At 37.6% G+C, this 144,179-nt stretch overlaps 2 protein-coding genes across 11 annotated transcripts; one reads left to right on the top strand and one right to left on the bottom strand.

Moving 5' to 3' along the window:
- Window positions 1-23,009: 23,009 nt before the first annotated feature.
- On the bottom strand, window positions 23,010-32,508 carry TIGD4 (tigger transposable element derived 4). 5 transcript variants are annotated; one of them, XM_032855503.1, is made up of 3 exons: window positions 32,162-32,508; window positions 25,737-25,821; window positions 23,010-25,417 (listed from the first exon to the last, which is right to left on the bottom strand). In XM_032855503.1, exon 3 carries the CDS (start codon window positions 24,956-24,958, stop codon window positions 23,423-23,425), a length of 1,536 nt encoding a protein of 511 aa, XP_032711394.1. In that variant the 5' UTR covers window positions 24,959-25,417; window positions 25,737-25,821; window positions 32,162-32,508; the 3' UTR covers window positions 23,010-23,422. The 5 variants fall into 5 exon arrangements, with proteins under 5 accessions (XP_032711394.1, XP_032711395.1, XP_032711393.1 ...); XM_032855504.1 differs by lacking the exon at window positions 32,162-32,508 and adding an exon at window positions 30,142-30,184; XM_032855502.1 differs by lacking the exon at window positions 25,737-25,821.
- A 74-nt stretch (window positions 32,509-32,582) lies between these two features.
- On the top strand, window positions 32,583-136,609 carry ARFIP1 (ADP ribosylation factor interacting protein 1). 6 transcript variants are annotated; one of them, XM_032855508.1, is made up of 9 exons: window positions 32,583-32,681; window positions 63,567-63,668; window positions 81,792-81,900; window positions 86,974-87,069; window positions 88,650-88,762; window positions 93,356-93,577; window positions 102,267-102,424; window positions 108,829-109,003; window positions 134,713-136,609. In XM_032855508.1, the coding sequence occupies exons 2-9, from the start codon at window positions 63,576-63,578 to the stop codon at window positions 134,866-134,868; spliced, it is 1,122 nt and encodes a 373-aa protein (XP_032711399.1). In that variant the 5' UTR covers window positions 32,583-32,681; window positions 63,567-63,575; the 3' UTR covers window positions 134,869-136,609. The 6 variants fall into 6 exon arrangements, with proteins under 6 accessions (XP_032711399.1, XP_032711398.1, XP_032711403.1 ...); XM_032855507.1 differs by having other exon boundaries at window positions 32,591-32,816; XM_032855509.1 differs by lacking the exon at window positions 32,583-32,681 and adding an exon at window positions 34,948-35,029.
- The last annotated feature ends 7,570 nt before the right edge of the window (window positions 136,610-144,179 follow it).

The raw sequence follows: 144,179 nt of genomic DNA, 5'->3' as shown, positions 1-144,179 counted from the left end.
GCCTTCAAGGCAGGTGTAATGGAGTTTGAGAAAGTTCAGAGAATGGTAAATAGAGTAAAGAAGGGGGGAGATGTACTTTCTTGCGAGAATACATTTTTTTTTTAAGATGAAAAGGAACAGACCACAAACTAGAAAGTTGACGTGTCTAAAACACTGAGCTAATAGAATGAACAAATCTCCAAGTGCACGATCTAAGAGGCACCTCTTTGAAACTACGAAGAGGTCACTTTAGCACAATATTGGCTACTACTTTGGGAAATGTACTTTGTACCAGGGAGGCTGACAGCCACCCCTAAGGTAAGAGCCATTGTTATCTCCATTTCACAGATAAGGAAACCAATGGAGAGCAATCAGAGCAATCAATTAATTAACCAAGGCAACACAGCTGGAAGGGGGCAAAATCAAGATGGAAGCCTAGGCTTTTCTACCCCAAGTCTGTGCTCCCAACCTATAAATGCAACAACCCCTTAATAAGTAAGAATGCTGATTTAGATATAGGATGCATATGAATCAGTAAATTGGCAAAGGCTAACAATGTAAATTTGTTCAAGAGAAGTGTGGATGTAGACATGGCAGTTTGGGAACATAAGGGGTCTTTTTAGGCACGGGGGAAGAGGACATTCCCTTCCCTTTCCCACCCAGAGTTCCTCAGTCCCAGCAAACCCCTGATTGGCCCCCATGTGCTGGTTCTCATGTCCTTCCTTACTAAGTACCACATCTATGGACCTTTGGGAAAGAAACTCTGTGCAGACTGAGCCATGCATTCAATGTTTAAGAATCCTCACTAGCAGAAAAAGCCTTGGTGTCTACTCTAAATCCCTTGTGTTGATGTCCATTTTCTTTTATTCTGTCATCAGTGAAGATGGAAAGAGTTGACCATAATCCTGTCTAACCCTTTCTATAGGTAAGCACTGTTATTAAGTCACTCTCCAGCCTTCTCATCTATCTGCCTTCAATAACCATAGTCCCCATCCTTTTGACTATCTCCACAAGTTTTGTCTATATCTTGAGGCTCTCATGCCTCATATGGGAGCATTTCCAATCTTAAAGACATGCTTGTGTGTATGTATTTAATAAACCATAAAATGTCTTCCTCCGTAATATTTATACAATGTTTCTCATTTTCAGAGGACTTCCGATATACCTTCTCTCGCTTGATTCTCACTTGTCTGTCCCTGTTTAACAGAAAAGAAGTTGAGCCTCCAGAAAGTGAGATGATTTGCCCAAGGTCCCCTAAGGGGATAATGGAAAAAATAACAAGGTTGTCAAGAAAAGATGGTGCCTGTTATCTGATGACTCAGAAAATTTTTAGAAAGCATGTAAGGGTTGAAAAAGAATCCTCTTTGCCTTTTCTGTTTATTTTGGTAGCTATCAGCATGTAGTAATATAAAAATCCACCAAACCAGATGGAACCTAAGCATGTCCCTATCTGGTCGTCCTCAGGGCTTTCATCTCCAAACTGGAGCCCAGAGCCTCCTCTTCAATTTCTAGGACTTTGGTAGCCGCCAACCAAGTGTCCCCTAATGATTATCATGGTGCCAGTCACTGGTTCGATCACCCTACCTGTACCAACTCATGTAATCCCCACAGGACCCTGTGAGGTGGGGGGCCATTTTGCCTCTCGTTTCACAGATGAGAAGACAAACACAGAAACATTAAATAATTTGTTCAAGGTCATTCGGGTGGCCCTGGTACATATAAAGGTAAAGTTAAGTAAAAGTCATCTATATTCTGCTATTAAGTCATAAATCATCATTACAAACTATGACCCCTAATAACGCTGTAGGGAGGCAGGACAAATACGCTTCCTTTGACCACGAGGAATCTGAATCTCAGCGAAGTTCAATTATTCAGTGTCTGTTGCACAGTGGGGCAGGGCCCATATCCATTGGCAGCCATGATCAATTTTTCTCTACGTTAGCAATGGCTGTTGCCCCAGCTCACCAAGAATCCCCACCACCCCTGCTGCCAGGGAGCCGCCCCTGTGGGCCTTCCATATATCCCATAACCGGGCAACTCGGTGGGGTGGGGGTGGGGGTTCCCTGCGGGCTTTGCTCAGCCCCAGCAGCCCAGCCCTTGGGAACTGGTGTGGGATGGGAGTGGCCTGCGGAGGACGGGCTAGGGACCAGAGAGGACAACTCGGGTCAGGAGGCTTTAAGGTGTGTCTGCTGCATAACCGGTTTTGCTTTCCTTCTGAATTAGCATCCAAGAGACAAAAATAGGGTTCAGGAACAGCAGAGAACATATTTTCTCCTCTGTTTATACATTAGCTGGAGAAACTCCAGGTGTCTGAGCAAGGGAACAGCCCTGTCCATGAGGTGTGATAGTTCCCCAAGGTATTTAGAGGGCTAATATGTGGGGAGAGCCAGAGGGCTAGAAAGGAAGACAAAGGGATTGCCCTCCTTTCTGTTGGTGGATACGTGATGATTCATGTTCATGAACCCCTCCAGTGCGGTGCCAGTGCTGGGGCCTTACCCTGTGCTCAGGTAGTATCTGTGTTCTTTCTTGACTGATTAAGGTAAAATGTGGGCTGTTTTAAAAAGAGTGGGTGAGAGTCTGCCTTCAGCCTTGAATTTAGTGGGGGCTTACTATAGCTCCAGATCAAACATGCAGGGGCCAGGGTGGGTCACCAAATAAGGAGACACTTTTTTGGTTAAAAATTTTAAAAAGAGGGATGCCTGGGTGGCTCAGTCATTTAAGAGTCTGCCTTTGGCTCAGGTCATGATCCCAAAGTCCTGGGATCAAGTCCCACACTGGGCTCCCTGTTTGTGGGGAGCCTGCTTCACCCTCTCCCTCTGCCTGCTGCTCTGCCTGCTTTCACTATCTCACTGTCAAATAAATAAATAAAATATTTAAAAAGTAAAAAAATAAATTTAAAAAAAGGAGAGAGAGAATCTCTGAAATGGGCCAATAATTATAAATACCAGGGGCAAATGCCTGTAGACTGATGTAAGAAGATGAATGGTAAGAACATGACTGTCTTAGAAAAAGACCTGAACGTAACTGATTCTTCCAAACGGAAATCCACTGAGTTGGCTCGGAGCCTCCTCGCGGGCATTACACGTGGAAAAGAGCAGCAGACGAGGCACCCATCTTCCTCAACAAACACACTCCTGCTAGTTCCCTGGGGACAAGGAAGCGAGCAGAAGCAAAAAGCAGGACGAACGGCCCAGGGTAAGGGGTCAAGATGATGAAGCATGAAAAACAGACAAGAGCCCGAGAACCAGCAAGGGGTTTGCGAAGATGTGTCCCATGGTCGACAAAGACATACCACCCAGAATCTCTTGCTTAATGTGATGACCTTGTTCCCCGCAAATGCTATCAAAGAAAGGGGATTGAGTCGTAAAAAGGTAAAAGATATTTGTATTACTTTCCCAGGTGGCCTGTCACTGGGTGACTTAAAGCAACAAAAATGTATGTCTCCACGTTCTGGAGGCTGGAAGTTCAAAATCAAAGTGCCGACAGGGCCGTGCTCCCTCTGAAGGCCGTGAGAGAGGGTGCTTCTTGGTTTCTTCCGGCCTCTGGTGGCTCCTGCCATCCTGTGGCTTGTGGCAGCATGGCTCCAATCTCTCCCTCTGTCTTCTCGTGGCCCGCTTCCCTCCATGTCTCTTTGTGTCCTTGCTTCTTTTTATAAGAACACTGGCCAATAGATTTAGGGCCGCCCTAAATCCAGATGATTTCATCTTAAGATCTTTAACTAATTACATCTAATTACATCTGCAAAGACCCTATTTCTAAATAAATCCGCATTCTGCAGTTTTGGGTGAACGTGAATTTTGGGGGGGAAATGATTCAACCCTCTACAATGTATGACCCATAGCAGAATATGGGCAAAGGGGGAGCTTATCCATTTATAAGACAGAACATTTATTTATTTTTTATTAACTTGTTATTCTTACTACAGCTAACTCTGTAATGATGGTTGACAATCAAAAGCAAACTTGACCTTTATCTGTATCCTGTAGGATGGTGGTTCTTGGGTGAAGTACCACAGAACAGCATTGCTCAAAGGAGTTTTTACAGGCCAAGGCATCTTTCCCTATAAAGTCTGCAGGCTCTGAGTTGAGACACCCCGTGACCCTAGGGCCTCCAGCTGCCCAGCCTCTGCTAAGAGGAGTCACTGAGTAGAAACTTCTTTTAGTATAGGATTCCACCCCCCAGAATCTTTAGGGCCCAGAAATAAAGGCAGCCTCAGAACCGTCAGTGAGCAGGCTTTAGTTTACAGGAAATATTCCAACTTGAGGGAAATGTCATTAAGAGGGTTATTCCAGTTTTGTTAACAAATTTATGAGAAACGGAGTTTACTAGAAAATGAAAAGGTGAAATATGAAATGAACATTCATGCTCCATTTTATGGTATCCCATTGAGTATGTAACCACAAGCATCCAACTAACAATTATATGAAATGTCATATTGTAAAATAAAACTTCAGGTTGCGATTCTTCTGAATGCAAAAATGTTGTATATATCTGTAAGAATGTATTTCTTCTGTGTTTGTTGTCAGACTACCAACTGTCCTTGATGTTATGCCCTTTTTACTGTATGGAGGTCAAATTCCTAAAGTGCATTTATAATATGATTTCATTTTACACTTAAATCCAAAATTTCAAGAGTGCAGACACTTTGCAAATCAAATTGTAGCCCCTCTTTTTTTCCAGAGGCAGCTGTCAGTAGGCAAGATATTCCAAAGGCACTTTAAGATCAGGCAGATAGAATGAGTGCAGAGGTGGGAGCCATACACAGACTAGGCAAAGTCATTCTGCCCAGGACACTGGGCTTTCTTTTTCCTAGGCCTTTCCTCTGATTGACGGCCCTGTGACAAAAACTGATAGCAAAGGCAGGGTCAATAGATTGTTATTACAAGGGCTTTCAAATGTCAAAAGACCTGTCTTCCTCCAGATGGAAACCCTCACCCCTGTCACTTCAAGGAAGTCTTGAGTACCATCTCTTTCCAAGGTGCTCCAAGGGGAGTGGCATACGGTCTAATCATGTTTTATTTTCATTATGTCCTTGACGTTTCTCTTATGCAATTTGCTTCTGCGCTTCCTTCCCTGCACACTTAGGGAAAAAAGACAAGTCTCATGTGCCTTACCGGTTTTGTAGGCTGCTTATCATTAGAAAGGGATTATGTCAAGTTGTCTTCTAATCATTGTTAGTATTTTGAGCTTTTAGAAACCAAGGTCTTATTCATTGCACTTAAAATGTTTTCCAATTACAACCAGAGGCCTTGTTTACCAATAACCCAGTACGAAGTCATATTCTAAGTAATATGTATGTGGCTGACTTGCTTTCCAGTCAACTCTCATGGAAAGTTAACGGCACACTTCCATATGTGGGCACAGGCACATGCGTATCTCTAGCTGATTCCCAATGACACTTTTTATCTGCCTCCACAGGGACACATAGTTTAACATCGTGCATCATACTGCCTGAGCCTTGTAGTCCAGAGAAGGAGTTGGCACAGACACAAGGATGGCAAGAGTCTAAAAAAAAAGAGAACACTTACCAGTTTCTTCTTGGTCTTTCTTGTGCTTTTGCATTTCACACACAAAATATATTACGTCCTTGGAAATGTCCTTTTTCCCTCTCCCCTCCTACCATCGTGTCAGAGTGTAATATATCATACCGTAAGCCAGATATATAAGCATCCTTGTGGATTGAGCTAGCCAGTAAACTAACTTATGCTAAACGGCTGTCTGCCCATGACTGTCAGCCCTATCATCCTTGTCTGTCTTCTTTTCCCTTTCCCAGACATTGCATTTCACTGTGGATGACATTTCATTTCATTCTCAATACTGTTTCATCTCCTTGCAATGTATGAAATTCTTCAGTAAACGGAACACTCGCTGACCCTTCTGAAAGGGACAAGGATACATGCACACTCCAAATAAGTTTGTAATACAACACTGTTCGGCTTCCTTTCCAGGTTCTCCCAAGCTAGTCTACACTTCAGAGTTCTTAAAAAGCATCACCTGCCCCGCCTGTGCTTGACTTTTAAAACTGGACTTAAGCCCTCATTACAGAAGCCCACCTGCAAGGATCAGCGGTCACGTGAGAGTCCTTAACGGGCTAGTGAGCAGAGGTCATCTAGGAATGAGAAATCAACAGAGATTTCCTAAGCATGCACAGTATGACCTTAGATGCTGGGCTTGTCTCAGAGCTCCCTTAGGAACACGTGATTACTATGTGCTTTATGATAAGAAGAGATCCATATTCTCAGCATAACAACTTTCTGGAGGTCTTCTATAAATATACGAGGGTTCTAAGTTCTCCCTAGCTCCTCAGTTCCAGATAGAGAATCACTTTTTCACACAACTATTTATTGAGGCCCTACTAAATGCCCGGGTATCTGTTAAATATTGAGAACACAATTGCTGAAAATGTAGGTGTGGCTGGCGATCTGGTTAATGTTTCTTTGGTGCAATTGCTTTGGCACTTCTCAGAGCTTGTAGTCTGGTGGAGGAGCTGGAGAGAGAAAACTATTAAGGAAGGGGGATGGGAAGTACAGAACATTGTGGGAGCGCACAGAAGAAGGGAATTAGGAGAGCTTCTCGGAGGAAGCACTATCAGAGCTGAGACCTGAAGGGTGAGTAGGATTTAGATTAGGGGATCATGAGGGGACCACATGAAACTTGCCGGGGGATTAAACATTGGCTAGGGTTACTGCAGTAATCACTCACTTACACACACGTACCCACATACTTCTCTAAGTATAACTGACATCTTACTATTCCATGATCTCCTAAAACCTGAGATGTAGTTGCTGGTCCTATCACCCAGCCTCCACAGCTCAGGCTCATCCACATCCTCTCCTGGCATCATAGACCAGGAGCTCCTCAGAGGAGAAACATCTAACTCTTTTGTAGAGCTGAAGTTAGCAAAACGCCAAGAGCGAACACCTATAATAGTTTCTAAGCTGGTGTAGGACTCATTTCATTGCATCCTTGCGATTTATTACCCTCACTTAACAGGTAAAGAAACTAAGGCTCAGAGAAGTTAACTGAGATGACCATAATCACACAGCTTGTAAGTGGAAAACTGGGACTCAAATCAGGACCTAAGAGGGGTTAGTATTTGTAAAATGCTCTGGATTTTAATGTAAAACATCTGGATCATAGTAGGTGATACACAGGCAGGGGTTAAGGAAATCATGAAAAATGTTAATAAAATAGGCTTTCCAACTCCAAAAATAGAGCTTTTTCTCTTGATCACAATGGCTTCTCTTGTGTCCTGTGGAGTAGTAGAGTTCTTTGGGGGCTTATTAGGGGTCACTTTAGGGACTCCAGGAGAAGGCAGAGAAACTGGGGCTTGAGAACCATCCTACCCTATCCCATGCCCCCAACCGGAATAGTTCCCCGAATAGTTCATTGCTTGAAGACTTTCCTGTGGGGAGGAAGGGAACAACCTCACGAGGAATACAGTCTGCCTGTATTCTATAAGTACTCTCTGAGGCTGACGGGGATGTGATTGGGAATTTGTAATCCAAATATGAGCAAGAGAAACAACAGCTTCTAACTTCCAAATGCATTAAGTCCCATGGGAGAGAATAGATGCCCGCGGGTGGATCGCAGACAGAAGTAACCTCATTTCCTGGGAGAGAAAGACCTGGAAGTTTTAAATTCGAGAGAATTCTGTTTTGGCCTTAAACCTTTCACTGGCTAACTAGGTGAACCCCAGTTTTGTCATCGGTAATAATAGAGCTAATAAATCATCTTTACAGGATTGTTATGATGGGGCCCTTGTTTTCAGCTCGTATCCCTGATGCCCACAGCAGTACCTGGCATACAGCAGGTGCTCAGTAAATATTTGTGGAATGAATGGAATGAAATGAAATGAAATGACAATTATAATACTTTCTAGCCCAGCATCTGGCTCATGGAAGATGCTTTATTTTCTTTCTGGGAAGTTGAATCAACTGGATAAAGACCAAGAATGTCTGGGGGGTGGGGGTGGGCAGTAGAGAGAATTAGTATTAATAACTAACACTTACTCTGTGTACTAGGTACGACTCTACGTGTTCATACATATTAACTCTGTGCCCTGAGGAAAGTTACTGAACTTCTCTCTGCCTCAGTTTGTACATCTGTATAATGGAAATAATAATAGTTGCAACCTCACAGCTTTGCTGTGATCATGAAAACAGTGAAGCCATACGTTAATTCCTAGTACAACTCCATGTATGTGGTAAGCACTCAGGGTGCTTTAACCACAATCAGGTTGTGAAATCCCAAATACTCCATGTTTTACTAATGGGCTGTTCTCCTGAGTTCAATAAATAAATGCTTTACAAGTTCTGTGATGAGATCAATATGGGCAGTAGGAGCATTTATGAGAAGATGCAGGATTTAACTGGGCCTTCACTAAATTTGATTGGGCAGAGTAGAGGGGGCAGGGCATTCCGGTAGGAAAGAGATAGATAGCCGGCGATGGGGTTAGACTCGTGCTCTGAAGTTACGCTTAAATTCCAGCTCGCATATTCACTAGTTTCCTTGTCCGTAAAATCAGGATACTATTTGCCCAGGGTAATTACTATTCAGATGTTATCTGAAATGATGGACATAGAAAGTGCCTACCACAGTGTCAGGCACACGGTAAGCATCCAAGAGAACTATCATTATTATTATTATCGAAGAAAGAGAAGGGCAGAGATGCAAGTTTGTGAGACAGTGAGAAGACTAGCTGATTCCATCCAAGAATTCAACTAGCCGCTGGAGCCTCAGAATATATCATTAACTTAGTGACTTTTTTCACCTGTATCAGACCCTATTTGCTTAGCACAAATCTGGTTTAAGTGGAACCTCAAGTTTTAGTGGCTTGGATTTGGAGTCTGGGGAGTGGGAAGTGATTTTGAGTATACTACTTAGGATAAGGGTTGAACTCAAACTGGTTAATGTTAAAGTTACCGTGAAACGGAATTGCTAGAAAGTAAGCCAAATAGTAAGTTTAGTGGAGAGGCCTTTCGTTCTTGGTTCACACCCTTCAATGCAGGCAGAGCTGTGTTTCTTTGAGGTCACCTTGTGGCTGAGGCGGGGCAGGCAGCAAGCAGAAACAGGAGCCAGATTACTTTCCAGCCACTCCTTAATGTGCTCGATATAAACTTCTAGCTCCCAAAATAATTTCCTTGACCTCAGTGTTCTCTTGGACTCTGGTGTTCCCTCCTGGATCTTTTTCATGCTAGCTACCCCAGACAGTCGACATTCCAAAGCACGAGTTCAGGCCCCTCTGACTTTTTCTTTGATGTTTATGGCAGGATTTGATATTTTAATGATCTGTAAAAGTTTCTCTGTGAGGATTATAGGCACATTTAGAATGGAAGGGTGGTTTTCGATTTTTCTCTTTGGAGCTTGGTGCAGTCAAGGTCGGAGGTTGTTGGCTTTATCTGCAGCCTGCACAAGCCCTAGTGAATCAAAAGACTCGTCTCTCGGGATCCACATTTGGAAACATTGTAAATGGACATTCTTTATATTGACATGGAAAATAGCCAACTAAAAACCTTCGGTGAATCTTGCAGTCTGCATTTATTACCCTGCATTTCACCGGTCCAGGGCTGAAGCCTTCCTGATGCCTGTAGTTCACGCCACACTCTTCTCCGCGTTCTGGCAATCCTGTTGTCACAGGGACTGGAAACCTAGCATGTCCTAGCTTGTCTCATCCCGTGTGTTTATTCCTTCTTCCCAAATGGATGGCAAAATCCAAGGGCAGAGACCAGGTCTTTAACTCTTCTATGTCCCCTTCCCAAAACCTAACCCAAGACACTGCAGAGAAGGCTCTCAAAATAATATTTTACCCCTATGTGACATTCTTCCTCCCGGTTCTGAAATAGCTCCGCTAATAATATGTGTATGACTGAATCATTATTTTCTTTGCTCCAGAAATAGAACACATGTCATTCCTAGGATGTTGGCTTGGAGTCCGTAAGTCTCAGTGATTCAACCTTCTGTCTCTGAGGCTTGAGTAGATGATACTGTCAGAGAGTGTCGCAACGAGCAAGTCCTGGTTACAGAGATTCAGGCTGCTACTCATTCTGGACTCCGTGTTCAGCTTCTAGAGAGCACAAGTCCTCAGACCGTTCTATTTATTAATTGGATTTGGCAAAAGGAGTTAACTCCTTGTTAAAAAAAAAAATACAAAACAGCAGCAAGCGATTAAAAATAACATTCAAAGAAGACAGCTAAAAATAATATGCAAAAGAAGAGTAAATTGCTTAACTCAGATGCAAGTTTAGAAAAAGAATTCTATTAACATTTCTTTAGGTATTTTTTGGAAACATTGAAGTGTTTAAAAAAGAAGAGTCAAATGTGGGATATGAGCTCAATCTCCTCAGAGACTGAGGGTTTTTTTTCCTTTTAAAAAGTTTTGTATAGCTTGGGGCGCCTCGGTGGCTCAGTGGGTTGGGGCCTGTGCCTTTGGCTCAGGTCATGGTTCTAGGGTCCTGGGATCGAGCCCCGCGTCAGGCTCTCTACTCAGTGGGGAGCCTGCTTCCTCCTCTCTCTCTGCCTACCTCTCTGCCTGCTTGGGATCTCTGTCTGTCAAATGAATAAATAAAATCTTAAAAAAAAAAAAAGTTTTGTATAGCTTTTAATGATGACAACTATAAATAGTGGGAAGATGAAGCAGGGGTTCTTTTTTTTTCTTTTTAAGATTTTATTTATTTATTTGAGAGAGAGATAGTAAGAGAGAGCATGAGAGGGGAGAAGGTCAGAGGGAGGAGCAGACGCCCCGTGGAGCTGGGAGCCCGATGCGGGACTCGATCTGGGATCTCCAGATCATGACCTGAGCCGAAGGCAGTCGCTCAACCAACTGAGCCACCCAGGCACCCTATGAAGCAGGGTTTCTAAATAGTGAATCTTCTGGCATTTTAGGCAAGTTTTATATACATGTCTTTTTCTGAAGAAAATCTGAAGTTTTATTTGGATTCTCAAAGGAGGCTATTAATCAGAAGAGATCTAAAAACATGGGTAGGGATGCCTGGGTAGCTCATTTGGTTAAGAGCCTGCCTTTCGGCTCAAGTCATGATCATGGGACCATGAGTCCCCCAGTCGTTGGCTCCTTGCTCATCAGGAAGCTTGCTTCTCCCTCTGTCTGCCACTCCCCCTGCTTGTGTTTCTCTCTCTGAAAAATAAACAAATAAAATCTTTAAAAGAAATAATAACAACAAAAAAAGGGTGTTCTTCCTATCCACTACTCTGAACTTAACAGGAGGGATGAAAACGCTTCCAAATTACCTTTATTCCAAGTACCTCTCAAGTCTCAATATATTTCTCAACTATTTCAAAGTAAAATTTTAAAACCTTTACCTTTAACAGTCTCAAATGAAAAAGAAAAAAAATCCACAGGTGGTATTTATTCAAAGGCTAAAGTGTGTAACGATTCCACACGCCTGTCGAGCTCCACAAGGATTTCTGGAGTTGTTCTTGAGAGCTTTGAACACCTGGAGCCCTGTAGGAGTGGGACTGCTAAGTCACCAAAAGGTGGTGGCGTCTTAGCTTGCCTGATTAAAAATGCAGTGTCATCGCCCCTAGGCCCCACAAAAAAATCACTCGAAGTGCATGACAGATTCCCACTCAGTGAAACCATTCTCTGAGCAGTTAATTAGGAACTGTGCCTTTCCTAGGCTCAAAGAAGGTCTCAAACTGCTCAGCACAATGTGCCTATTACACACATTATTGACAGTTAAAAAAAAATTTTTTTTTTTGCCTGAACTTGTGGGGAAAATTCTTACAGAAAATAAAAATCAAAAGAGCCATCCTCCATCCAGGGGCATTGTGTGGAATACAGTTAGTTTTTAAGATGTCTGGTTTCTTGTTAATTGCATATATGGGAAGTGGAGCCATGGGAGAAAAGTATGTTCTCAGTGGAAGTGATTTTAAAGACTCGTACTCCTGTGATGTGTTCGTGGTAAAGCAGTGAATGACACTCCAGCTGAGATTATGGTCACTCCAGTAACAATAACAGAATTTGGAGAAGACAGCAAATAGTTCTAAAAATATTTTTTCTATTTTTAGGCTAAGGAATGCTGAAGATTAAAATACCAAGAAAACACCTAAAATAAAAAATTAGAGGAAAGAAACTTGCCTTATCTGTGCTAAAACACACTTTTTTCTCTTCCTTCTTTTTTTTTTTTTTTAAGATTTACTTATTTACTTATTTGACAGAGAGAGAGAGAGAGAGATCGAGCAAGCACAAGCAGGGGGAGCAGCAGAGGGAAAGGGAGAAGCAGGCTCCCACTGAGTAGGGACCCTGACCCAGTGCTTGATCCCAGGACCCTGGATCATGACCTGAGCTAAAGGCAGACGCTTAACTGACTGAGCCGCCCAGGCATCCTTTTACTATTCCTTCTTGACTCCCATACTCCAGTCTTTCATATAGAATAGCATATCTTATTACTACATTAGGTAAGAGGGGGAAAAAGGAGGGGACATCATTTATTAGAGAATCTTTTTTTTTTAATTTTTTTAAATTTTATTTATTTGACACAGAGAGAGAGATCACAAGTAGGCAGAGAGGCAGGCAGAGAGAGAGGGGGAAGCAGGCTCCCTGCTGACCAGAGAGCCCAATGCAGGGCTCGATCCCAGGACCCTGAGATCATGACCTGAGCCGAAGGCAGAGGCTTAACCCACTGAGCCACCCAGGCGCCCCAAGAATCATTTTTTTAAATATACATTTATTTTGCCTCTTGTCATTCTTTTTTCTCCTTAGGTGTTTTCAAATCCTCCTTGTGAGGCTTCCACCTTAAAGTAGCTTTAGATGGATTACTTGTTTCTTCTTAAATAGCACGTAAGACATATTATTCTAAGTAAGAAGTTAATTTGCAGTGAAGCCCTTTGAGAGCATTGGCCCAACATTACTCAAGCCTTCCCATGAAAAATCACACCTCAGAACAGAATTAGGAGGAACCTGGCTATTAGTCCACCTGTGCTTCCTTATTACCCATTACTTCCATCCAGTATGTCATCCATACTTCTAGAAAAGGGCACAAAGGGAATCAAGAATGTAATAGAAGATTGTTCTAGGGGCCCCTGGGTGGCTCAGTGGGTTAAAGCCTCTGTTTTCAGCTCAGGTCATGATCCCAGGGTCCTGGGATCGAGCCCCACATCGGACTCTCTGCTCAGCAGGGAGCCTGCTTCCCCCTCTCTCTCTGACTGTCTCTCTGTCTACTTGTGATCTCTCTCTCTGTCAAATAAATAAATAATAAAATCTTTAAAAAAAAAAAAAGAAGATTGTTCTAACCTGTTTTACTGTTTTTGTAAGGATGTATGTCTTGGGACGCCTGGGTGGCTGAGTTGGTTAGGCATCTGTCCTCAGCTCGGGTCATAATCCCAGGACCCAGGGTCCTGGGATCGAGTCCCATGTCAGGCTCTCTGCTCAGCGAGGAGTCTGCTGCTCCCCCTGCTTGTGCTCTCTCTCTCTCTCTCTCTCTCTGACAAATAAAGAAAATCTTAAATCAAAAAAAAAGATATATGTCTTATAGTATGACCTTACCTGTTTGTTCCATATGTTTGTTCTTTCCTCCTAGGTTGTAATGTGTATTATTAGCATAAAGGAAATGGCATCACTATTTCACCATCTGTAGAGGGTCTGAGACTGGCATCATTTCTGCAAGGTGATCACCAAGCCAAATCCTGGCTGCTGCTGTCAGAGGAAGACTTCCCTGAGCAGGTGTGGGGAGGACGGTTGACATGAGCCCGAGGCCCAGGCAGTGGGTACGGCCCAGTCTGGTGCTCACTCCAGTGGGTTCTGCACCATCTGCACAGCCAACTCGGCTCCCATGGTTCTTGACCTTCAAATGACACCCCTCTCAGTTACCTTGGCTGTCACCTTCCTCATTATCATGTGGCCATGTTGATGTCTCTACTCTCAGGCCTTTGTCTCTTTTCTCCCTACTGCAGTAGGAACTGCTTTTTCTCTTGGGAGGAGACTCCACTTCCTTCAAATTCCATTTTCTTGCTGACATTTTGAATATTTTCCAAGTCCCATTATCTTGCTTTGGCCTAGGCTTTAGAAGACCAAGATGGGAAGACTTCTTTTCCTTGAACATTTTTTTCCTATAAATGGGGGAACAAGTGCTTACCCAGCGCTGACTACAGGCCAGTCCCTCCAAGGCCTGGTCTCTACCTACCTCACCACAATTTTCTTCACACTAGATTCTTTCAATTCTTTAACCCATTCAGGCTCCTTCCCTTTCAGACCCTTGCCCAGAATGGTCTTCTCCTCTCATCCCCTTTGCCTAGTGAACTCCTGCTTATCATTCAAATCTCCAGTCTCAGCTCCTGACGCTTCTTCAGTGACTCCTCTCTGACCTTAAGACTATGTCAAATTCCCATGTTATAGGATTTTAGAGAAGCAGGTACTGCTCCTTCGGAGTATTTATTGAATTTGTAACTTTATATGTGTTTGTGTCATTATTTAGCAGTGTCTGCTTCCTCCACAAGACCACTGATTCCATAAGGGATGTTTTTTCAGTCTCACCATTAAATCCTCAGTGCCTAGCCTCAGGAGCGTGATAGGTTTTTGTGGGATAAGCAGTCATTTTTTTCCCTCACTACAATCTTTAGAGTTGCTAGTATCGAATTGCTTCTATTTGGAAAACTCCTGGAGTAACTAAATTAATTAGGTAAAATTAACCTGATTTTCTTAGGATTTTGTATGATTTCTCTAACAGAATAAATGAATGTGACAGGTAATGGCCCGATTTGGAAGAAAAATTCTCAAATTTTAAGTTCTGCAGCCTAAGTATAAGTAGATGATGTAAGAGGTTGTTAGCTTTGGAGTAGACTTGTATTGTACACACTACAGTTCAGGGGGGCAACTGTGTGGCTCAGTCAGTTGAGTATCCAACTCTTGATTTTGGCTCACATTACGATCTCAGGGTCATGGGATCAAGCCCCATGTTGGGCTGTACACTCAGTGCAGAGTCCGCTTGTCCCTCTCCCTCTACTCTTCAACCCACTCATGCTCTCTTTCTCTCTCTCTAAAATAAAATCTTTATAAAAAAATAAATAAAAAATAAGCTTTGGGGTGCCTGGGTGTCTCAGTGGGTTGAATGACCGACTCCTGATTTTGGCTCAGGTCATGATCTCAGGGTCATGAGATCAAGCCCTGGGTAGGGCTCTGCATTGGGTGTGGAGTCTGTGTGGTATTTTCTGTCTTCCTCTCTCATTGCCTCACCCACCCTCCCCATCCCCAGGCATGTTCACACCTGTGTTCTCTGTCCCTCAAAAAAAAACCCAAAAAAACAAAAAACCAGACAAACAAAAACCTTTACTTGCCCACAAGCCCCATTTCCATTCAGTAGCAAAAAACAAAACAAAACAAACAAACAAAAAACAAACTTAATCTTTCCACATAAATATAACTGTCTCTTGGTTTAAGACTTAATTTCTTCATAAACTTTATTCAGACATCTTAAGATTTAAACTCTTCCCCAGAATTACCTCTTGGTACAGGTGCAGGAAATTGTTATGAATAACAAAGGTGTTACAAAAAGCTAAACTAGTCAATATGTAGGAGGGGGCTTTCCCTTTGGGAAAAATAAGATTCTTGCTCTACCACACACAAAATAAATTTTAATATGAAAACAAAACTTTTAAGCTAATAGGCGAAAATACAAAGGAATATTTCATGGCCTTCACGAAGGAAAAAGAAAAATAGTAATCAGTAGAAAAAAAGAAATTCAATGATCTCTGTTGATAAATGATAATGAAATGATCTGACTAGAAAACAGATTGAGTTAACAAGAAATTTTGGTGATGTAACTAGGTATAAACCAGTCAAAAATCATTCACTTTTTTAAAATCAGAAAATAAAAAAGAAAATATTCCATTTGCAGTAGCAGCTAAACTATAAAATACTTATGGATAAATTCAGAAAATAAAGCATAAATACGGTAATCTGAAGTACACATAATAGTAATTACATATATTGGTAGATAGATACGTATATTATATATACTTTCCTATACTTTTTAATTAAAAATTTAGGATTAGAGTATGTCAAATGAGTGATTACTCTCTTGGATATCATACATGAGTTTTTTTCCCAAGTTTATTGTTGGCTGACTTTACAATAATTTAAGAAATTAATGTAGGAGCACTGCTTAAGTCAGAGTCTGGTCATCATTTCCTTTGTTTTGTTTCCTTTTTCAGTAACTAATTTGTTGGTTTAATTTAATTTGGCAATTAATTGTTGGTCACATGAACAATATGAGATTCTCTTAAATATTCACTTCTGGGTATACGAGTGAGGGAATTATCTCTGCAAGTTAAGAAATACCATTCTGGATCTTTTTGGGGAAATGGTTTCCCAACTGGGCAGGTAGTGACAGGAAAGGGGCTCTCATCTCTATGCGTGTTACCTATTTTGCAACATAGAAAATAAGGTGTGGTGTCAGCCAATGACACAGGCAATGACTTTGCATTAATAAAGAGAGTTCAGTGGCATACAAAGAGGAAGTTAGGGGAAAACAAAACAAAAACCCTGTCTTTATTGCGAGTACAGGAAACAAGACTATCAGCAACTTTGCATGTAGTTCTCCAACTGAGCATATATTTAATTTATTGACAGCGTCTTTGTATTTAAGAGGCACTGCTGGGGAGATATATATGAAGGCATAATACAACAGCCCCACCTTTAAAAAAAAAACAATTAAACATGATTTGTTGGATTTGATGACTAAGAAAAAAATAAGTAAAAGTGGATTGAAGTGGGGCCCTATACTTTCAATTTTTCCCCCTGACATATTGGCTAAGACTTCTCTTAACAAGGAAGCTGACTTCTTTGAACTTAAATTGGGCTAATGCATGGAGGTGAACATGCAATCTGCAGCAGATTAAACCAGCAAATCTAGTTTTTCACCAATTCAATACTACGCGACAGATCCTGTTTCACTTGGCAAAGAAATTTCTAGCCTGGCAGTGAATGGTTAAGATGTTCAACAAGGAGAATCCGAAGAATAGGAGATTTTAGTTCCACAATTTGCAAGTCAAATTTAGAAAATATCCAGTTCAGGCAAGCACATTTGCATATATGTGCAAGTAAAAGAAGTTAAAAGAAGTTTGGACCTTAACATTACACTCAATATTACACTTATTTTCTACTAAAAAAACTGTCTTTTTTTTTTAACATTTGTTTATTCATTTGAGAGAGACAGGGGTGGGGAGGGGCAGAGGGTGAGGGAGAGCGAGAATCTCAAGCAGCCTCCTCGCTGAGTGCGGAGCCCTACACAGGGCTCTATCTCACAAGCCTGAGATCATGACCCGAGTTGAAATCAAGAGTCTGTCGCTTAATGGACTGAGCCACCCAGGCACCCCTCAAATAGTTCCCAGTCTTTTGTTTTATTCTTTTATCTGCACTCTAAAACATGAAGAGTTGTTCTGAAAGCCGTTTTGTAATCTATCTGATAATAAAAGCTGACCTGATATGAATTTGTCAATAAAAACGACAAAGCTATTAAGCTCTTTATAACCTTTATATATCTGACTTCATATGAGTATGCTTCACTGCAGAGTTATTAATGTTTGTGGGATGCTGCCTTAGTATCTCCTCGGAATGTTACATAATGTGAGGTATACACATAGGGCACCTGGGTGGCTCAGATCGTTAAGGGTCTGCCTTCTGCTCAGGTCATGATCCCAGGGTTCTGGGATGGAGCCCCATGTTGGGCTCCCTGCTCAGCAGGGAGTCTGCTTCTCCCTCTCCCTCTGCCTCTCCCCGCTGCTTGTGCACTCACACTCTCTCTCTCTCAAATAAATAAATCTTAAAAAAAAAAGTATACACATATATATTTTTTTCAAGTCTGATAAATTCTTAACTCTGAAACATATGTCCCCAGGGGTTGGGATAAGGGATGATGGGGCTGTATACACTGCAACAAATATCCTGAATATTTTTATTTTGTTAGGATAAATTTATATCATGTACAAAACATTTTTAAGTCAGATTTTTCGGGTTTGAATCCTAGTTCTGTTATTCATTAGCTATAGCTATACTTACATTTTCCTAGCAGTAAAATGGGGAGGATAATAGTTGGAATTATTCTGAGTATTAACTAACACAGACAAAACACTTCGAAGTTTGATAATTAGTATTTAGTATACACCAACTATAATAACTAAATGTACCAATTTATTTTTCTCACAGCAGTGTACCCATTTCTCTATGTTCTTGCCTACATTTGGTATTAACATTCTTTATAATCTTGTCTAATTGATGGCCCTTCCCCCAAAAGATGTCCCATTTTTTTTCTTGTGTTTGATTCCTAGTGATGTTGACAATATTTCCATACTTTATTAGTATTTTTATACTCAACTATTCTTTTTTTTTGTTATGTTAGTCATCATATAGTACATCATTACTTTTTGATGTAGTGTTCCATGATTCCTTGTTTGCATATTATACTCAACTATTTTTGAGTGTCATACCTTTTTTAAAAGATTTTTCTTTTAGTATGTTTTCTAATACTAAAATACTATTTAAAATTTACATTTACCTTTATTTTTCCCAGTATTTTCAAATTTCTGTTTTCCTTCTCTTTTTTCTTTCTTTCTTCCTTTTCTTCCTCCTTCATTTTTTTTTCTTTCTTGACTTCCTTCATTTCCTTTAGAGTTTAATTCTTTTAGGATTCATTTTGATGTCTTTTTTTAATCTTATATTGTTAGCCATTTAATATCAGTTACTGAATAATCCATCTATTTCACCAGTGATTAAAACGCATTTTTATCATGTGCAAATTTTTTCTAGACATCACATATTATTCTTTTGATTGATCTATTCTCTTTGCCCACACCATATTGTTTAAAACTCTAGTGTATGTCAAATACTATTTTTATTTTTCAAAATTTTCTGAGATACTGATACATATTTATTCTTACAGAAAAAATCTGAATTATTTTGCAAAATTTTTAACTTGCATTAGTATTAACTCAGAAGAAATGAACATATATTTCAATATTGAGCCTTTCCATTTATTCAAAGCCATGAAAAATATCATGTCTTCTTAAAGTTTTGTAAATCGTGAGAGCCTTGCTAATAGCTATAGCCGATTAACAAGTTCTGAAATATACATACCCTTTTAGATTATAGCAAGTTGGAAACTGATACAGCAAGTCACAAATTGGTTAATATCTGAATACTTTTTTTGAGAGAGAGAGAGAGCACACACGAAAGCTCAAGCAGGGGGAGGGACAGCAAGAGAGAGAGAATCTTAAGCAGACTCCATGCTGCTTGCAAAGCTGGACCTGGAGCTGGATCTCACAATGCTGAGACCATGACCTGAGCCAAAATCAAGAGTCAGATGCCTAACTGACTGAGCCACCCAGGCGCCCCATATGTGAATATCTTTATTGGTACTAGGTAGTTGTTATGCACTGAATGTTTGTCACCCTCCAAATTCATATGTGGAAGCCCTAAGTGTAATGTTGATTGGAGATGGGATTGGGGGGAGGTAAGTAGGGTTAGATGAGATTATGAAGATGGACTCCTCACAGATGGAATCAGCACTCCTATAAGAAGAGATGCCAGACGTCTCCACCACTCCTGTGGTGTGATGGCATAAAGAGGTCATGTGAGCATATGGTGAGCAGATGACTCTCTGTAATATTTTGCTGAAGCTTTGCAAGAGGAAAAATAAAGGTTTCTAAGTCACCTTATTCCTTCATTCAAAGTGAAAATGTTTTAGTTCCACAGATAAATTGCATAGTCCTGGAAATGTTGACTTCCCTATTTTATTGCATAGAAGAATGCCAATGAGAAAATTGTCATTGATGTTTAGTGACCACAAAGATAATGCCGGGGCATATCCGGAAGTAGTAGCATGGAGGCACCTTTCTAGTCATTCTTTATAGTTGGGAAACACTTTAGAATTTGCTAAATGCATTTGCATGCACAATTTTCTTTCATCCTCAAAATAAATTCAAATGAAGTGTCAGTCTCGTTTTATGGATAGTACAAACTGAGATTTAGAGAATTGAAATGTCTTTTGCAAGGTAGCATATAACTAGAGCTAGATTTAATTTATTCCACTGAATGAATTTTTTTTCTGAGAACTTACTGTGTGCAAACCATGGTCCCCAACCTATTTCTTTCCTCTGGCAGTAGGAATTCTCAGCAATTAGTGTAGCTTCTTGACTGCCTTATGCCATGCTGTACTTAGCTAAGTAGCTCTAGGTACCCCCAAAGATCCAGACCACCATTGAACTGTGAATCTGTTGGCAGATATGGGTGCTACTTCCCCTAAGGAACAAATTCTCTGTCAGTCTCTACTGGGTCCCTAATGAGTCAATGATTGAAAAGGGCTTCTCTCGACATCTGAGGTGTTTACTTGGAAAGCTCTTCTTCTGTTCTCCTCCCCTATTCTTCTCCTCCTCCCAATTATTCTGCTTTGTATACTGTAAGTGGGAGGTTTTACATTCGACCTTAGGTCCAAATGAGAAGTCAGGCAGGCAACATGAAACCCTCAGGTCTTGGTTTACTCATTTACTCTATCCTGAATCAAACCTTTCACTAGTGAGGTGAATCAACATCCCAAATTCAATATAAGATTTGTTGTTTGTTGAAGTAGACAGAAGGGAAAACATTGTTGCAACCATAGAAATTTAGAAAAGAACAGTGAAAATAATACTACATTTAACTGAAAAGCAGGTGAACTATTAAGTGAAGTTCTTTTCTGAAAAGACAAGTGACATTTAGTCCCAGCTTTGTATTAACTGTGTGTGGAGAAGATAAATCAGGATTGAGGTACGCCGTGATTGTTCTAGGAAAAGTGAATTTAAAAATTTTTGTTCTGGGGCGCCTGGGTGGCTCCGTGGGTTAAGCCTCTGCCTTCGGCTCAGGTCATGATCTCAGGGTCCTGGGATCAAGCCCTGCATCGGGCTCTCTGATCAGCACAGAGCCTGCTTCTGCACCGCCCCCCCGCCCCCCGCCATTCTCTCTGCCTACTTGTGATCTCTCTGTGTGTCAAATAAATAAATAAAATCTTGGGGAAAAAAAAAGATTCACTTAAATTTTTTTTGTTCTGAAAATTGTTTAAATTTATATAGCTTGTAAACTAAACAGAAAAGTATACAACACTGGGGAGCCTGGGTGGCTCAGTGGGTTGAATCCTCTGCCTTCGGCTCAGGTCATGATCCTAGGGTCCTGGAATTGAGCCACGCATTGGGCTCTCTGCTTGGTGGGGAGCCTGCTCCCTCCTCTCTCTCTGCCTGCTTCTCTGCCTACTTGTGATATCTGTCTGTCAAATAAATAGTAAAAAATTAAAAAAAAAACTCTAAAGAAAAGTATACAACATTAACAACTTAAAGTTTAAATTTAAACCTGCTGGCATCTTTTTCTTATTCTCTATAGAAGACTTGTCTAATTTTATCCCCTTTAGATTTATTATACCCCAGAAATGAAAAATGAATCAGGTCACATAGGAGAAAAACCGGTGGGTACTTTCAGCACTTTGGGCATATTCATGTTGTTTCAAATATTTTCCTTAGAACTCCACTGGAACCTCTGTGTTACAGTGGTACAGAATTACCAAGCCAGAAAGTCCAAGTGTTGTATTAGTAACAGTGTTCTCAGGAGAGATCTTGGGAACAGAGCTATCAACATAGATTCAGCAAATTCTCTGAACTTTTTCACCCTCAGGCCTCTATACTCAAGGGGGAAAAACAACAGCATTTTTTTAAATGGAGTATAGAAAAGAAGCAGTGTGGTGATAGAAACACAAGGACTAGGTGACAGGGAACTACTACTGCATTTTGCTTTTGGTTCTGAGATTTTAACCAAATTATTTTCTCAGGTTTCAATTTCCTCATCTATAAAAGCAGAAGTAATAATTCCTATGTCATAGAATATCTGGAATGATTAAATAAAAATATTTGATATCAAAACGGTATGGAGTAGAGAAACAAAGAGAAAAGAATTATTGAAGGCTCAACACAGGCCAGGTGCTCTAGCTACGGCTAGGGCTCTTCAGAGAGATTAAGAGCCATGATTCAGGTCCACAGTTCAACCACGCTAAAACTTTAAATTAAATCATTAATTTAAATGCTTTTGATTAACTTAAGTAATCTATATGATGATCTACAAGAAATGTTCTTAATTGAATATTTTTTAAGTCTTGCTATTACTAAACCTCAAAAGCTGAAAAAATCAACAATGGAAAATAAAAATACTTTCTATAAATATTTCCTTCCAAATGTGTCATTTTTTTGCAGACTAATAATTCACAATAAAAATAATCCATATAACATTTTACACTTTTTCAAAATACTTTTCAAAGTGTACCCTAAATTATATGTAATACATTAAATAAGTATGGCATTTAAAATTTCACAACAGAAAAGTCTGACACGTTATATTTTTCTACTTTTAAAGGTGACTTTATGGACAGAGAGTAAATAATTTCACACAATATTTTAAAATACTCTGTAGACAAAACTTCCTCAGACAGAAATTTAATTCAATATGTTAGCCATTGAATTTGAAAGAAAAAAATATTAAATATATCAAAATATGCTGAAAAGACAGTTTTCCCTGAAAATAAAATTCAGTAAAATCAAGAAAATAAAATGATAGATTAAAAGTTTCATCTATTAAAATTAGAAAACTAAGAACCACATAAAACACTTCCTTTTCTAGTAACTTCATATATGTCTTCATATATACTTTTTAAGACTAATCTTATTAAAATATAAATATTATAAGAGTTCACAAATCTTTCAGTAATAGATTATTCTACTAAACACACACATAAACAAACAAATATTTAGGAAGAATCCAAATCATTTGGTTATAGATGACAAAAAGCATCTGATAAGGTCATCGTCTTTCATTTGACCTTCTACAGAAGTAACTGGAAAGTAGCGAGACATATATTTTTAATCACTTTGGTGTATAATTGGGTCAGATTTTATTTTCAGTACTTTTTCATAATTTCTTCTTAGCAAGATAAGCTAGTTACAAGAAAAATAATTTAAAATTAGTATTTGATATGAGGCTAGAATATATGTCATTATAAAAATAAATATCTAAGTAATAGATATTTTATTTCTAAGACGAGGTAGATAAATTAAAATATTCTAGAACATGATCTGCACTTAAAGAAAATAGCAATCACCAATTCAACCTGTATGAATCAAATAGCTGAAGAGTTTTTTATTTTTGACATTTATATCAGGTATTTCAAGTACAAGGCCTCTGAAATACATTTTATACTCCCCAAACCTTGCTAAATTGAAATTCATATTTTTCATTGACTTACTCATTATTTAATCTACCTAGGGAACTTTGCTATTCAGGTCAAAGACATATGCAATTAAACCAAAGTTTTCTTTTTCTTTTTTTTTAATGTTTAAGTGGTATTTTCCCTTTATATACCTCGTAGAGTAAAATACATCAGGAAAAACTATTACTCTTCAGATATTGTACCACAAATAATTATTTAGATGATGAGTTAATAAAAATTTCAAGGTCTGCTAAAGAATTATGAAGCTCATCATTTATATCTTGACTTCTAAGAAAATTTTTAAGAGTATCTAAAGCAGTTAATGCCTCATTTTTTGATGGCAAAGGGAGTTCACTTCCTAGAGAACCACCATCATCCTCTTCATCAGAAGTATAAAATCCAGTTTCCTCTGATTGACTTTCTTCAGTCCATACCGAATCAGTTTCTGGTGCAGCTTCACATGTCTCCAAATCATCATCCAGGGCAGCATACTCTTCTATAGATAAACCTTCAGGAAATTCCACGCCTGCTGCCTGAGCATGGGCAACCAAATCAAGACCAGCGTCTGTCTCTGCATTGGTCTTGTCACTTTCTCCCTTTTGAGATTTGAATCCTGCCTCTTCATAGCTCTTAACAATAGTCTCTGGGGTTACAGCCCTCCAACAAAGGTGCAAAGTATCAACAGCATCTAGTAGGGAAAATGTAAATTCTTTGCTGCCTTCAACAGAGCTTAAAAATTTCTTGATAAGACAATGTCGATATTTTATTTTAAGGCTTTTAATAACACCTTGTTTCATTGCTATAAATTTGGAAGATAAACATGATGGAAAGAATGCTAACTCAATGGACTTTAGGTTCTTTACCTCTGGATGTGAAGGAAAAGAATCAACAAAAATCACCACTCTTCGTTGCTGGGCTTGAAATTTCTCATCAAGCTTCCGCATCCATTGTTCAAATAAGTCTGAGGTCATCCATGCCATTTTGTTAGCTTCATAACACACAGGCAATGATTTTATACCTTTGAAACAATGTGGATTTCTGTTTTTTCCAATGATAAGCAAAGGAAGTTTCTCTGAGCCATCCATGTTTGTCCCAACCACCAGAGTTATTCTGTCTTTGCATAACTTTCCGACGGAGCATGTCTCTCCTTTAAATGCAAATGTATTTGTAGGCAACATTCGATAAAGCAGCCCAGTCTCTTTTATATTGAAAACATTTTTAGGATGATAATCATTTAAATAATAAGGAAGTACATTTTGATGCCAGACAGCTGAAGGGTCTACTGATACACCCGTAGCTTCTACAGGTTGAGCTCTGAATACTAAACCATACCTAGATTTAAAGCGATCCAGCCATCCATTACTGCACTTAAAATCATTATGTCCCAGTTTCTGGGCAAAATCATTAGCTTTTAGACGCAACATTGGACCATTAACTGGTACATTTAGACACTGAGCAATTCGATACCACCTCATTAATGCCTCTTCCAGATCTGTGTAAAAAGCAGTTCTCAGTCTTTTTCTCTTTGGATCAAATCTCAGAGATTCAAAGGCTTCTAGAACTTTGTCTTTATTCTTCATAATAGAAGACAATGAATTTTTCTTTATTCCATATTCAGCTGCAATTTCTGCCTTTTTCTTGCCACTTTCTACTGCATTTATGATGTCGATCTTTTCTTCAATGGATAAACTTTTCTTTTTCTTCACTGTCACGGGCAGGGCTGAAGCATCCTCCGAAGCTTCTGCCATCTCCACCAGTGCTTATGCAGAGATCCTTCGTCTTGCTGGTGGCTGTTTCTTTAAATTTCTAAAAATCAGTAAGTAAATGTATTTTCAAAGGTCCTGAATAAGAAAAACGTTACACACAGCTGGAGTATTTTAAAAGAGAAACTTCCTTCCCAGGACCTGTGCGGCTCAGTTTATAGTTTATTCAGTGCTCCAGAAGTCAAGCTAAAATAGAAATCTCATTATGTCAAACCTGTCCAGTCCTGCTGATATATTTTTGGAACTTCAATCCTTTAAGATGATCCATTTTATCCAAGCGCGCATTCAACCTCCTATTAATTCTCCGCAGAAGGCCTCCGAGATAAGAAGCAAACGCATTCAGTAATTTTCATGCAAACTGTTACCCATTAATTTCCAAGTCTCTTCAGGGTGGAGAAGAAAGTGGTAGAATCCTTCTAGGACTGGAGGGTATATCTTCTGCCTCTTGAAAATAGAAAAAAAAAAAAAAGAAAGAAAAGAAGAAAAGAGAAAGCTATTTTAGGAACGATGTGCCAATTGAATATCAAAAAAATATTTATACTAACTAGTTATGCTTTTAATAATGAAAAGAATCAGAACATGTTTCTGCAAATCTAATAACCAAAGCTTTCATGAGAAATGCTTACCTCCTAAAGGGCCTCTGTAAAAAGCCCTCTAGCTCTGCTCTGTGCTTTTGAATTCTCGCTTGCTTTCAAGTGCTTTGTAATATATACTTCTGAAATAATTTAGGCAAATCTAATCTGTTTTAAAAATGGGTGCTTACCAAAATTAAAGAACTAAAAATGATGCTGGATAGATCTTTGGTGGCTATTTTTCACATGAAGTCACAACTGCCCCCTCTGACTTCTCTAAAAGAAAAACACAGACAGTAGTCACAAGGTTCAACTTTTAATAGCACATGGGAGAGAGCATCCCCTTTATAGGAGTCGGGTAGAAAAGCTTTCACTAAAAATCCAATCAAGTGATTCCATTACAAATTTTAAAAATCTAACTATTGTTTCATCTAAACGCTTACAAACCTCGTAACTTTGAACCAGCTTGACACATTAGCCAGATGCACAGAGGCCAGAAAAAATCAACAACATGTAGAGGAACAAGCAAATGATTAAGAGGCTATAATGCAGAAAAAGACCCAGACCGGAGTAAGAAGGAAAGTGACCACGGATCTTAACATCTCAGGACCTCTCCTTCCCTATCTGTAAAATAAAGGGCTTATTATACTGGAAGGGTATGGGCTTTGGTGTCAGACACACCTGAGTTGACAAGTGATTCTGCCATCTAAACTTACGTGATCCTGGGTGGTTTACTTAACCATATGAGGCTTCAGCTTCCTTATTTGTAAAACAGGTGTAACTACAGTCCCTACTTCACAGGGTTATCGCACACTCAAGGAGATTCAACAAGCGAGTGGAAAGTACTCAGCACAGCACTTGGCCCCTTACAAAGTGTTCAATGAATGTTTGGTGATGATACCGTCATTACTCTCTCTCTAATGCCCCCTTGGCTGTGCTGATCCTTTTAATTCAAAGATTTTTCAAAATCCTACTTGCAAACAGAAGCAAGAATCCAACTGAAATATATACTGAAAGCAGGGATTCTCATAAATCAAACAGTACTGTGAGAACAGTCACAGTCATGGACCTAGATAGGCTTGCCCCTACCTTCCCAGGTGGCACCTACCCTACAAGAGTCTACAGGCTCGGGGCCTACCGCAGGCCAAAGTAACAAGCTAATTTGATGAGCAGGTGTTACTACTGTGTGAAATAGTGTGAGCACAATGTCCCTCAGGTTTTTTTGCTCTGTGCTGCCAGGTTTCAAGATGTCATGTGCATTTTTTGCACAAAATTTTTGGACAAGACTTTTTGTCAAAATTCCTCTGCCTTTGTTGTCTAAAAAAAGTAATTTTTATCATAGGAATTACAACTGGTAAAGGAGTTTCCTGCTGTTACTGTAAAAAAGTGCTAATAATAATTACGATAGCCCAGGGCTTTAGTTTCTAAACACCTTTATTTCCTGTATTCCAAACAACTCAGGAGGACGATAAAACTGAATTTCAAAGCTCATATAGTTAGAATGTGGTTGAGTGGAGCCCAGAATCCAGGCTTTGTAAACTCTACCATTCTTTTCACTGTATTGGAGTATCTCTGAATCACACTGGTGTGGCCTCCTCTGATAATAGTTACACACTCTATGTCCCCAGCACCAAGTCAAACCGAGGCAGCATTTCAACGCCTATCTGAACCTAACGAAACAAAACCAAACAACAACAACGACAACAACAAAACCCAAAACAAAACAGAAACAATATCAAGCCTCTACAAAAGAATGGAAGAATAGGCCTTTACGAATTCTGTGAACATAAATAGCAACCGTATCCAAATGCTAAGTGGGCTGACCTTTCTAAATAAATAAGCTTTGATCATTCAACTAAAAAATAAACAAAACCCCCCTTTCTCATGTATGGGACCTCTCTGCACATTTTTCTGTAATTTTCTATAAGTCTACAATTTCTTCAAATAAACATTTTAAAATATCTCACTCTTATTAGGAAGATACCAACCTTCAGAAATTGAGGTAGCAAGAACAAATTTTTTAAGAGAAAACCATGCAAAACTATGCTCTAAGGGAAAAAGGGACTCTCCCAACTTCTCTCTTCCTTTTGTCTTCTGTTCTTTCCCTTCTTCTTTTCTTCCTTCCTTCTTTTTTCCTTCTGCTTTATTTCATCATTTCTCAGAATTAACCCTATCACCTCAAATAACGAGGATAACAGAAAAAGTCACTTGAATTTCCTCCCATATCCCCTCCCAAATAAAGCAATATAATATACACAGAGATTAGTGATTATCTTGATCAAACTGAAAATAATGATATGTTTATTTAGGAAGATATTAGTTGTTTTCTGAGAGTTAACAGCATATATTTCCTTCCAAAACAGTAATGAAACCTACAATTTCCCATGGTAATATAAAATACGTCTTTATTCCCAAAACAACACATGCCTAATGAAAAACCAGACAAGCCAGACTTTTTCCCTAAAAAAGAACAAGGCATCAATACTGTTTAATCAATGAAGCTAACATTTTCCATGCTCCCACTGTATAATGTCTGGGATATTTCTTGCAGGGAGTAATGGCAGGAGGTGATATTTCTCAGAAGTACCCATTCTCTCAATTAAGATCATTAATCATTCTACTCCTTGAAAATGTTACAACAGAGAAACACTGGACTACACGTTAGATGCTATTTTCTCTATGTCAATGGTAAAGCCAACTAAAGAATAAGAAAAGGCAAGTCACTAAAAAAGACCTACCAAGTGAACACCAAGAAAACAATAGTCAATTCTACTGGTAACAAGAGAAATGTAAATCTTCTTTCAAAACAGGAGATACTTTTTCATTATTTTTGTTTTGTTTTGTTTTTGCCTATCAGAATGGCAGTATCTAGCATTTGCCAGAATGTCATAACATAGTTTGTGAGGAGGTATATAAATTGGTACAAAGCTTATGAAGGGCAAATTGGTAATATGATACAAAAACCTTAACAATATAGGTAACTTTCACTGAACAAGTTCAGACCTAGGATTTTATCCCCAACAAATAATTATAAAAAGAACCTGGCTTACACATGTATTCACGATCTATCACTGCATTTAGTAGCTTAAAACAATACCCATTTATTATCTCACAGTTCTGCAGGCCAGAAGTCCAGGTGAGCTCAACCGGATCCTCTGCTTAGGATCTCGCCAGGCAGAAATCGAGATGTTAGTCAAATGGGACTCTTAGCTGGAGGCTCTGGGGAAGAATCTGCTTGCAAGTTCATTCAGGTTATTTGCAGAATTCAGCTTCTTGTGGCTGGAGAACTGAGGTCCCTGAGTTTTTTGCTGGCCTTCAGCAGAGACTGCTCTCAGCTTCTGGTTCGGGTCCTTGACTCTGGCCCTTTGCATTTCGGCAATAGAGAACTTTCCTCCTGTCAAATCTCTCTTATGTTTTGAATCTCTCTGCCTTCATTGCTGCAACCACAGCAGAAGAAAACTTCCTGCTTTTTTAAAAGGCTCCCATATCAGTTTAGGCCCATCCCGATCATCTCCCTTTTGATTAATTTAAAGTCAATTGATTAGACCTGCAAAAATCCCTTGTGCATGTAATATAACATGATGAGAATGATGTCCTATCATGTTCATATGGGAGGGAATTATACAAAGTGAGAATCATTCGAAGTCATCTTAGAATTTTACCATACAACAATATTCCTCACATTGTTGTTTTATAATTACAGACCAAACAGGAAAGAACTGAAATGTATAAAAAGGACTAAGTAAATAAATTAATATATAAGTTAAAATATTACTGAGCCACTGAAGGAGAATATTTAATGATATGAAGGAAATTCCATAATATTTTAAGTGAAAAAAGCAAAATGTGAAACTGTATGCCAACAAAACTAGCGTATACTATAAGTTACATGAGTGTAGAGGCTCATGGCTATTCCTACAGTGCTTTGTGTAGAGCAGACAGTCGGTTCTAAGTAACAATTTCTTAAATAAATGTAGAAAAAATATAAATGCATAGAAAAAAAAACCTGATAAAATGTTGAATATTAATTCTAGATAATGGAATTATGAAATACTTCAGGTTTTTTTCTCTTTGTAGTTAAAGTAATTTCTACTCTTATGCTCCACTCAGACTACTATTCACAGGCTTCTTTAGACATTCCATTTATCGCTATCCTCTAATCCTCTGTTTCCAGAGAATTACACCGTGCAATCATTAATTAAATATGTCTCCATGAAAAGGGACCTGATGATAGAGAGTGATAAAATTATTGTGACATTACCAGAATTCCCCTAGAAAAGATCTGAAGGTAGCACCTTTTTTTTCTCTTGAGGAAATAATATTTATATGCAGCATACAGTATTCAACATTTAAAGTGAAGAAAAAAGGTTGTGTGCACATTTAATTCATTCAGAAAGGAATAATATGCTCTAACCTGTTGCCCCCCCTTCACTTGTGGTCAATAAATGAAATACAGGCTTCCTACAAGCCAAGTGAATAAATGGCATCTGATTTTTCAAAAGCTGAATAATAGCCAATAACAGTACAAAGGTAAATTAGTAGATAATCCCCATGTCATAAACATACAGAGCAGACAACTATTACCTTTTTCCTTACCTCTCCAAACATAGATGCCAATTTAGAGAAAAGAAGTAATCTTCTATTCTTCCTAAAGAGAATGAGCAGGAGAATTCACAAATCTCTAGGTCAAAGAAAAAAAGAGAGAGGGGAAAGAAAGAAAGAAAGAAAGATCTCCATCTAAGTAGGGTTAGATTTAAAATAAGGTCTTTCTGTCAGCATCAAAAATTTCCTCCAAATTAAAAAAAAAAAAATACCAGCTACTGTTTCCTTTTTCCAAAATAAATTACGTAGAATTTCACAGTCTTCCATCACCAGCTGAAGTAGCTTTCAGTGTTTTCTTTGAGACAACTTACATTCTAATTTCCCCTGGGGCAGCAGAAATCATGGGAAGGCTAATCCTGTGTAGAGCCTTGCACTATGTAGGAAGAGCAATCACGTGCAGTACCGGAATCACACTGGACTGGAGTACCTAACATGATTAACGGTGCCTTCGCCAAACAGAAATTAGCATGAGTTCCAAACAGTTTGGAATCCATCTGAATCTCTATCAAAAACATCGGCACCTGCCAAGGAAACTATCCAGCTAAGGACAAATAATGAAAGCAAGTGTCCACCTTTTCAATTTAAGAAACACCTCTGAGTCTAACAATTTAATAGTTAGACTAACTCTAATGAAGCTAAGCATTCCCAAACTCAAAAGACGCTTGGCAGGAATCCTTAAGGTGCCAGCCAACTCAAACAGTTAAGTACAGATCATTCAGGCACCACTGAGCACTGCCATGCTCCTCTTCCTAATTACCCTTCTGAAACTAAGAATACTTGTACTTAGCTATTAAATTCCATTCTGTTCCTATGCAGTAAGAGCAGTAATTATTCTAGATTGGGATCCTTTTCTTGTAATTGAGAAGACTAACAGGATGGCTTTGAACAGAAAAGTCCACAGGAGGCTATAGAACTGAAGTTACAGTTTGAATGATATACATTTACAGTTTGAGTGATATACATTTGCTCTTCTCTTTTTGTTAAGGACAGAGACACTTAAGATGAGGGTCCTTTGTACACAGATTCATGTTTTGAGACTTCAATACTGTTTTTGACAGAGGAAGTCTGCTGGAAATCTCAGCCGATAAATAATGTTATTTACTTTTGAAACATTTGTGTCGGCACGGGTATTTCCTATTCACGGATATGGGGAAGATATTTGCACAGGGATATATGATTCACTATTCTGAAACTTCCTAGAATTTGTAAAGGCAAAGGTCTGTCTTTGGGCACTGAGCCTTTAAAAATGTCTCATCAGCTAATACGACAAAAGCAGGTGAGAAGTACAGTCTAAAGAAGAGTAAATCCCACGGAATGCACTGTTATCCTTCGCATTTCTACGAGTGAAAAACGAGCATGCAAGGCTTTCAAAGGAAAAACAGCTCAGAACCTTGATGAGAGATGTGGATGGACAACTGTAGGTGTTCTATGCAAATGAGCTTGAGGTATGCCTATTACCACTGCGCAGCCATACATTCCCTCCATTCAGCGCCGGGAGTAAGGAGACTATCCACAGCACAGGCTGGGTCTCAACTTAGTGAACTACAAAGGGCTCAGAGAGAAAGGATTGCTCGGCGGTTTCTGTAGACAGGGCAGTGATCTACCTAAGAAGGAATAGGGCGAGCAAATAAAGCAGAACTCAGTCATCTGGATAAAGAAACAGGAGCAGGAAAGAAAAGTATAAGGGGTCCATCGTCGGCGAGCGAGCAGGGCAGAGTGATTACAAAGACAGCAAGTCAAGAAGTCAGGGATGCCAGGCTTGGAGGTCTGGTCTTCCTGAAGGGGGTGGGCGTGAGTGACGTGGCCGGAGTGGGGCGCTCCAGACACCGGGGAAGAGAGGGTGAGGCGCCCGCATCGCGTCTGTTCCTTAATCCCGCATTCCCGCCACCCTCCACTCCCCGCGGGGCTGAAACAGCCTTCTACGTGCTCTCCCGCAGCTGAGAAAGCTTCGGCTCTCCTGTGATATGCGTGGCGGCGAGTTACGTCCACCTCCACCCTCCCGCCACCGGCTCACCGTCTGCTGGGGGAACGCCTAACGCGTGAAGCTGGGGTGTATGAGTGAGAAAGAAGGGATGCTGAGGGCTCCAGGAGACCTCCGACCACTCAAGACCAGGCCAGCTCGTCCTTCTGCAAGCTCCCGGCTCTGGCAGGTGCACCGGGACCCGGGTGCACACCCCTCTGTGATCGGCCGCAGCCAGAAAATTACCCGGGCAACAGCACCCGCGGAGCCCCGGATGTGGTTGCTAGGGCCGCAGCGGGAGGGGCGGGGCCAGCCTCCAGGAGAGGGGCGGAGGAGGCCTCAAGGGAGGCGCGCTGGCACCATCGAGATGAGGCTGGGCCCGGCCAGATTGAGGGAGAGAGGGGCCGTCCAGGGCCAAGGACACGCTACTTCCGGTCTCCTCACTTCCGGCTCCGCTGCTCTCAGTGTTGGTGCAGCAGGCCGGCTTGAGAGGTACCCTGTCTGAGTGTCCTCGGCGGTTGGTCAGTGTGGGGCTGTGACAGCTGCAGTTGCTCCCCGCCCCCGAGGATCCGAGGTGCGTGGGGGGAGGGGAAGAAGGAAAAGGCCCAGGTTGCGTTTCCGCTCGCTTGGTGCCAGGTTTGAGGCGATTCCCGAGTGCAGCGGCAGGGATAATCCTCGACGTGAGAGCTGCCAAGTTCCCCACAGACAGGTGAGGGCGGAGCCGGTCCGCAGGGAAGGGACGGGGCTGGCTAGTTCGAGGTAGTTGGCGGGGGCGGACACGTTGCTTCTGGAGCTTCCCATTCCGGACTTTCACTAGACACTTCTGTCCCTAGGCTCTGCCGAATCTGCCCAAGTATTCGGCCTTTCGTTTCTGCCCCAACCCTCTGTGTCCCGAAGCAGCCGGCGAAGAGGGAGGACTGGCCCTTGCAAGGTTGCACTCTCTCTCCTTGCATGCATTGGATGGGAAAAGGGGTGGCGGGATCCAGGTCTTTCTCGACTAAGTCTCTCGGAGTGGGCCACCTTCAGGTTTGATGTCCAGTCTTTTTTTTTTTTTTTTTTTTCCCCTCCTGCGCCCTCTGCATCCCCTACTTCCTCTCTCCCGCAGTGGGAGGAATGGAGATGGTGATAGTCCCTCCAAGAGGTTCACGGGGCACTGTTTCAGGGAGGAGCCTTCCTAAGAAACGTCCCAAGCCTGAGGACGGCCAAGGAATGCTGGAGTTTGGGAAGGAAGTCGTGCTGTCGTCTTCTAGTCGGTTCCTTTTTGCCAAGTTACTGTTTACGTGTCTAGGAAAAGGAAAGAGGTTTTTTTGTTTGTTTGCTTTTGTAAAGAACAGTTTCTAGACGCTTTTCCCTTTTACTTTATTGTTTCCTTTGTTTTGTTTTTATCTCCCTCTTGAACCCTTTGATCTCAAAAAGTTTATAGTTTACCCTTCCTACAGATCCTCAAGCCATCCCCTTTTAGGATTTCTGTCTCCTCCCCTTTGTTTTTTCCTAGATTAAAGTACGGAATTTCTCTAACTCGGTTCTTACTTTTTTGTTTTCCTTACTCAACATGACCAACACCCTTTCCTGACTACTCTAACACTCTTTATCTGAGAAAATAGAAAATATTTCTAATTTTATTTTTTGAGTGAAAATCTCTGCGTCAGTTACTTTCATTCCTTTTCAAATTAATAAATGCGTTTGCCTTAATCCTGGTTTATGCCTTTGGGACCCATAGTCTAGGAGTCCATAACTTTCAGGGGTCTCCTCATTCCCATCCCTGAAATAATGTGCAGAATTTTGTTTGAATGCATGGGCAGGGGAAGTTGGGGGAGAATGTCCATTAACAAAAATCAGATCCTCAAAGGAGATACAAATCCTCCAGATAGATTAAAAACCATACCTTAGTGTCTTGTTCAAGTTAATGACAACTTTTTTTGTGGAGCTTTTATTTTTACAAACTAAATAGCTTGTATTGGGAGAGTAGAATGCAGAGATTTTAACTTTATGCTGAAATCTCTTAACTGCTTCAAAATGTCAGTGTTTCTAAATTTTTTCCTAGACCTAGAGAAGGAAGCAAGACTGCCCACTTATTTAGTTCCTGATTTGTGGTTTTGAGGTTTCTTTTTAGGGATAGCTGTTTGTGGCTGTGGCCAATGCTGTGGAGATCCAATGGATTTATAAATTAATGTGTTTATATTATTATTTAATACATATTAGATACCACCAACCTACTAGGTACAGTTCAGAATAAAAAATTTAAATTTCAGTTGTCCTTTGCTTTCATTTTCTTGTTTTTCCTTTGAGACTTTGGCTTTGCTAGGAATGGCAAATATGTTTCAGTAGTGTAGTTCTTAAATTTTTGGTATGTTGCTGCTTGTCATCTCCTTTCCTTCTCTGTATTAGGTGTTTTAATGATTGTTCTTTCATGTGAATAAGTTAGTATCCCTCCAAACTTGACTTACTAATTTGGTTGGGAAGTGTTTACTGGTTGAGGGTTGAAGTTCTAAATGTTTGATACTTGTTTCATAGAATGTTAGAACTTGAAGAGACCTATGCAGGTTATCATAGTTTATGAAGAGTAACCAGATTCTTCTGCTCACAAAATTATTTTCCTGCAATCTAGCATCAGTTGAGGGAGCAGAAGACATAACTTTATAAAGAGTAGATTATGCTGAATTAGTTTCTTCCTAAGCTTATGACAAAGTCAACAGATAGGTTATATCTGACACTATACCAACAAATAACATTTGTTTGCTTACTGTGTACCAGGCATTATGCTAAATGTTTTTTTTTTATGTGACTATCTCATCTAATCCTCACAGCAACTTTGTAAGATGGCTAAAATCTCCGTTTTATAGATGAAGAAACTAAAACTAAGTGATTAACGGAAGCCAAAGTAATCTGCTCAGGAGCACACTGGTGGATCCAGGATTGAACGTAGGTTGTTTGCTTCACACTGAGCTCTTAAGTACTACTCTAGACTGCTTCTCCTATATTTTCTTTATATCATTTTTGGCATGACTTGGGGGTATCTCACCTTACTTCCTATCAGCTGTTAAGAAAAGAACATCTTTTCCCTTATTAATCTTCAGGAGATGAATACCTTTTTGAATGTCATAACTAAAAGTTGTGACAGAAAGAAATGAACTCGGCAAAAGCCTATGGAATGTTTATTTGATAGAGTTTTCCCATGGGGATGGGTATAAATCTGTGGGTATGTTGAGTGTGTGGTGTATTATGCCACGAGAAGTGGAAAGTGAGAAAAAGATTTTAACTAATAAACTTGGCTTTGTAAGAGTCTGGAGGTATAAATACATCCAAGAATGATAAATTTGGGATGGAGTAGGGAATAAACTCAGGATGAAGGAAGAAATAAATTCAGCAGGGAATTTTTTTTTTTTTTTTTAAGATTCATTTGTTTATTTTTAGAGAGAGAGAGAACCAGAGGGAGAGAAAATCCTAAGCAGACTCCAGGATGAACATGGAGTCCAACTCGGGGCTCCATCTCACGATTCTGAGATCAGGACCGGAGCAGAAAACAAGAGTCAGATGCTTATCTGACTGAGCCACCCGGGTGCCCCTCAACAGGGAATTTAAGCTAAAATATGGCTATGGATGAAAGAACTAACTATGTATATACAGAGTGGAAAGAGCTATTCCACATAATATGAAAGATGATGACTTAGGGACCATGACAGTCTGAAAGTCAGATGTGCACCAGCATTAGTTCTAGGGTATATGAAAAAGACTATAAAACAAAAGAATCTGAAAATAATCTTGTTATCTTTGGTCTACTAGCTTTAGTCCGCCATGGAAACCAATGAATAGCTATTGCAGATTCTCAGCTATTGTCTACAGAAGTATATATTTTCTTTTTCTCTTTCTTATGTTTTTTATTCTTCTCTTCTTCGTGATTTCTAAACCTTTGTCTTAGGGTGTTGCTGGAAGTAGCTCATATCTTTTGTGAAAATATGGCAACATCTTTGCCATATTCTCATCTAAGTTTTTATTTTTTTTATTTATTTGTTTATTTTTGTATATCTGTGATAGCTTGGGCTAATATCTCCTTGATATTCAGGCTTGATCTTTGATCTTTTAGGGAACTGTGATGCAGTTTTTGAAGCAGAATCATGAAAACAGTGGAGTTGGTGATGAGGCCTAAATATCCAGAGGAGTCAGTTGACCCACTCATTTCTGCTAGCATGAGATAGTGTTTTAGAACAAGGTTTCCAGACTTTCCTACATCATGGTGGAAATGATTTACTTATAGGGCAGATTATAGCCTGGCTCTCCTGGCTCCCTGAAGGCTGAGGGAGGGGTCAGTATTTCAGCACATCTATAATTCATTCTTGGCACACCGGTTGGAAAGCTTTGCTTTGGAGAAGAGGAATATGTTACTCTTTGTTAATACCTTTTGTTTATTTAGCATCTAATAATTTACAAAGCACTTTCATTTTACACCAGTTTTTTTATACTCCATTTTACTCTTAGTTTTACTCCAGTCATATCAAGTAGGTAATATTACCATGTTAGAAATGAAGAAACTGAGCTTTTAGATAAAGTGCTTTGTATGAGGTCACACATGTAATAAGGGGTGGGTCAGGAATTCAAATCCCAGGTGGAAAGAGTCCTTGAGGGTTAAATCCGTGGCCTGTAACCTCCAGGATGGCCAGGACCCTACCTGTTTTGTTTAAGTGCTACCTTCAGGGCATTAGGGCAGTGCTAGCATAGAAGTCCATAATAGCTGTCATTTACTAAGTGCCACTTTGGCTAGACATTATGGTTTATAGATGCTGTATGTTAGGTATTCTCATTTTTATTAACAAAAGAAGAAACAGGTATGGAAACCAGCAGAAGTAATTAGTCCAAGGTCATCCAAGCTGTAAAGGAAAACCACAGACTCATAACCAAAGTTGCTAGCTCCAAAGTTTGTACTCTTTTCACTATAGTGACTGATTTCATGACATTTTAGGGTAGAGATTGGGTTCCATTTAAAGTGTGTGACATTGGTGGCAAAAGGTGACGGTAGTAAAGGGAGCTAGGCAAGTGGACTATTAAGTGTTTATTTTTGGCAGTTTTGAGGTTGAGTTCTAGAGATGGTGGCCCTCTTTTTAAAAAGATTTCCTAGGTATTTTGAGTTGGGGGTGGGATAGAAAAGTAATGTGCTACAACTCAGCGACTTGGGCCATTGCTGCTCTGGTGCTTCTACTAAAAGGGTTAAAAATATAGATCCTCTTCGTATATGACTAAATATTAATTATAGGTTATTTCTTAAAGGTAGGTTTCCAGATTATTTTTATTTGAACTTTCTATATTTACTAATTTTTCTATGTGGCATATTAGTGACTTTTAAAAACATTTTAATTATACAAGCAACATATATTCTTCAAATTCAAATAATATCATAAGCAGATGGAATGAAAGTTTCTAGGGTTCTAATCCCTCTGTCACCCACACCCACTGTCAGTTAATTTGCAGGGTAATTGCTGGGGATTGGATGAAATAGATGAGGAATTTCTAAACTAGCTCTAATACTGTAGCAGTAGCTACATGTGGCTATTTAAATTGGTTAAAATAAAATAGGAGTAGAAATTCAGTTCCTCGATCCCACCAGTCACATTTCAGGTGCTCAGCAGCCACATGTGGCTAAGCTGCTACTTACTGGGTAGCGCAGGTATAAAACATTCCTGACAACGTGGGCCAGCTCTGCTAAAACTTTAAAATACTGTATGATTAGTGACATAATTGCTCTACTGTTGAACCAGGATTTTAAAAATCTCTGTATTCCCCATGGTGCCTAGCAGTTTTTGTTTTAGTTGATGAAATGCTATGCCATATTCTCTCTCAGCTTTTTGTTTTAACTAAATCCAGATGGTCAAAGTCTAGTGTTTTTCTTGGATATTTGGGGATTATAGTTAGCTGCTTTTCTAGGATAAAGATGACAGCTTTTCTAAGGGTGTATTTTCTATCTCCTCTGAGCTCTAGACCTGTATATTTTGCTTTCTAGTTAGCGCCCTCTTTCGAGTATAATAAAGGTATCTCAAATACAACATGTCTAAAACTAAATTGATTACCCTTCACCGCCACCCCCCCAAAACAAAACAAAAACAAAAACAAAACCCCAGATATTCATCCTCTTTTTTTGTTCCTTATTTCAGTGAGCAACTCCATTAACTTTCCTGTTGTAAAATCCAGAAAACTAGGAGTGGTTCTCAATAACTCCCTTTCCTGTATACATCCAGTCTATCAACAAGTTTTATTAATCTTACTTTCTGAAAATCTCTTGAATCTGTTTACTTCTTCCCATTTCCACTACCACCACTTTAGTTTGTTACTGTTGTCTTGCCTGAATTTCTACAATAGCCTCCATTCTTGTGTGCCCACTTCTGTTTTGGCCCCTCTCTAAGCCATTAACCATCCTGAAGGCATAGTGGTTTATTTTGAAACACACATCTGCTTGTCACTCTTCTCTCCACCTCCCCAATCTTTCTATGGCTTCCCATTGCTTCGAGGATAAAAGTAAAACCCTTTAACCATGCTTAACTGATCCTCACCCTCCAGCCTCATCTTTTACCGTCTTCTGCTTAACTCTCCACTTCAACTATGCTGGCCACTTTTTAGTCCTTTGTACTTGTCTTGCCCTTTGCCATTACAGAGCATTTGGCGAATGCTTTTATCCCTGTCTGGATCACTTTTTTACATTTCACTTCTCTTGTTAGCTCCTAGCTGTCCTTCACACTTCAACAGAAGTTTTGTTTCCTTAGGGAATACTCTAACCTCCCAGAACACACATTTACCACAGTTAAAATTTACATATTATGTGTGATCGTATGATTGTCTTTCTCTTCCATTGCCTCCCAAACTCCTTGAAGATAGGGACCACATCTTACTTTCTTTTTTGGCTCATTCTTAAATCCCTATGACCTACCTAGCTCAGTACCTGATATGAATATTGAAAACTAATTATTATAAAATATAGCATAGTATTCTTATATTATAATAAACTCTTATTTTAGAACAGTTTTAGATTTATAGATTTATTGCAGATAGTGTAGAGATTCCTCTTACCCCATGCCCAGTTTCTCCTATTATTAACATACTGCATTAGTATGGTACATTTGTCACAATTCATGAACCAGTATTCATATGCCCTAACCTGTGTTCACATTGCATCAGTTTTCTCCTAATGTCCTTCTTCTACACCAGGATACCACATTACATTTAGTTGTCATATGCCCTCTTGGTTTTGGTTTTGGTTTTGTTTTTTTTTAAATAAAGATTTTTATTTATTTATTTATTTGACAGATAGAGATCACAAGTAGGCAGAGAGGCAGGCAGAGAGAGGAGGAAGCAGGCTTCCTGCCAAGCAGAGAGCCCAATGCGAAGCTCTATCCCAGAACCCTGGGATCATGACCTGAGCTGAAAACAGAGGCTTTAACAACCCACTGAGCCACCCAGGTGCCCCTGCCCTGGGTGGCTCAGGGTTTTGACTGGTTCTTAGACTCCTTGATTTTGATTACAAGTTGATAGTTTTGAGAATTACTGGTCAGGTATTTTGTAGACTAACCCTTAATTAAGATTTGTCTGATGCTATTCTTAGGATTAGACTGGATACTGTGTTTTGGCAAGGAAGACCCATAGAGGTAAAGTGACATCGCCATCGTATCAAGAATAAATACTATCAATGTGCCCTACCACTGTTGTTAACCTTGGTCACCCGACTTGAGATAGGTTTTATTAGGTTTATCCTCTGTAAGGTTACTGCTCCCCCCCCCACTTTGCATATTGTACTTTTTAGAAGAAAGTCACTGTTAGATGGAGTACAAGCTTAAGAAGTAGGAAGTTATGTTCCATCTGCTTAATAGTGGAGTATATGTGTGAATTTTTTGGAATTCTTCTGCAAGGGAAATTCATCTCCTTGTCCTCATTTGTTAATTTATTCAATCATTTATTTATATGAATATTGACTTACGGGTATTTATTTTATGCTTTGATTTATAATCCAGTACAAGCTCAGATTGCTTCAGCTTTGGCTGTTGAGAGCTCTTTCAGTTGATTTTTATATTCCTTTGACATATCCCCATCATTGTGAGAATTTTGTTGTTTGGTTTGTTGGTGATAGGTTTTTTTGTTTGTTTTTTTAGCACATCTGTACTTTCTGGCACTACTAGATGTTCCAGGCTCATCTTGTATATTTCCTGCCCAAGTCCTAGAAATCAGCCATTTCTCCAAGGAGTGCTAGTTCCCTTTATTGAAGAATAGTATTAGAAATCCACACCTGGCAGCTGTGTGTGCTCATTCTTGCTGTGGTTGCTTCTAAAAAATATACACCGAATAGAATCTAATAGATTCTTCCAAGATGAAAGAAAGAGAGTCACTTTTCTTTAATACTTAGCTTGGTAATCAGTTTCTGGAATGGCAGCAATACAGTAGTCTAAAGAAACTAAGCAAGTTTAGATTAATTAAGAGATTTTGCTACTTTTTGCTTTTAGTTTTCCGTGTTTACTTCCTTACCATTGTCTTTGACTCACCAGTCAGAACTCCTTGGTCCCATATATTATAATTATTTATACTGTTTCTCCAACTTCTTTTTACTAAAGTACCCCTAGAAAGATGTGTCCCTTTTCAGATTTTCTTTTTTTTTTTTTTTCCAGATGTTTCTTTGGAGACTCCTATTTTATTACAGAAATTCAAGAAATTTCTTAGAAGTCCTATATGTATTGTTTTATTCAAGTGAATTTTGCTTTACATCCCATAATACAGTACATATTTTAATAAAAAATGTAAATTCTCATTCTAGTATGATGTGCTCTGTTTATCCTGTTTATGTCTGCTCTATTTATATCTGTCTTCCTGTGCCTTGATCACACCATTTCAGACTCTACGTGGTATGTCAGTATCTTAATTTGAAAAACTCCTGGTTTCTGTTCAACAACACTTTTCCAGTACATAGTGTTAGACTTCCAGTCTTTCACTCATTGGCATCATGGAGACCGTAAATGCAGTTTTTCTTTTCTGGTATCCATGGAATCTTTTGTTTCCTCTTCCAGTATCCCGGCAGATCTAGTACCTCCTGGCTTCTCTTTCTTGGGTCCTAGGAAAAATCTAAATCCATTTAAGTATTGTAGGGCATAGAATTCCCCCTCATTAAATTCCGGTTAAAGTCCTTATATAATTTCCCTCTGCATACATCTAGTTCATTCAGTTTATGGAGATTAAAGTGTGATTTTAATAGCAGAATTAAAAACAGTCCCAAACAGTTGGATGAATTATAAACTTCAGGGGATATTATTTATGCACTTTTTATAAATGCTAATTAATAATTCACTTTATAGGTCATTTGTTCTTACACTTCATTATTTAATGAATACCTCTGGCTGATTTATAGAATTAGAGCCCCAAAGATGACCTGAGGCATTTTTGGCCTGCAGTACAAACTGGCGTATGAAGCCTGAGCATTAATGGTTGTTTGAAATTTTTTTTTTAATTAAAAAAAAAATTTTTTTTTAAAGATGTTTATTTATTTATTTGACAGAGATCACAAGTAGGCAGAGAGGCAGGCAGAGAGAGAGGGGGGGAAGCAGGCTCCCTGTTGAGCAGAAAGCCCGATGTGGGCTCGATCCCAGGACCCTGAGACCATGACCTGAGCCGAAGGCAGAGGCTTAACCCACTGAGCCACCCAGGCGCCCCAATGGTAGTTTTGTAAAAGCGGTTTATCATTCTATTTTGAAAACAGTTTTTTTCAATTGTATTTATTCATTTGATAGAGTATGCATGTACATAAGCAGGGGTAGGGGCAGAGGGAGAGGGAGAAGTAGGCTCCCCACTGAACAGGAAGCCTGACGTGGGTTCTGTACCAGAACTGTGGGATCTTGACCTGAGCTGAAGGCAGATGCTTAACTGACCGAGCCAACCAGGTGCCTCTATTTTGAAAACAGTTTTTAAAGATAACTGAATTTATGTAAAGATCAAAAAACACATAAGTTAAACAGTACAGGTTACAAGTTATTAACTTTTTAAATCTTTTTGTTCCCATGTATATTAGTTATCAAAGTTGTGTACAAACTTCTAAAAAATAAATATGAAGGTTACAGCATTTAAAGAATATAAATAAAACACAGGTTTAGTACTTACCTCTGTAATTCTCAGAAATTTGATTTGTTTCCCTATATGCCTAGGATTATTCGGCCTTTTCTTGAGCTGGATAATAATTATATATTTTCCTAACAGTGCTGCTGAGGAATACAGGGGAGCACATGGTAACTCCTGTTTTGCTTTTTTCACTTCATATATGTGCTGGAAATCACTCCATCTCATAGAGATCTTCCTCATTTTTTTTTTTTTGCAGTTGCATAGTACTCCATTCTTTGGATCTGCCATAGTTTATTCAGTCATTTTCCTATGTACACACATTTAGGCTGTTTCTAATATTTTATATTTATGAAGAATACTGCCATGTCTATGTATTTTTGTATTGTTGGAGGTGTATTCCCAAGATAGAGTCCTAGAATTGAGATTGTTGGGTCCAGCAATAAATCCATATGTGATATTCTTAGGCATCACCAATATTCCCTCCAGAATGGTTGTATCAATATGTATTCCCATCAGCAAAGTATGAAAGTGACTTTTTCCCTTATTTCCTCACTAACAGAATGTTTATTGTTATTTTTAAATTTTTTTTTGCCAATCTAATAGGTGAGAAATGGTATCTTGGTGTTGTTTTAACTTGCACTTCTCTAATTGTGAGTGAATTTGAACACTTTAATATTTTGGAGGGCCATTTTAATACCATTTTTGTGTGTGTGAATTTTCTGTGATAAAGTTTAATTTATAAATTAGGCATATTAAGAGGTTAATAACAGGGATGCCTAGGTGGCTCAGTCGGTTAAGTGTCTGCCTTTGGCTCAGGTCATGATCCCACAATCCTGGGATCAAGTCCCACGTTGGCTCCCTGCTCAGTGGGGAGTCTGCTTCTCCCTCTGCCTGCAGCTCCCCCTGCTTGAGTACATGTGCTCTCTCTCTCTCTCTCTGACAGATAAATAATTTTTTTTTAAGATTTTATTTATTTATTTGACACATAGGCAGAGAGAGGGAGGGAAGCAAGCTCCCCGCTGAGCAGAGAGCCCGATGCGGGCCTCAATCCCAGGACTCTAGGATCATGACCTGAGCCAAAGGCAGAGTCTTTAACCCACTGAGCCACCCAGGCGCCCCCAGATAAATAATCTTTTAAAAAGATTAAACCAACAGTAATAAAGTAGAACAATTATAACAATATACTGTAATAAAAGTCATGTGAATGTGGTCTCTTTCTTTCTCCAAATATCTTATTATACTGTACTGTACTCAGCCTTCTTCCTGTGGTGATGTGAGATGATAAAATGCCCATGCGATGAGATGAAGTTGATGTGAGTGACATAGATGTTGTGATGTAGTGTTAGGTTGCTATTGATCTGACGGTATGTCAGAAGGAGGATCATTTGCTTACAACCACAGCTGAAACAATAATATCCCTAAAATATACAGTAGTCCCCCCTTAGCTAAGGTTTCACTTTCTCTGGTTTGTTGCCCAAGGACTTGATGAGAAATGATGTTGAGAAAGTCTCCCTTGATTCCTTTCTCCTTGAATGTTGTATTTTGAATGGATGTTGAATTTTGTCAGAAGATCTCAAAATCCGTGAAGAAAACTATATTTTTCCCTTAGATTTATGAATACAGTATATATTGTATATTAATATACAAATCAGGAAATTAAACTAGTCTTTTATTCCTGGGAAAACCCTACCTGTTCATATTGTATTTTTCTAATGTGGTATTGGGTTCAGTTTACAAACCGAAATTGTAAAATTTTTCCCTCCAGTGTATTTCAAAAGTAAAAATTTGTTTCTTTGTATTATAGTACCTGACATGGTGCCTTGTAATTTTTTATCTGTGTCCTTAATTCAGAGTATTGGTAGAATGTGAATTTGATTTTACTCTTCTTTCCCCTTAGTGCCTAGCAGAGTTCTTCATTTATAGTTGGCTTTCTGTAAATGTTGTTGAATAAGTTAGAAGCTGAAGTAGTCTATTAAACTTTTTTTTATTAAAGTTTTTTTTTTTTTTAATGAAATCTGGGTATAGTGTTTCACTTAGAGAATGAACAGTCATAATCAATTCAAAGGAGCACTGGTCAGGGAAGTAGAAGAAGTCTGAGTTCTGGTCTAAAACTTTGGGTTTATGTGGGCCATTAATAACTAATATTTTGGCTTCAGATACCTTTGGATGTGAGTTTTTTTCATCTGTCATATTAAGCTGATCCTCCGATCTTTTAAATTTTGTTTCATATCTAAAATAATTGTATGAATTTATTTCTTAATCATTGAGGTCTGTATTTCTATATTCTGCATATTTTTTTTTGAATTGCTTACCTGTTATAATCAATAGATACTCAATGTGATTATAGATCATCTTCTGGAGCACATTCTGATAGCAGATAAATTAGTCGTGTTACAGAATATTTGTTAAGAATATTGGTGAGATTATACAACTTTTTAAACTAAATTATTTAATCTGTGCTTAACACATTTTACTTTTAGGTATGTCTGACTGCAGCAATGATACTACAACTCTTGGGGCATCTAAACCAGGCACAGAAGTAGTCAAGTCTAATTCTGAGGTGATTGGATAGTATTCCTATGTTTTTTGAAATCAGCCCATTTCAGTCAAAGTTTTAGACTGTCCAGATTGACTCAGTTGATCTAAACATATGCCTTTGTGAATAAACTCTTTTACACACATAGACATAGGGAGTGGGAAGAGAGATTTATTCAATAATGGGAAGTAAGTTACTATTTACTTTGGGCATCTGAAATTCTAGAATATACTTGTCACATAAAGATGAATGTAAAAGTTGGGGTCCAAGTATAGCTTTTAGGGGCACCTGGGTGACTCAGTCATAAAGCGTCTGCTTTCAGCCCAGGTCATGATCCCAGGATGCTGGGATCAAGTCCCGCATGGGGCTCCCTCCTCAGCAGGAAGCCTGCTTCTCCCTCTCCCACTCCCGCTACTTGTGTTCCCTCTCTTGCTGTGTCTCTCTCTGTCAAATAAATAAAATCTTTACAAAAAAAAAAAAAAGGTACAACTTTTAAGTATGAAATGAGGTTTCTTCTGTTGAAATAATGTAGTAATAGGTTCATATTTGAACTTGTCTACTCCCATATACTGTCTTTAGTTAGGTAAACAACAACAACCACCACCTGAGTTCTGGACTTTACTTTTGACTCACTGAATCTGAAGCTACAGTGCTAGGCATCAGGCCATGTGTTTGTTTGTTTTTTTTTTTTCTTTTTTCTTTTCAGAAGTTCTACAATTGATTCTGACCACTTTGATGGTTCAATGAACCACTAGTTCATTAGATTAAAGAGGAAAAATATGAAAAAAGTAAATTTTCTATTAAATTCAAGTTATCAGATGTTTTTGAATACCTAATACTAGTAAAACTTCTCATGTTATATATAATGCTTAACAATTTACAGAGTAGCGCTTTCATGTTGTCCCATTTTGAACCTTAGAACAATTTGCTATCATTCAGTTAAGTACTAGAACAACTGTTATTTTCCCCATTTACTTGTTGAACATACTTTCAGAGATAGTGACTGACTTAGAGGAATTGGCAAGGCTGGAGTCTTCTGACTCCAGAGGCAGTGTTTCTGAACCAGGTTGCCATCAGTATACATGCACAGTGCCAGGTGCAGTATTTCCTCAAGTAAGCCAAGTAAGTAAGTAAGCTAAGACACTGTGAGTCTGTGTGAAAGCTTTAATGTGGGATTTAGAGCTAGATAATTCTAGTCCTAAAGACAAAGATGAGTTCTGGTTGGCAAAATAAGTATTACCTGTGGAGGAGGATTCGGGATTCTTTGTGATTTAAAATACTTTGGTTATTTACTGTTTGTTAAAACAATGTTTTAATTATATTTAGTTCAGAGAAACTAGGGAAGTGTGTATATTGTATTTATCTTAACTGATGGATTTGACTCTTTATGATTAGATCTCTGAATCTGTGCTGTTGAGAGATGATCAGAGGAAGTTTGATGCTGTGAATTTCAGGAAAGATTGGCAGCCCAGCCAATGATATGATTCATAATAAATGGAAGTATTGTGTTCGTGGTTTACCAGTGTGAGTTTCGGCTGTGAGAAACTCACATAGATGTCACTCACATAGATGTTCTAAACTAGCTATTTTAATAGAGAGTTAAACCTGAATGATGATGATCTGAAGAAAACCACTGCCAAGTAATTGTGAAAATTTGTATGTATATTAACATTAAAATCCATGTTATGTATTCCCTGCATTTTTCACCATGCCCAATGTGCAGTGTTCACAGGTGATTTAAAAAAAAAAAAATCGGGTGTGTGAGTATAGTCTGAATTTATGTCCAAATTTTAAAAAGTACAATGTGAGTTTACAGTTAAAGAAGGATTTAAGGATATTTTTTACTTTAAAATTCCTTGTTTATGGTGTACATAGATGGCACAGTTGGTTAGGTGTCCGACTCTTGGTTTCATCTTAGATTGTGATCTCAGGCTTCTGAGATCGAGCCCTGCATCAAGCTCCATGCTCAGCCTGGAGTCCACTTAGGACTCTCTTCTCTCTCTCCCTCTGCCCCTGCCCCCTGCACACTTGCTTTCTCTCAAATAAATAAATCTTCAAAATTCCCCATTTACGGGGGGCCTTGGTGGCTCAGTTGTTAAGCTTCTGCCTTTGGCTCAGGTCACGGTCCCGGGGTCCTGGGAACAAGCCTCGCATCTGGCTCCCTGCCCTGCAGGAAGCCTGCTTCTCCCTCTCCCACTCCCCCTGCTTGTGTTCCTTCTCTTGCTTTGTCTCTGTCAAATCAGTAAATGAAATCTTAAGGAAAAAAAATCCCCCTTTTATACTGGGTATTACATAAGATTGATGAATTGTTGATCTTTACCTCTGAAATACATAATACATTATGTGTTAATTAGTTGAATTTACATTAAAAAATAAATAAAATTCCCCGTTTATTAGTATTCTACTAACTTGAATCTGCTCTTTTTCAAAATCCAGATGAAAAGTTTTTTGGGGGGTCAGATTTCCTTACAAGAAATTTTCTTTGAATATATCTCTATATATATTATGGCCATTAACATCTTAAATGTTTTATGCATCAGACTTTTCAGTAATTCAAACTAATCTTCAAGCTTGGTGCATCATGGGGTCAGTTTGATGAATGAATGAATTCTCACTCTACTATTATAAAGGATATATGGATGTTGGTTTCTTAGGAATAGAATATTGAGGACATGGGTAATAGTTTTGATTTCTTTAAAAGCAAAACAAAACAACAAGGGGTTTTGGGTGGCTCAGTGAGTTAAGTGGCTGACTCTTGGTTTTGGCTCAGGTCATGATCTCGCTGTCCTGGGGTTGAACCCTGCATCCAGCTGCGTGCTCGGTTCAGAGCCTGCTTCAGATTCTTTCTTCTACCCCCTCTCCTTCTTCCCACTTGTGCGCGCTCTCTCTCACACAAATAAATAAAATCCTTAAAAACAACAGCAAAGACTCTAGCTTTTTGAACTGAGCCCAAAACATTGTCAGCCCTGAACAAGAAGAGACTTAAAGTTCATTTAGGTTCTGTAAGGTGAATTGCCTTGCTCACAATCATTCAGCTCGTTAATTGTAGAACCTAGGGTAATTTTCTAGCTCTCAAAGAAATGATCTATCTGTTAAAATATCCGTCTCATCAGTGACCATAAAAATGCTTTCTTCTTTTATGTGTGTGTGTTTTTAATGACATCAGTGTTTTTTCTTTTTAAATTAAAAAAAAAAAAAAGAAAGAAAGAAGGCATGAGCTTGGCTTGCTTTGTACTCTAGTCCAGTCTTGATTACAACAGATGAAGGTGGCTTGTGTTCTTTGTGTTTTTAATATTTAAACTTTATACCTTGAAACGTTTAAACTGCTGATTCTTTATCTGTAGAAGAAATAATGGTTTAATAGGCACCATTCACAGAGAGTCTGTTAGATGCCAGACACTGTACTGAGTTATATGTATGTATTATCTCATTTAATACTGTAATACCCCTGTTTGCATTTGAGGTGTTCTCCCTCATTTTACAGATTAAGCAACAAAGACCTGAAAAGGCTAACATAGCTAATGAGGAACAGAGCTGTGATTTTAAACCCAAATAAAAGTGGAAAATATGAGTAAATTTAAGAAACTAAATAGGGAAAAAGTTATTTGAAGGTAAAAGGAAGGATATTGGGAAAAAAGCAAATAAGGTATACTTTTAACAAGAAAAAAGGAAAGAAAGAAATGTAAGTGTGTTAGGTATTAGCATGTTCTAGGGTTTTTCCTGAATTCTTCTTTTCTTCAGTATAGTAACTCTAAAACGTACACCAATTTTGAATATCCAAAAAATATATACAAATATTTGCATTCTTCTTTTGTGATGCTACACAGGGAATGCAGATCCTGCATTCAAGATACATGTTGATTAATAGAGGAAATTTTAAAATAAATAAAATGTAGAGTAATTATGTCTTAAGAGTGATACAAATGAAGACTTGTGGCAGTTCAGAGGAATATCAGCCAGAGACGTCACTGCAGGGGTTGCATTTTAAACTGAGTCTTAGAGTGTGAGTAGAATTTTAGCATATGGGTGATGATGGTCACTGCTTGAACAAAGGCATAGAGAAAGGAAATTCAGAGGCATATATGGGAAAGTGGGAATAATTAAGTTTGATTTAATAGGGTATCTGAAGAAGCATAGTTGATGGAAAGAATATAGTCCAGGTCATGGAAGGATTTTGAATATCAAGAGGACTTTGCTTTTATGTTGTAAACATACTGAGAAGGGAGACAGATGTTAGACATATACATAAATAGGGGTGCCTGGGTGGCTTAGTTTGTTAAGCGTCTGCCTTCAGCTCAGGTCATGATCCCGGGGTCCTGGGATCCAGCTCAGGAGGGGCTTCCTGCTCAGTGGGAAGCCTCCTTCTCCCTCTCCTTTTGCCCCTCCCCCGCTCGTGTGTGCGCGCATACACACACACGCACACATACACTTTCTGTCTCAAAAAAAAATCTTTAAAAACATTTATACATAAATAATTTTATAATTAATGTAGTCTTTACTGCTATAAAACAGGTTAAGGGGCTAAAGAATGATGAAAATTGCTGATTTCCATTGATTGGTCAGGGAAGGCCCTTCTTAGATGATGTTTTAGCAAAAACCCGAGTGAGATGAGGGAGAGAGCCACATGAAAATCTGGGAGTATGAACTTCCCAGAAAGAGGACACAAGAGCAAAAATAAGATTGGTGTGTTTGAGGGGCAGTGGTGAGGGCTCTGTGGCTGGAACTGAGTGTCAATGAGGAAAGAGTGGGAGGAAATGTGGTTCCCGTGGTAGCTGGCAGCTGAGATTGGCTTCATACAGAAACAGGAATGACAGAGGATGAGTAAGTTGGGGGAAGATTTGAAATGCAGTGGTCAGGTAGCACCTAGCTGAAAATACAAGACAAATTAGGTGTTGATACTAATATATTAAAACGTTTTTTATTTATTTATTTATTTGACAGAGAGAGAGAGAGAGAGATCACAAGTAGGCAGAGAGGCAGGCAGAGAGAGGGGGGAAGCAGGCTCCCCACTGAGCAGAGAGCCCCACGTGGGGCTCGATCCCAGGACCCTGAGATCATGACCTGAGCCGAAGGCAGAGGCTTAAACCACTGAGCCACCCAGGCGCCCCTATTAAAACATTTTTAAGGGAAATTTGCAGTATGTGAAATAAAGGTTAAGTAGTAAATGAATTCCCATATACTTATCATCCAGATTCAATAATTATCTGAATTTTACCTCATTTGCTTTAGCCATTTCTTTATCATAGGTTTGAGAGTCATCTTTCCTTTTTTTTTTTTTTTTTTTTTTTTTTAAGAATTTATTTATGTATTTGGGGGCACTTGGGTGGCTCACTTGTTAAGTGTCTGCCTTAAGCTCAGGTCATGACCCCAGGGTCCTGGGATCGAGTTCCGCATCAGGTTCCCTGCTTGGCGGGAAGCCTGCTTCTCCCTTTTCCCACTCTTCTCCCTATCTCTCTCTGTGTCAAATAGATAAATAAAATCTTTAAAGAAAAAAAAAAGATTTTATTTATTTATTTGAGAGAGAGCACAAATGGGGAGCAGCAGAGGGAGAGGGAGAAACACTGCCGAGCAGGGAGCCTGACCCAGGGCTCCATCCCAGGACCCTGAGATTATGACCTGAGTCAAAGGCAAACGCTTAACTGACTGAGCCACCCAGATGCTCCGTCATCTTCCTTTTAAAATCATGAAATTACCAAGATAGATAGACTAAAATATGAAAGAACAAAGCTACAAACAATAACATTTGGATTCATTTTCAACCCTGTCTTGATACTGGTTTGTTTTAGAAAAGCATAGGGAGGATACCATCCATAGTGAAAATGTTAGCAAGGGTAGCTGTGCTGGTAAGTATTAGTGTTGACAGACGTATTCCAGTATTTGTCCTTTTGGAGCCTAGCTGAAACCAGTGTGCTATAATTATGACTTTTTTTTTTAAAGATTTTATTTATTTATTTGACACAGAGAGAGATCACAAGTAGGCAGAGAGGCAGGCAGAGAGGGAGGGAGAAGCAGGCTCCCCGCTGAGCAGAAAGCCCAGTGTGGGCTTGATCCCAGGACCCTGAGATCATGACCTGAGCTGAAGGCAGAGGCTTAACCCACCCAGGTGCCCCTAATTATGACAGTTTTATGTAATAGGGCATTTTCAGTTTTCCAAGCAATTTCCATTTGATTCTTACAATATATAGGTGAGGTTAATAATCCCATTTTATAAGGAGGAAATTGAAACTTAGGAAAATAAAGTGACTTTTGTAAACTTATGAAAAGGGACAAGGCTGTTCCTTAAATCCGTGTTTCCTGATATGTTGATTAGTTCTCCATAGACTTCACACAGGAGGCTTATTCACCTAATACTTTTGAACCATGCTGAATTAACACTTTATAATAAATACATTAACTACTTTTTAAAGAAGGTCATATTTTTACTAATGCAGAAGGAAATTTCAAAGGCTATTTGAATTCTGAGTTTAATGTAATTGCTTTCTCTTTTTGTAGGCAAACAAAAATGTAAATAATTTCATCTGACACAGAAGGCATTTGTGCTTTTTGGTATTGGAACAAAGTATGGTCTCTGTTGACATGCATAATTAGTCCACTAAACACTGCAACCTTCATTGTTTGAAGCCATAACTAGAACAGAGTTAAATATTTGTGGCTGCTTTCTCTTCTCCTTTCACACTGTTTACTTTCTTCATTTCTCTTTTGTCTCAGAGACTGGAATTAACAATTTAGTCCTTTAAATTAGCAGAAAATACAGCTGCGTGTTAGAACAGTGTACCTGCTGAATATATGCACCAGTGAACTGAGCACTGGAAATATTTCACAGTACTTTTTAATGATTTTTCAAGTACCTTTTTGTAAATAGTAGATTTAAGAAAGAATTGGAAAAACTTCAAGCTTAATATTATATCGCTTTATTTTTGCTTGCTCAGTGGTAAATTGGAGTAGAGAACAATGTTAAATGTGTGTGTTTTGGGAGATATAGTACCTTGTGTAGTTGCAGAAGTCCAGAGCTATGACAAGTTCTTTTATATCTTATTTAGAAAGTTTCTACCTTGTTTCTAAGCATTGTAGAAATTAGGTTTTACCATTAATAATGTTATAAATTGATAACAGCAAGAAATACATTTCCAGTATGCCTTCTCTTTCATTTTTAAGATAGGTTTTTAGTCTGGGTAAATTTTTGTTAATGTGGCATCTTATTTTTCATACGGTGTTCACCTGTAAATGCTGACTGTCATATGTAAAGCCTTTATAAATGTTAATGTCAAAATATATTTTGAATAAGAATTTGAAAAACACCAGTTGTGCCAGAAAAAAATTACAGGAGCTTTTTTCCTTTTAGCCTAGGTCTTTGGTAACTACAGAAAAGGCTGTAGACTAGAAACTATAGACAGGAAGAAGTGTTGCTGTACATCCTGAAGGTGAAGATGAAGTTAGTAGGTATTTGGTTGCCTAACTGGCCAAGTTGGAGAGAGTTGGAGGAGAGAATGGTATGAGAAGCAGCTGGAGGAATAGGTGGGGGAATAGGGGGGTAGGGGAGTAATCCTCCCCCCTGCCAATGCAGTTGGTCCATGCTTTGGAATGGGTTATCATTATTTTTATTACATTAAAAGTAAGAATTAAGACTCATGGGACCCACTAGTGTAAGAAGCAATTTATAGCATCAGGCTCTTTACAGAGTCTTCCAGCCTTGACACTGTGACCTTTAGCTAGATGATTTTTTATTGTGGGGGATTATCCTGTGCATTGCAGGATGTCTGGTAACATCCCTGTCCTGTCCCTTCAGGGTGCCAGTAACACGCCATCTCCACCATTAGAATGTGGGGGATGTCTCCAGACATTGATAAATGTTTGGGGAAAGGGGTGTGCAAAATCGGCCTTAGTTGAAAACCATTGAGTTATTAGGATCATTGATAGCACATACATATTTTCTGGCAGTTGATGCCATTTGCAATAACAGACTTAGTGTCCTGAAGCTCCTGATTCACACATGTCCTAGGTTAATTCTGCATTTGCCCACAGGGCGGAGTGGGAAGTTCCAGGATACAGCTGTCTCTAGGACAGCGGTGTTAGCAAAAGACAGCACTAATGATGTAATTGGAAGCTGATGCTTCATTCTCGGTTGTTGGAAATGAGGATCAGATAAAGACAGTACTACTCTTTAACTGTGCATGATGATATGGAAGTAGAAGAAACAACAGTACAAGTTGTCGACATTAAGAAAGTAGTAGGTTGACTCACATAAATATTTGAATGCATATATTTGGTTGGCATGGCCCAATGATGTATTTCAGTCACCTTTGGAAAGGTAGTATAATGTAGAGGTTAAAAATCAGGTCTCTGAAGCCAGACTGGCACATTGAAATCCCAGTTCATCACTTGCTAGCTGTATGATTTTAAGCAAATTTCTTAATCTTTCTGTTGTCTTACCTGTAAAACAGGAATAACAGTGCTATGTACATTAGAAGGTTGCGGAGTTGAATGAGCTAATGCACATAGAGCGATTAGAACTAAATCAGTTAATATATGAAAAAGAGAATAGTGCCTGACACATGGAAGTACTCAGTAAGTGTTAGCTTTTAAAATTCTTATAGGGCTCCATTTGCAGAGGGTACATTATTTACATTATTTAAGTTCCTTAACCTTCCTAGTCCTTGTTCTCTTCATCTGTAAAATTGGGAAAATCTCATCTACTTCACAGGGCATTTGTGAGGGTTAAGTGAAATAATTAATGTGATGTGCTTACTTAGCGCAGAGCCTGGCATGTAGAAAGCAGTCGATGAAGATCAGGTTTTCAGTTATTGTGTTAGATTAGGCAACCATGAAGTTATCAAACAAGTTTCATAACATTCTAACATTCTGAAAATTTCTAAACCCTTTTGTAGTTTTCACTTGATACCCCGAAACATTCATAAGATCGTTTTCTACTTATTCCGTTCTTGTAGCTCTGATGTCAGCGTCTTACACTGCAGGCAATGAAACCAACTCCAGCTCATTTACATGGAACAGACATTCGCTAAGAGGATAGGAGGTAGCTTACAGAATTGTCAGAAAGATTGGAAAGCCAGAATCAGGCTTCATGCCTAGGACTCTGCCCCAAATCATGACTCAGCATTGTTTCAGTGAGGGTTCCAGTGCTGCCATTGCCTAGCACCACATGCAGCAGCTCGTACTGCCAGCCCTCCGAGCTGTGGTGCCTAGATGCCGATGCCAGCACTCTGGCCACTGCTGACCCAGAATTTGAGCTTGCTGAAACTTACGGCTGCTCCAGAGGGCATTCTTGTCATCCCTCCTTCTTATCACTAGTTTCTGACTCTAAGTCTGGGGCAAGTGTCTTTTATTTGACAGAACCTAGGTCATATGGTAGTGCCCCCAGGGCTTGGAAAACAAAGAATAACTTAGACAGTACTTATAAGTCAGGCACTTTTCTAAGTACTTCATATATATATGTTTTATTCTCACAACAATTCTGCAAAGTAGGTACTATTATCATTTTACAGATGAGGAAAGAGGACTTCAGAAACTTGCTTAAGGTTACATAGCTAGTATGTGGAACCCAAATAATCTGGCTGCAGGCAGTTGCTTGATTATCTGGTGTTTTGAGCTTTTATATAGTGGGACACAGGTTCTGCCTTTCCCTGGCTTTACAATTTGGAGGATTTCCCCAACATCAGAAGGGGGCTGTGGCTGGGCAGCCAGAAGTAGTAGTACTCACACACACACACGTGCATGCACACACACAATACTTGGCTGAAGTCTGATTTGGCAAACAAGTTATTGCCTCGACTGCTAATTTAAAAGATCTAGAAGTGTCACTGGATCTGATAAACAGGGATTTTTTTTTTCAGTGCTCTTCCATTTTTTATATACTCTCTTAGAATGCAAGTGCTTATGATTTTCAGACTGGCTTAAGTGGGGAATATATCTGTAAATATATAATCTGCAAATGTAAATATAAATCTGTGAATATGTATCTATAAATATATAATCTGTAAATGACACTTAGGACTGTGTAGTGATTTTTATAGTGAGAAGATATTGGTCTAATATATTTTTGTCATGGAAACATACTTTGGAAAATGACAAACTTCATTTGCTACTAGGTTGTAGAGCTGCAAGTCAGTCCTTCCTTAAACACAGGTACTATGATCAGGACATAAACCTACCCACCACCAGACTGGGCTCTCTGGGTAGATTTGGGGCTAACAGGAGAAATGGATCCTCTACCATTAGAGATGATAGAATGGAATTTTACCCTTCCTTTAAAAAAGAAAACAGATTGAGATAAAATTTTCATATAATAAAATGCACCCACTTAAATACATAGTCCATTGAGTTTTAACGAATGTATGAACTTGGGAAACCATAATCATAATCAAGATAGAGAATATTTCCATCAACCTAAAGTTTCTGTGTCCCTTTGTAGTCAGTCCCTCCCTCCCCATGTCTCAAGGCAACACCTGAGATTTTGTATGTGCTAGAATTCTATATAAATGGGATCACTTAGTATTTCTTCTTTGTGTCAGGCTTTTTTTGGCTCAGCATAATGTTTGGAGATTAATTAACAGTTACCTCGTACATAAGGAATCCATTCCTTTCTGTTGCCGAGGAATATTATGTTATGTATACGTGCCACAGTTTGTTTTTCCATTTACCTATTGATGGACACTTTTTTTCTAGTTTGGGGCTCTTATGAATAAAGCTGCTATGAATATGCTCATAAAAGTCTCTTTTGGAGATTTTAATTTCTGTGGTGAACGATTAGGTATAGAATGGCTGAGTGTATATTGGTATGGTCAAGTGTATATTTACTTTCATAAGGATTTGCTAAACGTTTCTCCAAGTGAAGTACTTTTTTACATTCCCTCCAACATGTAAATTATGCAAATTCCAGGTGTTCTTTACCAACATTTGTCAGTCTTTTTAAACTTCAGCCCATTATTGTGGGTATATAGGTGTATCTTAATTTGGGTTTAAATTTCATTTTCTTGATAATTAGTGATGTTGAACATCTTTTCATGTACTTACTCGCCTTTCATATATTTTCTTTTTTAAAGTGCCTATTAAAATTTTAACCAGAGTTTGAGTTTGAGTTATTTGTCATCTTATTACTAAATTGTTAGACTCATCATATTATTATATACATATTTACATATTTTGAATACCAGTCATTTGTCAGAAACATATATTACATTTATTCTCTTCTAGTCTGTGGCATGCCTTTTCATTTTTCTTTTAATGGTAACCTTTGAAGACAAAAAAAATTTTTTTAAGACAAAATTTTGATGAAGCCCAGGTTATCAGCATTTCTCTTTTATTGTTTCATGCTTTTTTGTCCTAAGAAATATTTGCCTACTCCGTTCTTCCTACAATTTCTGTGTCTCTGCTTACATTGCCCATCTCTTCATGTATGCTGTCTACTTTGTCCATTATAGCCCTTAGCATATTCATCATAGTTGTTTTAAATTCCCAGTCTGATAATTCCAACATCCCTGCCATATCTGGTTGTGATGCTTGTTCCATTTCTTCAAATTGTGTTTTTTGCCTTGGGTAGGCCTTATAATTTTTTTCTTGATAGATAAGATGTAAAAGGAGTTGCTGTAAATAGATCTTTAGCTATGTTGTAGAGTATGGGAGAAGGGAAGCATTATATAGTCCTATGATAGGACTCAATCTTTGAGTGAGCCTGTGCCTCTAGAATGTGAACTTCACAAGTGTTTCTCAGTTTTTCTCTCCCTTGCTTAGGTGGGACAAGGTAACTAGAGTGTGCTGGATTTGGTTACTTCCTTCCTGAGGTCAGTTAGGGGCTGATTGTATCCAAGCAGGTTAGGTTCTGGTTTTTCCCTGAGGCTAGGCCTTGTTAAGAAGAACAGAGTAGTGGGGTGCCTGGGTGGCTCAGTCGGTTAAGCATCTGCCTTCCGCTCAGATCATGATCGCAGGGTGTTGGGATTGAGACCACATCGAGCCTACCTCAGGCTCCCTGTTCTGCGGGGAACCTGCTACTCCCTCTCCTACTTGCCCTGCTTGTATTCCCTCTCTCACTGCATCTCTCTCTGTCAAATTAATAAATACAATCTTAAAAAAAAAAAACAACACTAATCCCATTCATGAGGGCTGTACCCTCATGACCTAAGCACCTCCTAAAGGACCCGCCTCCTAATAGCTTCACATTGGGCGTTAGGATTTTAACATGTGAACTTGGGGAGTGGGGGCTACAAACATTCAGACCATAGCAAACCTTAAATAACATGAATCTTAGAAGAGATTCTCGTTTTATTTCTAAAGGATATAATTATTCCCCAAAGCCTTTCGTATAATTATTTTGAATGTTTAATTTAAATTTAAATTCAAATTCAATTTCAGTTTAAAGCATGAGTGAAGTACTATGAATGGTTTTTATCCAGGGAAATGACATGGAGTTTTTGGTTTTGAGCCCTATTCTGCCAATTTTCATATTGGCTATTAAGTTTCAGTTCTGTAATTAATTAGTAAGTGATGTTTCTAAAAGTAGGTCATTCTTTGTGGGTAAGAGAGTGAGCAGATAATAGCTGGAATATTTGTATATCTTTTGGCAAATGAATATTCCTATTACCACTTTATGGCATAAAGTTGTATTTATTATACTTTTCATTTTCAGGACATTTGTTATAAACTAAAACAACACATAGTTTTACTGTTACAATTTTCTCTGCTATGTCTGCATCATGAACTATTTGTTCCTTTCCCCATCTCTTTTGCAGTGTTTTCTGCCCTTTAATTTTCCATTGGATGCTTCTCTTCAGTTTCTCTTTCCCTCTTACCAGTTCATGCCATCAACATCCCTATATTGATAACTCCCCAGATTTATGTGTTCTGTCTGAGGCTCTAGACCTGCATTTTGAAATCCCTCATGTACTGGTGGACTTGGAATACCCCACATTCTCAAATTCAGAATGTCTACAACACAACTCATTTTCTGACCTTCCCAAAACCAAATAAACCTCTACTTTTCCCACTTTGGTGAGTGACATGTTTGTCTTTGTGATTTTCCAAACCACAAAGTAGGTATGGGGCAGGAGGAGGCCCCATATACATATGGGGTCATCCTAGATGTTTCTTCCTTTTTTGTCTTCCACAATCCAATCACTCTATAAGTCTTTTCTGCCTTTTTTTTTTTTTTAAGATTTATTTATTAGAGAGCGAGCACAAGCAGGAGGGGCAGAGGGAGAAAGAATCTCAGGCAGACTCCATGCTGAGCGTGGATCCCAACTTGAGGCTCATGATCTAACGAATCTGAGATCATGACTTAAGCCAAAATCAAGAGTCGGACGCTCAACTGACTAAGCCACCCAAGCGCCCCTCTTCCTTATAAATAATTCTTGAATCCACCTTTTTCTATTCCCACAACCTTAAATTGATCATTATTATTTCTTGAACAGTAAAATGGTGTCTTAAATAGTTTTTGTGTGTAGAGTTTTTTCTTTCCCTTCAATCTAATCTCCCACAAACTGCTCTCTAAAATAAATTGATCAGGCTCTTCTGCTGCTTTCTTCTTACCCCTTTTAGAATGAAGTCCATGCTTTGTCTGGCATTTTGAAGCCCATCATGATAGGCTGCTGCATATTTTTCTAGCCGCCTTGTTATTTTATTTTTAAAAACTTAATTTTGATAAGATTTCATACTAAAAACTTAAACTCTTTACCCAGATTCACCAACTATTGTTTTGTCCCATTTACTTAAACATTTTCTCTCTGTGTATATACAACTTCCTTTTTGATCCATTTGAGTGAGAGTGATTCACAAACATCATGTCCCTTTATTTCTAAGAACAAGGACTTTCTCTTATAGAATCTCAGTATGTTTATCAAAATTAGAATATATAATTAGAAAATTGATACAATGCTCTTGTTTAACCCACAGTTGTTCTAATAATGTCCTCTGCAACTGTCTTTCTCCTTATTTGTGAACCAGTCCGTATTGTACATTGTACTTAGCTGTCTTTGAAGTCTCCTTTCATGCAACATTTCATCTCTTTGTTTCTCATGAGCTTAAGCTTGTTGAAGTATACAGGCCAGTTTTTTTTACTGTTTCCTTAATTTTTAGTGTTTATTTTTATTTCCTTCCTACTGCTTATTGTGAGTTTAATTTGTTCTTTTTTTTATTTTCTTAAGGTGCATCCTTAGATCATTGGCTTAAGATCTTCTATTCAAATGTAAGCATTTAAAAGCTATAAATTGCTCTCTTAGGTGCATCTCACAAACATTGTTTTTGTTATCATTCAGTTCAGCATATTTTTTTTCCTTGTGATTTCTTTTTTGTCCCATTAATTATTTAGATGTAGTATTTAATTTCCAAATTTTGGTGATGGAGTCATGGATATCTTATTGCAATTGATGGTAATTTTTTTAAAGATTTTATTTATTTATTACAGAGAGAGAGAGAAAGCATGAGAGAGGGGAGGGTCAGAGGGAGAAGCAGACTCTGATTGAGTCCCGATATGGGACTTGATCCCAGTACTCTGGGATCACAACCCAAGCCAATGGCAGACGCTTTAACCAGTTGAGCCACCCAGGTGCTTGCAGTTGATTGTAATTTAATTCTACTGTGGTCAGAATACATATTTTATATCATTTTAATATTTTAAAGTTTATCGAAGCTTATTTTATGCCCCCAGATATGATGTTTTGCTAAACATGTCATGTTCGTGTGAAAGTGATGTATATCCTGCCGTTACTGAGTTTACTATTCTATCAGTAAACTCAGTGTTTAGATCTTCTGTGTCTATACAGATTTTCTTTATCTAGTTGTTCTTTCAATTGCTATGAGTTTCTTGGTAAGCTCTCTGTGACTATGGACTTATGTGTTTCTCCCTTTAATTCTGTCAATGTTTGTTTCATTTATTTTGAAACACTATTATTGGGACCAACATACACATTTATAATTAGTACATACTCCTGATTAATTGATCCTATTATCATTATGAAATGTCCCTCTTAGCTCTCCTAATGAAGCTCTAAAGCAGATACTAATAAAGCTGCATTGACTCTCTAAGTCACCAGTATCTCTTGCTTAGATTATTCTGTTAGCCTTCTAATTGTTCTCCTTGCTGCTGCCGTTGTTCACTTAGAGTTTAATTCAACACAGAAGGTAAAAAGTAATCTTTTAAAAACATAAGTCAGGTCATTTCATTCTTACGTTCAGAACCTTCAAGTGACTTCTTACTTCACTGAAAATAAAATCCAGAGTTCTTATGATGGTCTTTAAAGCCACACAGGTTCTTGCCCCTGGCTGTCTTTTGACATTTCCTCTCTCTTCTTTCTTTGTTCTTCCCTCAAGGCACATGGCCTTCTTGTTTTTGCTTGAAAAGCTGAGCTTCTTCCCACCTTTTTGTCTTTGTACTTACTATTCCCTCTGCCTAGAATGCTGTACTCCCCAATATTCTTATGACTTAATAACCTCTTCTGAGGTTTTCTCTGACCACTCTGTTTAGAACAGCACATGTGCACATATACATGCCCGTTAGCACTTACGACTGTGACATGCATATTTATCTGCTTTTCCCCCCAACTAAAATGTAAGCTTGATGAGGATAGAGTCTTGTCTGTTTTGTTCACCACTCTGTCTTGTGTAAGCTTGATGAGGATAGAGTCTTGTCTGTTTTGTTCACCACTCTGTCTTGTGTGTCTGAAATTGTGCCTGTCACATTATAAAGTGTTCAGTAGATGAGTTGAACCAGTGAGTATATGAATGAGGAATTACCATTGTAACCAAGTTGCTTTACTTGCAATTTCTAGAATATACCAGACTCTTTTCCACTGTGCTCCTATTATTCCTTATATTTAGAATCTTTCCTTTACTGTATCCCAATTTGTTATCCTGCAAGATTCCGCGTAAATACCATTGCTGATTAAGTTTTCCCTCTTAATGCTCACCACTGCATTGTTGAGTGCTTCCCTCTGGTGTTCACCCCACTGTATTATAGTTACTTATTCATTTTTTTGGTCTGTATTACACTTTAGGTTTATGTCAGCCTAAGACCTGATTTCTATTTTTGCTTTATCCCATGTACGTTACTAGAAGATAGTAAATACCTGTTGAATCACCAGCTGCTTTTAGGAAAAAGAAAGTAAGAACTTATCTTACAATTGGAAAGAGTGGTGATTATTTTAGATAGCTATATCTTAGTCTTCCAGGCTGAACTGGAGACCAAATAACTAGTAAGTTATAAGTGTCTCTTATTTGCAAGAGGCAGATACCTAACTCCAACAGCCACAGGAAATCTAGGTGTATTGTAAGGATGCAGTAGCAGTGAGGAAAATAGGAATCTCAAAAGAATCCAAGATGCCAAGAACATTCAATGGAAAAAGGAAAATCTTTTCAATAGATGGTGCAGGGAAAACTGTGTAATCCACATGCAAAAGAAGGAAGTTGGACCCTTATATACAAAATCAGCTCAGATTGGATCAGAGATCTAAATATGAGACCTAAAACTATAAAGCTTGGGGCACCTGGGTGGCTAAGTGGGTTAAGCCTCTGCCTTCAGCTCAGGTCATGGTCTCAGAGTCCTAGGATCGAGCCCTGCATCAAGCTGTCTGTTCAGCAGGGAGCCTGCTTCCCCCTTTCTCTCTGCCTGCCTCTCTGCCTCTTGTGATCTCGCTCTCTCTCTGTGTCAAATAAATAAATAAAATCTTGAAAAGAAAAAAAAAAAAAACAACTATAAAGCTCTTAGAAGAAAAAAACAGGGAAAAACCATCATGACATTCATTTGGCAAAGAATTCTTGAATATTATACCAGAAGCACTGGAAACAAAAGTAAAAATAGACAAATTGAACTACATTAAAACTGAAAACTTCTGTGCATCAAAGGACAAAATCAACAGAGTAGAAGGGCAGCCTATGGAATGGGAGACGATATTGGCAAACCATACTTCTGATGTGGTTATATCCAGAATAAGGAAGAACTCCTATAATTCAGTAATAAAAACACAACCCAATTTAGAAAATGGGCAAAGGACTTCAATAGACATTTCTCCAAAGGTGATATACAAATGGCCAATAGGCATATAAAAAGGTGTTCAGTATTACTAATCATCAGGGAAATATAAGTCAAAACCATAAGGAGGTATTACTTCTTACCTGGTACAATAGTTACTACCAAAAAATAATAAATATTGTTGGGAAGTATATGAAGAAATTGGATCCTTTGTGCACTCTTGGTGGGACTATAAAATGGCGCGACCGTTATGGAAAACAGCATGCTATTTCTTCCAAAATTTAAAAATACAGTTGCCATATGATCTAGCAATCCCTCTTCTGATTTATTTCCAGAAGAATTAAAAACAGAATCTTGAAGCGATATCTGCATACATGTGTTTATAGAAGCATTATTTACAATAGACAGAAGCAATCCAAGTGTCCATTATTGGATGAATGGATAGATAAAATGTGGTATATACATACAATGGAATATTATTTAGCCTTAAGAAGGAAAAATTCTGATACATTTTAACAACATAGTTGAATATTGAGGACATTATGCCAAGTGAAATAAGCCAGTCACAAAGTCAAATACTATATCATTCCATTGATGAGGTATCCAGAATAGTCACATTCATAGAAACAGAAAGTAGAATTATGCTTGCCAAGGCTTAGGGTTGAGGGGGAAATGGAGAGTTGCTGTTTAATGTGTATGGAGTTTCAGTTTTATAAGGTGAAAAAGTTCTGGAGATTGATTATACAACAGTGTGAACATACTTAATACTACTGAACTGTACACTTAGAAATCTTTAAGATGGTAAATTTTATGTTAAGTGTTTTTTACAACTGTGGATCAGCCAGCCTGTTATCTTTTTTAATTCAGTTAGTGGCCATTCCTTAATTAGGGACTGTGAAAGAGTTTTTCTTAGTAGAAGTCACTGAATTTCTGTTAATTTATGCATAAAGTAGTCAGATATCCTCCAAACAAGACATTTCAAGTTCTTTTAAAATAGATACTACTTTAGGGCTGCCTGGGTGACTCAGTTGGTTAAACCTCTGCCTTCGGCTCAGGTCATGACATCAGGGTCCTGGGATGGAGCCCTGCATCGGGCTTTCTGCTCAGCAGGGAGCCTGCTTCCCCCTCCCCCCCCACCGCCTGCCTCTCTGACTACTTTGTGCTCTGTCAAATAAATTAAAAAAAAAAAAAAACTTAAAAAAAAATAGTGATCTGAACTCAAGACCATTAAAAAAATAATAAAATAATAAAATAAAAAATTTTGTTATGGGGTGCCTGGGTGGCTCAGTCGGTTAAGCATCTGCTTTCAGCTCAGGTCCTAAGAACAAGCTCCGGAGAGCCCTGGAGTCAAGCTCTTTGCTCAGCAGGGAGTCTGCTTCTCCCTTGCACTCTCTCTCTGTTCTGTCTCTCTCAAATAAATAAATAAATCTTTAAAAGAAAAATAAAATAAAAGTTGTTATATCAGGGAAACCCTTAAGACAAAAGCTGACCTAGAAGCCCATTATATACAACAGAAAAACTAGAGCTGCTGTAGTGGAATTAATAATCATTCTTGGCTTTCTGTGATATTTTTTTCAGTTGTAACTGCTAGTCTGTTATTACACTGTGAGGCAAGGATATTGCCCACTGGGATTTACAAGTAATATTTTTTTTAAAACAAGAAACCTAAGTTGAGTGCAGTTTCAAATGCCAGAAGCGTATTTTATTAGATTGCTATCATGTTTATACGTGTTAGGTAGGTTGTAATTATTTTTTAAGATGCTATAATAATGGCTTTTAAGTACTATAAACATGAATAGTCTTCTCAGTATTTGCCTTTTATGATTTGGTGTTATTTACAACTTTCTTTTTTCTTTTCTTTTTTTTTTTTTAAGGAGTCTAGCATGGCTCAAGAATCTCCCAAAAATTCAGCAGCAGAAATTCCAGTAACTAGTAATGGAGAAGTTGATGATTCTCGTGAACATGGCTTTAATAGGGTAAGAATACTTTTTTTTCTCTTAATACAGAGAATCATGATAAGCCCTTAAATGTTGAGATGAAAGTAATAGAGTTTAATATAGGAATATTTTCTTAGACTGGCTGAAGCGTTAGGAATCTGTTACCATGTAGGGATGACTACGTGGGTCATGTTAGTGAGTTATCAAGATTAAGCTCCCAGCCAGTAAGCATTTAGGCTTTGATGTTATCATCAGTAATTCTGTTGTATGACCAGAACAAGAGCACATCTGATGACTTTGGCATATAACTTTATAAAACTATTTAATTTTATTTGTGATAAGAAAAAATATTAACTCTAGGTTATCCTTTCAAAAATTGGCACTAATTTCTTTTCTTTGTGTCCTTAGTACATAATTCCTAAGGAGGCTTCTCCTGACTTTGCTATTCACTTTCTAAAGTGGCATATTGACTCTGTGGAAAATGAAACTTGAGGAGCTTTTAATTTTGATTTGACTCTCATTTGAAATTGAAATTTAATGCATTTTAATGGAAACACCATGGGTTTGGAGATAATGTGGGTGCAGATTTCCACTATGCCATTTATAGCTGTATAATCTTAGGCAAGTATTTATTTAATCTCTTCTAATTCTTGTTTCTAAACACTATAAATGAGAGTATTACTTTCATGGGGATATTGATATTAAATAAGGTAAAGTGAGTAATATGCCTAGGATAGTCCTAGAAATGATGGTGATGATTATTATCTCTGGAGAGATTTACACTAAATATCTTTTTATGACATTTGATACGTGAGTACAACTTTACTTTTTTTTTGTTTTTTTCACCATGGGGCTTGAACTCAGGACCATCCAGGTGCACCTGCACAACTTTAACTTTAAAAATATAGTGTTTAGGGACGCCTGGGTGGCTCAGTGGGTTAAAGCCTCTGCTTTCGGCTCAGGTCATGGTCCCAGGGTTCTGGGATCAAGCCCTGCATCAGGCTCTCTGCTCAGCAGGGAGCCTGCTTCCCTCTTTCTCTGCCTGCCTCCCTCTTTCTCTGCCTGCCTCTCTGCCTACTTGTGATCTCTGTCTGTCAAATAAATAAATAAAATCTTTAAAAAAAATATATATATATATAGTGTTTATATTTTTGAAAAAGTAATAGTTGAAAGAAACTTATTTTATAATTCAGATAAGACTCTTTAGTTCATAAGCTCGAGAATAAAATCTTTTATTTTTTAAAATCCTTTATTTTAATAAAAGGTGATATTTTAGATCAGGATTTCTTAATCTCAGCCCTCTGAACATTTTGGGCTGGATAAACTCCTTGTTGTAGAGGGCTGACCTCTGCATATAGGATGGTTAAGAGCATCCCTGACCTGTTCTTCTAGATTCCAATAGCACCCCCCAGTTGTGACAAAAATGTCTCCAGACATTGCCAAGTGACCCCTAGAGTTGAGGAGAAACCAGTTTTAGATAGATTGTTATAACTGATTTTAGTAAGTCCCACTGAATTTCACTTATTTTTGCCTTAGCAATTTTTTGGAAGCAATGATTGTATCTTCAGACTTCAGGTTTATTTTAATTGCAAGTGTTTTAACTTGGTTTCTGAGCCCCTATGACCTAATATAGAGTGACTCACAGAAGGAAGAGACCTTAAGTTCTGAACATAAAAAGGAAGTTTCCACGTCAGGTTTAGTCTTTCTTGTGTTTCAAAGTACTAAGACAAATCTGCATAATAAGCTAATTCAAGTTACCGTCATTAGACTCTAGCAATTACTTTATAAACTTCTGCTAATTCAAATAACTCATTATACCAAGATTTTAGTTAATGATTGCTGCATTTTACTTTTGGTAACGGCTCCTTTTGCAAACTTACTCTGCAAATATATATTTTTTAAGATTTTATTAGAGAGAGCAAGAGTGGGTGTGGGAAACGCAAAGGGAGAGGGAGAAGTAGATTCCCCACTGAACAGGGAGCGATCAAGACTCTGAGACACCTGAGCTGGAGGCAGACACTGAACCAACTGAGCCACCCAGGCGCCCCTTATTTTGCAAATATTTATCAGGTATCTGCTGTGTACCAGGTACAGAGATATAGTAGTGAATAAAAATCACAATACCTGCCAGCAGGGAGTTGATATTCTAATAGGCAGTCTGATGACTTTTGTCCAAGAAAAATGCCATACATTTGTTGCAGTTGTTCTGGAGATGCACCTGCCCCCTTAAGCCTCTTCTTTTTCTTGTTTTCGTTTTATTTTGTTTGGAGCTATAGCTTATACACAGTAAAAGGCACAGATGTTAATGGGGCACATGGGCGGTTTAGTCTGTTAAGTGTCTGATTCTTGATTTCGGCTCAGATCATGATCATAGGGTTGTGAGGTTGTACCCCATCAGGCTCCATGCTCAGTGGGGAGTCTGCTTCTGCCTTTCTCTCTCTGCTCCTCCCCCTGTGCACGTGTCTTCATGCGTGCTTCTCTCTCTCTCTCTCAAATCAGTCTTTTAAAAAACCCTCAAGATCACAGATTTTTTAAAAAAAGCACAAATGTTCTGTGTACAACTTAAGTGGAACCACCGCCTACATCAAGATACAGAACATTTCCAGGACTTTAACTGGCTCTCTTGCCCTCTTCTAGGCAGTATACTTCCCTTCCTCCCAGGGTAATCACTGCTAATCTAACTTTATATCCTAGATACTTTTAACTGTTCCTGACTACAAATAAATGGAATCATACATTATGTACTCTTTTTTGACTGGCTTAATTCTTTTTCATTGTAATGTAGTTTTCCATTGTGTTAATATACCACGATTTGTGTATCCATTCTGCAATTGATGGATACCTAGGTTGTTTCCAGTCCATGGCTAATATGAATAAAGCTGTTATGACTATTCTGGTACAGTCTTTTGGTGTACATGATCACCTGCTTCCATTGGGTATATACTCTAGAATGGAATTGCCAGATACATGATGTTTGGCTCTGGTAGATATTGTTAACTAATTTTCCAAAGTGGTTGGACCAGTTGACAATCCTACCAGCAATGGATAAGAGTTCTAGATGTTAAACATCCTTACCAAATCTTAGTATTTTCATACTTTTTAATTTTAGCCATTCTGATGGTATCTCACTCTGGTTTTCATATGCATTTCCCTAATGACTAATGATGTTGAGCATACTTTCATATTCTCATTGACATATTCTCAAAAACCATTTATCTTTTATGAAGCCCTTTCTCAAGTTTTTTGTCGATTTTTCTGTTGTGTGTGTGCCTTTTTCTAATAATTTCTAAGCTCTTTGCTTATCCAGTCAAAGCCAGCTAACTTACTACTTTGTAAGTTTACTTACTGGTTAATGTCAAATTCTCTTTTTGGACATTCTTCTGCAGTGTTACTTCACTTTTGGGCAGTAAGAGAAGGAAAAAAGATATTCTCCTGGAGGTCTCTTTTATTGGATGTGAACTTTACCTGTGGGCAAGGTTCCTTAAGAAGCAGTAATCTACTTCAAGTAGTACACCCCACTTCACCTTCCTGAAGAAATTGAACATCATAAAACTTGTTTCTGGTTGTACCTGCTCTTATTAAAAAGATATTCATCATGAGAGTCTCTTACATATTTAATATCCTTGAATTAAAATAACATTGGCTGTGTGATCCCTTTTACCATGAGTGAAAACAGTATCTTAAAAGCATCTTTCAACCATTTTGAATAAATTATACTCAAGACCTCATAGGTATATTATTTACCTCAATTTTGTCATACTTTCTGTCCTTTATTTTTCTAAGCAATAAAAGGAAAATTGCTTTTAACTTCAGGTCCATGTTCATATTTTAATATTGATAAAGTTTCATATGGAAAATAAGTGTGAAAATATATTACTTATCATTAGACTATTTTATAGGACTAGTAAAGATGTCTTGTGTAAAACTGGATCATAACCAGAGTTTTGAGGTATTTTACTTATATACATCTTCCTTCTATACCTGTTTGTTGTTTAAAATCATATAATGACTTTTATTTAAAAGATTGTTGATTTATTTATTTATAGCATACTATGTAATACCCTTCAAAAAACAAAGTCCTATAAAATTAAGATGTTAGTTTATTAAGTTGTCCTATCTTGACTGGCCAGTTGGTGTCACTGTGGCACAGGCAGTGAATGTTTCTGTCCTGGTTTTTGTCTCATTGCAGATGTTTCATTCTTTATTTGGTTTCCCCTCTTAGTCCGTCCTACAAGAGGCCCTGCTTGGAAGCTAACTCAACATTTACATTCTAATAGAGATTGTAAGGAAAGAGCTTGTCCTAGAAATCCCCTGGTAACAGCTTAACGTATGTTAATGTTTTGAGGCAGGTTACTCTTTTTCAAGATAAGGGGCAGCAACTATAGAGAGAGATGATAGAATAATAAATAGTCTTAATATTATAACAGTTTTTTACAGGAAAAATATTTTTTCTAAATAAAAATTCTTGCTTTTTAAAGATCAGGCAAATTTAATCTTAGAAGAATATAAATTATTCTTTGACTTGTAAACCATATATTTTAATTTATTCTGTTAAAGTGCTGGTCAAAATATTAGATTAAAAACAAGCAAATTCATGACATGAATTAAAGAGAAGAAGCAAATATCAGCTCCACAAAGTTGAAAGTTCTTGTTAAGTTATACTTGCCAAATTCAGCGAAATTATCCTAGTAGATAGAGTTAAAACAAAAACTTTTTCTGTGGTAGGCCCAAAACTAAAACCCATAATTTAGTTTTGTCCACCTGTGGACCTTTTCTCTGGAAAAAATATACATATACACAAAACTGCCAAATTTTGCATTCAGTTTTAGAGAGTTTAGGACTCCCTGATCCCTGCCTATGGATCCTTAGTTTCCTGGGTCTTAAGTTTTGAATTAAATCACAGGATTTTAGTTTAGTAGGAGTTCTTTGCAGATCCTTTGCAGATCCTTTAGTAGGAGTTCTTTGCAGATCCTACTTTACTTTACAGTTGAGGAAAAGGACCTTTGAGGTTGTGATGAAATTACCATTAAACTGGCTGTATCACAAAGGCTTATGTGACTTGATTATAAGTAAAGTGAGGGCAAAAATGTTTGCATTCATTCATTACCTTATCTGCAGTGCTGCCACGTAAGAGACAAGCAAGGCTTTCATTAAATGTTCAGTGAATAAATGAGTGAATGAAAACACATGTTAAAGCCAGAACTAGAAACATGTTTCTAGACTTCTGTGCAACAGGAAGATGTACTATACTCTTAGACTTGATACATCCATCTTGTGTCCTTAATTTCCCAGCATGCATCATCATCATTGCTCTTGAAATTTTGTTTACGTGGTCTTTGTTGTTATTGTTCTAAGGTTTTTATTGAACTAAGTAGTTTCTCCATTCTCCTGTACTTATCAGTCTGGATAATAAACTCTAGCAGTCTGGAGAAGATTTGGGAAGGCACATAAGAATAAAAATGGTCAGAACGCTTGTTTTGGACACATTTCCTCCCCTCACGTGTAACTGCCCATTTACTGATCTGCTGTAACTGCCCATTTACTGATCTGTTTTTCCCAAGAGATTGAAATCAACTTTAGGGCAGAAACAGTGTGCACACAGCACAGTTTATGATTTCATTGTAGTTGCTCAATAAAGGAATGAATTCCAGTATGAGGACTTAAAAAATTTATCATGTTTTCTACTTCAACCACCTTATCCTAGAGTTTGAATAGCATATGATGACAGTTTGTCTCCATATTTTATATATTATTCAGTATCACATATCTGCATTACGCACATCTGAAAAATTTGGTAGCTCCATCAGTGGCAATACTGATTTGATGGGGACTTTTTCCAAAGGCCAGTTTTTACCAAATGTGTGCCATGGACCCTTTCAGAGGTATGGCAGATGTTTTTTCAAGGATTGTTTAACCCATGCAAATACTTACTTTTCAAATAGAGAATATATTCTTAGTACTATGATCACAAATTAAGTTTTTAAATATGTGTTTATTATATCTACATCTTTTATGTATTAACGCCCAATTGGAATTTCTATTGAAAAGTGTGAATAAGGGGCGCCTGGGTGGCTCAGTGAGTTAAAGCCTCTGCCTTCCGCTCAGGTCATGATCCCAGGGTCCTGGGATCGAGCCCCACATTGGGTTCTCTGCTCAGCAGAGAGCCTGCTTCCTCCTCTCTGCCTGCCTCTCTGCCTACTTGTGATCTCTGTCAAATAAATAAACAAAATTTAAAAAAAAAAGAAAAGTGTGAATAAATACAATTTTTAATGAGGGGCGGAAGCCTTATCTATCCTAATTATAAGATATTGTGCCTATAAAATAGATAGTAGATTCTGTCTTTATAAGCAAACTCTATCTTGAATAAGTTTTTTTTATTTCTAGTAGCAGTTGTTTTGAATGTAGATACATACGAATGTTCCCACAGTGATAAGTCTTTGAATTCAGCATTCCTTTGATGGAGGTTGGTACGTGATATCATTCTTATCAAATTTCAGTACTATTTAAAATCTAGTTTAGGGGGGTATAAGGGGGAGTGGGTGAGGCCAAGAGGGTAGACAGAAAACTATTAAAATAGTTTTTAATAGTGATTAATAACAGTGATTCTGTAAGTTCTTGTTAAACGCTTGTTGACTGAATGAGAGGGGAAGTGGGAGAGATAGAGAGGAGACAGATTTTGTGTGTTTGTGTGTGTGTGTTGATAAAATGGAGAAAATAGATGAGTCGGGAGATTGCTAACTTGATCAAGTAGAATAACAGATACAGTAATTTGTGACCAAAAAGTGAGTTATTAGACTTAAAAATTCCAGAGTTATTGCTTCCTGAGTAATGACAAGGTCCCAAAGAGTGGCCATGGGAATTCCAGTGGCTTAAGAAGAATGGGGGATGAAAGATGAAAGGAATTCAAGATGAAGAGGTTAATGAAATCTGAGATGAAAGTATAGGTTGGATTGTACTTCATTAATCTAGTCTATCTTTTATCTTCCCTCTTTTTTTTGACCCATTGTCCAACTACAAATTACCAAACCTATGTCAAACTACCAAATTTGGGCTCCTACAAGTATACCAAGGAGAAAAAAAATCATACACACAGTAACAGACTATTATTATACCACCCATCTTTCAGTATCAACAGAGGTAGGCAAACTCATGCAATAGATTTTATTTCATTTTAAATATTTCACAGTTTGTATTAAAAAAAAAAAAAGACAACAGACTACATACCGTGTCATTATAGGCTATGTTTTTGTTGAGCTATGAAAACTCAGCTTGGACCTTATATCAGTTTGGAAAGAATGGCAAACTGAACATAGAATCATTGCATTCTCTGAAAGTGCCCAAGTGCATGCAAAAGATTGGGAACATCCAGAATAATGGAAGAGTTGGGGATAGAGCAGAAAACCTGGATGTGCCGAAGCCCATAATAAGTATTTGGGGTTGGCTAAAAAGAAAGTAGATGGCCATGTTAAGGTGGGAAAGAGGGCAGTGAGGTAATGCGGCCCACAAGGAAATGTGGGATGGGAGTCAGTAATGTACAAATATTCAAAAACAGTTCTCTACGGCAGAGTTCCTAAAATGTAGGCAAAGGATTAGCTGTGTCAGCGCCACCTGGCTTATTTGAAATTCTGGCTCCTTGGCTTCATACTCCAATTTAATGAGATCATAGTGGACAGCTGAAAAGAAGCTGAATTTTAATACGTTCTCAGGTGGTTCTTACCCAAACTAAAGTTTGAGAACTGGTAGTTTAGAAGTATCAGTGGAGAGCTAAGAAAATGCTGACCTTGCCTTTTATTTGCTTGATAAGGAGATTGTTGGAGAATAATCATCTTTGACTTGAGGTAATTGTGGAGAGGTAGAGAGGCCACTATGAGAAGGTTAGGGCATTGTGATAGTTTACAATAGGATTGGGGACGTGGAGATTTGAATAATAGCTTTGCTTCTGGCAGATATTCCTTATAGGCAGCTAACTGTTAAATAACAAAGGGGATTTTTTTAAAAGATTTTATTCATTTATTTGAAAGAGATCATGGGGCAGGGGCAGGAGGGGTGAGGGGAGGAAGCAGACTCCCTGCTGAGCACGAGCCCAATGCGGGTCTTGATCCCAGACCCTGGGATCCTGACCTGTGTGGAAGGCAAACACTTAACCCACTGAGTCACACAGGTGCCCCAACAAAGTAGATTTTTAAATTACCAAAATTCAAGGAATACTTAACAGAAACTTTTCAGTTTGTTTCTTTAAAAATTATGTAAATGTTTTGGAAGGTGTTACCCATTTTGAGGAATGTTTAATTTGAGAAAATTGCTAGTAAATGAAGTATTAGTATTATATCTACTAGACACTAGGAATAAAAACTAAAGGGGAACAAGATAAGCAACCTGGTTGTAGCTTTTACAGTATGCAGGAAGAGAGAATATAGAAATTAATTAATTTACAAATTAATTTTTTTTTAAAGATTTTATTTATTTATTTGACAGACACAGATCACAAGTAGACGGAGAGGCAGATAGAGAGAGAGAGAGGAGGAAGCAGGCTCCCTGCTGAGCAGAGAGCCCGTTGCGGGACCCGATCCCAGGACCCTGAGATCATGACCTGAGCCGAAGGCAGCGGCTTAACCCACTGAGCCACCCAGGCGCCCCTACAAATTAATTTTAATATCATCTGAAAAGTAATATGCTAGGCCAAGTATAGCATGGTCTGAGGATTGGTGGGAAGAATATAGAAAGATTACCTGAGGCATTGCTAAGCAAGCTGAATCTCAAGGGTGAGCTGGCCAAATGAAGAAGGGTGAGCTATGTTCCCATCAGAGGCAACTCTAAAGAGCTGAAAAGGTGTAAGACTATAGAATTGAAAATTTGCTACTGTTGAAGTGGAAAATGTGGGGGCAGATGTGTGAGAATGAAGCTAGAGAAGTAAGTAGGGACCAGAGCCAGCAAAACCTTAAAATCATGTTGAGGAGTTGGGGATTTTACCTAAAAGTCAAAGGAAGTGAGGGACGCTAAATGATGTAAAAATGGAAGCGTCTCAGTCAGATTCACATTTTAGAAAGCTCTCTCTGTGGGGCGGCTAGGTGGCTCAGTTGGTAAAGCATTTGGATCCCAGGATTCTGGGATCCAAACCCCACATTGAGCCCCACATCGGGCTCCCTGCTCAGCGGGGAATCTGCTTCTCTCCCTTTCCCTTTGCTGTTCCACCTGCCTGTGCTCTCTCTTTCTGTGTCAAATAAATAAAATCTTCTTTAAAAAAGAAAGAAAGTCAAAGAAAGTTTTCTTTGTCTACAGTTTGAAGAATGAATTTCAGGGGTGACAAGACTAGAGACCTGGGAGGGAGATGGATCAGTTAGATTTCCAAAGGAAGTGGGGAAGTGAGACTTAAGCGTAGAGAACCTAGAACCAGTAAAGAGTAACAGACCATTTTAAAAGATGCAGATAAGAGGAAAACAGTGAGAGCATAGTGTAAGGGAACTAAGGGACAAGATAAGTCTTACGATTTATAGAATACGTAGAGAATCCTCACAGATTATTGCTGGTTACAGGACACACTTCGAGAATTACTCCTTTATTTAAAATTTCTCCTCTCACCCTGTATAAAGAGGAGCATTAATTAATAAATCTCTAGTTCTGCTTATCAGTATTATAATGTGCATCTACTGAAGATGTGTATTTTAAAGCAAATTGGCTAAACAGTTTGTGTTCTTTATTTGTTGGTTTTACACTAACTAGTTCAAAAGTAGATTACTCTGCGAAATTATAAATTCTGAAGTTATGTTTTTTAGCTTCATTCCTGTTCTTACCTCCATGAAAATCTGCAAAATGAAGGCATTTGGTTGAAAATTAGCACCCCTGGGGCACCTGGGTGGCTCAGCGGGTTAAGCCTCTGCCTTCGGCTCAGGTCATGATCTCAGGGTCCTGGGATCAAGCCCCGCATATGGCTTTCTGCTTCCTCCTCTCTCTCTGCCTGCCTCTCTGCCTACTTGTGATCTCTGTCAAATAAATAAATAAAATCTTTAAAAAAAAAAAAAAGAAAATTAGCACCCCTTCCCGTTGTATGGAATCTGTCACTACAAATATTATTTTGTATCCTCAAAAGAACTTAAAATGTACATGAAACTTTTTTACCAAATAGAATGTTTTTACCAAAAGCATTATATTTATTGTTTCAGCTTAATTGTTTGAAAATTTGTTTTTAAAATACTAAATGCTGCATATTAACCTAATGCTTTAATAGAAAGTTAACTTTATATTTATTCCATTTTATTGTATAATTAAGCATGATTTTGCTAAGTCCTAAACTTTGGCTTGAATGTCAGTGACATAAAAATGCAAATTAGGGATTTTATGTTGTTGGGTATAGTGGGCTCATTGTTGCTGAAATCCACTCTGGAAACCATAAGGGTAAATGCAGTAGCAGATACTTTAAAAGTTACTAAGCAAGGCACAGCTTCATAACTGAGTCACTTTAAAAAAGAAATTAAGGATCATGTAAAAGCACATTTTAGGTTTTTGTGAGTTATGAGGCTAAATTATATTACTTAGTATGTATTTTACAAAAAAACAAATAGTCAACAAACTCATAAAGTACAGAGTGTTAACCTCATAAGTCCTACGTTCCTCTCACATAACCCCATATCACTTTGTGTTACATTCAACTGCTAAATAACTATCAAATTGATAATTCTGTTCAGAATCTGAAAGGACCCATTTGTACCACTTGTGGTTAGGTTCCTTCTGTTAGTGATGGTTTAGGCATAGAAAGGCCTTAGTGCTTGTCAGATTTCACAGCTGTTTTACATAAAGGTTTTTTTCTGGAAGAACTTTTGTTTGTTGAGTAAAAGATGCCTGAGATAATTGGGAGGGGTCTGAGTGACATGTAATATCCTCGGAAAACTAGTTGTGTCTTCCAGAAGCCGTGCATGAGAAGACGGAAGGCATCCCTGTAACTTCTTGAAAACTTAGATAATCAGAGATATCATGTTTACTGTGTAACTTCTTATCAACTACTACTGCTGTATCTCTTTTCTGGGAATTTACACCATGCTTTGTGACTGGACAGATGATTCAAATGAGTAATGTTCTTTCCAGAGAAGTTCCAAGAACATAGCAAACACAACTGCCCTGAACCTGTATGCCATTTTTATTTTGTTTTCATGTGCTTTTTTTTTTTTTAATGAATTTATTTATTTATTTGACAGAGCACAAGTAGGGAGAGTAGGCAGAGGGAGTGGGAGAAGCAGCCTTTCTGCTGAGATAGGAGCCTGATGTGGGACTCAATCCCAGGACCCGAAGGCAGATGATTAACCAACTGAGCCACCGAGCCACCCCCACCCCCGCCGCGTGCTTTTTTATTCTTCGGATTTTGAAGAGTGTCTTTGATACTTATTTTCTTAGAGCCAAAAAGTTATCAAGACTGTGAGCAAGGCAGCATTCAAGGAAACCATTCCAAAAATAGGTTGACCTTAATGACCAATCTTGCAAAGTATAAAAAATGTCTTGGTAGTTTGACAGTATTTATTTTGTAAGTGGTATATTTGTCTTTCAGAGAGAAAAGATTGTCTGGTTTTAATGTAAATATGAATGAAAGGATCATTAATATTTAAAACTAGAAACTACTGATTTAGTATATTAAAAAATAAACTGGAAAGGTAAAGATCATTTATTCCATGAAATGAACAGACTCAGAGATTTGGTTTAAAAATAGGAATTAAATAAATCTGAGTGTAATGATTTTTCTTTTCAATTCTAAATTTAGATGAAAAGGATTTTGTCCTGTGACAAGAGGTTTTAAGTGACATTAGGAAATAAAAAGGAGTGAAACAGTTAATTTCTTTTGTACTCTTAGGAAATTACAAGTTGAGAGTATATTTGCTTTAGTGTTTAAACTTCAGCAGATTCTGAAATAATGATTTTTAAAAGGCATTTCTTTAAATCTTTTAGAAAACATAGGAGCTAAAATAAATTCTAAGTCTCCAGTAAACCGCTTGTAGTTATTTACATTTACTATACATTACAGTTAATATTGTTTCTTAAAGCCTAGCCTAACTATATTACTAGTTAGTGACTAAATGACACATTTTTGTGTCCCAGTTTTTTCATCTGTAGAACAGTAGTGATAGTACCACTTAGCATTATTATCAAGATGAAACAGAGACTGTATAAGCAGTTCTTTTTTTATATAGATTTTCATTTACCACATTTTAATTAAATGATGCCAGTCTCCCAACAACACAGCTCAGATTTAAGTCTCCCTGGTATATTAACTATAATTAGATAAAGGACACTCTTCACTGCTAGCGCTAGAGTCCATAAATCATTATGTGAATAACAGAGGTGAATCATGAGTATCGACTAATCATGTCACTTCTTTCAAAGTCTTGGTGATTGGTCGCTGCGTATCTGTTACTCGGTTCATACAAACAGCAAACCATGTGATAGTCTTACCTTCTTGTCTCATCATAAATCCATGTGACATTTTCCAAATGTGGATGATCAGAAGGGAATGGGTGAATAAGGATGGAAGTGCATCAAAGAAATGAAAAATGATAACACTGAAAAAAGTGAAAATCAGTCAAATCTAGATGGAGTTTTGGAAGAAATAGCTGACTATAGGGATGTTGATTGACACTGCCATTGCTGGAGAGACTCTAGATTTGATCCGGAAGAACTTCGTGAAGACTCACTGATTAACATAAACAAGGAAGGAGCTTTAACATTGTGACGAATTTTTGAAGGTTGCAGAATAATCAATATTTTCCATAAATCACTTTGCACAGTTTCAGCTTGCTGGATCATTTTTACAGTCCTACACTGTAATGCAAAGTGAGGACTCCCTGTACATTAAAGTACTTAGAACAATTCCTAGCACATTGTAAGTGTTCAGGAAATGTTTTTCACTGTAATTATTAGCAATAACATTAATTGGCTGTAATGATGATTGTAGTAAGGGAGAGGGATGCCTAACATTAATTGTGGGGTACTTTATCTGTATTAATTATCTCTCCTGATTTTCACAGGTTTCATAGAACTCTGAGGTAACTTTTAGACTCTTTTTACAGCTGAGCAAACAGGGACTAACAAAGTTTTTAAGTACTTGTCTAGGATTCACATAGCCACTAACTAGGAAAGCTGGTATTCCAATAAAGTCTGTCTGAATTATCTTTCCAGATTTTTCATGTTTCTAGCAATAGTTGGTTCTTGATGAGACTATGACAGTCTTTAAAAAGTGATTTAAGAGTCTTTGCTATTGATAAACATCTTAAAAATATGCCATAATAAATTCAAAAGATAATTGCATAGGGAATTCTAATTAGGATGAAGAAAGCAAGAATAAATGTTTGCAGCTGACTTGTATTTATTATTGTGTTTTTGTGCTGTTATTTTATAGGTTTTTTTGTTTGTCCCCATAATGATTAGCAATAAGACTTTTAAAATTAAGAAAAAATTGTTAATACCTTTGCTTGGATAATATATCGGAATAGATACACTTTTTAAGGCCAATTCAAAGAGATGTCCTTGGTAAAGTTAATGTTAATTGGTTTTCTATTTTGGGGTATACCTGTCACTTGCATTGTTTATAGCAATTTCTTTTGGTTTTGCTAATGAAAAACTCTGGATGCTGAGTATGCATAATTTTTAACCACTATTTCTTAATGTTTTTATTAAATATTAGATATAAAAGAGTATTGACACAAAATGTATAAGATACAGAGAATAACAATAGAAATGAAAGGCATCAAGATTGGGAAGGAAGAGATCAAACTATTTCTGTTTACAAACAATGTGGTCTTGTATATAGAAACTCCTAAGGAATACACACACATATACTCACACACAAATTATTAGAACCAGTAAGTTCAGCAAAGTTGTGAGATACAAGAGCATTATTGCAAAACCTAATTTATTTTTAAGGAATAAATAATGCAAAAACAAAATTAAGAAAAAAATTTCAGTACTCAGGAATATGTGCAAGACTTGTATACTGAAAGCTGTAGAACACTGTTGAAAAAAGCTAAAGATCTAAGTTAAGTGGAAAGACAGCTCATGTTTATGGATCAGAAGACTTAACTCATTAAAGTGCCAGTGCTCACCAAATTGATCATATTCAACATAATTGCTATCAAATCCTATTTTTTTGTAGAAATTGACAAACTGGTCATATGTAAAATCAAGAGATCCAGAAAAAGTCTTGAAAAAGATAAACAGTCTTAGGGCCCACTGATTTTAGAACTTACTACAAAGCTACATTAATCAAACAGTATGGTACTCACATAAGGAAGATACAGGCCAGTGGAGCAGAATTGAGAGTTCAGAAATAGACCCTTACATTTGTGTTCAGTTGAATTTCACCAAGGGTGGCAAAAGTTTTCAATGAGGAAAGGATAGTCTTTAAGAAATGGTGCTGGGACAACTGGATATCCATATGCAAATAATGAAGTTGAATGCAGACCTCACGCCATACTCAAAAATTAACTGAATGGGCGTCTCGCTGGCTTGTTCAGTGGATCATGCAACTCTTAATCTTAGGATTGTGAGTTTGAACCCCACGTTGGGTGAAGAGATAACTTAAAAATAAACTCTTAAAAAAATTTAAGTTGAATCAAAGATTTAAATATAAGAACTACAGCTATAAAATTCTTAGAATAAAAACAGATATAAATCTTTATGACTTTGGATTAAGCACTTGAGTTTCTTAGATACAACACCAAAAACATAAGCAACAAAAGAAAAAATAGATAAATTGGACTTAATCAAAATTTAAAACATTTGTGCTTCAGAGAGCACCATGAAGAAAATTAAAAGGCAGCTAACAGAATGGGAAAAAAATATTTGCAGATCATACATTTGATAAGGGAATTGTGTCTTAAAACTCACATGGCTCACTCCCAAACACTGCTTCCAGGAATCTGTTCACCCAAAGTAGCATTTGTTGACCTTCATTCTGTATCTCTTTTACCCTGCCTTAAAAAAAAAAAAACACTTAACTTACTACTTGTTACTTACAGCACTTCTTATTGACATACATTTATTTGTTTATCAGGCTCCTTCCCCTTCCTTCCCCCATGTGAGTCTAATTTGGGCAGAGACTGTTTCTACACTGCTCTATCTCTAGCTAGAGCAGGGTCTGTTATTGGTGTTCATTAAATGTTGGGACAATGAATACATTTTTAAAAATAAATAAATAAATAAATCCTTTATGTTCCAGAGCTCAAGCAGTACTTTCTCTTTTCCTATTTGGCCCTCATAGATTAGTCCCTCTTCTGAATTCCTCTGATACCTCTTGTCTTTACTTTGGCAACAAGTTTAACTTTTATATTAATATTGTGTATCTTGTCTCTCTGATGAGGCAAGGACTGTACCTTAACCTTTTTCTTTGCGTAGAAGGTCTAGCATACAGCTAGAGTCAGCAAATACTCATTAAATTTAAAAATATACCTATTGCTGTAGCAGCTTCTTAATCTATATGGTTTTGAATCACAAGTCCTTTCAACAAATTCATTTATTCATTGAACAAATATTTAGTGAATGTCTGTATCTCAGGCACTATTTCAGGTGCTAAACATATAGCAAGCAGTAAACAAAATAAGCAACATCCCTGCTTTCATGAAGCTTACAGTATATAGAGAGAAGAGATAAAAATAAATACAACTACTGAGTGACACCTATATAAAACTTCCCATAGTGAGCAGAATAGGGAGTTCCAGTGTAAGGTTGTGAGAGTTGCTATTTTATTTTATTTTATTTACTATTCTTTTTTTTTTTTTTAAGATTTATTTATTTTAGAGGGGGGAGCAGATGGAGAGAATTTCAAGCAGACTCTCTGCTGAGGGTGGAACCCAACACAGGGCTCAAGCCCATGACCCTGCAACCATGACCTAAGCCGAAATCAAGAGTTGGCCGTTTAACCGACTGAGCCACCCAGGTTCCCTGAGAGCTATTTTATATGTTGTTGGGGGAAAGCTTCTCTCACTAGAGAAGCAAGCCCTGTAGATGTCTGCTAAGAAAGCATTCAGGGTGAGGGGGTGTGGAAGAGGAAGTACAAGGCTCTGAAACAAAGATAGGTTTATTGTTTTTGACGTAACTGTGCGGCAGCTAAGGCTGATTCTGGTAGGAGATGAAGTCAAATCATGTAATGCCTAGAGAGCATTTAACTGGGTTTTCTTCAAATGAGATGCGAGGCAATTGGAGAGTTTTTGCATGTGGGGTAATTTTGGTTGATGTATGGATTTCGTGGTGTGTGTCTTGGATAGAAGCAGGGAGACCAATTAAAAGGCCGTTAAAGTAATCCAGTTGAAATATGATGCTTGCTTAGACGAGAGTGGTAGCAGTGGAAGTGGTAAGAATTGATTTGATCCTGGATACATTTTGGGAGTAGATCTGATAGTATTTGCTAATGGTTTAGATGTGGACATAAGAGAGAATCAAGGATTTGGGCTAAGATTTTGGTAGTAGAGATGCTGTTAACTGAAAGGAGTGAAAATGTAGGTGATATTATTTTGTTTTGTCTGTTGGGGGTTGGGGATTTACTGTGGAATCAGTCAGTTTGGACACATTAAGTTTGAGATGCATATTTAATATCCAAGTCGAAATAGCAAGTATGTAATCGGATATATTGGAGTTAAAGAGAGGGCCAGGTAAGACACCTAAATTTGGAAGTTGTCAAGGTATAGATGGTTTTTAAAGCCAGAAGAATCAATTAGATCACCCAAGAAGTGGCTATAGGAGAAAAAGTCCTCTAACTGAACCCTGGGGCACTTCAGAATTTGGAGGTTGGGGAGATGAGGAGGAATCAGCGAAGGAGACAGTGGAACATAACAGATACTGTAAAAGGAAAGTCAGGAATGTCTGAAGTTAGCTGGCGGGTGGAAAGTACAACAAGGAGAGAACAGTTAATTACCTATGTCAAATACTGTTTGATAAGTGATAAATTTGGTAAGTCAAACGCTATTTGATAAGAAGAGAATTGACTTCATTAGTTACTAAATCAGGGCCTATCATACCAATCAAATAATTGCCTAGGCAAAATGAGTTTCTCAAGAAAAACCCTTCCCAGCACTTGCCAGTTATGTATCTGCTAAATTTAGACTTTGCTAGGGAGTCTGGGTGGCTGAGTCAGTTAAGTGTCCAACTCTTGTTTTCAGCTCAGGTCATGATCTCACCGTGGTGAGATCGAATCCTCTGTCCGGCTCCCATACAGAGTCTGCTTAAGATTCTCTCTCTCTCTCTCCCTCTCCTCCCTTTCTTTTTCTCTCTCAAATAAATAATAAATAAAATCTTTTTTAAAAACTTAGACTTTGCCAATTAGAAAATTTAAAATGTTAGTCCTGAGTTTTCATATTATAACTGTACATTATGTATAGTTCTTAATATTCTTTAATATTACCATATTAAGAAAGGATTTCAAAGACATATTTTTGTTTTAGTGCATCATTTATCAGTATTGTGGGAAACCAGTGGAATCCATTCAGACTCTGATTATGAAAATTAGGTAATTCCTCATATCCAAGCCAGAGGAAAAAAGGACTTTTGGAAGTGTTTCTTAGCATTCTATTTTTTTAACTGTTAAAACAGAATGTGGATATTTATTTTATTATTTATTTTTTATATTTATATTTATTACAGCTAAGTTCCAGTTAGAAGCTAATTTGCATTTGTGTCGACTAATATCAGTGTTTAACATAAATTTAAGTAGCAGAAAATTTCCTTTACCTAACCCTGATTGAAATCCAAGAGCCTTGCTTACCTAACTAACCTTGAAATCAAAGGAAAATTAATACTGCAAGTGAATGATTCATTTATACTGACCATTAGCCAGGCTTATCATGATTGTATTAGACATCAGTTTTTACATAATAGACAGACTTTTTAGTCATCTTAATTCTGTTCTTTAAAATTATTTTATTGATGTATCAGTAGCTTAAGAATTTGAAAATTGAATTTTGGTATCTGCCTGCTGCTTAGTTCTAGAATAATGGAAGTATTTTGTATCTGACAACAAATCTTGCTGAGTTTGCTGCTGGTTATACATCATTATAGAATGCCACAACAGCGTTCTCTACATAGTAGAGAAAAAATAGTTTAAGATGTGAGTTAAAGGACACCCTTATGCTGACTGCCCTATGGTGTGAGATTTTTTATGAAGATTTTCTCTTTTATTCAAATGTTGCCAAGGATTTGAAGCGTTCATTACCAGCTGGACTTGGTCTCTCAGAAACCCAAATTACATCTCATGGCTTTGACAGTACCAAAGAGGGGGTTATTGAAGCAGGAGCATTTCAAGGTAAGAGCCCACACATTTTTAAAGATGGCTGGGGTGGAGAATGGGAGAAGTACATCAAAAGCTACCTTTATTAATAAAGCATAATAAAGTCCTTTGATTCTGTGATAAAACACTGATTTTATAAGCATAGTTTTTTTTCTCTTCAATTTAAATAATTTAAGAATTGTTTTAGGAGTCTTCTTTATATAAATAGATCAATGTGCATTATTTCACTGATTATTAAAGAATTGGTTTTAAAATACTAAAGTAAAAACTGAAAAATTATATAAAAAACACAGATTTAAATTATTTTAGCTTTTAACTACAAAATTTATAACTGTTAAGTCAGTATTATTTTATATAAATACATATTTCCTATTTCAAAGCAAAAGAAAAATAACTTTTATTTTTCCTATTAGACATTCCATGTAAGAGGCCTCCCAAAACCACCCTCAGATTCAGTAATTTGCTGAGAGTACTCACAGGACTCCGTATATAGTCAAATTTATGACTATGATTATTACAAGGAAAGTATAGCAAACACAATTAGCAAGGGCCAAGGATGCCTGAGGCCATCTGGCAAAACTAGGCTTAACTTGCAAGGGTCTTCTCCCATAGGATATTAGAAAGCAGTCATTGATTATGCTTAATTTCCCAAACAGACTGGGACAACATGCCATGAACTATTGTGAACCAGGGAAGCTTGTTGGAGCCTCGGTGCCCCGGGTCTTTATTGGAGATTGCTTGTGTAGGCACCCTCTGCCTAGCATGTACCAACATTCCAGACTCCCCAAAGGAAAACAGGCATTTAGCATAAACCACATTGTTTGTATAAACAGTTTAGGAGGATTGAACCAGTCTTACCACTCTAGGAATGGAGGGAATCTTCCCAAAATTTAAGTTTCCAGATGCCAACCAAGGGTCAATTGTGTAAGACGGTCTCTTTAAAAATAAACAGACCTGCTAAGTTAACTCTTTTCTGCACACATTTCATATATAGTTCTATCTTTAATGTAAGGAAAAGTTGTGTCCTTTTTAATACTCTTGCATATAATAACCTTTTTCAAGTGTTTTTTCATTTTCATGTGAGTGGAAGTAAAACCATGTAAACATTTGGATATAAAAAATGAATTGTTTTCTTTCTTTAGCTATAGTTAAAATAGTAGTTATATTTGATGTTTGATGAAGTATATTAATTTTAACACTTCATTATAATTTCATAAAATAAAAAAAATCTCTGTGCCTTTGCAGTCCTTAGCCCTCTTGTAGATAATAGTAGTCTTTATTTTTATTATACTAATAGTCAATACTTGATTCAGAACAACTTATATTTTGAAATATATTTTTTCCTAAATTGGCCCTACAAGTAAATGTTTAAGATAATCCAGAATAACAACCTCTGCTTTAGGATGTAAAATGAATGGGCTATCTAGTGACATCATTTTTTCCCCCTTTTCATTCTTAGGTTCAGAAAAATAAAACCACAGAAAGGTAGCTTACATGTCAATATCTCAGTAATCATTTTGTAGCATTCTGGCTAGCATATCTTCTCTTGGGGATAACTTTGATTTTGAAAGTGCCTTAAATTATGAGTGCTTAAAGGATAAAAGGCATAATATGCATATAATATGCATAATATGACACCATTTTTGGATCAGTCACCAATTTCCAAATTTAAATGTCAATAGAGAATGTAAAAAATGCGTTTACTATTAAGATATGTTAAGTATTCTCAATGATTATTTAACTGACATTGGGTTTAATCTTTTTCCCCTTAAGTAGAGTAGTAGTATATAATGATTGAAACCAACTGACCATTTAAACTGTTTTGTATAAGCATGGAAATGCTGAGCAGTTTCACTTGCTTATTGATATAGCCTAGTCCTTCGAAGTGGAATAAAAAATATGTTTCATGAGTAATTTATGTCTCTTTGAATTGGCTTTATATAATTTTTTAACATAAGCTGTTGTTGATCAGTATATTTAAAAGAATCATTCTGCCTTATGCAGATTAATTATTTATTAGAATAAAGGTGTAGTTTTTGATTTTTTTTTCAGAAAGTTGTACTTGTTTTAAGTGTCTTTGTTTTAAAGCATTTGCAGATAAATTGGAATGAACATGAGAAAAAGCATATGATTAAAATTTTGAAGTTGGTCTTATGAAAAAAAGTTAAAGGAGTTGGGGCTGTTTTAGGTCTCTAGAAAAATGACTGAATAATAACTTAATAATGATTTTATTACTTAAACAGTTGCTTCAAAAAATAGTAACCATTTACTTTTCCATCTCTAGAACATATTTAGGAGAACTTATACTTAAGTTTGGCCTACCAACAACAAGTATCGAAATCTAATTCCATATACTGGAATCTACTACTTCCATATAGTGGAAATCATGAATAAATCAAAGCTCGTTAGAGTGAAGTATACTTGATATCTGAGTTTTATTTTAGTGGGATATTGATCATTACCTACGTATATTCATATTCCTAAATTCCTAAATTATTAAGGTGAAATGGAGCTAATTCCTCAAATTTAGTCAATAAGCAAGATTTTAGATTTTTAAGAATTATTTTTTATTGAATATTAGTGAATGATTTTAGTAACTAATTTAGCCTACATTAGTGGTTTAAAGGGTTTAAGACACAGAGAAAGGGTGATTACCATGAAAGGGAAAGGAAAAGGCTGAAGTACCGAGTTACCAGGGCGCCATGTCTTTTGCTGTTTTAGTTTGGAAGATTCTGTATCATTTGTTACATACATTGCACACATCTCCTTCTGTGTCATGGGATTATTCCTTATACAGGATTAATAAACAGTAATAACTAGAGCAACAGAACTTTGTTCCTGGGGTCATCAGAAAGTAGAATTATAGTATTTTTTTTTTAACATTTACCTATGTAACAGAAACCCTTGTGCCTTGGATGGTAGTGATAATCTTTGTTTAAAATGGTGATTAGATTGGATAACCTATTAAAATGCCTTCTAACTCAATAAGTAACTGTTTTCTGTGTTGAATTTAATAATGGAGATTTTAGGGTGTGAATTCAGAGCATCTCTGAGTCTCTGATAAGCTGTTTTAACCCCTCTGGGTTTTATTTCTCTTATAGTTTAAGTCACACTTAGTTGATTTCTGTCATCCCTTCTAGTTTTAAATTCAACAGATTTAAAGAGATAAATATCTCTCACTTTGAAAGGTAGTGCCAGTCTATTTAGGTCTATTGTATGTTTGGATTTTAATGTTAGGTCTAGTTCAAATTAAGGTTTTCATATTACTAAAACTGATGACTATTTCTCCATCAGAACTGAGTATATCTGGGATATAACCAATTATTACGAATTCTAAATAAAGATATTTGATCTTGATTTCTATACTATTAGAACATTTAAATTATGAATTTGATTCATTATATGATTTCTAGGGAACTGGGAGAGAGTGTAGTTGAAATAAAAGTATCTTACAGACTTGAAAATATTCTCAGCTAAATGTGGAAGGATATTAAGTTTTTCAACTTTTAATTATCACTCCCTTAAAGATGTACAGACTTCAGAATTTAAAATAAAGAAAGCAATTGAAGTTATATGGCTTTCTTTGGTTTAATGCCAGACATGAGAACAATGTTGGATAGTCAGTTTTCTCACTTTGTAGATAACTAAGGCTCAGGGATGTTAATTAATTTGCTAGGATATTCCTGATACTATGTGGCACATAGAGCCAGAATTTCAAATGCAGAGTTAAGAATTTAAAATTCAATTGTTTCATTCAAAAATTGTTTTTTCCTATGATTCTCAAACTTAGTTGAGTTTTAGAATAATCTTAAGTGGCCTTTTAAAAACCACAAATGCCTAATGTACTGCATGGTGTCTATAGTTAATAAATACTGTATTGTATACTTGAAATTTGCTAATAGAATAGATCTCAAGTATCCACGCAAAAATAACCAAAAGAAGTTATGGATATATTAGTTTGTATACATACATGAAAACATCCCACTGTGCACCTGAAATGTATACAGATTTTTTTGTTTAATAAATAAAAACAGTTGAATAAAAAAGGTAAAACTGTAAAAAATATAAACAAAAACCTACAGATACCCCTGGATGATCAGTAGATCTTATGCAGCGTCCCAGCTATGTTTGTTTTTTTTTTTTAATTTTATTTATTTATTTGACAGACAGAGATCACAAGTAGGCAGAGAGACAGGCAGAGAGACAGGCAGAGAAGCAGGCTCCCGGCCAAGCAGAGAGCCCGATGCGGGGCTCGATCCCAGGACCCTGGGATCATGACCTGAGCTGAAGGCAGAGGCTTTAACCCACTGAGCCACCCAGGCGCCCCTCCCAGCTATGTTTTAAAAGCTTCATTCATACGATTAAGTAGAATATGCTGTTGCACTCTACATCATCAGTTCTCAAACTTCAGAATACATACAAATCACCTAAGCATCTTGTGAAAATGCAGATTCTAATTCAGTAGGTCTAGGACCGGACCTGAGTTTTTGCATTTTTAATGAGCTCTCGGGAAATTCCTGTTATAGGTCCCCTGTATCCCCATTAGGAGTAGCAGTGACCTACACTTTGTGCTGTTGCCTGTATGATGAGAAGTTTTGGACTCCTCAATTCCTGTGAACACTGTGACTAGTTCACAATTTGTGCATTCTAAGTTTGATGCATTATTACATACCTTTGTTTATCTACTTAAAGAGCTTTCCTTTGAATGTAGGAGTAGCAGGTTATAAAATATTTACTTAAACTTTAAATCGTTCAGCTATGGAACTTTAATCACATTCTGTTAATCCATTTGGAAATAACAGAGTCCAGGTAAAGTCATGTTTAGACGTGACCTTGCCAAGTTTCTTCTTATAGTTACACGTGTTTTGTTTGGTTTCAACAGTTCCATGAAAAGTTTATGCAAGAATTCTGCCTGGTCGCATCCATTTATTTTTAGTCCCTTCCTGCAAGAAAGCAAATATATTAATTCCAGTTTTTAACCCAATTTGAAAAATATTTTTAAGGGCAGTGTCAGTAAACCGAGATTCAAAATGTGTGGTATGTAGAGAAGAAAGAGGATTTTCACAGTTAAATGTCTACCCTTTCCAGGTTCCCCGGCACCACCATTGCCATCTGTTATGTCTCCTAGCAGGGTTGCAGCTAGTCGGCCGGCTCAACAAGGAAGTGATTTAATTGTCCCTGCAGGTATTCACTGCACTCATTGGATAAAACCCTCTTGCTACTTCTGAAACTAAACTAATTCACTCAGTTTCGTAATCCCTTGCTTTATATTCATAGGTGTGTGTAATTCTGCCTTTTCTTGGTGGCTGCTGCTTTCTTTTTTTAACAATAACGGAAATAATCTTTCTAGGCATACCTCTTTTTCTGGCTTTTCAGTGTTATTAGCTATGTATCTTAAACATGATGTTTAATTCACTTTGAGATTAAAAAACATTGTAAAATTGGATTCATTTTACATCACGCTTTATCAACTCTGGAAAAATGTAGAGTAACTTATTTGATCCTCTCAGCTTTGCAGCTCTGCTCTCTTATTTTCAGTCAAACAAGAAAGGAGCCTTCAACAGTTGGCTTGTTCATTATTTGGAATGGGTCAAGTGGAAAATGTTGTATCTTCCTATTTTCAACTACAGTTTACAGATAGCTTGCAGATTGCAACAAAATGATATATAATTTACCAATTATCCCCAGTGAAAAGTACTTGGGGAAAATGTATTTCTTTGCATTGAATTTGCTCTATACTTTAATATTGCCGAACTATAAAAATAGGAAAAATTTGAACAACACATTTCTTTTTCACATATGAAATGTTAACATTCTGTATTTTGTTTCTATGACAATTTTATAAATCTTAAATGTATTTGATTTTAATATACCATTCTTGATTTTAGGCTTGTGGTAAAGTTGTGGCAAAGGCTGGTCTGACTGTAGGAGTAAGTGAGAAGAGAAATTTTTGCTCTAACTTTAAAAGCCATTTTTTAGGACTTTTTCTCTTCTCCTTATTTCATTGTTGTTTTCAAATTATTATGAAGTTTTTGCTCTAAGTCATTAGTATCATAAACATTTAACTATTTTCTTCTATGAAAAATATTTTACTATAGAAACAATATAGGTATAAAGTTGCTTTTATGTCATAATTTCTTAATTATTGGAACAATACGTTGTCAGGGCTTTATACTGCCTTTATTAATTATGGCTTTTTGCAGGAGGGTGGGTGGTCTTGGAAAAAAAAAAAAAACAGGAGGTACAATGTAGGTCTTGTTTTAGCCTAGCCTTTCATACTGGTGGTAAGGTATTTTTAATGACTATTTGAAATTTGAATTATATTTTTAAATCCTCCAAAATTATAGTAACCTCTTGTTGCTCTGTTCTACATCATATGATGAAAGGAGATCACTGTGAAGAGTACATAACCTTTCCAGATTTTTACTGACACAGTTTTTTTTAGGGTCATTAGGTTGTAAGATTAATTGTGGAAATTTTGTTTTCTAGAAGTAAAGAGCTTATTTAGAAGAGAAGGCTGGTTGTAGCTTTTTTTTTTTTTTAAGATGATAGACAAACCACAAAGCATTTGTGTTTAATTGGCAGAAATATTTTTAAGTGTTTGAAAATTGTCCTCAATTATTCCAGAAAGTTCTACTCCTTCACTTTGTGGAAACCTTTTTAAGTGCATAAGTAGTTTAATTTGAATAGCATCAATGGTTTGGGTTTTTTCCCCTACTCATCTTTATCTAGTTTGTGTTTTGTCTTCTGTTATGATCATGCAGGTGGCCAGAGAACACAAACCAAAAGTGGACCAGTTATTCTAGCAGATGAAATAAAAAATCCTGCAATGGAAAAGTTAGAGCTTGTTAGAAAATGGAGTCTAAACACCTATAAGGTTTGTATTTTTTTAATGTTTCTGCCCTGACTAGCTCTAAGAATTTTCATTCTTATGCAAATTGTATGTTATGCAAATTATTTGCAATTATATGAAAATATAGGAGAGAATAATGCCATCTAACTATAAAAATACAATTACAAAGTGAAGTATTTTGTTTTATTGCTCTTTGAATAAATGTAGTTTCAAAAGTCAGTAACAAAAGAGTAAAAAAGCTACAGAAATGCTTATTAATTCATAGAATATAATTGAAAAAGAAATATATTACCTTGGAATATGTTTACCTGTAGAACTGCTATAGACTTGTCTATCCCTACCTCCTCTTCTTGATACCTTATAGCAACTGAATGTCAGAATTATAGTCATTTTTCAGAGTTGGAATTCTCTGATCTTATTGTAATAATTAAGCATTAACTGTACAGACAGCACCACATTGCAAAGAGTTAAACTTCAACAATGTACTGATGTTGTTAGTTGCATTGCTTCAGAGTAACTGGTAACTATTCTTTTGTATGGCCTCTGTAAAACAAATAAGCAAATTATTTAAGCCATAGTATTTTTGATGTATTACAAATAGCTCAAGCCACAGAGCCACTTAGGACCTTTGAATCCTAACAGGGACAAAACAGAATTTAAATAACAGTTAGGGGCGCCTCGGTGGCTCAGTCAGTTAAGTGTCCATCTCTTGATTTCAGCTCAGGTCATGATCTTGGGGTAGTGAGATAGAGTCTCACGTCAGGCTCTGAGCTCTATGCACAGTCTGCTTGAGATTCTCTCTCTCCTTCTCCCTCTGCCCTTCCCCCGGTCACAATCATGCTCTCTCTCTCTCAGATAAATAAATAATCTTTAAAAAAAATAGTTTAAAGAACAGTGAAGTGGGTGAAAACCCTAGCTACTCAAGTTAGAGCATTGGCCATAACAGTCTACATTGGTGAATTGTTTGTGGATGTAGTGGTTTATAACGCAGCAATGGTCTATATTTTTATACAGAGCACATGTCTGTGTCTTCTCAAGAGTAATATAGAAGTAAATTTATTCTTTCAGTTAATACTTTCAGAATATCTGAAATCATCTACAAAAGTACAGGTTTTCTTAACATGATAAAAGTGCCCTGAAACATGCTTATGAATCTTACCCAAAATTATTTTCCTCATGCCACTGTAGCCCTGAGAAATGCCAATGGTAGTCGTCAAAAAATGGTGCCAGTGTAGACTGTTCTCATTCAGGATGTTGTATTTAATTATTGCTCCTTTTGTTATCAAGGATCTGGATTCTTTCATTCCATGTATTGTCTGTCCCTTTGTATTCCCTCATATCACAACAGTTCACCCATATATCCAGATTTCTACTTCATCTTCTCATTGATGCCACGTATCTATTATCATTAAGTGGACTCTGGCTCCTTAATATTTTATTTTATCCCTTTTTCTCCATTCTCTTGCACAGCCATTGTCTATGTCTGTTACTCTCACATTACTGAAATAGCTTCCTGACAAAATCTCTTAGACTTCATATTCTGCACTGCCTAACATGGTTCACCCTTGCTTGAAATTGTTCATTTGATCTCTATTGTCTTAGAATGGCATGGATCTGACCCATCTACCTTCCCAACATTTTCCCCTATTGCGCCTCTTTCCCACCAGTGATCCATACCAAATTATCCAGAGATATCCTAAACAAACTATGGTATCTCATACATCTATAACTTTGTTCATGTGACTATATTTGCCTACTACTTGGAATTTCTTTTTGCTCCCTTTCATTTCACATATTTGTCTTTCATACCAAACTGAGCTTCATTCATTTATTTATTAAATGTATTTATTCAACCATTCCTTTGTTCATTTACTCATGAAATTTGCTTCTAACTAGTAACATTCTGTGATCACACATTGAAACCTAAAGAATGCAGTCCTTTGCTGTCTCAGTTGATAGAGCATATGACTCTTAATCTTGGGATTGTGAGTTCGAGCCCCACGTTGACTATAGATACTACTTTTTAAAAAAATTAATTAGTGGGGTGCCTGGGTGGCTCAGTCAGTAAGTGTCTGCCTTTGGCTCAGGTTATGATCTCAGGGTCCTGGGATCGAGCCCTGCATCCGGCTCCCTGCTCTGCAGGAGGCCTGCTTCTCTCCTTCCTACTCCCCCTGTCTGATCTCCTCTCTGGATGTCTCTATCTCTGTGAAATAAATAAATAAAAATCTTAAAAATAGATAAATAAAAATAAATAATTAGGGACTCCTGGGTGGCTCAGTCAGTTAAGTGTCTGCTTCAGCTCAGGTCAGGGTTGAAGGATTGAGCCCCATGTCAGACTCCTTGCTCAATGGGGAGTCTGCTTCTCCCTTTCTCTCTACCTCTTCCCCCTCTCATTTTTTCTCTCTCAAATAAATAAAATCTTTTAAAATAATAATTAATTAATTAATTAAAATAACTACCACCTTAAAAAAATACAGCCTTATTTCTGAACCAAGTCTTACTATTACAAATTACAGAATTTAAGGGACACTCTTGTGTCCCTTAGTTCATGTTTCTCTTGTTCCCTCCTTTTTTCCTATATACTTATTATCTGTTCCCTGTTTTTTGGCTACTTCTACAGTAATCTGAGTTGAATCATTTTTTTCTTAAGATTTTATTTATTTATTTGGCAGACAGAGATCATAAGTGGACAGAGAGGCAGGCGGAGACAGAGAGAGGGGGAAGCAGGCTCCCCGCCAGGAGAGAGCCTGATGCAGGGCTCGATCCCCCAGGACCCTGGGATCATGACCCGAGCTGGAGGCAGAGGTTTTAACCCACTGAGCCACCCAGGAGCTTATTTATTTATTTTCTTATTGAGTCTCATCCACGGGAATTCTCACACCCAAAATAAAAAAATTATTAAAAAAAATTTTTTTAAGATTTTATTTTTTATTTCTTTGACAGAAGAGAAGACACACACAAAGAGAACACAAGCAGGGGAAGCAGCAGAGGGAGAGGGAGAAGCAGGCTCTTTCTCCCCTGAGCAGGGAGCCTGATGTGGGGGTCAATCCCAGGACCCTGGGATCATGACCTTCGCAGAAGGTAGACATTTAACCAACTGAGCCACCCAGGTGCCGCTTAAAAATTTTTTTGAGAAGAGTAGAGTAGGGGCACCTGGCTGGCTCCATCAGTGGATCATGCAACTCTTGATCTCTGGGTTGTAAGTTTGAGCCCCACGTTGGGTGTAGAGATTACTTTAAAAAATAGATTTATATGGGGCGCCTGGGTGGCTCAGTGGGTTAAAGCCTCTGCCTTCGGTTCAGGTCATGATCCCAGGATCCTGGGATCGAGCCCCGCATTGGGTTCTGTGCTCAGCAGGGAGCCTGCTTCCTCCTCTCTCTCTCTGCCTGCCTCTCTGCCTACTTGTGATCTCTGTCTGTCAAATAAATAAATAAAAATCTTTAAAAAAATAATAAAAAATTTTAAAAAAAAGAAGAAAAAATAGATTTATATGTATTGACAAGAAAAAAAATCTCAAGGTATTTGGTCATAGGAAAATGACCTATGGGATGTATGTATAGTATACCACAGTCTCATTTTTACTTGAAAAATATATATGTGAGTGTAGAGGTTTAAGGAAGAGTGTAGACTATCCATCAAACTGTTAATAGTAGTTTTGTTTTATTTAGTGGGATTAAAGGAAGGAAGAGGAAATTCTCCTTTTATTTCATTCTTATTTTAATTTTTGGAATAGATATCAGTTCTATAACCAGAACTGTGAAAGATAAGATAAAAGAGCAAATTTGCAAATTTAAAAAATTGCAATATTTTTCACTTCTTTAGAATATTTTTGTTAACTTTAAATGGTGAAGAGTATATTAATGCCCTATATGATTACTCTAAAAATATATTGTTGAGTAGTGAAGTTGCTTATAATTTTTTATTGCTAACAAAAATTTCCTGTATCATTTCTGGGGCAAGACAGAATAACATAATTTAGTACTATTCTTTCTGGATAGAAGTAAAAGAATTCAGGATTCTCTTACCTCTACCTCTTTCTCTTCTTTCCTCCTTCCCTCCCTCTGTCTCTTCCTTTCTTCCCTTTTCTCTCTCCCCACCCTTCCTACCTCCTCCTCTTGCCTCTTTCTCCTTCCTTTCTTCCTTTCATTCCTCCTACTCACACACATACACACAGCTATTTAAGAGGAAGATAGAAGAGAAAAAAGCATTTGAAAACAACAAGAGAGTAGAATTTTGATATGCTTATTATTCCTATATTAACAGCCCACTCATGTTCTTAAATCAATGCTAAGTATTTCAGTTGTAAATAATCTACGCAAGTATAAACCTGAAATATGATTATGTGAGGGAGCTCAACCAATAGATATAAATTAGCTAAGTCTTAAAATGTCCTCTGATTAATAATAGTTATTGGGTATGTCTGGTAAGTTTATTTTGAATCTTGGCGAACTTCTTAGTGGGCTGACAGTTTTCAGTTTTTTAAGAGTAACTTGTTTGAAGCCAAAAATGGTATATGCCAAATGCTGTAGCATTTGTACTTTGGATTGCTATATTACTCCTTTCTCTTTTGTTCTTTTTTTTTTTCTTCCTAAACAAAGTGCATCTTTCCACTTTTAGTGCACTCGACAAATTATTTCTGAGAAGCTAGGCCGTGGATCAAGAACTGTGGACCTTGAACTTGAAGCCCAGATTGATATATTAAGAGATAACAAGAAAAAATATGAAAATATTTTAAGACTGGCTCAGACATTGTCAACCCAGCTTTTCCAGATGGTGCATACCCAAAGGCAACTTGGAGATGCATTTGCTGACCTGAGTTTGAAGTCACTAGAACTCCATGTAAGATTATTTTAAATAACTTTTGGAAAGTGTGGAGGAGGAGAATGGCAATAGTATTCTAAGATGTAATTTGTTACATTTCTGATTTGCTTAACTCTTAATAAATTTGGAATTGGTATTCTTTTAAAATATTTCATGTAATTTTTAAGAAGGCCCAGATGTCTAGAGATGTCAGCTAGAGGTTTCAGGGGAAGGGAACTTAGTTAGAGGAAAGAAAAGGAAAGTAGTCAGCCTGCCTTAGTCTAGGAAAAATCATAGCTATGTGTATGTGAGTTTGGGTAAAAAGCAAATTTAGGTACCTATTGAAAATCTCTTATCTATTCTCAAAGTGTCTTTAAAAAAAAAAAAAAAAAAGATTTTATTTATTTATTTGACAGAGATCACAAGTAGGCAGAAAGGCAGGCAGAGAGAGAGGGAAAAACAGGCTCCCTGCTGAGCGGGGAGCCCGATGTGGGTCTTGATCCCAGGACCCTGAGACCATGACCTGAGCTGAAGGCAGAGGCTTTAACCCACTGAGCCACCCAGGCGCCCCTCAAAGTGTCTTGAGCAAATAGTAACTTGGTTGACTGGATTCATGATCTTTTACTGAAATCATTAATATAAATTGTGAGTTTTTAAAAATTAAGAATTTTAGGGGCACCTGGGTGGCTCAGTGGGTTAAGCCTCTGCTTCAGCTCAGTTCATGATCTCAGGGTCCTGGCATCAACCCCCCACATCGGGCTCTCTGCTTGACAGGGAGCCTGCTTCCCCCCACGTCTCTCTGCCTGCCTCTCTGCCTACTTGTGATTTCTGTCAAATAAATAAAATCTTTTAAAAATTAAAAAATAAAAATTAAGAATTATAGAATAATTATAATTTTTTTTTGCATATATCTCTAAAGTATTCAGTAAAGCATTCCTAAGAATTTCTTATGTTACCTTAAGTGACTTCTTTGATCACTTTTTTTTTCCCCCTACCCTGGAGCCAAAAAGGTTAAATCCCTTGCCTGCAGACTTTCTAACTTGAAGAGTTAGATAATTTAGAGCATTAAATTATTTGATAATATCTACAATCTTGGAAAAGAAAGTTTGGCTAGAGATGGCAATCTATCTCATAATAGTGAGGAATACTTAGATTCAATTCTAACTGAGTCACTAAATAGACAAAAAGAATTAATCTAATATTTGGGAAGCTGATTAGTTTAACAGCTGTCCACAATTTCAGTGTAACGAGCTGGATGCTTTATAGTCATTGTATCATGTAATTTACCTAATAATACTGCAAGAAATATTAACGCTATTTTATAGATGAGGAAACTGAAACCAAGAAAGGTTAGGTAGTATTCGTAAGATCACAAAACAAATAAAAGGTAGAGCTGTGGAGCACCTAGGTAGCTCAGTAGGTTGAGCCTATGACTCTTGCTTTCGGCTCAGGTCATGATCCTGATCAGAGTCCTGGTATTGCGCTGGTGTCCTCCGCACTCTCAGCTGGGACACTGCTTGTCCCTCATCCTCCCGCACTGGTCCTCTCCCTGCTCATGCATGTGCCTGTATGTGTTCTCTCTCTCTCTCTCAAATAAATAAATACATAAAATCTTTTTTTAAAAAAGGTAGAGCAAGATGCCTGGGTGGCTCAGTTGGTTAAGCATATGCCTTCCAGCTCAGGTCATGTCCTGGGATCAAATCCTGCATCAGACTCCTTGCTCAGCTGGGAGCCTGCTTTTCCTTCTGCCTGCTGCTCCCCCTGCTTGTGCATACTCTGGCTCTCTGTCTCTTTTACAAATAATAAAATCTTGGAAAAAAAATGAAAAAAAGGTAGAGCTGAAAGTCATATATATGTACAATTTATGTTTTATATATATAAACATACATATACTTGTTTTGTTTTCATAGCCGAGGACATATACAGACAGCGAGGCCAGGAGAGGGCGGCTCCGGGTGGGGCTTGCCTGTGTGTGTGCACGGGGTGGAGCTACCAGCAGGCCAGTCTATATTTCTCCATGATCTCTTCTTATCTCTTTAAGTGGAATCTTTTTTTTTTTTTTAAGATTTTATTTATTCATTTGACAGAGAGAACACAAGTTGGCAGAGAGGCAGGCAGAGAGAGAGGAAGGGAAGCAGGCTCCCTGCTGAGCAGAGAGCTGGAAGCGGGACTCAATCCCAGGACCCTGAGATCATGACCTGAGCTGAAGGCAGAGGCTTAACCCACTGAGCCACCCAGGCACCCCTTTTAGTGGAATCTTTAGAGAGAAAAAATCCCCACAGTATGGAAAGAGGTAGCCAGAGTATAGGGTCTGGGGAAGTGTTAGAGCAGTGTTATCAGTGATGCTGCACTCAGTAGACCCTGTTAATTATAATAGTTAATACACATTGGGGATTTACTATATGCCAGATACTATTCTAAGTGGTTTGTATATGTATTAGCTCATTTATTGCTCAGTATTAGTTAGTAGGTACTTTTGTTAGCTTTTCTAGATGTCAAATCCTTTTTTTTTTTAAACAGAACTGGTGGTTAAGCCTCAGTATTCAAGTCTATTAGACCCAGTTTTAATTTTTGAGTTTCTCATTTGATCATCTCTAATCCTTTGTAAGGATTGATAGTTCATGAGTTTTATTACAATGAAAAAATTATTGTTTTAACAGAATAAAACTTTTTTTAAAAGGTATTTTATTTATTTGAGAGAGAGAGCAGAGTGAGTGAGAGAGAACATGAGTGGGAAGGGGCAGAGGGAGAGGGAGACGCAGGCTCCCCCTCTGAGCAAGGAGCCGGACACAGGGTTTGATCCCAGGACCCCAGATCATGACCTGAGCCGATGGCAGACACTTAACTGACTGAGCCACCCAGGTGCCCCAGAATACAAGTTTTTATCTTGCAACTGCCATATGGGTCCATTGGAAATCAAGGACACAGTATGGGATCTTAATGATCTTAAAACAGTTTGCTATTTCATCATCTTGGGAATTATTTCATCATTACTTATCTGTTATTTCCAACCATGTTAAAAGTTACTAAGATGATAGGAAAACAAAAGAATGATGGCATTGCCTTAAAAAGTAATGTAATGGATAAATATCTTTGTCGTCTTTTTTTTTAATGTTTATGCAACATAGTTGAAAATTCAGAATTTTTCATTTTTTTGCCCATATAATGGCAAAGAGAAGACAATACCAGAGGAAGTTATTTCATAGTTATTAGACAAAATCAGAAGATGACTGCAGAGAGACAGCAGCATTGACTCAACAATGATGGCAAAATAGATAATACAAGTGAAATCCCAGTCTGAGTCTTCTGATGACAATATCCTAGATGAATTTTCTTAAATTCAAGAGTCAGTGAATTTTTAAGGACAAAAAAGAAATATGGTGCTATATTAAGAAAGGCAGGCAGAGAGGGGTGGGGGGAAGCAGGTTCCCCGCTGAGGAGAGAGCCTGATGTGGGGCTCGATCCCAGGACCTTGGGATCATGACCTGAGCTGAAGGCAGAGGTTTTAACCCACTGAGCCACCCAGGTGCCCCGAGAAAAGACAATTTAATGAGGTAAAGTGCCATGCTTTAACAGAACTGGGAGTCAGAGGCTTGTGATAAAATGGTAAAAATTTGAGGATTCAAAGAGTTTGGCAGTTCACATTTTGATTCTGCTACTGACTGGATTTACCAGTTTTGTTAAATTCTTCATATGTCAATTTCTTAGTAATAATATGAAGATAATTCTCTTACAAGTTTGACAGGAAGTGTAATGAGATAACTTGCTTAAAGTTTCTGACAGATTATAGGCATTCAAGAAAGGTTCAGGAGATTTGCTTTTTCTTCTGCTGGATACTGGTTTTTTCTCTAGAAAATGAAAGAACTGAACTAACGTTTAATTTTTTTTTTCAACTCCCAATGCCACAATCCCAAAAGAGCTATCATAACCATATTTTATTCAGTGCCTCTATGTGCCATACCTGTGCTAAGTATTGTCAATGAGTCTGTTAGTATGTCATAAGGTAGGAGAAAGTGGACACCAGCTCTTCATCACTGCGCTATCAACTTTTTCTCAAAAAGAAATCAATAGGCAAGGAAGAGTTACTTTGCTGGCTTGTGTGATTGAGCCTGATGACCAACAGAAAGGAAACTGGACTGCTACAAGAGTATACCTAGAATGTAGGCAACCTCTTAGGGTATCTCCTAGTACTCCTACCTTCACCATGCCCTGTGATTAATGTCAGTGAAAAATGACAACAACCCATTTCAGCCAGGACTAATTGCCTGGATGCTTCAGGAATAAAGGTTTGTGTCACCCTACAAGGCAACGAACTGACAGGCTGAGGTGTTAGCTGAGAGCCAATAAAATATGGAATGGGTAGTAGAAGAAGCTAAGACTCTGTGACCATCTGTAGAAATGAAGACTATAATTGTTACAAATATTTATTTTGTTATCAATATGTGTATGTATAAAGCAAATAACTTTGTTTTCTTCCCTCTCTTATCCCCTTAGCATACAACATAAGATATACTATTAACTTTACATCATAGTACTTAACTTAGAGGAGACCAAGGGAAAAAGTATAGGATACAAAGGGAAAAAGTAAATGTCACTCAAGGACTCTGCACCTGTTTCTGGGGAAATGGCTAGTCTGTCTTTGGTAGCATGCAGGACAGTCATGTCATGTTAGGTGAACCTAAGACTTCGCTATTGCCTTTATTTGGATGGAGATTAAGTATGGTTTAAGGATATGTGTATAAGTGCTGCTAAAAAGAGTAGACTGTGATGGTTAATTTTATGTGTCAACTTGATTAGACTAACGTGGCCAGTTGTTTGGTCAAATACCAATCTAGATGTTGCTATAAAGATACAGATTTTGTAGATATGATTAAAATTTGCACTAACAAACATTACAGATATGACTTAAAGTTGACTTTAAAGAGATTAACCTCCAGAATGTATGATTTGAAGTTGACTTTAAAGAGATTATCCTCCAGAATGTGGGTGGACTTCATTCAATCAGCTGAAGACCTTCAGAGCAAAAAGGCTGAAGGTTTCTTAGAAGAATTCTTCCTTAACACTGGAACATTAGAAATCTGGCCTCGGTTTGTAGACTACTGACCTACCGTTCATAGTTCAGGCTTGCCAAGTCCCACATCCGTGGGAGTCAATTCCTTAAAATAAGTGTGTGTGTATTATGTACATATCTCATATTGGTTTTGATTCTCTGGAATATCCTGATTAAAAAATAGCCATCCTATAAATACTGATTCCAAATTTCAAACAGTCCCCAACAGGTTCTAGCTTACCATTATTTTTATATTTATAAACACTGATGAGAATGTCCAATCCAATAAATTTTCTATTTCTTACATTATTTATTTCCTTCAAATCACATCTGCATACACATTTGCCTTTAGCATTTATTCACTAGCAAATTACATGAAGTGTATTTTGGTACATAAGTCATCATAAAAGAATATAGTATGTCTTTTTAGCAAAATAGGATAGTCTAAATTCTTAGTGAAAAATGTTGCATGGGGGCACCTGGGTGGCTCAGTTGGTTAAGTGTCTGACTCTTGATTTTGGCTCAAGTCATGATCTCAGGGTCATGGGATCAAACCCCAAGTCAGGCTCTGCAGTGAATATGGAGTCTGCTTGTTCCTCTCCCTCCGTCCCTCCCTCCACTCATGTGTGCATGTGTGTGCTCTCATGTGTGCTCTCTAATAAATGAATACACAAAATCTTTAAAAAAAAAAAAGAAAAATGTTGCATGATGGGCTCATGTCTACTAGATAGACATGAGCTATGACTAACTAGATAAAAATACCCGTGATGATTAATTTTACATGCCAACTTGACTAGGCCATGATGTCCAGATTTTGGTCAAACGTTATTCTGGATATTTCAGTGAAGGTGTGTTTTTTTTTTTTTGAAGGAGATTAATATTTAAATCGGAGTGTGAGTAAAGCAGACTGCCCTCCACAATAGCAATGGGCTTCATCCAATCAACTGAAGACCTTAACAGAACAAAGACTGAATTCCCTGGAGCAACAAGGCATTCTGCTAACAGACTGCCTTTGCACTTAAGCTGCAACTCTTCCTTGAGTCTCTCCAGTCTGCCAACCTATTCCACAGGTTTTACATATACCAAGACTCTAAAATCCTATGAACCAATCTCTTAAAATACATCTCTCTGTATATCTACATATCCTGTTGGTTCTTTGTCTACAGAACTTAACTTTAAGTTAACTTAAATAAATAAATAAAACCAACTCTCCATTTAAAAAAAAAAATTGTCTTTTCTCAATCTAGAAAGTAACATCTACATCAAGATAAGAAAAGTTCACATAGCCCATATTATTGTCAATTATCAGTTTTTGCTCTGTATTTAAATTAACCCACTTGTTATTAATTAAGTAATAATTTATAGTACTAAAACTGGATGTTTTAGATCTAGTCAGATGTTTCTGTTATTTGCTCCTACTGTATACATTTAAGGGGAAATAGTGGTCATTTACATCTGGTAAATGTTGTAAATGAGGTAGGAGCAGCTAAAGAGAAAAAAAATTCAAATGTTTTGAGACTTTTCTCCCTCTATATAAATCAAGCAAGTATTAAGATTAAGGAATTGTATTGGCCTTCCCTGTTTAGTGGCAGATTAGAACCAAAGCCCTGTACTTAATGTATAAACCCTTTAATTACTTTGTATTTAGTTTATTTGTAATTGCTAAGGCAGTTTATAATGTATAAAATGTCCCTGTCCAGCCGAAAATACTGAAACAACTTATCAACTAAATGAAGTTTATGAATCCTGTTTTATTTATTTTCAGTGCCAAAAAAGCATATTTATTCGTGTTTCTTATAATGCATTTACATATGTATATTCATTTCTTTCTAGTGTCCCAGTTTTATATCTTTTACTTAATATATCTCTTGTAACTTACTATAAAAAATAAAAGCTTTTTTATTCTAGCCAGTTAAGTTTAAATTAATACATTAAAATCTTAAGTTTTATATTTTTTTCACAGAAGTACAAGTGGGATTTACATCCATGAAACAGAACAGTGGCAGTTTAATCTTCCTGTTTGCTTTTTTCATTGTAAATATAGTATTCCAAATTCTGCTACATAGCTTTTCAGTCTGCTGCTATTTCATCTTACTATGTTACAGGGGGTTTTTTTGTTGTTGTTTTTTATTAAAAGATTAGCCTTCTAGGTTGCATTCTCCCTATGGCTAATTAGGACTTGTGGCATTTTCAGTGTTAATAATGTGAAATTGTGGATATTTAAAATTTTTAGAAGTGAACAGTGTTGGGGCACCTGGGTTACTTAGTTGGTTGAGCGACCAGCTCTTGATATTAGCTCAGTTCATGATCAGGGTCCTGGGATGAAGCCTCAGGCCAGGCTCCGTGCTCAGCACGTAGTCGGCTTGACATTCTCTCTCCCCTTCTCCCTCTGCCCCTCACCAGACTTGTACACGCATGCACACTCTCTCTCAAATACATAAATCTTCTTTGTTTTTTTTAAAGATTGTATATTTATTTGAGAGAGAACGAGCAAAAGAGAGTGTAGTGTAGGGGGGAGGGGCAGAGGGAGAAGGAGAAGCAGACTCCTGCTGAGCAGGGAGCCTGATGCAGGGAGCCTGATCCCAGGATTTGGAATCATGACCCGAGCTGAAGGCAGACACTCAACTGACTGAGCCACCCAGGCACCCCTCAAATACATAAATCTTTAAAAAAAGAGAGAGAGAGTTACATGGACATCTCTTAAATGGAAAATGCTACACAATAAAGATTATTTTACTTTCCTGCTATTTACTTATATTGGATATTTTATCACCTAGAAATTGTATCTATAGCACTAGCATTAAACTTGCATTTCCTAAGATTTCATTTCATGTTACATTTTTACCATCTGAAATTAAGAAGTATTTCATAACAAACTTCAGAATTATCAAATTGAATGATACATTCTACAATAAGCTATGATCAAATCTTTTATTTGTTCAGATGCATCCTGATAATGTTAAAGCTTTCCAGTCTTTCACTACTGGAAGTTTAGAGTTAGTACTTACCATTTCTGAAAGAGTCACATGTAACATTTTGTAGGCCAAGACTCAGTTTATTCAGAGCAAATGAACTTGAACTGGTGTTGAGTGATCCTTCCCCAGCTGTGCACTTACATAGACCTGAGCTTGGGAGTCAACTAGTCACTGAGTTCACAAAGAAATGTGCATTGTTAATATTTATACACCAAGGAGATTATGTCAAAACACAAAAATTGCAATCTGTCTTATGTCTGAAAGTTTTAGTCAATTGTTAACCTAATTTGGTTGTGAAAGTTACAGTTTCTCTGATTAATAATCTGCTATATTTTTCTTATTAACATCTGTGCTTACAGTATAGTAAAAACAAAACATGGAAATGAAAATATTCTTTCTAGTACAAAGTAGTTTAATTTTTTAAAATTGTTTAATTCTTGCTATACATTTGAGCTGATGACAATTTTGGTTTACTGAACTTTTTTGGTAATTATATAGCTAGCTATGATTTAGATTTGCTTATTTAAACATTAAAAGAAGAAAACTTCTATAGAAGTTAGAAGAAAACTTCTAATATTTTAAATATTTTCTAAATCAAATATTTTCCCATTAATGATATATTTGAGATTTTTTTTTTTTTTTTTTTTTTTTTTGGTCACATTCACTAATAAGTGGGTACGTTAAGGTGATTTTTTTGTTTTAGGAAGAATTTGGCTATAACGCAGATACCCAGAAGCTACTGGCTAAAAATGGAGAGACTCTTCTTGGAGCCATTAATTTTTTCATTGCCAGTGTGAACACTTTGGTGAATAAAACAATTGAAGATACATTAATGACTGTGAAACAATATGAAAGTGCCAGGTAGGTATAAATTTTCATTATATTGTCTCTTTGCAGATGGTACATAATTCGGTGAAGGTTTTAAGTTGCATATGCTAGGAATCAACTCTGGCTAATATGGGCAGAAAAAGAATACAGTAGAAGGTTGTAGGATAGCCCATAAAACTAAAGAGAAAAGGCAGGCAAACAGATTCTAGAAATAAGCAGGAATCAAAATCAAGATAATGTGTCAGAAGAATCTAATTAGGACCCCAAAGCTGGGTACCTCCTCTGGTACTTGATGTTGCCACAGCTACCATAAGTCATTTCCAAAAGACCCCTGAATATTTGCTTTATTGCCTAGAGAGTGTCTCACTGATCCCTGGTCATGGGCCCACCCCTGCCTGTTAGAGAATAGGGAGGTAGAGGATCTCCTAGTTCCAGCTTCATTAGAAAAGGATAAGGCCTTGTGTTCTACTAGTTACTAGATGCCCTCTATAATGTGGCCTTAAGCTTCTCTTCAGTCTTATTACTGCTGCTTCCCAGCAGAAGCACTGCAATAGCCAGACTCACAGTTTCACTCTCTTCAGTACACAAGCTCATTTCTGCTTCCATGGTTTTGTTTATGTTGTGGATGCCAACATCCTAGCCTTCCACTTATCTAGGTTATAATCAGCTTCAAACTCTTTCATAGTTTACCTTTCTATATACTCATAGCTGTTTATAATGCAGTGTTTTCATACATTTTATATACACACATACACACACACACACACACACACACACACACATACACTCATCATTAATTTCTCTATCTCATAACCATCCTGTTAGGTAAGCTAGTACATTTCAGCAGATCAGCAATAGCATTTCCAACTTTTGATTCCAGGCCCAATTTTTCTCCCATTCATTCTATTCTGATTTACTTTTTTTTCCTCTCAGTACTTGAAATCCTTATTTCTGTTATATTTTTTATAGCATAGTTTAAAAATAAGTACAGACTATACCTTTTAGAAGTATAACTTTATGTTTTGGCCCCTTAACCTAGTGTAATGATACGAGAAAATGGCTATGAAAACTCTAAACTCATCTAGTTTTTGAGTGCTTCTTCTTAAGTATGTATTACCTTAAGCTTCACATAAGTAAAAGCCCAAAAACCCTTGGAAAGTTAACTTTTAATCTTTTCACAAGAAGGGATGGTTCTCTGTTATCCTGTGTTTATAATTTTAGCATTCACATGTAGTTCTTAATGACTTGGAAATGAAGATCAAGATAAATAGCTGTGGCTACTTTGTAGGAGAAGGGTGTGGAGATGGGGCTGTGTGCGCTGTTTAGGCTTTAGACTTGTTTTTTTACTTTTCTGTATTGTTTGAATTATTTACCAACACAGTACTAAAATCAGAAGGTGGAAAAAAATAAACAGAAGGAATCCATCAAAGTAGGCTTTCCCTCAGTAACCCTGAAGGAATTTCTCAGGAAGATACCCTTTAGTAGGAATCCCTTTACTAACACTCTTAGTAATTGGTTCTCATCTCTATTTAAAATCTCTTCATGGACATTGTCTGTATTTTTCAAAAGAATAATCTGTGTATCTTTTATTTTTATAAATTTTATTTGGTTCTTTTCCAAATCTGTTCCTTATTCGTGACATCCTAATTTGTAAATAATAAGTACTCTTTTCTTTTATCTCTTTCTTTTAAGCATTATTATTTTCCAGTCTTTCAGATTGTTTTCATATTTATGGGTTTTGAAGATGAAAATTCTTTTGTTCCCAAACTACCCCCACCACCACCTAGTCAAGAATTACTTGAATTTAGTTTCTGTTTCTATACTTTGTAATTGTCCACCTATTCTGAAAATATTTCTAGTACCTAAAATATATTTTTGATTAGTATGTTTTAAAGAACATTTTATTTTAGCATATAATATCTTTCTTTTTGGCCATCATTTCTAAGGTGCTTTTAAAAATATTAACCCATATTACTGGGCAACTGACTGGCTGGCTTAGTTGGTAGAGTATGTGACTCTTGATCTTGGGGTTGTAAGTTCAAGCCCTGTGTCGGGCGTATAGTTTACCTTAAAAAAATTGCTTTCCAAATATTAACCCATAATAAAAATTCATTAGATAAGTCAACAGTATGAGTCATTTTTTTCATTTGTAGAGAAGAAAAATAAGCCTCTGGAGGTTAAAAGGTTTGCTCAGTTGGAGCCAATTTCAAAGCCAAAATGAGAGCCCATTGGCTTTCTACCTTTCACTTTTGATCATTCAGTTTCGAACTTGAACTGGATTTATCTCAAATTTTCGTATCTACTTAAAAAATTATGATACACCTGGCTGGCTCAGTAATGTGACTCGGGTTCTCAGGGTTGTGTGTTCAAGCCCTACACTGGGTATAGAGATTACTTAAAATCTTTAATAATATTAATTTTCACATCTTATATTGAGATACCTGACTTAAAGTACGGTGTGATAAAAGATCTCAATCTAGGGGCTCAGTGCCTGATCTTGATTTGGGCTCAAGTCATGATCTGGGGATTGTGAGATTGAGCCCCATATCAAGCTCCGTTCTCAGAGCGAGTCTGCTTAAGATTCCCTCTCTTATTCTCTTCCTCTCTCTCAAATAAATAAACAAAATATTTTTAAAAAATTTTAATCTGTCTAATATATAGGTTTATGTGAGACTTTCGAACAGAGGTATAAATCAGGTTATATGTCCTTGGTAGCTTGGTAGTTATCAGGAAATCTTTAACAACCTCTGTGTGTAGTTTAAAAACTAACAACAATAATGACCTCACCCCATAATTCATTTTTTTAAATTGAAATTACAATGTGATTTTATTCATTAATCTTAGCTTGGGTTTGACTTTCCTGTACTGTTTATTGAAGTAACTGAGGAATTCACTAGTCGTAATACTAAAATATTGCCTGCAGAGGGATAACATTTAAAAAGAACCCCAGATTAAAAGTTTCTCAGTAGCTGAATTTTCTTCTCTGTCAGAACCAGAATTTACTGACTTTTTAGAGTATGGGTCAGCTATTTGATCAGCACAGAAAGTGGCAATTTAGGCAGATGTCCAGGTGGCCTTTTAAAGCTCCCTATTACGCATTGTGTACAAGTAGTTCCTAGCCCTCTGGTGCTCCATGTTTAGAAAATCTTGTAACAGCACATTCAACACTTCTCCACAGCAGCACCAACAAGTGAGTCAATTGTGGTCAAGACTTTTCAGATGTGGACACCTGTTTCTCTAGAAGTTTTACATAAGCCATAAAGTAACCAACTCTCATTAACTTTATTGATATGGATTCAGTTCAGACTGGCAACCTTGAAGAGTTGCATTTTGAAAATTTAGTGTGCTTCTCTTCCTGGTGGCAGTGAGCACTGTTAGAGAAGCTCTTATGGGAAGTTTTTCTTTGCTACCATCTACAAACTCTGGATGTAAAAATTAAGGGATATCAGGTCAGTATTATGACTTTGATTATGTTTATATTAATCTTATTATTTAGAAATATGCTCCAGGGCTGATGAAGGATATTTGTCTTCACATTAAATCACCATATATCACTATTTATTTTTGTCCTACTTTTTTTCTTTTATTTTTTATTGTTTTTAGTATATTTACGTCTGGCTAGCCCTCTTCTAATTTGGCCATTATAATGAGCACTCTAAAAAACCTAGTTATTACTAGGAATCCTCAGCACTCTATATTTTTTGTGGAGATTGTTATTCTCATTTATAGATGAAAAACTGAAGCAGAAAGAATTATTTCTAGCTCAAGACATTAGAACCAGCGAAGGTCAGAGTGGTCATTCAGTTTGGCTGGAGAACTCATGGAGTTTAACTTACTTGTTATCATTACCAAGTCAGTCTTGCCTCCTGAATCCTCAATATCTATCTTTCCTTCTTTGCCCCACTGTCATTGTCTTGATTCTGTGACTCATTCTCTTTGCCCATGGTCTTCTAATTGGTTTCCTTGTTTCTGCTTCTTAATCTACTCCAGTCCATCTTCCATGTCTTACTATAGAGCCGGCTTTCCATTTTGAACAAGTAGAACATGTCACTTTCTAGATCAGAATTCTTAAATGGCTTCCCATCACATCACTTGACTTACCAGATTAAATCCGATCCCATCTTGCCTACTTGTCTGCTTTTAATGCTTCCACTATCATGTTCCAACTTCAGGTTATGACATACAGAATTACTTCCCAGATGTATCATGGTATCTTACAAATCTTTGCTTTTTTCATGCTTTTCTCTTCCTGGATTGCTCTGTTTCCCTGCCACAGTCTACCTCAGAAGCTTTTACCATCCTTTAAAATTTGATTTTAGTGTTTTAATTCTGTTCTGAGATACCTAAGTAAGGAGTTCTTCCTCTTGATTTTCACTGTACCTTATTCTCCCTCACTCATGGCAGTTACCATTATCTCATTTTGTTGTAGTTGTTTAAGACCTTCTCTCCCTCTAGACTCCAAGTTTCTTAGAGATAAACTTTATCTGTTCATCTTTATAGCTCTGGTTTCTAACAGTGCCTGGAACATAGAAGGGGCTCACTTAATACTTGTTGAATGAATCAATGTATTGGTGAATGAATGATTCTCTTTTCGCCCTAAAAGATCAAGTTTGTTAAATCCAGTACAGGTAAAAATAAATTCTCAAGTCACATTGAAATATAGTTTATGTTGTTTAAAATATTTTTAAAGGGGATACCTGGATGGCTCAGTCAGTTTAAGGGTCCGCCTTCTGCTCAGGTCATGATCTCCTAGTCCTGGGTTCGAGCCCCGCATCGGGCTCCCTGCTCAGCAGGGAGTCTGCTTCTCCCCCTGCTTGTGCTCTCTTACTCTCCCTTTCTCTCAAATAAATAAATAAATACTCTTTAAAAAATAAAATAAAATATTCTTAAATGGCGCCTGGATGGTTCAGTCAGTTGAGTGTCCGACTCTTTTTTCAGCTTAGGCCATGTTCCTCAGGTTTGTGAGATCTAGCCCTGCATTGGGCTCCATACCCAGCCAAGAGTTTACTCGCATTTCTCTCCCTCTGCTTTTCCCCCCCACCTCATGTGCACATGTTCTCTCTCTCTCTAAAATAAATAAATACATCTTTAAAATATTCTTTATTGCCAGATTAAGAGATATAGATTATAATCTAGATATTGAATAAAGGGCTCTGGTGCTAGGGCATAAGCTTTGTGATGCTGATTTTTACTAAATCAGAGGTCACATTGATCTTAATTGAGAACTGAATAGTAGAGACTCCCAGATAAGTCACCGTTTAATAAACAAGGTAGTAGTGTGCTTACATAGGTGCTGTGATAGAGACAATATGAAGTGCAGTGTGATCTCAGAGGAGTGGTGGGAGGTACCTGTTTTAGTGGCAGGAGAATATTAGGGAGTAAGCATCAAAAGGAGCACAAGGTGTTAAGTGCTCTGTTATAGATGTCATTGTTAGGTTCTAAATACTAATGTTATGGAAATCCATCCAGAGTTGCTCTGTCCTGTATGGTAGCCACTAGTTACATGTGTGTTGAGCCCTTGAAATGCAGTTAGCCTAAATTGACATGTGATAGATGTGTATTATATATGGTGGACTTCAGAGACTTCATTACTACTCCCCCCAAAAGTAAAATAGTTCGTTAACAACCTTTTTACATTGATTACATGTTGCCACTGCAACTAATACTGTAATACTGTAATAATACAGTAAATAATACTGTAGATACCCTGAATAAAATAAAATATTCTTTAAAAGAGTCAGTCCATTAGGAGTCCGACTTCGGCTCAGGTCATGATCTCAGTGCCCTGTGATGGAGTCCTGTGTCAGTCTCCCTGCTCAGCGGGGAGCCTGCTTCTTCCTCTCCCTCTGCCTGCCACTCTCCCTGCTTGTACTTTCTCTCTTCTGTCAAATAAATAAATAAAAGGTGAAATAGTTTTTGTTACTTTAATGTGACTGCTAGAAAATTTTAAGTTACAGATGTGCATTATATTTCTGTTGTGCCTTGCTGGCTAGACTATACTGTCAGGGCTGCTGACCCTCAGTGTAACTTCCTTTTTACCAGTTCAAGTATGTCATCGTAAAGTCTGCTATCTTCATATGCTTTGCCTTATTGGTTTTAACCAGTTCCCATGTGAGATAGGTCACTTGATCTTGTTAGCATTAGGTTTTGACATCTGTTTTTTTAAACTGGTTTTTGAATTTTGAAAATTCTATTTGTCAATTAATACTGTACTTTGGGAAGAATAGTTAATGAGATTAGTAAGGAGCTCCCCCCATGCTTGTATTAATAGCTCTTTGTATTAAAGAAATACATGATTTTAAAAGTATAAGATGTAACATATATATGAGAATTATCTATTAATGTAGCATATGAGACTGTCATGTACATCCAGCTTACCTCCTAAACTTATTTCACTCCATTTTTATAATATGCTTCACTTACTCTGTTCTTTCCAGGATTGAATATGATGCATATCGCACTGATTTGGAAGAACTGAATCTTGGACCACGTGATGCCAACACTCTGCCAAAGATTGAGCAGTCACAACATCTGTTCCAAGCACATAAGGAAAAATATGATAAAATGCGTAATGATGTTTCTATCAAGTTGAAATTTCTAGAAGAAAATAAGGTAAATTCAGTCTTTACCTTCTGAGATAAATTTTTATGGACTTAAAATAATGTCACCCCAAAGAGAGATAAATAGAAAGTTTTTTGTTTCTGTTAGCTCTCTTTCATTACAGTTGCACAATGGAATTCCAGCTGTAATCAGTGTTTGAGTTTTTAGAAGAACAAAAAATATATTTACCTTTCTGTCATAGAAATGATCATCATCCCTACTGTTCCAGTCTTTCACATGTAACAGTTGGCAAAAATTTGATGTTCAACCATTGACCTTCAGATTGGAGTTGTTTTGGGGCACCTGGATGGTTCAGTTGGTTCAGTTGGTGGCATCAGACTCTTGATCTCAGGGCTGTTGAGTTTGAGCCTGTGCTGGTTGTAGAGATTACTTTAAAAAAGTAAAATCTGGGGACGCCTGGGTGGCTCAGTCGGCTAAGCGGCTGCCTTCGGCTCAGGTCATGATCCCAGCGTCCTGGGATTGAGTCCCACATCGGGCTCCTTGCTTGGCGAGGATCCTACTTCTCTCTCCCTCTGCCTGCTGCTCTGCCTACTTGTGTGCTCTCTCTCTGTGTCAAATAAATAAATAAAATCTTAAAAGTAAAATCTGAAAATTAAAAAATAAATAATAAAATAAAAAGTTACATAGTGATAAATTGTGCTTTGAATATTTTGAGACCTTTTTATTAATTATAGGTACAGGTTTCAGAAAGGAAAGAACATTCTTCCTAGTAACTGGTAAATGAGGAATGACTAAAGGGTCCAGCTATGAGCTATAGTTAGCATAACCTAGAAAAAACAAGCCAAGAAATCAATTTTCCACATTATTTTTGTATGACTAGAACAGTAAAAACTGAGATGGACCTGCTGTAGGCTTCACTTGGAGACAAATTCATACAATAACAGGCTCCTGAGTTTTAGTTTAAGTAAAGGACAGCTTCCTGTGTTTAACTTTTTTTTTAAGATTTATTTTTTTGAGAGAGAGAGAGCACGCATGCTCTGGAGCCCAGTGGGGAAGGAGAGAACAAGAGAGAGAATCTCAGGCAGACTCCCCGCTGAGTGTGGAGCCTGAACCAAGGCTCGATCTCAGAACCCTGAGATCTTTGAAATCAAGAGTCTGACGCCAAACCAACTGAGCCACCCAGATGCCCCTGTGTTTAATGTTTTTAACATGACATACATACTGAGTTCTGTGACGGGGGTTACAATTCTGGAAACAGGAGACTCAACAGTGGCATAGCATAAGAGTAGGTGGAGTGGTTTAGTCCTGTGGAGATGGGATCTTTCTACTGCATTAGTGGTATTTTCGTGCTTTTCATATCCTCCGATGTCACAGTAGGTCTTCAGATCTACTTCCTTTAGGTACCCTCTTAAAATTATTCTTCACTTGTTATTGTCTGTTGATATCCTCTTGTTTTCCTTAACATTTTTTTTAGAAACTCTTCTGGCTACCATAAAAGCTGCAGAGTACTACATTTCCTCAGGGATCTACCAAGTCCTGCACTACCACTTACTTTTTTTCACTACAGTGGGTAAAAAGTATTTCCCAAAAACCATTACCATGGCAGTAAAAGAAACCTTAGCAGATCAGACAAATTGCCCAGCATTATTCCTGTAAGAATGCAGTCTTCCAGCATGCAGTAGCCGAGCATATAATGTAACATTCCTTTTAGTCCATTCATATATATCTGTGTAGATGTTTCTCTCTATAGATACATATGTAGAGAGAGAGAGATCAGTTACATGGCTTAGCATTTTAATAGATAGGAATATATCAATACTTAAATGTAGATATATATTTTAAATATAAAAATATTTTTTATATATTCCCCTATAATAGATCAGCACTATACAGGATAGGGCTAAGTGAAGTATGCTAGCTAGCATTTGAGAGGCTTTCTCCAAAGCTAATTTGAAAGGAAACAAAGGAATTCATCTAATTTGGGCATTCAGAACCTCTTCAAATAGAGAAATTGAGGGACGCCTGGGTGGCTCAGTTGGTTAAGCAGCTGCCTTCAGCTCAGGTCATGATTCCAGCGTCCTGGGATCGAGTCCCACATCGGGCTCCTTGCTCAGCAAGGGAGCCTACTCCTCACTCTGCCTTTGCCTGCCTGTGCTCACTCTCTCAGTCTCTCTCTCTCACAAATAAATAAATAAAATCTTTAAAAAAAAAATAGAGAAATTGATTTTAGGAAATCTATAAAATGGTAATTGTGTTCTTTTGGAATCTAATGGTATTGTGTACTATTCTGGGGATAATAAGATTATGGGTAATTTTTGTTTTTTGTATTTATTTCTATATTTTAGTTGGTTGTGTTGCCTTTATAAAAAGGGAAAGAAATTGGGGTGCCTGGGTAGCTTAGTTGGTTAAGTGTCCGGCTCTTGATTTCAGTTCAGGTCATGATCTCACGAGATTGAGCTCCAGGTCACGCTCCACACTGAGTGTGGAGTCTGCTTAAATTCTCTCTCACTCACCTCTGCCCGCTCCCCGCCAAAAAAAGAGAAAGTAATGTTAAAAGAATCAGTATCCTAAAGCAAACAATGCTTTATTAGTCCTTGCCAGCATAAATAAAAATAGGAAAATTTACACAAGGATAAATAAACAATGGTCATGTGATTGCTACTTGTCTTACTTACTATAACTACTTTTGAGACTTAGGAGACACCCAGACACCCAGATGTAGACGTGAATCAGGGAAGACACTTCTTATTTGTCAGTTACTATGCATTTTACATACATTCTTTCACCTAATCCTTTTAACAATCTTCCTACTTTAATTCTTCCAGTAAATAGTAGCGAATACTTTGTATACTGGGAATGTGTCAGTGAACAAAAAAGACAAAATCTCTGTCCTTTTGAGGTTTACATTTTTATGAATCAGATGTGCTTGTCATCCATATCTCACAGATGAGTGAATTCGTTTTACATCACCTTCTGTGTTCATATATGCCCTTCACTTCTGATCTTTTGAACCTTGGTCTCCCTGATCTGTCCACTCTAAAGTCATTTCTCATTTATCGGGAAGAGTTGACATACCTAGGCTCTAGGAGAAGTTCTAGATTCTAGGAACATCAAAGTTAGTATTTGAGCTGTGGAAGATAGACTGAATAAATGATTTGGGGCCTGTCTCCATCTAGTGCATTACTGCCTAAAGTAGCCGTGTGTTGTATCTGGAAAATAGCTATTGTGCTAATGTGAGAAATAGAAAGGAGGTACAGAGGCGGCAGGTAGAAAAGAAATTGTGTACTTCTCTGCCCTTGCTTGGCCTCACTTGTTTTACGCTGTGCTGGGCTCTGCTGTGCCCTAGAGCAGAGCATCGTAGGCTAATGAATAGGCAAGGTGGACTGTGTCCTTTGTAAAAAATTCCAGATTAATAATGTGAAAACCTGAGTTCCAGACCCACTCTTGCCTCCTGCTTACTTCATGATCTTGGACGAGTCTCCAAGCCTCTGTATTTTCCTCTGGAAAATGAACGTAAATCATGCCTTGTGTTAGCTGAGTGAAAAGACAGACTGTCCTCTGTAAAGTGTAAAGTACCATTCACCATTATTTGTAGGATTCCTACTGTGTGCCAGGCTCTTTGCTAGGTGAAGGGATAAAGAAGAAGGAAGATAAAATTCATGATCTAGGGAGTTACAAAAGCATAGGATGGGCTTGTTTCTAGAAGTTATCACCTTCACACCTTCCCCTGGTGGCTTTTAAACTTAACCTGTATCCTGCCTACTTTGTGTCATGTTTGCTGATATGAGCAGAAATTAACATAAGAAAAGATGTGGCAGGAGACATGAACTGTTACTTATTTCAGCATATTAATTTAAAATACTAAATTTATATCATTTAGCATTAGTTAAGCAATAGTTTCTCAGTAGTAAAAGTAATGAATTAACCATAAAGGTTCAAATCTTCAAGGAAATCTTTAAGAGACAGGATTCAGCCTAGCCTTGAAAGATCAGGAGGACGGGCCTAAGAGAAGTGGGAGGAAACTTGCTTGGCAAGGGCAGTGGCCCCCATGTGCAAATAGAGGAACGTTCGTGTTTAGCAGAGAAGTAGACTACCATTATGGGACATAACCTTGACATGCTTTAAAGGAAGAGAGAATCAGAAAGGTAATTGAAAGCCACATTATATTGAGCCTTGATCCCATAAAGATTGAATTATAGCCTCAAAAAGGATGCATACTGAGCAATGAGGGACCAGCCAGGTTTATAAAGTTGTAGTATCTGTCAGATGCCTCTCATAACCAACTTTATCTAGTTGGCATTAGAGAATTTGTGAAGTTAGGGGGCGTCTGGATGGCTCAGTTGATTAAGTATCTGCCTTCGGTTCAGGTCATGAACCCTGGTCCTGGGATTGAGCCCCCGCGTCAGGTTCTTTGCTCGGGGAGCCTGCTTCTCTCTGTCTCTCTCCTGCTCCCTCTGTGCGCTCGCTCGCTTTCTCTCTCTCTGTCAAACAAATAAATAAAATCTTTAAAAAAAGAAAGAAAGAATTTGTAAAGTTAGGAGTAACAGAAAAAATATATGACTTAACATTCTTCGGGCACTATAGCTTAAAGGCAGAAAGATAGTAGAAGCAAACCAGGGAAGAATTTCTTAGCCAAATGAAATGTTGAAGAGTCTGACCTATGGTTATTGCAGTAGCAGCAGAAAGGAAAGAATACAGTGATTTCAAGGCTACGTGGCAGGGGTTGGAAATCAACAGAGGAAGCTAGTTTGGCTGGAAGGTTGTGAGGGGTGAAGAACGGGTATTTGTTCCATTTAACCTGGTATTTAGTTTGAGACGATGACAAAATATGCACATGGAAATAGTTGGTAGGAAGTTAATGATGTGAGTGGAGTTTGGATGCGCAGGGTCAAGGCCTCAGAGATAAAGGTTTGGAAATCATTGCCTTTTGAGAATAACATTGTCCTATCTTTTTTTTTTTTTAAGATTTTATTTATTTATTTAACAGAGACCACAAGTAGGCAGAGAGAGAGAGAGAGAGAGGAGGAAGCAGGCTCCCCGCTGAGCAGAGAGCCCGAAGCGGGGCTCGATCCCAGGACCCTGGGATCATGACCTGAGCAGAAGGCAGAGGCTTTAACCCACTGAGCCACCCAGGCGCCCCTGTCATATCTTCTTTTGACGTTTTTTACTATAAAAATGTTTTAAATCTGCCTTTATTCTCAAGGATTTATGTTCTTAGAGAGTCTAGAGATAGTCTTTGTTTTCAGCTTTCCACAGTTGTCAGTACCTGAGTTTCACTTTGAACCCTGTATTCAGCAGTGTCTAAAATATAATCAAAGAAACCCTGTTCTTTTTATCTTATTTAACTCTTCAAAACTGTAGAGATAATACTGATCTCTGTCACTTTAAGCAATCAGTAGCTCTAATTTGGATGAAGACTTAGATTCATAAGAAAACTTTTATTTTTATTGTTAAGCAGCCTTTTTACCCTTTTATTTTTAATAGCTCTAACAAAGGGAGGAAAAAGCAAGCCTTTAGGCCTAGAAACTGTCATCCCTGTTTGCTTTCTTGGCAGTGTTAAATGCCTCAAATCTTGTTTTTCTCTTCTTTTGTTGAACTATAACTGAATTTGTACCTTAATATCTCCTTTATACATAGTTGTCAGATAACCTACTTAGCATTTGGATTTTAACATAATATAATATACTCTTCCTATTTCTTAAATATTGTGTATTGAATTTTTAAGAACATAAGTTATTTGAAACTTCATTGAGTGTGCTAGCCTTTGTAATTTGATAATGTCCTGAAGGATACTGCTTTTTTTTTTTTTTTAAAGCTGTTTTTACAGCTTTTGGCGGGGAGGAAACTTTCTTTGGGTTCTCATTTCATGGCTTTTGGAGTGTTCTTCCCATAGCAACATTTCTTTTCTAAAATGAGAGGCCAGATAACCAAACAGCTAAAATGGTGCATAAAGTAAAAGCAAATAATCACTGAGTAAAGGACTAAGAACCATTCCAGTGACTGTTGTAATAAATTTTCATAGCCAAACATTGTGAGAATGTTTGTTTCATTCTTAGAACTTTAAAAAAGATTTTTTTTTTTTTTGAGAAGAATTGAAAGGTCACGTCTTAGCTATATTTTAGAAAATCGATCTGTTATATGTCCTTAGTCTAAACTTCCTTATCTCTGGCAAAACAGAGGAAATAGGTGTATAAAATACACATATTCCTGTGTTTGTGCTGATAGTGCACATATCTCTCATGTGTAACTTACTCTTAATGGAGAAACTTGAATTCTTCTATTATGTGAAATCCGTACTTTATCCACCCACTGCTAAGATACATTATGTTTAGCTTTAACCTAAACAACTCTTATTAATCTCTGATATTCTCTTCCTTGTTTTACTAAACGACATTTGAGTTGCGTGGCAGTAAAAACAAAGTTAATTAGGCTCTTCTAATGTTTCTCTTTTCATCATTCTTTCTCCTTTTCCACACCTTTGAGTAATGTAACATGAGCTATTTTGTGACTTAAGGCAGTTTATTTACCTTTTATTGTTCCTTTCATGGTTCAAAACAAAATAGAGACTATTTTAGTAAAGAGAAGAAAATAGACATTTCTGGTGTTTTGTAGACTTTGTGAGAAAGGTACCATGCCTCCTTTTATGGCCCTCGTGATGCCTAGCAATGATTTTAAATATATAGTAGTTATTTTAGCAAATGTGTGTTTGCATTTCTTCCCAGAATTAGAGGCACACTGCAGGGAAGAGAAAGAGATGCAAGAAAATGAGAGTCGGCCACGACAGGATAGAAGGGCAAATCCTGATTACTGAATTCTTTGCTTTAGTGAGGGCAAAATATACTCTCTCAGAAATGCTGCTTTTTCACTGCCTGGGTGGCTCAGTGGGTTAAGCTTCTGCCTTTGGCTCAGGTCATGATCTCAAGGTCCTGGGATCAAGCCCCACATAGGGCTCTCTGCTCAGCGGGGAGCCTGCTTCTCCCTCTTCTCTCTGCCTGCCTCTCTGCCTGCTGGTGATCTCTCTCTCTCTCTCTGTCAAATAAATAAATAGAATCTTAAAAAAAAAGAAAAGAAATGCTGCTATTATCTGCAGTGTATACTGTTGCATGGAAAGAGGAAGCAAAAAATTAGAGAAAAAATATGCACATCAGTGTGAACAATTCATGTTTATTTTTTTAAAACAACTTTTTATATGGCTTAGAATCACATAAAATATGAAAAAATAATTTAAGATTAATATTTCCTGTAAGATAACTATAATTCAGCTTGGGAGTGTAAATCTCATTTCAGGGCTATAAATGGCATTAGAGGAGAAAAACCTGAATGTATCAAAAGATTCCACAAAGCATAGGTGGCTCTGCCTTTGGCTCAGATCATGATCTCAGGGTCCTGGGATTGAGCCCCGCATCAGTCTCTCTGCTAAGCAGGGGGCCTGCTTCCCCAGCTCCCCGCCCCGCCTCTCTATTTGTGATCTCTCTCACTCTCTGTCAAAATAAATAAATAAAATCTTTAAAAAAAAAAAAAAAGATTCAACAAAACAGCTTAGGGTATAAATAAAAAGTAAGAATCTTGCTAACTTTATTATATTCTTATTTTAAGAAAGGTGAAATATATTCTTATTTTAAGGTAATGTCAGGGGCGACTGGGTGGCTCAGTCAAGTTAAGTGTCTCAGGTCATGATTCCAGGATCCTGGGATTGAGCCCCACATCCGTCTCCCTGCTCAGCAGGGAGTCCACTTGTCCCTCTGCCCTTCCTTGTGCTCTCTCTCTTTTTCTCTCTGTCTCAAATAAATAAATAAAATCTTTAAAAAAAATTAAGGTAATGTCAGCTAAGCAGCTATAACCATAAATGAAGGGTTCTTTTTCCTCTCTTATATTTCAGTGACTTGAGGATGACAGTGGGGACAGGCAAAGATGAACCAGACTTGGGAATGATCCTGGACACATACTTGATATGGTTGGACTCTTTCCTGGACACATGTTTGATTAATATACTTAATTTAAATATCTTTTAAAAAATCACAGTCATTCTTAATTAGGTTGATGAAAAGACTTGTTTTCACTCAACACTGTGTTTCATATATAATCATAATATAATAGTATTCCTGTATATTAGGACTTCTTTTTTACTATATTATTAATACAGTATTTTTTCTAATATATTAAAAAGTATTTCATGTGTATCTTATAAAGAATTAAATTTTTCAGAGAGCAGTCTATGAACTAAAATGGGAAGCAGGAGAAAGAGAGAATACACAGACAATAAAACACCTAGAACAAAGTAAACGTTCTCATGTAATATGAACCAGCTATATATGTAGTTGTGATGATTCATTGACTGCAAACAACTACTGTAATAAGAAATACTTGAAACCCAGTACATTCTTTTAAAAATAGGCTATAAATGTTTGGAAAAACTTGGAAGGCAAAGGTATTCTTTGTTTGCTAAAGCTTCTCTTTGAGAGGGAAAAAAGTAAACCTCTGAATTTTAAAAATGGATATTTCTTGCCAAATTTTAAGAAGCATGTTAATCATTACTTAATACGTACAAGCCCATACATTCTTAAAATCTTTTTCTCCATTGTCAAAGGAAAAGGACCTACTCTTAATACTTTTTAAATATTCATACCAATCATTTACTATCATCTTTATTTCTATAACTGGAGGTCCAAACAGTTCTCTTGGTATTTGCTCATAGGTCAAGTGAAATTACGTTCCACAGGTAAAAGGACCCTACTGATTCTAAATAAAAAATTAACATTTATGGACTCAAATGTGGAAGTATGTATAATAAGCAACCTCAACACTATGCCAAATATGATTACCTACATTTGGATTTTGTGAAACATTCCCTTATTCATGCACCTTTACTTCCAGACTTAATTCCTGAGTATATTTCATCATATAATTTCAGGTTGTTATTCTTTTTTTCATTCAAGTAACAAACTTTTGTCAGATCTATATGTGTACCAGGAAGAGTTCTGGATATTGGTGATACCCAATGAGCAAAAGTAAAAACAAATTCTACCCTCAAAGAGTTTGTAGCCTAATAAAAGTAACAGCTGTGATCAAATCACACCAAACCCTGTATATAAAATCTCGGATGTGACCAGTGCTCTCAAGGAGAGGTACATGGTTCATTAACAGTGGCTAGGGCAGGCTTCCATTAGAGAGTGATGTTGAGCATTAACTAGGCAAAGTGAGAAGCAAAGAATATTCAAAAGAAACAGCATGTGTAACAGCCCTGTGACAGAAAAGGGTGTGGTGTGCTCAAAGAACAAATATGACTAGAACCAGTGCAACTAGAGCATAGAGAGATGACTGGGAGGCAAGCAAAGGCCAGACCATGCAGGCCTTATAGACTACATGAAGGAAAAGTTATTTTAGTATCGATAGGAACCCATTGAAAATATTCTTGGTAAATGATAAGTCTGAAGTATGGCCCATAGATCTTAGAACCTAAGAGTAAATATAGTAGTTTAGACAAGAGATGATGAGAGCTTGTTTAGGGTGGTAATAATGGAAATGGAGTGAACTGAAGGTGTTGAGAGATACTTAAACGGTAAAACAAAAAAATATATATAAAATACTAGGAGCAAATTGATATATAATTAGCAGCTTTAACGTTTTATTCTTTACTCATCAAATATTCATTGGTTGTTTTTTAGGTGCCAGGGTTAAATAGTAGAAATATGATGGTCTTGCCATTATAGAGCTTATGGTCAAGTAAGAGAAATAGGCATTAACCAAATAATTGCATAAATATGAACTATGACAAGTGTTGTAAAGGAGAAATTGAGGAGTCATGTGAGTATACAAAGGGGACTTGGCTTGGCATGGGGTATTGTGGAAGCCTAGAGTAAGTGACATTGGGCTGAGCTCCAGAAGGATGTAAAGGAGCTGACTAAGGTGTGTGGAAGAAGCAGATTTTAAATGGAAGGAATAGAATATGGAGTTGAAGGGAGAGGGAGAAGTTCTTAAGCAGGCTCCATGTCCAGTGAAGGAGCCGGACTTGGGGCTCAGTCTCACAACCCTGAGATCATGACCTGAGCAGAAATTAAGAGTTGGCCAAAAAGAGAGAGAAATCACAAGTAGGTAGGGAGGCAGGCAGAGAGAGGGGGAAACAGGCTCCTCGCTGAGCAGAGAGCCCGATGTAGGGCTCAATTCCAGGACCCTGAGATCATGACCTGAGCCAGAGGCAGAGGCTTAACCCACTGAGCCACCCAGGCACCCCTGCATATGGATTTTTTAAAGAAAAATAATTGTTCTATCATAACAAATTTTGATGAAGCTTTTCTGTTAAGTTTATAAACTGTTCTTAGGTACATAGGATCAGAATTTTTATAAATTGTATAAGAGATTGAATTCTTACTCTTAAAAAAAGAAGTTTTCCGAGGTGATACAGAACCATACTTATGATCGAAAACTATTTTATGAATGTAAAGGTGAGTGTGAACAGGCCGTTAGTTTAACTGTAGGTTTTTGTTGCCTAGTGTCCAAAGGCCAATGAGAACAAGGTCACCTAATAGAGGAAAGGAAATATTCAGTTCCTTAACTATTCTTCTGTACCTAAGTTAATTTTTTTTAAATATTTTATTTATTTGAGAACAAGCATGGTGGGAGAGGAGGAGCGAGAAGGAGAAAGAGTCTTAAACAGACTCTGTGCTGAGCACAGAGCCTGTCTTGGGGCTTGATCTCAGGATGCTGAGATCCCGACCTGAGCCAAAACCAAGAGTCAGACACTTAACCCACTGAGCCATCCCAGGCGCCCCTGTACCTTAACTAATTTTTATCTAGGCGCTCAAATGCTATTTTGAATGATTTGTGGTACTTAGTATTTCCTCTAGCAACTTAAAAGTTTAAGTTTCTTTCTTCCCCTTTTGGTTACTGTGCTACCATGGCTTTCTCCAGTAAAGCACATACCATACTATGCTGTGAGTGAATGTTAGTGTGTTTCTTTCCCTAGATGTAAGCTGCATTGGTGCACCTGCAGAGCATTTCCTTTCTGTAGCCAGTGAATTGGTGAACACTGATCTTTGAGTAATCTGCACATGGAGGAGTTCTCTATAAGTATTTTGTGTATCTGTATGTATATCTATCTGATCTGTGGTCTAGATGATCATATACCAGTGTACAGATGATGACACTGATGTTCAGAGAAGTTGAATAATTTACCCATTCTCAAAACCAGATCAGGATTCAAATCTAGATCTCTTTGACTCTACAGCCCTACTTTTAATTGACTATGATGCTATAATGCTGCTCCAAGTAAGGTTCTTAAAATAGCAGAGGGAGAAGATGGTAGATGACAGAAAACAGAAGCCATATTGGTCATATCGAAACCTGGAGCTATTGGAAAGAAGGGAGGAAGGGGAGGGAGCTAATGCTATGTAGAACAAAAGGGCAATAGATATTTTTGCTAAAGGGAGAGAAAAACCTGTGCATTGAGAATTTTAATGTACCATTAGATAAAGAATTACAAGACCTTAGCACTGTTCTGAGACCTGTCATTACTGGAGCTTGTGTTTCATCAGTTACCTGCTTTTTCAAAATAGGACTGCCCTTTTTTCCCTCCTAAGGTGCTTTTTTTTTAACCTGCTTGTCCGTGATTTGTTGAAACCTATCCCAGTGAGTCAGAAAAATAAAATCTGTTCTTCCACCTCCACTTGTAGTTCATATTTGTCTTTCCTTCTCTTACTCCCTTCCTAATGCCCACACCCATGTTTTTGATAGTGCCTTTTTCTCAGCTGGTAGTTGCTTTGACATGAGAAGCATCTCCAAAGCTATTGCAAAGTAATAAAATTATACTTCACAAACCTAATAAAAGGCCAAGACAGATATAACCTTTGCTGTTTATTTTTCTGGTTTCTTACTTACTAAAAAAAGATCCGTGATGGGCAGAGAAAGCATATAATTACACATTTTTAAATAATGCCAGTAAAGAAGAGAGTTAATTCTTTACATCTTAGTGGTTGGAGACTTCTTACTAAAGAACAATTTTATGGGTGCCTGGCTGGCTCAGTTGGTGGAACATGTGACTGTTGATCTTGAGGTTATAAGTTCAGACCCCATGTTGGGTGAAGATTACTTAAAAATAATTTTTTTAAAAAAGAATGATTTTGTTTCAGCTTTTCCTCACATGTTTAAGCCAAGATGCTACCCCAATATTGTTCATTTAATATAAACCCTTACTTTATAGAATTATTGGGAGAGCCAATGATTGCTTTGAAGAAACTTAACAGTTATAAATATATTAAAACTAGGGGTGCCTGGATGGCTCAGTGGGTTAAGCCTCTGCCTTCGGTTCAGGTCATGATCCCAGGTTCCTGGGATTGAGCCCCGAATCGGGCTCTCTGCTCAGTAGGGAGCCTGCTTCCTCCTCTCTCTCTGCCTGCCTCTCTGCCTACTTGTGATCTCTGTCCATCAAATAAATAAATAAAATCTTTAAAATCTTTAAATATGTATATGTATATATATATATAAAAACTAGTAACTCTTCAGGGCATCTGGATGGCTCAGTTGGTTAAGCATCTGCCTTCAACCCAGGTCATGATCCAGGGCTCCTGGGATTGAGCCCCAAGTCAGGATCCCTGCTCGGCTCTCCCTCTGCCCCTCCCTCCAACTTGTACGCGTGCATTCTCTCTCTCAAATAAAAATAGAATCTTAAAAAAAAAAAACTAGTAACTTTTATTTGAACTAGAAATTGCCTCTTTTTTAATTATTTCAGTGTCTCTGATAAGAACGTGTGTAATTAATCCAGGGTGCCTGGGTAGCTCAGTCGGTTGAGCATCCGACTCTTGTTTTGGCTCAGGTCATGCTCTTGGGTTTCTGGGATTGAACCCTAAGTCAGGCTTCACACTCAGCAGGGAGTCTGCTTGAAATTCTCTCTCTTTGCCCCTCCCATGCCAAAATAAATAAATCTTTTTTTTTTCCTTAAAAGAAGGTATGTAATTAATCTAAATTTGATTTGAAAGAGAAATTCATTTGGTAGAAATACAGTGCCTTTTTATGGTTTTGATGCCTGTGAAGTAATACTTTTAATTTTTTAGTCAGTAAACTTTGTAAATGGTATTTATCTTCTATTGATATATGCTGTGTAGGCAAGAGAAAGTTTTCAGTGTAATCCACTTGGCATCAACTCTCAGTCCTGCTCTTAAATTTCTCTTACCCAGTTTCTATTTAAAATCTCAGCTTGTCTCTGCCTTAGTAGTCAGTGTTGAAGTTTGTTTTGCCCTTTAACAATTAAAGTATTGTATGGCATATTTTAGGTCATTCACCAGATGTTGCTGTAGTGGTTTTGCTTGTGTCTGAGCTGGGTTGCTCATTGTTTGGCAGATCTTTATGAAAGTTCTTTGTGATTGAGTTCACAAAGATTTAGTGCATTTCTAAATTACTGTAATTGTTTCTGATGTTGGGTTTTGAAAATTTGTCAAATTTGTCATCATCCTGATTCTCCCTGGAATTGTTACCTCTTTTTGCTCCTTTTAAAAATCTCTGCTTTTCTGTTGTATTTCATTTATCCTTATATATAACTTTAAATCATTTCTAAGTTAGGACATGCATAAGCAAATTCAATATAGTGGTTTTTTCCTGCTCTGTAAGTACGGAAAGGGTATATTAAAGTTTAATACTGTATTATTATTCATAATTTTAGAATGAATTAACTTTTCTTTCCTTCTTCTGCTCCAATCATTGTGTTAGATCCTTGTCCCAAGGTTATTTAAATGTAACGTTAGAGCCAACAACAAAATTTGGAAGGAGGTTAAAGCTTATCTTCCATACATTTCTACCCTTCCTTTAAGTGCTCTGCCATACCCTTTTTGGTCTGTTTCAAACTTTGTTTAAAAGCTTTCCAAATTGTGTATTGCCTTATGAATAGAGAGTCAGGTTGGAATAGGTGGAAGAACATGGACCTGTCTTGGGAGAAGACACGCCACATCCCAGCACATCTGCTTCCTAACTATCTAACCTTAGGCAAATTACTTAACTTTCTGAGTGTTTTATTAACTGTAACATGGAGAGAACAGAAGCCTGGTGCAGAGTAGATGGGAGGGTCACATATCCTCTGTCACATGCTTCATAGGGCGCCTCGGTGGCTCAGTCAGTTAAGCCTCTGCCTTGGCTCAGGTCGTGATCCTAGTCCTGGGATTGAGTCCTGAGTCAGGCTCACTACTCAGCAAAGAGTCTGCTTGTCCCTCTCCCTCTGCTCCTCCCCTCTGCTCTTGCTTGCAGTCTCTCTCACTCTCTCTCTCAAATAAATAAAAATCTAAAAAAAAAAAAAAAAGTGCTTCATAAAAGTGATACCCACCATATCGAAATATAATCTACCAAAAATACTTGGCTCTTTTTTTTATTCTATGTGCTCATCACTTCTCATGATCTGATAGCATAAATATAAACAAATGTGAAGTTGAAAAAGTGTAATGACCCTAAAACATTTCCTCAAACACTTTTGGCTTTTTGTACCTTCTCATAAAAGTACAGTCTGACCTTTCCCCCACCTTACTTTCTTCATCTTTCTTCCTAAACCAATTCCGTTTGAGAAACCACAATCTCTCCTAGATTGACCTTCCCAAGGCCAAGTAACCTAGTAAAGTAAACCTGATAAATAAACCACGTGACTTAAAATAACACTTTTAAGTCTCATTAAAACTACTTGTGTATAGTAACAACAGCACAGTCACTACTAACATTGCAAAAACTAGTCATCTTTAAAATTTTATTTGAGAAAAAAATAGAAAATCAAATTGTATTCGCAACTGTTTTTCTAATATTATTTGTTCTTAAACATCCTGAGGACTCTTTGTGGCATCAGTCAGAACCACATTGATGTTATATGAATACATATTTTAGTGCAAATTAGTTCAGGAAAAATTTAAAGAAAATTAAGCAAAAATGGTAGAAAAGCAAACTTTTTAAATTCATTTAGTGTAGAAAACATATTCATATTGATAATTGATTTATTTTTATTTCCATTTACTTTTGGTTTAGTAATGGTTTGATTGGTAAAAGAGTATCAGTTTACCATTCCTATTTAAATTTGCATCTGATTTGTAAGACATACTACCAAAACTAAAACTTGTACTCAGACACCCCTTACATGACCAGTGCTACTAGAAAAATGAGGTAAGTTATATGTTTTGGCATAAAAAGGCTGCTGAGATTAAAGTAACAATGAAATTGTATACTCTGTTTCGATAATTATAATTGAAAAGCTGTGAATGCCCAAAGGCGCTCTCTATACCAGGGAACTGCTCTGAAGTGTGTATATATTTTTAAAGGCTTACACATCAACCTTCTCACAATTACTGGGAGAATGTTTTTGTGGAAATGGGTATTGTATCATTTGTTGTGAAAACTAGAATTCAGTCTTTAAAAGCACCCTCTTCCCTTGGTTTCCCATGGATTAAGTTTCAGCGGGAACATTTTGCATACAGGTAATGCACCGAGTTTGAGGCTTTGTTCAGTGGGCTGCCAGCCTTCCTTAGCTACAAGAAGACGTGGTCTCTGTGTTGTGTGTTTCAACTACCTCAAGGTGGTATGGAAGCTGACTCTTCAGTTGCCATATGTGACTTTTGTGTTGAAATTTGTGTTGACATTTGTAGGGTCAGATAAAAACTGTGTGTTGCTCTTTCTACTTTCTTTCGGACTGTAACTTTCAGACTGTTGTAACAGCTTTCTCCAGGTGTAATACGTGAACCAGACCAGACCCTGTGCTCCACTCTCATCGTCTCCTTTAACTGTAAAACAGTGAGGATTAAGATTCAAGTCAAAAATTCTTGCGACCCAAAGAGCAATAAAGTAATTGGCTGGAACCTATTTTCGAAAATTAGAATTTCACACTAAAAGTACAGAAACCCTGTAGTTGCTCTGTAGCTCCAGGAACCAAGGATCATCCAAAACTAAAAACAAAACAACAACAAAACAGAAAGGCTCAATCATGCTTAGTAGGGCAAAGTGGAAAATTACTTTGTGACCCAGATAGGTTACTAGTACAAAAGCCTTTAAAAAAAATACCTCTAAATAGGGAAGAGTATTTAATTAATAGGCTGGTTCATAAACTTGTAAGTAAACTTTCAGTTGAATTTCATGAATCTCTAAAAAGAGAATCTAGTTTTTGTCCTTAAAAATAAATGGTGGGGGGCGGCGCCTGGGTGGCTCAGCGGGTTAAAGCCTCTGCCTTCAGTTCAGGTCGTGATCCCAGGGTCCTGGGATCAAGCCCCACGTCGGGCTCTCTGCTCGGTGGGGAGCCTGCTTCCCTTCCTCTCTCTCTGACTGCCTCTCTGCCTACCTGTGATCTCTGTCTGTCAAATAAATAAGTAAAATCTTTAAATAATAAATAAATAAATAGAGGGGTAGCTGGGTGGCTCAGTGGGTTAAAGCCTCTGCCTTCTGCTCGGGTCATGATCCTGGGGTCCTGGGATGGAGCCCCTCATTGGGCTCTCTGCTTGGCGGGGAGCCTGCTTCCTCCTCTCTCTCTGCCTGCTTCTCTGCCTACTTGTGATCTCTGTCAAATAACTAAATAAAATAAAAATTTTTAAAAATAAATAAAAAATAGAAATAATGTCTTTCTATTGAAAGAGCCTTTCAACTGAAAGGCTTTTTGAGAGCCATTTGAGTTTCCAGATGTATATATTTGGAATACACACACGCACATACACACACACACGCCTCTGTTTAGAAAGCATGTTTTCAAAAAATTTTAATAGGGAAGAACTATAAAAATTATCTTACCGTCGTTCTTCACTATACTGCTACCCTGAACTCTGCCCATCTCAAACGTAGTCACTTGCTCAGCATTTCCATGTGTCTGACTGAAAGCCATGCCACACCTGCCCCAGACTGAGCTCTGGAGAGCCAGCTCGCCTCCTCTGCACTCAACCCTCTCACAGCCTTTGCTATATCAACCTGTGGTACATTTATGCTTTCAGTTGCTTAGGGCCAAAGTCTTGGCGTCTTTGTACTTGACCTCTCACACCCCACAGCTCCATCTGTGGGTTCCACCTTCACAGTCTGTTGAGAATGCTGCTGCTTCTCTTACCACCCTTGTCCAGGCCACCATTATCTCACTGGGTCATTGCTGTGGTATTCTCATAGGTCTCCCTACTTCTTCCCTTGCATGTTTAGTAAAGTAAGTCAGATACTGTCATTTTTCTGCTCAGGATCTTCCCGTGTCTTCTCATCTCACACAGAAATGTAGCCACAGTCTCTATGATGACCTCTGAGGTCCTACATCCTCTTAGCCCCTCATTACCTGTCTGATCACATCTCCTGCCAGACCCCTATGCCTCTGCCCCAGCCACACGCGCCTCCTTGCTGTTTCTCAAACACACCAAGCCCAGCACCCGCCTCAGGATCCTTGTACTTGCTATTTCCTCTGACTGGAATGTTGTTCTTCCAGCCTCATTAGAAAACTGCAAGTGTTTTAAAACTCATTGCCTCACTTCCTTTGGGTCTTTATTCACGTGTCACTTCAGACCAAGTCTAACTTTCCTATTTATGTTGCCACACCCTCTCCAAAAAACAGATCTCATATTCCCCATAGCTGCTTAATTTTTCTGCATAACATATGCCATCATCTAACATACTGTATATTTTACTTACCTTGTTTCTCTTTCTTCTCTCACTAGAATATAAGCTTCTTCAGAGCAGAGTTGTCTTTTTGTTGATTGCTTGCATTGCAGCCCCTAGACTAGTGCCTGACATGAGCAGACCCTTGGTAATATTTATTGAATGAATGTAAGTAACATTTTAGGTGTGTTTTTCTTTCTCTGAATGTAAAGTGGGGATGACTATAGTTCATTAGAACACTGAATAGTGCAGATCCTCAACAAAGTTATGATATAGATGGACTTTAACTTTCATAACCTTGCCCTTTTCTAATAACATAAAACTATTAAGTATATTCAAAGAATATTTGACATAGAGGCAAAATATAAAGAGTAATGACAACAAAATATAGCAGCCATGTTCCCACCACACAGGTTAAGAAACAAAACCCTCAGTATTTTTGAAGCCTACTCTGGGCTCTCCTTACCTCATTCTCCCTCTTCTCCTCCCTGCAGAACCCCTGTTCTGAATTTGTGTATTGTTCCTACTGATTTTCTTTATAGTTTTGCCACATGTGAATGTATTGTTCAGTTGGGCATATTTTGAGTTTTAGATAAATGGAATCCTACCAAGCGTGTCTTTCTACAGCTTGACATTTCACTCTGATGTTCTGACCTTCATCCATATTGATGCATTCGGCTGCTGTTCCTTTATTCTTGCTCCTATATAGTATCCCCATTGCACGAAGAGACTGCCCCTTATTTATGCGTTTTCCTGTAAATACAAGTTTAGGAGTGTTTCCTTGTTTTTTAATGGTAAACACAGTGCAGCTATGATCATAATCGTGCCTGTCTCATAAGACACGCGTGTGAGCTACGGTGTATTCTTAGGAGTCCAGTTGCTGCTCAGTGGGGTATATGCATCCTTCATTTCATGGATTAATGCCAAACTATTTTCAAACATAGTTGTACAGGGGCACCTGGGTGGCTCAGTGTGTTAAAGCCTCAGCCTTCAGCTCAGGTCATGATCCCGGTGTCTTGGGATCGAGCCCTGCATCTTGCTCTCTGCTCAGCGGGGAGCCTGCTTCCCCCTCTTTCTCTGCCTCTCTGCCTACTTGTGATCTCTGTCAAATAAATAAATAAAATCTTAAAAAAAATAGTACAAATTTATACAACAGTCAACAGTACACCAGAGTATTAATTGTTTTAAGTTTTCTCAGTGTCCTTATAGAGGATATAAGATGGCACCCCAGTGTAGCCGGGGCACAGGGATGCGAGAGCAACTGGCTCCAGGGGTCCCAAACAGACCAGGTTCAGCCACCCCCACTGACACTAAGAGACAAGTGGTGGTGAAAGGAGAGAAGAATTTATTTCAGTGTGGCCAACAGCAGGAGACAACATCTCAAAGATTCTCCAAAGTGCTGAAACTGCTTCTGGGTTTATATAAGGAGAATGTGGGACGGAGGTGGATGGGTACGTGCAGATGGGCAGTAAAGGTCAAGTCAGTAGTCGCAATGGGGTCAGTCACGTGTGGTCCTGCTGGCTTACAGCAGTCCTTCTTGCTTGAGGGGTAGTTTCGGTTCCTATCACGGGATGTTTTGCCTGCAAGGTATCTTGCCTGACTTAAGAGATAAGCTAGGAAGAACTTAATTAATTAGAAATTTTGAGGTCACCATGGAGGCAGTTGAAGCCCCTTTCATCAACTTAGTTTTAATTTGCACTTTCCTGTTTTCTAATGAAGCAGCATATCTTTTCAGCCTTAATTGGCCAATCCTGTTTTCGCCTCTGTGAAATACCCATCTGTGTTATTTGCTCTTTAGTTAGATGGCTTTTGTCAGAGTTCTTCACATTTTCTGAATACATATCCTTTGTCCGCGTAATGGAGATACATTCCCTCAGTTTGTAACTTGTCTTTTCACTATCTTTGGATGAGTAGAAGCTCTAAATTTTAATGAATTTAATTTCTCAGTCTTTTCCCTTATGGGTTTTTATCTTTGAAAAGTTGTTTCCAATCTGATGTGGTTTGGGAATATAGGTGAGGTTCGGTGGGTGGAGTCCAGAGCCCATGACCAAGAAAGAATTCTTGAGACTCATTTGGGGCAAAAGGTTGGTTTTATTAAAGCACAGGGACAGGACTGGTGGGTAGAAAGAGCTGTTGCATGGGGGTCTTGAGGAGTGGTGATTATATACTTGGGTTTGGGGGTAAGTTAGGAAAAGGGAGCTTTCAAAAGAACTTTCATATGCTAAAGAGGACTGACCCACAAGATACCACAGGCCTTGCCCTTGTCAAGTTAAGGTTGTGTTCCCCTCTAGCAAGGCATTAACTTTAAGATAGTTGGGGGATTCCTGGAAGAATGTCACACAGGTCCCATCGAGGAGGGGTGGGATGGGGGGAGCTTGTAGGGTCTCAGCTTATGCTCTGTCTTCAGCTAGCCTTCTGCTCCCTCATCATTTCTAAGGTCATCTGGGAACTTTTCCATCCTCTGTCAAAACGTACTGCTCCTGGACCCTTCCTTTGACCAGTCCCTGACAGCCTGTTCTCCAGAAGCTCTGAAACTCAGCCACACAGGCACAGGTGACTGAGAAGAGCTCAGTTTCAGAAAACATTTTTATGTAAATAGGAATCAAATAAGAGCTAGCCTGCAATGTTTCATTTTACTTATTTTTCACTAGTTATAATTTTATATATTATATAAATATAATATATTTATTATAGGAAGCACTGACCAGTACCTTACAAGAAAGAGATTTTGGGGGGCACCTGGCTGGGTCAGTCATAAGAGCATAGGACTCTTGATCTCAGGGTTGTGAGTTTGAGCCCCATACACCCATGGGTGTAGAGATTACTTAAATAAATAAAACTTAAAAAAAGAAGAAGAAGAAAGAAAGAAAAAGAAAGGAAAGGAGGAAGGAAGGAAGGAAGGAGGGTAGATAGATAAATAGATTTAGTTCTGAAATCAGACTCCACTCATGTAACGTAAACCCTGGTTATAACCTTAATTAGAATAATCTGACCTTTTCCTAGTCTTACACAGAGTGCCAATGTACCATTTTAAAGCTGTTTTAAAAGTGATTGCAATGTGAAATTTTTCTGCCTGTACATAGAGAAAGGTCAATATGAATTAGTAGAATTAGTAGAAGTCTGTATTAAGAATGTTTTAAACTAATTTTTTATGTAATACTGTTGAGTATGTGATACTATTAATTTGGAAAAAGTGCCTCTGTGGTGCCCAAAAAATGTGTTTATTTTAGAAGCAGAGAATTGTGGACTTATAAATTGGCCCTTAAAATTTCTTAGTTGGGGGGCGCCTGGGTGGCTCAGTGGGTTAAACCCTCTGCCTTCGGCTCAGGTCCTGATCCCGGGGTTCTGGGATCGAGCCCCGCATCGATCTCTCTGCTCAGCAGGGAGCCTGCTTCCCCCTCTCTCTCTGCCTGCCTCTCTGCCTACTTGTGATCTCTGTCTGTCAAATAAATAAATAAATAAAATCTTAAAAAAAAAAAAATTCTTATTTGGGGCACCTGACTGGCTGAGTTGGAGCAGGTAACTCTTGAGCTCAGGGTTGTAAGTTCAAGCCTCATGGCGGGTATAGAGATGACTTAAAAATTAAATCTTGAAAAGAAAAAAAAATTCTTCTAAGGTGATCTTTCGGGCAGGGGAATTCCTTCTGCAGCATCCCAGGCTGTTTTCTGCCCTTGGACAGAAGGCTGGGTCAAGGCAGTCAGTGTTGGTAGCCAACTGTGCCCCTGCATCTTCTCAACAACATTTATTTGCTTAGCGCACACCTCTTTTTTTTTTTTTATTTCCATTGTGCTAACGTAAACTTCACATCAATTTCTGCCTTTGGAAAGGAGAAAACTCTTTCTTCTTTTACACTCCTAGCACTTTTCAAACACTCCTGACACCAGGTGTGTGGGGTTTTTCCCACACCATCTAATTCTCCATCCAGTTCACCGGCTGGGTATTGTACAGGTCAGTTCCGTTCTGACTCCTCCCTCACCTCTCCACCTTTTGACACCAGTCGCAAGTCAGGTTGTCGCCTGTGCTTCTAACCGTACATGGAAGGTTTCCACAACCTCCTCCTCCTCAACTAGAATCGTATGCTAGACTGTCTCACAGAACCCAAGAAAACCGTTTACTTACTAGGTTACCAGTTTACTACAAGGACGATTGAAGGATACAGATGCATAGCCAGATGAAGTGCACAGAGGTCAAAGTCCGTAAAGGTCCTAAGCACAAGAGCCTCTGTCCCCATGGATTTGGGGGTGTATCACTTTCCTAGCCTGTGGATGCATTCACCACCCAGAAACTCTCCAGATCTCATACTTCAGGGGTTTTTATGGTGGCTTCATTACACAGGCATCATTGATAAAATCATTGACCCTTGGTGGATTATTCAACCAGTAGCCACTGTCTCCTCCACAGAAGTAGGCAGGTGGAGCCGAAATTCCCATCCTCTAATCACAATTTAGTTCCCCTGACAACCAGCTATTATCCTGGTTTTCTAGAGTTTTCCAGAAAAAAATTTTTTTCTCATTAACATAAAGTCAGGTGTGGTTGTTTATGAATAAAAGTCATTCCTTTCACCTTTATAGCACTGGGGCTATTTCAGGAACAGGACAAGACACTAAATAATATAACAAAAGATGCTCCCTTCCCTCTTAATCACTTAGGAAATAACAAGGGTTTTAGGTGCTTTGTGCCAGAAATGAGGACAAAGACCCAAGTATGTATTTGTTATTCTGAATCACATTATCACAGTTTTCTTACAAGTTCCAAATCAGTTTCTAAATAAATGAATTTTTATTTTACCAAGAAAAGTCAATGTGGTTTGACTATCTAGTAGGTAAATGTAGATTCCACTGAAACTGAATGAGGGCTTACTCTGTGTCAGACAGTGTGCTAGGTGGTACCTCATTTCACTTAACCCTTGCAATGACGCTACATATGCAGTTTGGTAATGGGATCCCTGATAAATGGATAAAGACCTTGGCCAGTGAAGTTAGAAGCAACCTGTACCAGATTTCACAAAGAAAACTGGGAAGCGGTATAGCATGCCTCCTGATTCCAGAGCTCACTCTTGCTGTAAAGGAACGATACAATACTAGTAACAGGGATACTTTCCTGATGACCTAAATGAATGACACATACAAATTTGGGGAGGCTGCAAGCAGTATCGAACTATGCCTAATGCAGTTGTCAGGCCTTCCTAGAACACTGGAAGTAGAAGTCTTCAAGGATACTATATTACATTTACTCCAAAAGTGCAGTTAGATCTTGGGATGGGTTAGTAGCATATATGCCTCTCTTGTTTGAACCTCTCTTGTAGGAATCTCTGTTTCCTAGCTGCTCTCTCTCTCCGTTCTCTCATCTCAAAACCACCCCTGACTCCTGACCTCCCCAAGTACTTTCTTCAGTTCCTTTACTTACCACCCAGCTTAGCCTTTCCTCTTTCCAAGCCTATCTTCCCCCTTTCGATTTTCCTCCATTTCGCTGTGCTTTCCAAAACCCTTATTCATTGCTAGGAAACTGCATTCTTAACCTTTTTCATAGACATACCACTTATGTTTTGTTGCATAACGAAGTACCCTAAACTTGGTGGCCTAGAACAGTAATGATTTATTATTTAGCTCAATTGTGTGGGTTGGGTCGATGGGTTCTTCTGGTTTCACTCTCAACTGGAAGGCTTCCTGAGCCCTGGGCATAGCTGGGATGGAGGCTCTCTCTCCCTGTAGGCTTCTCAGAGGAAGGCTAGACTGCGTGTCCTCGCAAGGTGGCGGCAGTAGTCCAAGAGGGCAAGCACTTGCTTATCAGGCCTCATTTTCTAGTATTACATGGCCAAGCTCATTGCAGAAGACTTTCCAAGGGTGTTAGACAATACTGAGAAGAGTGATTCTTTGGGACCATTATCGAGGCAGTCCAGTATAATCAAATACTTTGCTCACTTCCTAAATTGCCATTTAGAAACCTGCTTTCCCTATGATCATCCTGTTTCCTTAATAATTGCCCTTGGGTTGTGGCTCATTATCCTTTGAAATATCCCCCATTTCTCAGAAGCAGAGGACAGGGGACTTAGAGTTCTGCTGTCCCAGTGTTCCCCTCCAACCCTTCTTGAAAAACCTTATTCTGCCCACAAGTGCCCCCCCCACTTTTTTAAAGTTAACCCAATGTACTTTTACTACCCATTTATCATACTAATTTTCTGCTGCTCTGTGTGCCTTGTATTCTTAAATCCCTAGTATAGTGCCTGATACGTGGTGTTCAGTGTCTCATGGTTGGCCTTGTATGTGCTCCCAAAGGTTCTCATTATAAAGGTTGCAGGCCTTAAATGTCTGACCAGGTAAATTCAAGATATACCCCTTTTATTTCATACAGACATTTTTTAGTTTTCATTATTTATTGCTATGTGGTCCTCTTAAACTATCCGTGCTAGAATTTTTTTTCTCTTTATCAGAAGAGAAAAAACTTTTTTTGTTTTAGACAGCTTTCAAGTAAATCAGCGATGCCCAATTCCCCAAAGTTCTGAGAGTTGGTCTGACCTCAAGGCTTGAGATACTCATTTCCTGGGATGCCAGTACTTACTGTTGTTTCTGGCCTCCCTTCACTCTTTCCCCACCCACTAAGGATAGAAGCTCATGAGACAAGGGGTTTTTTTCTGTTATCCTAGGAACAGTGTACAGCAAGTGGAAGATATTTACTTAATACTAGTTGAATAAGTGAATGGAATAAAAAATGTTTGAGATATTTTGAGGAAACAGCATTACTGAAAGTGTGCATGGTGCAAGCCCTTTGTATTTTTAAATATTATGTATGTGCCTAGAAAAATTCTCAAAGGAAACACGATAAAACATTAATAGTGATTTTTCGGGTGGCGGGAAGTAGATAGGTGCAAAAAGTATGGATTGGGAAGTTTTACTTTATAATCTGAAGTGTGTGTTATTTTTAGAATACTTTATATTTTAAAATAAAGACTTTACAAATAAAAAATATCCAATATGAAGGTTTGTGTTATTTCCTTTGTAGAGGTAGATGGATAGAGAAAAGTCTAGAGAAACTATTAGTGTGTGTTCGTGTGCTATAATAAAATGAATGTAAAGCTCATACCTGTGTAAAAAGCCATGTCCTGTTTTTCCCTTAGCATTGTATATCAGATGTTTTTACATCACTAAAAGTTATTAAAGCTCATTTTTTTTTTAAAGATTTTACTTGTTTTCGAGTGAGAGAACACAAGCGGGTGGAGGGGCAGAGGGAGAAACAGACTCCCTGTCCAGCAGGGAGCCCGATGCAGGGCCCATCCCAGGACCCTGAGATCATGACCAGAGCTGGAGGCAGACACTTCACTGACTGAACCACCCAGGCTTTAGGGGCGTAAAGCTCAATTTTAATAAATATTGCACTGGATGGATAAGTCAGTATATTTTATACTTTATCGTTGAACTTTCACAGTTATAAATGAGGGCTCAGGAAACAATTTTATTCATAAATCTTTGTAATGCTTTGCTGGTTTCTTTAATAAAGATTTACAGAAGTAGCTTGGTTTAACTTGGTTAAAACATACTGTTGTTATCTTTAGAAGTACTAAAACACTTGAAAATAACAGAGAGTCTTGTGAACTTTAAGTACATTGGCTTTCTGGGCGGCACTTGCTGCCCCTTGGCTTGATTCCTTGCAGAGGACCTCAGTATTTCAAAATATCTGGCCTATTTACATAAAGCTTAGCCCAATGATGTCCATTTCTGGTATATAGCATATATTATATATATATAAATATATATATATTTATATATAAATTTCCTTCTTCAGTATTTGATTTTGAATATATTTAGTTTGAGGTGGGATTTAGTAATTTTTTTCTTTTAAGATTTTATTTATTTATTTGACAGACAAGATTTAGTAATATTTTTAATTAATGCCCTCAGTAGCGTTCGAATATGGTTAACAGAATACACAGCTTCTTAAACTGACCTATTCCCTTTAGGGAAATTAAGAAGTCATCAAACGGCTCAGTGACCCTGCAAAGTGATGTACAGTCGGGGGGGCGGGGGGCGGGGTGTGTGTGTGTGTGTGTGTGTGTGTGTGTGTGTGTAATACGTGGTCATTGTTAAAACAGCTTTTCCTGATGAGACCTGTGCCATTGAATGAGGACATGTGATAAGTCACCTTCTATTTCATTGCTGTTGGTGTTAATGCTTGGTCTCGTGATTCTTCGTTCACAGGTGAAGGTGCTGCACAATCAGCTGGTCCTTTTCCACAACGCCATTGCCGCTTACTTTGCCGGGAATCAGAAGCAGCTTGAACAGACGCTTAAACAGTTCCATATCAAATTGAAAACCCCTGGAGTGGACGCCCCATCTTGGCTTGAAGAACAATAAAAATCACACCCGGAAAAAAGAAAGAAAAACAAAAGTCACATCGTTTTATTTCTAAACAAACCTAATAAGAATTAAGCAGAGTTGGGTTAAGATTAGGGAAGTGGTGACCACAACTATTGTAGTGATTCTTGCACAAACAGCTTTAATTTTTTCCCTTTTTCATACTTTAACAACTGAACTGTTAAATTTGATGGGAAGGTGGGTGATTTTAATGTAAACATAATTTCTATAATCTGAACACAATTTTCCTTTCTGAGAAATCTTTTTGTATCGTGAGGGTTGATGGCTATTTCTGTAGTTTGAAAACATCTAATATAGATTTGCACTGACCAGATAAAAATTCAAGGTTTTTGGTCCTGGAAATGGGGGCCAGTTGTAACTTTTCCAAAGGGAGGTTTACATGATTTGTATCAACATCAGATATTTTATATATGAATATATTAAACATCTTTAAGAGATTCATCTTCATGTATCATCTTAAAGAAAAAAGAAACTATTTTGCAGAGTAAAATTATATGGTGTTCCTGCAGCGTCCACACACAGGCAGCAGCTCTAATGGATGACTGATTGGCTTGTGGAGTTGTGGCAAATACCTTTTTAAAAATGATTCTGTACTATTGTAATTTTGTTTAAACTTTTTCTTTCTTCCTTCCTTCCTTTTTTTTTTTTAAGACGCAGGAATCACACTGTCATTTCTGTGAGGCCTTTGAGCTTAAGAGTTTGCATCGCCCAAAGTCACTGGGCGGTTATGTTAGCAATTTCTTTGGATTCGTAATGAAACCTGCTTAAGAGAATTATTTTTGGCAGGTGGACTTGGGAATAGAAACTCTTGATGGTTTCTAGAGTCGAAATCTGTGCTTGGAAAGCAAGATTTCGGGTAAATTCCATTTTGACAGAAGTGAGTTCCTAGACAGCTTTTATTGACTTCCATATGTAACAATACCGGTTAAGCCTTAAATCACAGATATGTGCCTTCTCAGAGACAGTAATTCTCATTCAACCAATGTACATAATCCATAAAGAAACCCCTTTCAGATAATGTTCAGCGTGTCTGTTCCTTCCTTGGAAAGGAACACTGTGTATCGGTGTTGGGTTTCTTTGTATTCCTTAAACCGCATTTCAGGTTTATGGTAAAAGCAACTTTTGAATTTGCTCTTTGGTTTTGCTTCATTCCTTGCATGGAATGAGAAGACGGAGGAATTTTTTTTCATTTGAGTAACGGAAAGGTAACCTGGGACAGTGCGGTGGTAACAAGAAGAAAGGGGATTGGAAAGGCCAGTACTGTTTCAGTTGCTCAGCACTGTTGGGTTTGTGTTACGTCTCTGACCTGTCTGCTGTGTGGTTCTATCAGTCATGTAAGCCTTTTATGTATAAGTTCTCTCGATTTTTGTCATAGACATAAATTAATATGTCTTCATTTCTTTTGTGTTGAAATGAAGTACTAAAAAAAATTACTGTTATACATGAATTTTGTGGACTGTAAGATTTGTTATATATGTTCAAATGCCTTTTAGCTGGCTTTTTAATTAATATGCCTGTTTTCAGTGCTTAATATGTACAATGTAATGTGATTGTAAATCATAAACCTATTTTAAATCATTCCTTCCTGTATATTTGTACTCTGACAGAGCCTTATTTTATTCTTCCAGCAGAATTACTACTTGTGATAGTTCCTGTACATTCCCCAGAATGTGCCTCTGGTGTGAATTTTGTATTCTTATTAAAAGTATTTGCTGCACTACCTTCTTTCTCTGGCTCTTCATAATTTGGGAAGCAACTATCTGGAAATTCTGAAAACATATGATTTGTCTTTTCCTGACTTTAAGACTAATAACAGGGGCGCCTTTGTGGCTCCGTCGGTTAAGCATCGGCCTTCAACTCAGGTCATGATCCCGGGGTCCTGAGATTGAGCTGCGCATCGGGCTCCCTGCCTGGCGGGAAGCCTGCTTCTCCCTGTCCCGCTCCCCCTGCCCTGCTTGTGTTTCTGCTCTCATTCTCTCTGTCAAATAAAAAAATAAAATCTTTAAAAAAAAAAAGAATAACAAAAAAAATGGTACTTCTGTGATTTATTACTGCTTTTTCTCAGTAAGTTTTTCTTTTTCCTCTTTAGGAGTCTCCTTTGAGAACAGAACATGTCCACTCTTATCACCTATCAGTAACAGTTTTAGCAGCTAAGGAATTAAACAGTTTCAGGGACTGATGATTTTTTAGGAGAAACTAAAAATACCTGATTCTGAGTAGTGGGTACATGTGCAAAAGAAAGAACACATTAGCCAGTAGTATAGTTATTTTGTTAAAGTAATTTATATTCATTGTAGAAAAAAATTAGAAGATAATTGCAAAAAATTGAAGATAAAATTTCCCACGTCAGTAAGTACTGCATGGAACCGCCTAACTCCTGAATTTAAAGATTTTAGTTACCAATTATTTATATCATAAGGTCTAGTTTGAATATCCTTTAACATGCACACATTCATCTTTGTATTCTTACCTAGTTATTTCCTTAGATTAGATTCTTAGAAATGAAAATGAGCCTTCAAAGTAGATAGATACTTTTAAGACTGTGAAGTAGAGCTTGGTGGCTTTCAAGAAAGATTTTGCCAGGGGTGAGGCTGGCTCAGAGTGGGTGACATCTGATCTCAGGGTCTTGAGTTCAAGCCCCACATCGGGCACAGAGCCTACTAAAAAGAAAAATAAGTTTATTAAAAAAAAGGACTCAAATCATGCAACGCCAAGTTAAAAATGATTAAGATCCCTCCACCAACAGGAGCTAGGGAAGAGATTTTTATAGACATAGAAGCAAAGTGAGGAAATTACTTGATTACCTATAGCTTAAACCATTGACTTATTTTGGGAAGGACTTATTGGCTGTTTGTGATCGGTCGTCCTTGGGTTTTAATTTAACCTTGAGGTATTTCAGGCTTATATTTTGGTTTGTTTGTGTAGGCTACTGAGTCTTTAAAGCCACCTCAATCTAATGGTCCCCTTGTTTAATTAATAACCCCCAAAGCTTCCAAATCTTAGGGCCCAGGAAGGGCCTGGGCTTGCAGAAGCAATTTAGCTGAAATCTACTAGACTTCAAGAATCATGTTTTCCGTATTCAAAGTACAATGCACTTGATGGTGTAACCAAAGCTTATCCCAAAAGAGTGTGAAAGTAGAAGCTTCCTTAGAGATTATCTGTTTAAGGTCCTTTTTTACAGGTAAAGACATGAAGGCCCAAAAATTTATTAAACTGGCTTAGCCAACCTCTGTTACCAAATGTAATGCCAGGTAAGTTATTTGCAACTAAATATATGGTTCCCCCTTTAAATCCTGCTGTTTCAACTGTACAATTAAATCAATGTGTCAAAAGTGTCATTTCTTCTAAAGTACAATGTGTATTAAATGTCTCTTCGGTTGAAAAAATAATCCATCCACTCCTAAATGGATTCATAGTAGGTATATTTCAAATATATATGATACATTTCAATCCACTGATCTTAAAGTATTCTGAAAAAGACATGTGAACCTGGAAAGTGCTATATAAAGTAAAATTAGCATATGGGAAAGGCTAACAATAAGTGTCTTTTAATCATGCAACTGTTAATTTGAAGAAAAATGTATCTACCTCAAAATGTGCCCCAGTCTCCTCCTTCCTTCACTGGATGTGAAAAATAAAAGCAAATTATCTAAATTAATAGTTCAATGTAACATTTGTATATAATTTGTACTAATTTTTGTGAAACACCAAGAATGCCTATACTTTGTAATAATATTTCAAATTATCTTTTGCCGGGTAGCTCTTTTTTTAAACTTTCGGTTGCCGGAAAGACTTGAGACCCTGTAAGATCCTTCACCACTCAACTCTAATCAAATGTAGGCATTTAAGAAATCTGACTCCCCCTCTAAGGTTGCAAACTTTTATATAGGCTCAGACAATGATCCAGCCGTAAATAAGCTATTTTCCGATCAAAAGGCCAGTTATATTTTGCATTTTCCAAGCTTTTCCAAGACATTGAATTCTACTTCAGAAACCAATATTGCAGTATATGTTAACTAACTAAAATTTAAATTAGAAAAAGGGGGCAGGGGAGCCACCTGGAGGATTTGGTTGGTTAAGCATCCAACTCTTGGTTTCCACTCAGGTCATGATCATCAAGCCTCCCTCCTGCATCCATCCACACTTGGAGCACGTGCTCTTTCTCTTTCAAATGAATAAAATCTAGGAAGGGAGGGAGGAAGGAAGGAAGGAAAGGATGGAAGAAGAAAGAAAAAGAAAGAGAAAGAGGAAGGAAGGAAGAAAGAAAGGGAGAAAGAAAAGAGGGGTGCCTGGGTAGCTCAGTCGGTTGAGCATCTGCCTTCTGCTCAGGTCATGATCCCAAGGTCCTGAGATGGAGCCCTGCATTGTTGGGCTCCCTGCCCAGCAGGGAGGCCTGCTTTTCCCTCCCCCTTTCCCTCTGCCCCTGCTCCTATGCTCTCTCCCTCACTCACTCTGGTCTTTCAAATAAATAAATAAAAACTTTAAAAAAGAAAAGAAAAGAAAAGCTTTTCCAAGAGCCACAAGTCCTTTACTATAGTTAGAAAATAGCAAGACCTATGAAAATAGAAGGGTGGTGCAAACAACTCTTCTCTTTTGAGGACTTGCATTAAATTCTGTGTTCCCACTTGAAGGTTTCCTGCTTAACAGGTTTCCTGGCATAAATGGGCCTTTATAATAAATTGCCAAGTGGTTGTCCCAATGTACAGAGAACTATGAAGCTCGGCTTTGTGTTGTGAAATAATAAAAGTTAACTCTTGGAAGTTTATGTAAATTAAGTGAGAACCATTAGTTACTCTGGTGGTAACTCTGATATGGGAAGAGGAGACTATTGATATGAGGACAGGAAATTAAACCGAGTCTGAGAACTGGGACTCTGTATCATTGAAGTTAATTGGGTTAATATCTTATCAGAGCTAGGAATCTCAGTGACATTTTTACCAATGAAACTTCCATAAAATTTTTTTTTTTATCTTTGTCTGGGCCCAGTGTAGGCTTTGCCACAAGCATTCTCTGTCAAAGAATGTGAGGTTTCTGCAACTGCGGTTTATCATGAATTGATGATTCATAAGGAGTGTGAAAGGGACAAGATACCATTCTGTTGATCTTAGACAAAAGTAACTTTGTGTTACTTGGACTTTCATATCACTTTGCTTCTGCAAAGCAAAGGTGTATGTGTTTTTACTGTAGGGATGGAATGTGTACAGTGCTGGCACGGGGACACATATGGAAGAAAAATGTAAATCGTATTGGTCTTTATTGCGGAGCTTTAATTACAGAAGTTCTAAGGGAAATGCAAGCTTTCACCGTAAAAAAAAAATATATATATATTTTTCAATCAGCAGAAGCTTTTATGTGTTAAGGAGAGGATAGGTAACTTTAACCCTGCTGGCCTTGGTTTTAAAACATGAAAATTTCAGTATAACAACATGCTCAGATTATTTATAGAATGTGACTTTACTTTTGTCTTTCCCCTAAACGATTTCTAATTCTGTATTAGGAAGCTCTTTATGAAAAACTACCTAAAGTTTTAGGCAGATAATTACAATTCTTTCCTTTGAGAAGTGTATACTTACTATGGCTAGACTCTAAGCTCTTAAGGAAGACACAGTGCTTGCTTTCTTAGTCACCCTGTATCCCCAACTCCATGCATAATTCTTCTTTTAAAAAGATTTTATTTACTTCACAGAGAGAGAGTGAGCGCACAAACAGGGGAAACAGCAGGCAGAGGGAGAAGCAGGCTCCGTGCTGAGTAGGGAGCCCTATGTGGGGCTCGATCCCAGGACTTTGGGATCGTGACCTGAGCTGAAGGCAGATGCTTAACTGACCGAGCCACCCAGGTGCCCCTCCCTGCATAATTCTTGAGAGGAGCCATGTGATAAAAATGTGTTCAGTTTTTTTTTGATACAAAATTCAAATGCAGAAAAACATTTGGTGGTTGCACAGTCATTTCATGTGAATGAGTAACAAAGGCCGTACACTTATAACTTTTTCTAAATCAATGTCAAGGTGTTACTTCAGATACTAGGATATTTATAGAACAATAGTGAGTTAAAAAATGTAAAAAGATTGGCAAAATTAGAAAAATTATCATTTTGCAGCCCCCACTGAAATATTGATACACACAGGGATCGCCAATGAAAGCTAAAATCATTAGAGATTGAAGAAAAAACAGATTATGTCATAATACACATATTACTCAATTTGAAAAGGGAAAATGTACCATTAATAAAAGATTTGTGCTGGGCCATCTGGCTGGCTCAGTCTGTAGAGCATACAACGCTTGCTCTTGGGGTCATAAGTTCATGCCCCACGTCGGGTGTAGAGATTACTTAAAAATGAAATCTTTTTAAAAAATATCCAAGATTTGGGGCGCCTGGGTGGCTCAGTGGGTTAAAGCCTCTGTCTTCTGTTCAGGTCATGATCCCAGGGTCCTGGGATCAAGCCCTGCATCCGGCTCTCTGCTCAGCAGGGAGCCTGCTTCCTCCTCTCTCTGCCTGCCTCTCTGCCTACTTGTGATCTCCGTCTGTCAAATAAATAAATAAAATCTTAAAAAAAAAAAAAATCCAAGATTTGTGCTTACCATCCAACTCAAGAGATCAAAGTTAGGGTCACTAATAACCTGACAATCGTGTGCCTCCAGATACAAGACAATATAAATTACACAACATCACTCCAGAGATACTCCTGCTGGAATACTCCTGTTTATCCTGAATCTACTCAAGACTTTTGCCTTTATTTCCAGCGTATAGAAAATACAGGAGTTAAATACAAGTTTAAATGACACTATGAGAAATCAACTGGGCAAATCCAGAGACATTCTACAAGATAATTAGCTTGGTTTCTCCAAAACATCAGCCACAAAATATATATATATATATATATATATATATACCAATGATATATATATATAAATATAATATATATTTATAATATATATTATATATATATTTATTATTTATAATATATATTTATTATTTATAATATATTAATTTTTTATTATTTATAATATATAATTTATTTATATATAGGCCCATTTATGCCAGGAAACCTGTTAAGCAGGAAACCTTCAAGTGGGAACACAGAATTTAATGCAAGTCCTCAAAAGAGAAGAGTTGTTTGCACCACCCTTCTATTTTCATATAATTTATTATTTATAATATATATTATATATATATACACATATATATATATACACACATATATATGTGTGTATATATATATATATTTTTTTTTTGTGGCTGATGAAATTTTAGAAATACTGTTATAAAATATAAGAGACTTTAGATCACGGGTTCAAAAAATAACCATAGAAAACATTCAAGGAACCACTGAACAATTCGAATGTGTGTTTGTTAGTTTTCTTAGGTATGTTATTCTATTGTGGGAACATAAGCAAATGACCTTATAGGAGTTGCATGCCTTAAGTATTTAAAGGTGAGGTGGCAGGGTGCTTGGGTGGCTCAGTCGTTAAGCATCTGCCTTCAGCTCAGGTCACGATCCCAGAGTCCTGGGATTGAGCCCCACATAGGGCTCCCTGCTCAGCGGGGAGCCTGCTTCTCCCTCTCCCACTCCCTCTGCTGTGTTCCCTCTCTCACTGTGTCTGTCAAGTAAATACACAAAATTTTAAAAATAAAATCAAAATAAAGGTGAAGTGGCATGATGCCTGCAATTTACTTTTAAATGGTTCAGCAAAAATATACACATTCACATGTACTCACATATACAGAAAGAAAGCTGGAGAGAGTAAAAATGAAGGAGAGAGATGTTTTAAATATGGCAATTTGTCAGCAATTGAAATAGGTGGGTGTGGGGGGGTTCTTTGTACTAGTCTTTTAACTCTTCCCTTTTTGAATTCTTCATAATAAAAAATTTTTTTTATTAGGATATTTTGTCCAGAAGGGTTTTCCCTCTTGCTGGTACCAGGGTGGCAATCAGAGGCTTTTTTTTTTTTTTTGGTAGAGTCAATGACACCACTGGCTTTACCCTGCATATAACAGAATTCCTAGTCTAGCATGTCAAAGAAACTGGTGTGTACCTGGAAACACAGAAATGCAAGAAAGTATAAAGTTGGACAATTTCCTGTTAGTAAGAATTACAGAAACAGGGCAACTGAAGAAACAAAACTAGTTTAGGCTATAAAACTAGTTAGAAAAATAAATCATGTAGGAAAACATGCATTTTACTAAACTTTAAATTTTTCCTCTCTTTTTTCTCCTCAACTTTCTAAACAGCTGCTTGAAACTGTAAGAGAAATTAAGCTCCCAAATAAAACATGTTTATTTTAACTTGATACCAATGGTTTCTTCTGCCTCAATTTTTTCCTCCTCTTCTCATAAATAAGGTTTTACTATTATAGTCCATACTACTAGCCTGGATTTCTTTTTTTTTTTTTTTTTAATTTTTATTTATTCACTTGACAGACAGAGATCACAAGTAGGCAGAGAGGCAGGCAGAGAGAGAGGAAGAAGCAGGCTCCCTGCCGAGCAGAGAGCCCGATGTGGGGTTCGATCCCAGGACCCTGAGATCATGACCTGAGCCGAAGGCAGAGGTTTTAACCCACTGAGCCACCCAGGCGCCCCTAGCCTGGATTTCGTAAAACTTAGCTGCTTATAGTTCATTTATTATAACCATTTAGAAAGCTTAAAATAAATTGTACATTGATAATTTTTAATAACTTATTTTCAATTTGAAAAGGTATCTTAAGAGCTGGCCAAATTTTCCCTAATGCACACTTCTTAAATTAATAACATAACTTAAATCTTTAAAGAATTCCCCAAATAAATAATGGATGTTGACATTGTTCTCAAATTCTGTTTCCTGTGCCCTCACCCCTACCTTAGGTGAGAACAAGGGAGATGTTGTGGATTAAAATTTTTGAACTAGTTTACATCAATAATAGGAGCAAGAAGCACAGATGATGTTTTGAGAATTGAGTTTTTACTGTGGCAATGGTTACTGTTTAATCACTGGTACAATCAAGTGAATTGGGAAAAAGAATCTGTAAGTTTAAACAGTCATGAGTATTTGCTGAATGACTAGTCTGCTTACCCATGTTTACTTTTTCTTACCTGATTCCACTAACACCTCAAGAAGTCCAGATGGTCCCTGAAGTGGATCTAACAATTTCTTCTTCATTGGTGTTGGCCAGCCATTGACAAGGCCAGACCTCTATCTACTATTTAGATTTCCTATGGGGTGGCCTTAAAAAACAAACAAACAAACAAAAAAACTGTTCTTATATTCTCTAAACTTTATCTTAAAAAGTTCCTTATATTTTCTTCATAAATTTC

This window comes from Lontra canadensis, unplaced genomic scaffold (genome assembly GCF_010015895.1).
Source record: "Lontra canadensis isolate GAN:19392208 unplaced genomic scaffold, GSC_riverotter_1.0 scaffold10, whole genome shotgun sequence".
Classification (NCBI taxonomy): Eukaryota; Metazoa; Chordata; class Mammalia; order Carnivora; family Mustelidae; genus Lontra; species Lontra canadensis.
The sequence above is the reverse complement of the archived record's forward strand: the minus strand, read 5'-3'. Positions and strand labels throughout refer to the sequence as shown.

What these genes read in the sequence shown, in the direction of transcription:
- ARFIP1 (XM_032855508.1), top strand. Translation starts at nt 63,576, where the DNA reads ATGGCTCAAGAATCTCCCAAAAATTCAGCAGCAGAAATTCCAGTAACT. An exon ending in TGAAGTCACTAGAACTCCAT is followed by an intron (nt 93,578 to 102,266) that starts GTAAGATTATTT and finishes TTTTTGTTTTAG; the next exon opens with GAAGAATTTGGCTATAACGC. An exon ending in AAACAATATGAAAGTGCCAG is followed by an intron (nt 102,425 to 108,828) that starts GTAGGTATAAAT and finishes TGTTCTTTCCAG; the next exon opens with GATTGAATATGATGCATATC.
- TIGD4 (XM_032855503.1), bottom strand. Translation starts at nt 24,958, where the DNA reads ATGGCAGAAGCTTCGGAGGATGCTTCAGCCCTGCCCGTGACAGTGAAG.